A 142,171-nucleotide genomic window follows, 5' to 3' on the forward strand; every position below is an offset into this window, starting at 1 on the left:
TCTTGGGACTATATCCCACCATAGGTGTATAATCAGAATACTATGTTCAAAGTGAATTGACATAATAGTTTTTTTTTCTAAGTGGTTGTTACCAATCTGATAATATAGTTAGATACATTTATTTCAGGTTGTATTCAATTTTAGGGTTTGCTTTTTTCTTTTCAGTTTACTCTTTGAATATACAAAATATTTGCATGGTTTAAAAGGTGATGCTTTATAGCACAGCAGAGTGTTGCTTCCATCCCTTTTCCCTCTAACTCTGGCCACCCTGGGAACTTCACTTATGTCTGGTTCATCCTTCTGGTGTTTGATTTAAGAAAAAAGAACACACGTGCCCTTCATGTCTATATCTATTCTGTGTCCATCTATTTACCTATGTTATTTGCCTTTGATTCTTACACAGTGGGAAATGTATTATACATGCTATTCACACTTAGTATTTTTCACCTAACAAGACATCCACCCCCATGTGTAGCCATCAGCCTCATTCTTTCATACAGCTGTGTAGACGTACCAGAATTTATCCAACCACCCCCCTCAAAACAGACATGTGGGTTGTTGTTGATCATTTGCAATGACAAGTAATTCTGCAATGAAATAGCTTGTTGTTTTGCACTTGTGGAGGTGTAACTTCAGGGGAGATTCTAAGAAGAGGAATTGCTGGGTCCAAAGCATATGTAATTTCATAGGAAATCTCTCTTTAAATCTTGATGTGATCCTGTGACAGTGACTTCCTGTGGCCAGGATTATGACCTCAGACTCTTGTCCTGCCTGCCCCTGACCTTGGCTCCAAGCAGTGTTCTTCACTGAGCAAGCAGGCACAGTCAACCGCCTCTACCAAGGCTACTTCTCTCCCTGGGACGCGTCTCTGAACTGCTTAACCTGTTCACAGATCCAGGGTCTATTGCAAGCCTCACCTCCTCTATGAACCCTTCCCTGAAATTATCCAATAATATCCTGTTTTGTTATTTAACTCTTCATTCAACATTTCCTGGACAGAACAACTGCCCTCCAGGAGCCTGTAGACTGATGATATCTGAGCTGAGACCTGAAGCACATGGGTCGGGGTGTGGAGCTAAGGGCAGTTCAGGGCTGGTGGAAGGTGCCTTCGGATTAGACCTTCATGTTAGAAAAATTTCTCTGCCCACGTGCTCAAAAAATTGTTTGAATGGATGAAGTGCTGAATGGAGTGGGGAGGGCAGACCTGGAGGCCTGAGGACTATTGAGGAGCTGTTGCAGTTGCCCAGGAGGTCACTGAAGCCTAGTCTAGAGTAGATGGGCATGAGACTTTGGCTACTGGCTGGGAGTGGGAGCAAGCAGATAAGTCAAAACTGGGCAAAAAGCATCCAACTTTCTTGTTTAAGCAACCAGCGTGATACTGGTTCCTTCACTGAGTCAGGTAATTTGAAAAAGAAATAGGATTTTGTGGGTATGTGGGGAGATGGGCTTCCTTTTGCACATGTTTTGTTTGACGTGCCTGAGGTTCATCCAAGCGGAGACATGTGATTGTGGGGAATTCGGATGGAAGGTGAGGGGACTCATCTAGACCAAAGATACAGATTTGTGAGTAATTAGCGTATGGACGGCAAATGAAGCCACACGAAGGAAGAGAGTGCCTGAACCCCAACCCTGGAGGAATTGCCACATTTATGAGTTGGAAGAAGGAGACTGAGAAGGAGTGTACAGAAAGGTGTGAGGAAGGCAGTAGCTGGTGCCAAAGAAACCAAGTACACTTCCAAGGAAGGAGGAAATGGTCAGTGAGCCAATGACTCCCAAGAGGGTTAGTCAGACGAGGATGTACAAAGGTCCACTGAGGACGTTATCATCAAAGAACATTTCAGTAGAATGGGGAAGGCAGAAGCAAGATTCCAGGGGCTTGAGTGACAAGCAGAGCACAAGGCAGGGAGATCTCAACAAAGGTTTGTGCCGTGAGCAATAAGAAGGAGTTGAGAACAGGGGGTGGGTGGATGGGGGAAAGAGGAGCCCTTTGAAATGGGGTCTCCATTGTCCCTCCGGATGGAGCTAGAGAAGAGGAAATCTGTGATGGGACATAGAAGCGGAGGAGGAATGTGCCAACTGCCAAATAAACACACCATGCAGGGAAACCAGCCAAGGCTGGGCCCAGAATATCTGGAACGGAACCCATCTTCCTTTCGCAGCAGGAAGTGGAGTTGGGACCTGAGCTGACTGTGGAATTTCCGAGCTTGGAGGATATTCCTGGTGAATGCTTTTTATTTATTTATTTTTTCATTCATGAAGAAAGAGCTGGAATTAAGTGAGCCCCCCGCCCCCAAACATTCCCTCCCACAGAGGAAGCGCTTAATTTAGCCTTATGTTCCCAGTTAAAAAATATCCCTGAGGTTTGAGGGCTTCTGCTGGGTTGTTTGTCACCCTCTAATATGGCAGGATGTTAAAATCAGACTCGCTGTGTGGTGTTGATTTCAGCTGAGCTAAGAGAATGGGTGGCACCATCCCAACCTCAATGCCAAGAGGAAGTCCTCTTAGACTACCTACGGGGGGTGTGGGAAGAGGCCTCAAAATCCACCTTTGAGAGCCTTAGGTGACCCTGGCCCATAAAAGAGGTTGGTGAGGAAAAAAGGAGTAGTTGAAATCAGTGAAAATTTCTTTAGAGAATTTCATAGGCACTTGTGCAATGGGTCTATTTCCTTTGGGATGAGAAAGAGAGAGAGAGAGAGAGTGAGCTTCCCCCTCAATTAGGGTCGAATGAAAGAGGCTTCCATGCACCACGCAGAAAAGCATGCTACAAGCTCTGGTATCTTGCAGGACATAGTGGATTGGTATTTGACTCAACCAAGAAATTTGATTTGTGATAGGCTGTGAATAGAACTGACTGTCAGGGATCTAAAAGGAACTGTGACCCCAAGGTGGTGGGTTAAAGGGCCTAGTGTTCTTGTAGCAGATGTGGCCACACGTGAGAGGCAAAGAGGATTGCTTAGATCCTTCCCCAAAGGTGGTGATCCCAGCACAAGAAGCCTTGAGGGGAACCATCCAGATACCTGGGTATCTATGAGAGGTGGCTTTGAAAGAGGTAAGAGTGGACCCCAGGGTTTTCTCAAGATTTACAGGAAGGGTTCTTGGCTGCACAATGGGCACCTGACCAGCAGAGAAGACTAGAATACAGCTGATGCCTTCACAATTAAGTCTGTTATTTTATATGCCCTCAAGGGAGCTATCATTAAGTTGGATACAGGAGGATGTCACAGTATAGAGCCAATGAGTAAAAGTTAAGAGTTTTCAAACATTAAAAAAAAAAATGTTCTCTGGGCTGGCATGGTGGATCACACCTGTAATCCTAGCATTCTGGGAGAGCGAAGCAGGAGGATCACTTTGAGACCGGCTTGAGCAAGAGTGAGACCCTATCTCTACTAAAAATGGAAAAATTAGCTGGGTGTAGTGGCACACACCTGCCGTCCCAACTACTTGGGAGGCTGAGAGAGGAGGATCCTTTGAGCCCAGGAGTTTGAGGTTGCAGTGAGCTACGATGATGCCACTGCACTCTACCCAGGGCAACAGAGAGAGACCCTGTCTCAAAAAAAAAATATTCTTTGTGCTTAAACATCAAATTGAGTATGAACAAATACACCTGAAGCCTTTTAAGGAGCTGAAAGGGCTGGATTGCTAAAGGAACTCCAACTCTGGTCGGCACTCCTGAAAGCAATCCCTGGGCCCTCAGACTCACACCCGTGGGAAGCCAGCTATGAGGGCTGTGCAGAACCCAGGAAGGGCACACACTTCAAAGCCCACTTTACATTGCAAATAATTGATCTCCAAGTGGGCAATGCCAAGGTCAAAGAGGAAATGAGCAGAATTAAATGGGTCAACCAAGGAATTCACCCCACTGTCAGGGCAGGGAGTTTCATAGTTTTCATCCATCTAGTGGGACTTGCCAATAGTCGTGGACCACTGACAGCTCTGCAGATCTTGTTTTCCAGCATTGTACATATCCCATGAGGGATGGGGCCAGAAACTTGTCTTTTATTTCATAGGCCATCGAACACAGAGAAGTTTTTCCAGCCCTGATGGAGGGAGCTGCACATTTTCCATAAATCTTGGACTTTGAGCTGGAACCATTAATTAGATAAAACTTTAGGATCATGTCCCCTGGGGAGGGAGCAAGGGTTTTACAATGGATGAGTAGAGGCGTTTCCATGGCCAAAGTGGTGGGCTGTCAGAAAGATTACCAAATTACACCCCATCTTCTCCAATTTCCTTTTATTCCGCAGCAATAGAAGTTTTTGCTAGGCCTTTGACTGATCAGCTATGACCTCGTTTCTTAGCTTCCTTCTGCAGCTAGATGTGGCCATGTATCCAGGTCAGTGGGATACAAGTTGAAGTGATATGTACAATTCCCCAGTTACACCCTTAAAAGGACGTTTACTTGTATTTATTTTAGTTTAGACTTAGAATTCATTCTGCAATTTCGATTTTAAATTCTGCATTTTTATTTTGTTTCAAATTCTTTCTTAAGTGCTGTCACGTTATTTCTAAGTATTTCTATTCTGATTTATGTTGCCATTTCATATCTTAAATAAGTTCTCAATGTCTTTTAGCTAATTTTGATATAGGAGATTACATTTTGAAATCTGTTTTGCGGGCCCATCTTTCTGGCTGTGTTCATTGTAGTAATGCTATTTTGTTCCTTATTCTCGTCTTTTCTGATAATAACATGGTATGGATTTGGGCCTTGATAATTTTCTATTGCTTATTTCTATGTGAAGTTTTCCCGAACTTTTAGGAGGAGGCTGGCCTGGACTTCCAGTACAAGGTGAATAGAGGAAGTGACAGTGGATATCCTCACCTTATTCCAGAATTTGAAGGGTAGAAGTATAAAAATTTAATGTTTCTCCATTGTGTGTGTGTGTGTGTATACACACACAATACATAAATATATAATTTGTTTTTTGAGACAGGGTCTTCCTTTGTTACCCAGGCTGGAGTGCAGTGGCGTGACCATAGCTCACTGCAGCCTCCAACTCTGGGGCTCAAGTGATCCTCCCACCTCGGCCTCCAGAGCAGCTGGTACTATAGGCATGTACCACTGTGCCTGGCTAAGTTTTAAATTTTTTTGTAGAGACAGGGTCTTGCTGTGTTGCCCAGGCTGGTCTTGAACTTCTGGCCTCAAGCAATCCTCCTGTCTTGGCCTCTCAAAATTCTAGGATTACAGATATGAGCCACTATGCCCAACCAAGTGTGGTTTTTTACAAAAGATTTTGATGGATATTTTTCATCAGGTTTAGGAAGTTCCATTCTGTTTCTAGATACCTAGGAATTTTTTTCCTTATTGGGTCTGAATTTTTAAAAATAACTTTTCTTCATTTGAGATACTTTAGTGTATATTTAAATTTTAATAATGAGGTGAATAGTTAATACATTTTAAATCATTTCTGAATTCTGGAAGTAAATCTAACTAGAACATGATGTATTATTGCTTTGAATACATTGCTGGATACAGTTTGTAGAATTTTGTTTTGAATTTTTATATCTTATATTTGTAAGTGATATTGGTCTGTGATTTTACTTTTATATTTTGTTCTTGTTTGGTTTGGGTGTCAAGGTTTTTTTAACCTCATAAAATGAATTGGGGCATGTCCTGTTCTTATTTTCTGGAAGAATTTGTTTGCAGTTGGAATGATCTGTGTCTTAAATACTTGGAAGAAACTGCCTATAGAACCATCAGAGCCTATTTTTTAATGTATGAGTTTTTAAACTCTTGATTAAATTTCCCAAATGGTTACTAAATTACTTAGCTTTTCTATTTCTTCTTGAGTCAGTTTTGCATAGAAAAACCCATTTTATCTAAGTTTTTAAGTTTAGTGGCAAAAATTATTTATAGTTTATAGTTGCTTATAGTTTAAATTTGTTTTTTACTACCATTATGCATTTTTTTCATTTTGAATATTGTTAAGTTGTGCCTTCTTTCTTATATATTTTGTATGTATTTAATTCCCAAATCTTATTATTTTAACCCTTTTGCTTTCTTTGGGTTTATTCTATTATTCATCCCCTCATGTCTAATGTTAACTGTGCAGGTCAATACTTTTCAGCCTTTGTTCTTTTCTTTTCTTCTTCTTTTTTTTTTTTTTTTTTTGAGACAAGGTCTTGTGTCGCCCAGGCTAGAGTGCAGTGGCATCATCATATGTCACTGCAGCTTCGATGCAGCCTCAAACTCCTGTTCTCAGTCTAGCCTCCCACCTCAGCCTCCTGAGTGGCTGGGACTACAGGTGCATGCCAGCACGCCCAGCTAATTTTTGTATTTTTTGTAGAGGTGGAGGTCTCGCTATGTTACCCGGGCTGGTCTTGAGCTCCTGGCCTCAAGCAATCCTCCTGCCTCAGCCTTCTAAAGTGCTGGGATTACAGGTGTGAGCCACTGCATCCAGCCCTTAAAAATGTTTGATCCTCTTTATTTCTCACTCACTGAAAGAACTTTGTTAAAAACCTACATTAGGATCATGGATTTGTTAATTTCTTTGTATAGTGCTATCAAATTTTATTTTACTACATTTCATCAATTCTTAAGAAGGGGTCAGAGAACAAAAAAGTGGAAATGAGAAGAAAGTGGGAATATTTTCAATGTGTTGGAAGCCACAGAGTCCATAGAATTTTATACCCAGCTAAAACCTCTTTCAAGAAAGAGGTGAAATAAAGGCATTTTCATAAAAAGAGAAACACCTAAAACATGAGTTTATCCCCAGTAGAACTTTACTGAAGATTGTTCAGTAAGCACTTTAGATAGGAAGAAAATGAACCCAGATGGAAAGGCTGAGATGCAAGGAAGAGATAAAGAGAAAAAAAGGCAAATGTGTTTTTCCATCATATTTATCTCCTGGCACCAGATGTACCCCCTTTTTATGGCTTTGCTACTTGCCCAATTTTCAGAATCATCTGCAGTGGAAAACGAAACCATTGCTACCAAATGCTTAAGAGGATTGAGAAAAAAGTAATTTCAGCAAAAAGTAACATTTGCTGCCATCAGAAAGACTATGAGTGGTTTTATTTTGAAATATGTGATGGAAACTGAAGAGAGAAAAATATGGCTTAAAGAAAACACATGATGGAATCATTTCAAGGATCTTATGTTTTAAAAATCTGAAATATAAAACGAACTCCCAATGTTCCTCAGGTATTCAATCTCTTCTGCAAAAAAAAAAAAAAAAAAAAATTGGCCGGGTGACGAGGCTCATGCCTGTACTCCTAGCACTCTGGAGGCCGAGGTGGGAGGATCATGTGAGGTCAGGAGTTCAAAACCAGCTTGAGCAAGAGCGAGACCCCATATCTACTAAAAACAGAAAAATTAGCTGGGCATGGTGGCACATGCCTGTAGTCCCAGCTACTCAGGGAGGCTGAGCCAGGAGGATCGCTTAAGCCCAGGAGTTCAAGGTTGTGGTGAGCTATGATCACTGGCACTGCATTCTAACTGTGGCAACAGAGTGAGACTCTGGAAAAATAAATGACAAAAATATTCAATAATAAGAAGACAACCGAATAAAAAAATGGGCAAAGAACTTGACACTTTGACAAAAAGATACATACATTTTTAACCTGAAGGATTAATAATTCATAGGCTAATGAGAGTTTTCATCTCCAAATGTAGTTTACTGTTTCATTGGGGAAAAGTAAAGATCATTTTAAAAATAGACAAAACAAGCAAAAAAGAAGATATGCAGAAGACAAAAAGGCACATGAAAGGGTGCTCAACATCATTAGTCAGTATGGAAATGCAAATTAAAACTACAATGAGCTGTCACTACACACCTACAATATGATCGAGATATCCAACTTCTAGTATTTATCCAAGTGAAATAAAAACTTATGTTCTGAGCTGGGCGCCGTGGCATGTGCCTATAGTCTCAGCTATTCAGGAAGCTGAGGCAGGAAGATCGCTGGAGCCCAGGAGTTCTAGGTTTTAGTGCACTATGATTGCGTCTGTGTATGGTCACCTGGACTCCAGCCCTCCAGCCTGGGCAACAGAGCAAGATCCCATCTCTAAAAGCAAACAAACAGACAAACAAAAACCCACTTATGTTCACACATAAATCTTACGCAAATGTTTATGGAAGTTTTATTCATAATCTCCCGAAACAGGAAACGACCCAAATGTCCTTCCATTAGTGAATGGATAAACTATTTCACATCCATGTCATGGAATACTACTCAGCAATAAAAAAATAAACAATTAATATACACGTGGGCATCAATGAATCTCATATGCATTATGCTCAGTGAAAGAAGCCAGACTGAAGAGGCTACATGCTGTGTGACGCCGTTTATTTTGGAAGAGGCAAAACTATAGGGACAGCGAACAGATTAGTGATTTCCAAAGGCTGGGGAAGGGGGAGGAGTTGATTAGAAAGGGGTTTGGGGAAATATTTTGGGATGATGGAACTGTTTTATATATTGATTGTGGTGGTGATAACATAACTATGAGTGTATTAAAACTTGCAGAACTGTACACTAAAACGAGTGAGCATTACGGTATGTAAATTATACCTAAAAAAAAAGACAATTGGAGGCAGCCTTAGGGTATTTTATAATCTCATTTTCTTTGTCGTGGAAGTACATGCTGTTTATACACTCCCCCACACACATACCCACATCCCCTCCCCATACCAAAAACATTGGTTGTTGTTGAGTCAAATTTCCAGAACCACTTCCTCCAGCCCTCTCTTTTTAACAGATGACTTTTCCACCTACTTTACCAAGAACTGGATCAGATGAACACATCCGACCTTTCTCTCCTCCATCTCAAATTTCCTCCCCTTCTTCATATGACAATACAAGATGACCTCCAAGCACGTCAGGATGTTTACATTCTAGTATGGAAAATCATTTTAAAAATTATTTAAAAACTATGCTGGGAAGAGCAGTGAGAAAAAAATTATTAAAAAGTAGAAGAAACTCACTAAAATGTATAGTGAGTTGGTACCATGATCAGACACGCATCCCTGAATGTTTCAGAGCTATTTGGGAACTATTTAACTATTTCAGGTTAAGTGGATAAAGAAGCCAATTTGAAAAAGCTACGTACTATATGATTCCAACTATATGACATTCTGGAAAGGGAAAAACCGTGAAGACAGTCAAGAGATCAGTGGTTGGCAGGGGCTTAGGAGGAGAGAGGGATGAACAGGTGGAGCCTGGGTGGTTTTTAGGGCAGTGAAACTATTACTCTGTATGATACCGTAATGTTGGATACATGTCGTATATATTTGTCAAAACTCATAAAATGTACACCAAGAGTGAACCTTAATGTGAACTATGGACTTGAGTTAGTAATAACGTATCAATATGGGCTCCTCAATTGTAACAATGTATCGCAGTAATGTAAGATGTTAAAAATAGGGCAGACTGGGAGGGAGGTGAGGGTGTACATGGGAACTCTCTGTACTTTTTAAAATTTATTTTATTTTTTATTTTTAGTTTTTAAAGACAGAGTCTCACTCTGTCACCCAGGCTGAGTACAGTGATATGATCATAGCTCACTGCAGCCTTAAACTCATGGCCTCAAGCAATCCTCCTGTCTCAGCCATCTGAGTAGCTGGTATCACAGCTATGTGCCACCATGTCCAGCTAATTTAAACAATTTGTAGAAACAGGATCTTGCTATGTGGCCCAGGCTGGTCTTAAACTCCTGGCCTCAAGCCATCCTCCCACCTTGGCCTCCCAACGCACTTGGATTATAGACATGTGCCACCAAACGTGCCCTCTTAATATTTTTCACTTAGGTTTTTCTGTAAACCTAAAACTGCTCAGAAAAAAGTCTACTAATTAAAAAAAGGTTATACAGAAGAGTTAAACTTTAGATGCGATGTTATAGGAATAAGCAATTTTATTTTGCATAAAATTTCCTCCTTAGGTAAGCACAAGAGTAACAAGCCACTCATTGATTCTAAGACACATATTTTATTTCTACTTTTTTTTCTTCTTTGTTTTCACTACTATACCAAAGAGGAAAAGCACATATTTTAAACAAGTCTCTGAAATCAGGTTGCATCTTAAAATGGATGGCATTTTAGATTTGATGAAATATCGTATGATGAAATATATATGTCCAAATAAGTCTAAAAAAGTTCTTTTAATAAGTATAAAATTAAAAATCTAAGATTAGAAAATATTGTGTCAGAATTAACAATATTTTTCCTTTTAAGTGGGGCTTAAAATAATTGTGCATTTTACAGTTAATGAAATTGATCAGATTAAATAAAATATGGTATAAGTTTAAACAATAAAAATAGGTTAAATGGATACCTATTTATTGTTGCCTCTGGCAGTAGGAATTCAAAGGGATTTCAATTTGACTTGTAGTGTTTTATTTCTTGTATTTAAAAATAACATTAGGCTGGGCCTGGTGGCTCAGGCCTGTAATCCTAGCACTCTGGGAGGCTGAGGCAGGAGGATTGCTTGAGGTCGGGAGTTCGAGACCAACCTGACTCCGGAGCAAGAGTGAGATCGCTGTCTCTACTAAAAATAGAAAAAAGTGGCAGGGTGTGGTGGCGCATGCCTGTAGTCCCAGCTACTCCGGAGGCTGAGGCAGGAGGATCATTTGAGGCCAGGAGTTTGAGCTGATGCCATGGCACTCTAGCCCTGGTAACAGAGAGAGACTCTGTCTCAAAAAAAAAAAAAAAAAAAAAAAAAAAGACGTTAAATGTTAACAATGATAAAATCTGAGAAGTAGAAGCATGGTGTTATATATCTTTCTTGGTTATTTTCTGTATGTAAAAACTTTAAACAACAAAACAGAAATTCCTGAAAAAGTCATATTGAAGTGTTCTTTCTCAGCTCAGAAACCTTGGTAGAGCAGCCCGCCAACCACTCATTTTATTTGCTGGGGAGTATTCTTGGGAATTTTGTGGACAGTGGAAACTGGGGGAGGAAAGAGTCAGACAGGCAGACACAAAAGTACAAATATCGCTCGATTCCACTAATGCGAGGTGCCTACCATAGAGACAGAAAGCAGAATAATGGTCACCAGTGGCTGGAGGTTGGGGGAAGGGGGTGTCATTGTTTTATGGGTACAGAATTTTAGTTTGGGATGATGAAAAAAGTCCTGGAAATGGAATCTGGTAATGGACACACAAATTGTGAATATACTTAGTGCCACTGTTACATTTGTCCCCCACCCCCAACACACACACAATTGGACAGGAGGAAATCAAGAGTTTTATTTTAGCCATGTTAAGTTTGAGATGCTCAGGAGGTAGTTGGATAAAAATCCAGGCTCAGGAGAGCGTGCAGGGCTGTAGCTGTAGCTTTAGCAGACACCACGTTGACACCACCGGGCCAGCCACCATGTCAGGAAGGGGAGGCGGTCAGGGCCAGAATGGGCCCTCTCACGTTGGGAGGAGCAATGTCCAGCGAGGCAGGAGGGAAACCAGGAGGGCGTAGGGTCAGAGAAGCCCACAGCAGAAAGCTGCCCAGAAGAAGAAGGCCGTGGTTACTGTACTGAATGTTTCTGAAAGACAGAGGGAGGCGAGGACCATTGGATTTGGCATTGTGGGAGCTGGAGTTTCAGCAGGGGGCTGGAAAGGAAGCCAGGCTGGGAAAGGAGGGACTGGTGAGGGGACCGATCCGCAACGCTTGGATGGAGTGAATATTAGCTGAGGACTGATGTGTCACTGGGGGCAGATAAGGAGGTGTAGGGGCAGCCTTGTTTTTTTTAAGATGAGAGAGAGGGGAAAATGCTTGTACGCTTATGGGAATGGCCCATGAGAGAGGGAATGGTGGAAGAATAGGAGAGAAGGCAGAACTGAAGGAGGAGGGACACCCTGGTGTGACTGGCCTTTGGTGGAGCAGGACACCTCCACCTCGTCCATCGCAGGAGGGGCAGCAGAGAGGGCCCGAGGCAGTGGGCTTGAAGATCTCGTAGTGGGAAGATGATGGCTCCTGTCTCCTCCATGGGTGTGAGACAAGGTCGGCAGTTAGGCTAGGCACGAGAGGGGATGTCAGAGGCTTGAGGACACACAGGAAGGTGCCGACAGGTCACGGGAGAGAGTGGGAAGTGGGGGTCACAGCCCCTGCGGGAAGTGCTGTGCCCTGGGAGCCTCGCGGCCTGAATACCAAGGGAGACCAGTGACAAGGTGGAGCGATTTCCCCAGCAGCGCTCTCTGCTCTCTGCACAAGTTCTCTGGGGGGCGTGTAGGTAGGCAGGTGGGTCTAACGCCATCAGTGATTCTCCAAGTGAGCTTCGTGGGCCAGCAGCATTACGTGGAAACTTAGAAATGCAAACCACTGGGCACCGCCCCAAACCTACTGAATCAGAAACTCCGGGGGCGGGAACAGCCATCTGAGTTTTTCACAAGCTCTCCAGGTGATGCTGAAAGTTTGAGAAGCACTGAACAAGGGTGAAGGAGCCGAGGGCATGCAGATGACCGGCAACGTCTAGGAGAGAATGGCTGCCTTTCTCCAAGGCAGCAGAAGTTCCTAGTGCTGTGAGCTCCGGGGGTGTCTTCTCTCTTAACCAGCGACAGATCTACAAGCAAACCCTGGAACATGCCAAGAATGCAATGCCATTTAAAGAAAGTCTGAATCTTTCCAATGAAAGATTATTTCACAAGGCGAAAAACATTTCTCAAATGTACCTATTCTTGGTTTCTGAATCTGCATTTGAGTATTGATTTTCATGTTCCTTGATCTTCGCTCCTGCCCACGATGCTAAAGGGCCCTGGACTCTCTGTCCCTGCGTCACCTCTTCTATGGTTGTCCCAAGGACCTGCTTGGGGGCCGCCTGGTCTATCTTTCTACTTGGCTCGATTCCCGTATTCAGTTCTGTTGGGCAATAGCACTGACCTAGCCATTCTGTGTGTGAGGCCTTTTTCTTCTCAGCTGCAGTAAAGACAAGGATGAGTCAGCCTCTCCCAACCTCCAGGATTTCCCAGTCCTCCCAGTGACTCAGAGGATGGTCTGTTTAATGGGTAAGTGCTCCTCCCAGGAAGTTGGCAGCTGTAGCCTCCCCCTACCTGAGTCACCGGCCCTGGGGTGCTCCTATCAAGGCACAGTTACCACCAGGACCAGGGGAGGCAAGCCAAGAAAGATCGGCGATAAGTGGACCAGGAAAGAGGATGGGAGCTCAAAGGAGAAATTTGTTCCTCCTTCACTGGTGGCCTTGGGCGGACCAACAAAGAGCTGAGTGTCTCCATTTGAAAATGGAGAAATCCGTGTGTCCTACAAAGTTAGTAGACCCAGTTTCCCCAAAAGAAGAGAAGATGAGCCCAGCCTTCTGGGAATAAGTCTAGTTGGAGACCCACTTTGGAACTTTTCTGTGCGAAAGGAAGGGAGCCTTGGGGGTGGTTTATCCTTGAGGATCGCTAGGACAAGCCGTGGCAGGAGCAGGGCCTGGCAGGAGGGTGGGGGAAGGTGGGGAGGCCTTCGTGGGATGAGGGCAGGGTGAGAAGAGAGGGCTGTGGCAGGTCAGGTGTGGGGAGGGCTGGGTGGTGGCAGGGGCTGGGGTGACAGTGGGAGGCAGGGGACCTTGGCAAGGAGGGGCAGCTGGGGGGCACCAGGGGACACAGAGCACCTGGTGGAAACACAGTAGCCCAAGACTGTGGTTTCAGTACACCTAAGTGGGGGGCTCTGGCTTTCTTTGTTCTTCTCCATTCATGCCCTCCCCTTTCTCTTTGCCCCTCCCCCCTCTGTCGTGCATCACAGAGAGTATGAAGGCAGCCTGCCCCACGGGCTGAGCATTCTCCTTCCTGTTTAGATAGTGAGTGGCATCTGCTTACGGAGGCAGCCGTCAACCCATCCTGTTTACTGGTTGCTGACACAGTGGGTTGTGGTTGAGTCTGTCCACCACAGCCCCCCAGGGTGGGGTGGGGACCAGCACGCTGACATACACAGGCACAGCCACCACCAGGTCAGGCTGCCCCACCAGAACTGAGGAGGTTCTGGGCTCTTCCTGTTCCGAGGTGTTTGGGTACTGTGGGACAGTTGGGCTGAGGTCACCTCCTGTGCTGCTGACGTTGATGGCCCAGCTTGCCTGGCAAGGCTCAGGGCTCAGAAAAGACCTCCTGATGGAAGCTGAGTGCACAGCCTGCAGCCCTAGGGGGTGGGGGAGGTGTCAGAGGCGAGAAGGGAGGTGCCCGGAGGGGGCGGCCTTAGCAGGCACCTTGTCCAGGGCTCCCGTTTCACACGAGGGAGTCAGGGCTGGACCTGACAAGGGGCTGTGGATGGGTGCCCTTGACCACATCCCCTTTCTGTTCTGCCTCTCCTGATTGGGCCCCTCCTTAATTCATGTGATTTGAGACACATTCCTTAGTTTGTTTTTCTTGGTTTCCCCAAATCCTGTGCAGTGGCTACTGTTCTGAGTTGGGCTGGAGACTGGCGAATGCTTCCAGGGGTGGGGGTGTGGGTGGGAAAGGGGGCAGGCCCGTGAGAGTACAGATGGTGGTGATGATGGGGATTTAAATAGAGTCAGGGAGGAACTCCAGGCAGAGAAGGTGGTCCTCTCATTGAAAGATGCTTGTCTACGACCAGACTCCTAAACTCTGAGCATAAGGGCCCAAACATACAAAGACTGTCAAACAAAAAAACCAAGGACCAAACAAAACCCACATGAGCAGGGAGACTAGGTGCCTGGCCTTTGATGCTCCAAGGGGATTCGTGGAATTCCTGAGGTCACTTGAAACTCTCCAGGAATCTGGCCTCCTGGGCCGATTGAGCACCAAGAATAATGGTGAAAAGCTCTGGGTTTGGGAGACCCAACTGTGCCACTCCCTGCTGTGTGCCCAAGTCCACACTTGTACTAAAAAATTATTCATTGTTTGTCTGAAATTCAGACTTAACTGGGTGGCCTGTATTTTTATTTGCCACATCTGGCAACCTTTCCAAACCCTCCAAAATGAAGACCCTGCTCTCAACCTGAGGCCATCAGCAGCACACCTGGAATTACTGTGAAGTCTGAGATTCCACCTCAGAAACTCACAACATTTTAAGCTCATCTCCATGTTTCTATTCTTGTTTTGATATAAAGCAGGTCTTAAATTGTCCTGGTTAAAAAGCACATGTTTCCCACTCCTTTGTTTACACCTGGCTATGGATGGGTGCATGTCCACACTTTCCAGAGGGACAGAGGAAGACCTGGGCCACAGGTGCAGTGCTGGGGTATTTGCACCAGGCACCAGGAAATGAGGAACAGAAGGGCAGGAGAGAGAGATTTGCAAAAGGTCACATTTGAATTTGATCGATTCAAAGGACTCCACTTTTGCCTTCCTATTTTGCCTTTTTGATGTGCATTTAATTGTCTGTTCTTTTATAAAATGGGAATAATTTTAGTTAAAAAAAGTTTAAATTTCCTTACTTGGCAAAATAAAGTGTGGGGGGGGGGGTAGAGAGCTGGAACCTTCCTAAAAGTGGGGAGGGGATGAGGAGTTACAAAGCCCCTGAAAACAGCAAAGGGTGTTTTCAGAGCAGTGGCTACACACTGAAATCTCCTGGGAGATTGACAAAATGAGGATACCCAGGCTGCGCCCCAGCCCCACCGCATCAGAACCTTTGGGGATGGGACCCAGGTGTCAGCACTTTTTAAAGCTTCCCAAGTGGTCCAGTGTGCAGCTGAGGTTGACACTACTGCCTTAGAGTTTTGCTGCTCCACGTGTGGCTTGCAGAGCAGTGACAGCAGCCTCACCTAGGAGCTTGTTAGGAAAACAGATTCTCAGGCCCTGCCCCAGACCTGGTCAATCAGAACCTGCATTTTAACAAGGTCCCCAGGTGATTCGTGTGTGGTCTGAGAAGACCTACCTTAGGGGACGTGACAGGAGCTTCATCTTGATGGGGTGGTCTCAGTAGTAGCCGGCCTCCTTCAGTGGGGACCTGGAGGCCACAGATGCTTGCCTCTCCACCAGAGCCTGCCCCATTGTCTCCCACCCTGGGTGTTCAAAGTTGGAGCCTTTACTTACAGGAATGGAACTTGTATCCTTTGCCCGGGTCTGTGTCTTTACATCAATGCATCATTGTTCTATTGGGACAACCATATGGTAACCAAGAATGTTGGCTGATGACAGGGACTCTTGTTTTGGAGGATAAACCTAAGAATAACCAGTCAGGATATGCATAGGGGACAAGATAAAGTATACAATTTGGCTTTGACTTCAGATGCACCATTCATTTGCTGCATGGCCATACAAGCCTGCTTTTAAGCCATGCACCCTCTTGTTTTCTAACTCATTCTTTGATTGGATGGCACTGACATAAGTTACAAAAAGACTGGGCAGACGAGAAGTGCTCTTTATTTGTCCTCTGTATCAGTCAGTCATTATCACAACAGTGCTGTGTAATGACCAGGAAACCTCATTGGCATGCAGCAATTAGCATTTATTTCTTATGTGTGTGAGTTGGCTGGGATGACTCTACTGATCTCATGCATCTATAAGTTGGCTGGGTGTTACAATGTGATCTAGGCTTAGATCAGATGGGTGGCTTTGCCTCAAGATACTGGTCTGGGTGGGTTTGGCTCAGGATGCCAGTTTGCACCCTGGTCTGCTCCTCATGTGATCATTTTGTGGCCCCAGGCTGAAGGACAGTAGCTATGTAGGACAGTACTTTTAATGGAGATGGTGAAAGCTGAAAGCATAAGAAGCAAGTGGAAACTTGCAGGAACTCTTAAAGCTAAGGCTCAGTATGGACACAGTATCACTTCTGTCCCATTTCATTGGCTAGAGAAAGTCACATGGTCAAGCCCAAGATCAGTGGGTAGGAAAATATCCTCCACCTCCCTGAGTCCATGGCAAGAAGGTGAATGCAAAGTGCTACATAGGGAATTGGGAAACTGTGGTCAGTAAGTCAACCCATTATATCCTCCAACCAGAACCTCTACTTCCCTGACCCATCCCTTCTAGAACTTTATAAACTCCCTCATGGTAGAGTGCTGTTACCCAAATATCACTTTCCTACACATTTCCTGGCATACAGCTAGAACACATTTACCAGCCTTCCTAGTAGTTAGGTATGACTATGTGATGGGTTTTTGTCAATGATATGTGAGTAGAAACAATGTCATTCTTGAAGCTAAGGCTTTCCTTTGCTGCTGGCTTTGTGCAGATGACTACAAAACTCTAATGGTTGCTGGAGGCACAAGATAGAATGAACCTAGATCCCTGAATCACTGTGTGGAGGAAAGCCATTATGAAATGGGAATACTCCTTTAGTGTGTGGGTGAGATCTAAATTTCTATTAGATATTTGAGCCATTATATTCTTGGGTCTCTTTGTTACACAGCCAGCATTGCTGTAACTAATATACTCTTAAAACCCTTCTTTGCTACTCTGCTCTCATAGCATGAGGCAATCCAACTCCCTGTGATGGTGGGTGTAAATGTGCTTTGTACACTGTGAAGTGCTTCACACACGTGAAGTCTGACTGTGATCAATACTTTACTAATGTGTCAACACCAAATGGAGTCTCAGTCAGCTGTACTGATGTGGCAGAGACTGATGCTAATAATCACTGACATTTGGAGGGGACTTGAAGGCTTAGACATCACTTTTCACACCCTTTATTCTTTTTAATCCTTACAACAACCCTGAGAGACAGGATTTTATCATTACCCCCATTTTACAGATGACAGAATGGAGTTTTCCAAACTTACTCACAGCTGGTGGTCAGATACCTGAGCCTGACCTCCTTCCCCTCATTGTTCTGGGAGGAAACAATGAGGCAATGTCTTAGCTCCACTCCACTTTATACCAGTCAGACCCCAAGATCCCCTTGATAACATAGACCCAGACCCAAGGCTGCTGCTGGTGCTGGTGTGACTTGTAAGGAGAGTTTAAATTTCCCAGGCCCTAGTTGAATGTACCTACCCCTGAAATTGGTTCTTGAAGACCACAGAGAGGTATTCCTGGGGGCTTCTGCTTGGTGGTAGATCGTTTGCAAGGATGGCTGCCAAGGAATCCTTCAATTCCTATGTGCACATTTGATATGGGATAAATTGTGGTCCCCCAAATATCTTGAAGTCCTAACCCCAAGTACCTAGAATATGACCTTATTTGGAGATAGGGCATGATATTATGATTTATATATACACACATGTATATCATAATATATATAATAACATACATTGGGTTTTATCCATGGTTCCTGGCTCATGACTCCTAGAGCCCTTTGTCTTTGGTTCATGAAATAGCTTTGGAGCAGCTTCAGAATGATAAAGGTGAAAGACAGTCTTTTGTTATAAGTCAGAGTACTTTAGGCCTCAGAAAATAGAATCTCTCTCTCTGATCTTCTCCTGTCCTCCTTTCACCTGCTTCTTTTTGTCCCCAAGGCAGGCCATAGAAACGAAAGATATACTCTAATCTTCCCTTGCCTTTGGGAGCTGCCCATGAAGAAATTCTCTGACTTATCTGATTGCAGGTCATAATACCCCCATTTCAGAAGGGGTCTTGCCCCATACCCAGGAGGAAGGAATGCTGCACAGAGAGGTCAAGAAGAATCTGAACAGACTTGCTGGGTTTCCCCACTCAGTCTATGAGTACTAGATCACACCCTTTTTGTCTAATCATATTTCTACACAGTTGTCCATGCTTCAGCCATGCCTATCCAATAAAGTCTCCATGAAAGGCCCAAGAAGACAGGGTACAGGGAGCTTCTGGACAGCTGAACTTGCAGGAAGGTGAACAAGAATTCATTCATATGCCAGGAGGGTGGTACACCCCAACTCCATGGGAACAGAAGCTCCTGCACTTGGGACCTGTCTAGACTTTGCCCTATACATTTCTTCATTTGGATTTGTATCTGTATCCTTTAAAATATCCTTTATAATAAACCAGTAAACATGTTTCCCTGGGTTTTGTGAGCTGCTGTAGCAAATTAATCCAGCCTAAAGAAGGGGTCATGGGAAACTCAACTTGAAACTGATCAGTCAGAAGTTCCAGAGGCCTGGACTTGCGACTGGTGTCTGAAGTAGGGGTAGTCTTGTGAGACTGAGCCCTCAACCTGTGGGGTCTGACAATATCTCTAGGTAGATAGCATCAGAATCACATTGGATTAGAAGATGCCTATCTAGTATTCACTACAGAACTGATTGCTTACTTGTTGGTGAGGAGAAATCCTCACACATTTGATCACAGAAGTCTTCTATGTTGATTGTTGTGGTGTGAGACAAGAGGATAAACAGTTTGTTTTTCAACCTCAAGAGTTTTCATGAGGTAATCAAGTTAAAATGAAGTCGTAAGGGTGGGCCCTAATCCAATGTGACTGGTGTCCTTACAAAAAGGAGGTAGAACACACACACACACACACACACACACACACACACACACACGAAGAATACACGTGAAGATGATGGCAGAAATTGGGGTGAGATATCTACAAGCCAAGGAACACCAAAGATTGCCATAAGCTACCAGAATCAAGGAGAGAGGCATGGACCAGATTCTCCCTCCTAGAAGAAACCAGTATTACTGACACCTTGATCTTGAACTTCTACCTTCTAGAACTGTGAGACAATACATTTCTGTTGTTTAAGATACCCAGTCCATGGCATTTTGTAACGGTAGCCTAGCAAATGAATACCACACTCCACTCTTTCCATCAAGAGGCAGAGTTCATTTGTCCTTCCCTTGAATCTGGACTGGCGTGGTGACTGTCTTTAGCCCTAGAATGTGGTAGAAATCATGTGTTGGCAGTTCGGAGCCTAGGTCTTATGATGCTTGGCAGCTTCCATATTCACCCTCCGGGAGGCTGAGCTGCCGTGTCGTAAGGAAGTGTAGGCTCTCTTGCTGGAGAGGTCCCATGAAGACAGAAGCCATTTTGGGTGTTCTAGCCCAGCCAAGCTTCCAGCTAATGTCCCTAGTCAATATCACATGCAGCAGAAGAGCTGTCCAGCTGAGCCCAATCAACCCAAAGAATTGTGAAAAATAACAAATCATTGTGTTAAGTCACTAAGTTTTGGGGGTGGTTTGTTAGGTAGCACTGGACAACTAAAACATGCATCTTCATTTTTTGGCAAGTATTCCAGCATCTCTGTCACTGTTGCCTGTTGCCCACAAAGGCAGATGCCCCCAGTGCTATCCTTGCTACTCTCTTCCAAATGGATTCTGGGTGGCACCTGCCTGCTTGCATTGCTCACTTCCACATATAAGTTTTCAATGGTTCCTCTTGTTGGCAGGGTCTGGATGATGCCAGCATGTCAGCTGTAAAGGAGACTGGGAATGAGTGTTTCAGGCTTTGGAGTAGGGTGGGGGAGTGAGGATTCATGACATAGAAAGTTCCCCAAACATAGAAGGCTGTTCGAAAGGTACTGGCACCCCTGAGATATAATGAAGGTCAACAATGGCAAATATTTTTTGAGAACTTAATGTGTGCTTGGCACACAGTCCTGGGTTCATTCCCCTTCTAATGGTACACAGTGTCCTGAAATCACACTTCCTCACTTTCCATCCACATAAATTAGGTGGGGATGGGTGTGTGATTCAGGCCCAGCCAGTCTGAATATCATAACCTCAGTGATTGATTTAGGGATGATACGCAAACCAGTCAGAGCCAACGAGGTGGCACTTTGGCTTTTTGCTGAAAGAAATGAGGACTTGAGCTGCGAGGATGAGGATGGAGCCTAGAACTGCTGCAAACCAACTTGCCACTGCAAGGAAACTCTGTTCCCATGAGAGATGAGGAGAGGAAGACCAAGTCTTGATATTTTTTGAGCCTCTTGGTACGTGAGTCAGTCTTGGTACCACTGGTGTTTTCTGTTATGTGAGCATACAAATCCTCTGCTTACACCAAGCCAATTTGAGTAGTTTCCCATCATTTGTAATCCATCAAGTCCACACTAATATTTTTATTTAATAAACTCTTTGGAGTAGGTACCATTCATTAACACCACTTTACAGATGAGGAAGAAGCAAAGAGATTAAGTAACTTCCCTGAGCCCACATGGAGGCAGAGTTCAAACCCAGGAAATCTAATTCATAAACATTTTGCTCTGGGTGACAGGGAAGTATTCACAGAGGAGGGTATGACATTTAACCTGACATTTAACTCCAAGGGGGCATAGGAGTTTGTGGGGAGGGGTGGGGAGAAGAGGCTTCCAATGGGTAGAACAGCTTGGTCCATGACAGGTCTTTTCTGCTGAGAAGAAACCTGACCTGAAATTCACTTGTCCCCAAGCGGTTCCTTCTTGCAGGGCAGCATCAAACCCCTTCTCCAGGGCCATCTCCTGGCTTCTGAGCCCCTGCTGACCTATGCTCTGCACTCGGGCCTGCCCCGTGGAGGGTCCCACGTGGGGTCTAGTTTAGGGAGGGAGGGAGAGGGTTTGGGTCGAGGTGGGAGCGCGGAACGCGGCTTCCCAGGCAGGTACACCGCAGTCCCCCCTTCAGAGGCCTTTAGCTTCCCTGCCCCCGGCGGGGCGGGCCCGGGGAGGGGCTCGGCGCGTGCCCGCCCAGAGGCGGAGCAGAGGGCCGGGCCAGAGCGGGGTGGGTAGGGGACGCGAGGCGGAGCGGGGCCCCACACAGGCCGCGGCGGCTGGCTCGGGCCCCTACGGTCCCGGCGGCGGCTGGAGGAGGAAGCCAGGCGGCTGGCGGCGGCGGAGAGGCGGAGGAGGCCGAGGCCGGAGCGCCGCGCGCCGAAGACTCACTTCCCCGGCTCAGCAGGGAAAGGTACCGCGGGTCCGATCCCCGGCCCCGGCCCCGGCCCTCAGCCCTCCCGCGGTTTCAGGCGGGGGCTGCGGCCGCCGCGAGAGAGTGAGGGGCCCGGAGCGGCTCCCGAGGGCTCGGCCGGCCCGGGGCTCTGGCGGCCAGCGCGGCGCCCGGGCGCCCGGGCCGGGGTGCGGGGCGTTCCGGGAGGCTCGAGGAGAGCGGTGGGCGCCGCGCCCCCCTGGCTCCGGTGGGGGAAAGCGGTGGTGTGGCCCCGGGGGCGGCGATCCCGGGGCGGGGGCTGCGCGGGTCCGGGCCGGGCGCCGGGGGCGGAGGGCAGGCGGGACCCTGCGGGCTGCGCGAGGGAGGGGAGCGCCCCGGGCACCCGGCAGGCGCTCCCCATGGGCGCAGACAAAGCCGGGCGCGGACACCCCGCGGCGACTCGGGCGTCCCGGAGGGTGGGCACCGGGGAGATGAGAGAAGGCTGCGGGGCGATGGCCAGGACACAGGCAGAGGCTGGGCTGCCCTCCCTCTGGGCTCCAGGCGTCCAGGCGGTCTCCTCGGGGGTCTGGGGGGCCGGACAGGGTGGGGAGCAGCTCTCTCCTAAGGGCCAGCTAGGGGCTCTCCGGTTGTCCCGGGCTTGGCGGGAGCCAGGCTCGGAAAGGAGTCGGGTGTGTTGGAGTGCTTGCTTTGGGGGAGGGGCGGAGAGAAACCACGACCCTGGGGGTCAGGGGCCCGCCGACCCCTCGGAGCTCGCACCAGCAGGGGCTCGGCCCGGGGAGCTAAGCGCAGTGTCTGGCACGTGTCGTGTGAAGAGCCCACAGGTTGTTTGCCGAACCTGCTGGTGGCACATCACGCACGTACCAGTCCTCTGGGGCAGCTTGGCCGAGGTTGGAGCAAGCAGCAGGTGCCCGGGCGGGTCACCGTCGCCGGGAGTGGGCATGAATGGAGGGCCGGGTAGGCGTGCATATGAAAGTGTGTGAAGTGAATCCCCCACATTTGCATTCTGCCACCTCTGCCCCCTTCCCTCTTGTTCCGGGCACAGTGCTAGATGGTCCCTTGTGGAGGGGAGGTGGTATCCCTGGTGGAGGCATTGCAATTCCTGCCACTGGCCAGTGTCTCCGCTTGGGGGGCTCCTAGGTCCCACCCCTGTCCCCCATTGCTCAGTGACCTTCCCTCTCTCCAGTGTTAGAAGTAGGTTTCTTTCCCTCTGGATCATTCACAGCGGTGTAAGAACGTGCTTTGCTTCCCACCTCCCATTCCATAGCCCCCTTTTTGCCTTGATCCCTCATCGCCCTCCAGCTGGGGACCCTCCTCTCTTCACAGCAGAGCTTCTCCGGGGAGCTGGCTGTGCCTGCCCCTGTGGAGCACATCCCGTGGGTTCTTCAGCCAGTTGGACCTGACTTCCCTTCCACCCTTTTACTGAAACTGCCTCAGCCAGCTCACCAGTGATTTCCCGCCCCCACAAGCAGATCTTCTTCCCCCTCTCTTGGTCCCCTTGAATACTCCTTCCCCCTAGAACCAATGTCCTCCCTTGGCTCCTCCTGGTTTTCCTCTTCCCTTCCTGGCTGCCCCTTCCTTGGTCTTTTCAGACAATTCCTTCACTCAGCTCTAGATGCTGGGGGGCCGCAGGGCTCTGTTCCCAGCCCCCTGCTCTCCCCAGACTCCCCCCTTTTCCCTTCCCTTCTATTTACACCACCCCAATTCATTCTTTATGGTTTTAAAAATCAAATATTAATTTATAAACACACAGATCTTAAATGTACATCATTTTCATTCTCATGATTTTAAATAGCGGATTTGGTCTGCAGCCCCAGCCTCTCTGTCTGAGCTCCCGTCTGATCTCTTATGATATCCCGGATGACAAGAACCTTAATACAGATGAAACAGAGCCCCGACTGCACTCCCTGGACATGATCTTCCCCAGGCCTTCCCGTCTCAGTAAATGGCCCAGAATCCACTCAGCTTTTAAGTCAGGAAACCAGGTGTCATCAACTCCGCTAAGAGGTAGTCCTGTTGCTTCTTGTCACAGAATCTGTCTCAGGCCTGTTCTTTGCGCTCCTACTCCACTGTTAGTGCCCTAGGCCACCTGCTCCAGTCCAAACTGCCTTTTAAGTCTTGCCTGAATGGCTGGGCATGGTGGCTCACGCTTGTATTCCTAGCACTCTGAGAGGCCAGGAGTTTGAGACCAGCCTGAGCAACATAGAGAGACCCCATCTCTACAAAGAATAAAAAAATTTAGCCGGGAGTGGTGGCACATGCCTATAGTGCCAGCTACTTGGGAGGCTGAGCCAGGAGGATCGCTTGAGTCCAGGAATTGGAGGCTGCAGTGAGCTATGACACCACTGCCCTATAGCCCAGGCAACAGACTGAGACCCTGTCCTCCCCCCCCCATCCAAAAAAGCCTTGCCTGAATGCTGCAGTCACAGTAGCTAACCCTCTCCCCGTGTCTGCCTTTGCCTTCCTCTGATCCATTTTAGCAGAGCAGCAAGAATGATACAGAAAATTTGGAAGAGATCATCTCATTTCTCTAAAATCTTTGATAGCTCCCTATTGTGCTTGAATAAGATTTCGAAGCTTTTCCCTGGCCTACCAGACCTTCCACGATCTGGCCGCAGCTGACCTCCCAGCCTTATCTTGACATCATCCCCTTTGCATGCTCCCTGTTGGGCACAGCTGAATCATTTCTGCCCCTTGAACACCCTAAGCTTTTTCCTGCCCCAGGGCCTTTGCTCGTGCTATCTTCTCTGCCTGGAGTGTTTTTCTAGTACTCTTTACTGGACTGGCTCTGCTCCTTCTTATTTTTCAAGTCTCAGCTTAATTATATGTTCCTCAAATGCCTTCCCAGTCTTGGTAGAGGGCCTCTCCTCCCCTGTAATTCATCATAGCACCTGACTTGCTGACTCTATCATGTTTATCATAGTCCATAACTGTGACAGGTGAGTGTTTACTTTGTCTGCTTCTTAGGGGCTGAAACCTGGACTGAATGGACCATTGCTGTGTATCTAGCACGGTGTCTGGCATGTAGTTGATGCCCAGAAAATCTTGAGCCAGGCGGGCAGGTTGGGGCTGGGCTGAGCAGAAAGGGGATAGGTATTTCAGTCCACATAGAAACGCCCTTTAAACCTCAAGTGACCCTGAGGATTTTTGTTTTCTTTCCACAAAAGCAGTTGTGCAGATTGCTGTAAGAATCAGAGGGGGCCAATGGGATGTGAAAAAGGGAAGTGGAGAAGGCACGGTGGCCTGTATGCTATAGGGGAGTCCGGGGAGCCTGGGGTGCACATGGATGTGAGTCTGTGGGTAAATGATTTTCTCTGCTTTCTTTGGTGGAAATCGAAGCTGGGTCAACAGAGGGGGTGTGTGTGTGTGTGTGTGTGTGTTTTAGGTAGGAGGGAGATTCTCTAACTTAGGAGAGGGGGGCAGCCTGGGCAGGCAGGGATTTATTTCAGCCTACTCCCTTGGGTGACTGCTGGGTGCCCAGCCCTGGAGGTCTCCCTATAGACCCTTGCCTTTCTACCCATATAGCTCTTCTGTTTACACAGAGGAGCCAGTTGACTGTTGAGTTGTGTGGCTGCTACTCCCAGAATGGAAGGCCAAGAGTCAGGGGACCTCAGATCCGGAAGGGAGGGAGCTAGGTCCTGGACAGGGGGACAGGGATGGACCAAGATATCACCATGAGGTGGCCACTGGAACTAGGGGCTGGTGGTCCACATCTGGGGTTGGGCTGGCATGCCTAGGAAAGGCCTGGAGCTGGCCTAGGCAGGAACAAGGAGGGTATCCCTGTTGGGAGAAATCAGGCCAAGAGGTGGGGGCAGGGTCCTGCTATACTCACTGGGTGCCAGGCATTGTTCTAAGGACTTTGCAAATACTAACTCCTTTAATCCTCTTAACAGCGCTATAAGGTAGGTCTTATTCCCATTTTTAAGATGGGGAAACTGAGGCACAGTCATATAGCTAACTAGTGACAGAGGGAGGATTGAATCCAAGCAACCTGGCTCCAGAATCCAGGCCGTAAACCAGTCCACGCTGCCACTTCTTTCGTGCCTCTCAGACACACGCCAGCTGAGCGCTTCTTAACAAATGAGGTTTTTCCTGCCTCCCAGAGGTGCCTGGCCTTGGGGGTGGGGAGGTAGGAAAGAAGTCACACCCTATACGGTAGAAGGGGGGTCCTGGCTCAGAGTGAGTGACTGAGTTTCTCTGCTTCATGCCCCACTTTTTCTTCCAGGAGGGTCTCCGGACCCAGGCTAAGTAGCTGGGTGTCATGTGCCGGGTGGTTTTGGGTGCTGGGGAGGCCAAAGTCTCCGGTATAAAGAAAGCTCTCTGCTTGGGATGCTACTGTTAGAATGTTACCCCTCTGGTTTAGCATTGCCCTCGTCATCGGCCTCTTAAAATCCCAGCCTCCTGGGAGAGGACAGGCCTGTTTTAGATTCCATCTAGAATGCTGGGGTGTGGAGCTTTAGGCTCGGCCTTGGGAAACCTGGGTCGGGGTCTGAGTTGGGCCACGTCATATGTAGAAGTAGATTTGGCAAAACAGAGAAATGGGAATTGGAAACTTAATGCACTTTACTGTCGGCCCTGCCCTGACTTCTTTTTGTCTGTCTGTAAAATGGGATTAGAGAGACTTTTTTCTTTGCTCCCTGGTGATTGTAGAGGCCAGGAGAACTCTGTGGGTTACGTGCTTGAGAGCCTTCTCCTTGCAGACCCCGTGTGAAGGAGCAGGGACTTCCCACGGGATGCTGGGCCCGAGGAACTGGGCCAGGAAGGAGGGAGGAGGGTGAGGCAGCTCTGCCTGAGAGGCTTTCCTGTTTGGGAACGAGGACACCTCTGGGCCGGTGACCTGGCCTCCCAGGGACCTGGCTGGCTAGCCGAGGAGGGGTTTGCTGAGTACACAAGGATGGGGTCTGTGTCCTCCACGTTCTGAGCCACAGAGTTGAGGGGATGTGCCCATCTGTCTGGCAGGAAGAGAGGGAGGCAGGGTCGATGGGTGTTCTCTTCTGCATTTGGGGAAACTGAGGCACAGAGCAAACACTTTGCTATGGGAAGTTCACCAGGCTTCATGGTTGTCAGGAGGTGCTCCCTTCTCTGTCTGGCAGGGAGCACGGAGGAGGCCTGTCCATGGCGCCCAAGTCCTTGTCTTCTGAGTTGAAGTGAAGACTGTGGCAGAGCCCGAGGTGGGCAGGCCAGAGCGGAGGGTGGACTTCCTGACAACTAGACACTGGGCCTTGTTGGCTGCCGTCCACCCCTGGCATTCCTGTGCCCCCAGCCTGGTGCTCCGAGGCTCTGAGAACACTGAACATGGTCCCCACTCTCTAGGAAATAAAAGTGAGCATGCCAGGTGTGCTACGATGAGGTGCGGTTCAGACCATCGTCCTGGAGGAGGTGGTGCTTTGAGAGAGTCCTGAAGTCCCGGGCAGCTTTGGGCAGCAGCGGAGGGGATTGGGAGCCCAGGCCTGTAGAAGTGGGTTGAAGACAGCCTAGGCAAGGCCTTGACTGCCAAGCTGCTGAGTCTGGCCTTGATTCACCAGGCCCTGGGGAGCCATTGAAGGTTATAGGCTGTGGGTGCAATGACTTGATTAGAGCAGTGGTCTATAAAAGTGCTTCTCAAACACTAATGCACACAGGTCACCTGGGCAACTTGTTTAATGCAGGTCTGTCCTGTCTGATTCAGCAGGTCTGTGGTGAGCCTGAGACTCTGCATTTCTAAGAAGCTCGTGGGCAATGCAGCGCTGCTGGCCCGTGGGCTCTGCTTTCTGCAGCAAGGATTTAGACTATGGTCTTGAGGGACAGTCATAGTTCAGGGGGGCCCGCAACAGGTAAAGGGAACCACCTTGGCTCCTATAGACTGTGTTGGGGGAGGTGTAGGGACTGTCTCTGTGGGGGCTCCAGGGGGTGCAGGTGAGGCTGGGGCCAGGCAGAGAGGAGTGTGTAGGGGACGTGGGGTGTAGGGGCCCACTCTGCCGGGAGGTGGGGCTGGGTGAGGGGCCTCTGGGCACTTGGGTCTCAGGCCAGGAACACAGGCCTGATTTGCAGGGCTCCTGACTGTGAGGAGCTCCCAAGACCACGAGGGGGTGTCGTGGGTGACTATGTCCCAGGGCAGGGTGACATGCAGACAGCATGGAGGGTGCCTTATCTCTGTCCACAGCCGAGTCTGGCGCTGTGGGTAGCCAATCTGGGGTTAGCACCCTTCCTCCAGCCAGGGCGGGGCCAAGAGATTGGGGAAACAGCTAACTCCAGCCCTCCAGCTCCAGCTGTGACATGTTCTCATAAAAGCCCTCAGTCTCCCCAGCTGCCGGGCCATCACCTCCAGTGTGTGTAGTGTCCCTTGTCCTGGCCTGCGTGACTCCTTGATGACGTCGCTGATGGTTACTTGAGCTGCTGTCGGGGTCTTTTCCCACGCTGGCTACCTCCCTCGTGCACATGGGAGTTGGGGTGCCTGGATGCTTCTCTTGGGTCTGCCCCTGGCTGGGCCACTACAGGCAAGTGTCTGCTCCCCTGTGAGGCCTCAGTTTCCTTATCTGTAAGCTGAGGGGTTCAGTGTCCTGCTGGGAGGAAGGGGGGATGTCACAGTATTTGTCGGGTGGGGCATTGTATCTTCCCAGCGTGGCAGCTTAACACATTTTCATTTTGGCTTAATATTAAAACTAGCAGCTAATGATGCAGTAGAATTAGCAATTTTCTTGGAAAAACCTGTCCAGCTTGCTTTGGGGGTGTCTTCCAAGGCCCCTTGCTCTCCAGACTCTGCATGTCCTGGGGCCGTTATCTCAGGGCACTGGTCAGTTGAGGTCCTCCCAGTTGCTGGCAGGGGGGTAGTAGTCACCACACCCAAAGGAAGGTGGGAAGGGAAGACACTGAGGGCAAAGGTTCTACTGCCCTGGGCAGTGCTGAGAGCGGCTGGCAGGGTGGGGGTTGACATGCTCTCAGTCTGAGCTCCCCAGATATCCCTCCCACACACAAGGCCTCCAATCACACCTCCCTTTGATCTCTGCCCCTGTGCCAGGCTGTCCTTCTGAGGTGGGAGGGGGCAGCATTTCTCAAAGACTGTTCTGAGCAACCTCAAGGGTTCAGGGACAAATAAGGGTGGAAACTGGCAAATTCACTCCACTACCCTGTGGGAGGTTCGGAATGCATTTAAGAGAATTAAAGGCTCTGACAAGTCCTGTAGAACAGAAACCATTTATTGTTTCCCAAACTGATCTGACTGTGGACATCATTTAAAGACTTCCAAATAATATCCCACTAACAGACGTCCTTTGTAAAGAGCTGATGTGGAAGGGTGATGCTCATTGGGAGACCACAAACGGGGATGGTGGGCAGGCCCAGAAATGCCGGGGAGGAAAGGAAGGAAGCATGGAGGGATAGCTTCCTGGACTTGGTGGCATGGGCTGGGCACATTTAGACAGTCAGTGGAAGAAAAAAGCACTACAGAGGGAGGAATGGCCTGGATGTGACTTGGCCCAAAGCCAGGCCTGGGTTCTTGTGGCAACAGCTCTGCTTCACTGGGTGCATGAGGAAGGGAACTGGAGGGAGCTTCTGGTGCCCAGAACCCCACAGTAGCCAGGCCTGGGGCTTCCAGATTCTGGGAGGGCCTTTGCCCTACACCTCCCGCCACCTCCTCGCTCTACAAGTTCTCCCAGCCTTTCATCTCAGAGGTTAACAGGGCAGGGTTGTGATCTCCAAGCAAGAAGCCAAATCCTTCTGTGCCGTTTCCCCATTTGCACCATGGGGATAATAATATGTCCCTTGTGGGGTCGTTGTGACACTGGAATACCTGTCAGCAGCTCTTACTAGTTTGATTAACATGGCTGGAGGCAGTTTCTTCTAGGAGGGACCCTGCAAGGGGACATTAATTGCGGACACGAGAGGCATAAAAGCCAGCTGAGAACAGCGTGAGGCTTGGCGTGGAGTCCTGGCTGGACCTGAGCAGCCTTAGAGGAGAAGGGAGAGCGAGGACGAGGGTAGCCAGGACTGGCTTCCTGGAGGCGTGGCCAGCCAGGTGGGCAGCTTTGGGCAGAATGAGAAGTCACAGGCTTGGGTCTGGGAGTCAGAGGATCCTGGTGGGTGTGTGTAGGAGACAGGCGGCCCACGGGCAGGGAGGAGGCATCAGGGACATGCCTTCCTTCATTAGACCATAGGGAGCCATTGAAGGTTTTTGAGCAGGGCAGTACTGTGATCAGAGCAGTGCGTTAGTGAGAAATAAGGCTGGGATGTGCAGTGATGGTGGGCTGTGTGTGTGTGTGTGTGTGTGTGTGTGTGTGCAGGACCTCCCACGGAGTGGCTGTGCCCCTTCATGGGCTCAAAGTGTGGGGAGTGGTCAGGTTGCCTGTGTGACACTCATCCTCAGATTCTCAGGACAGTCATGAGGGTACCCTGCCTTGCCCTGTTACACCTCACTTCCTGTGCAGCATGAGGACTCTGTTCAGAGCTCAGGTAGGGGGATGCGGGTGGCATTACTCCTACCCAGGAGGAGGAGCTGCAGAGAGGCAATGTCAGGTGCTTGCAGGCTGCTGGGGGGATGATGGCCCTCAGGGAGACCCTGGTAGGGAGCTGGGTGGGCTCTTACCCAGCCCTAGCTGCTGTCTCCTGTTCTCCTTTGCCCTCTTGTCTGTCTTCCTCAAACAGGCAGGAGCCCAGAGCTCTCGACTTCCAGGGTTGGAAGGTTGGAGGAGGTAGAGAAGCATGTGGGTGTAGGCAGAGCAGGGTGGCCCGGCTGGGGGAGAATGCAGCACCCCTGCTCCCCTCCGTCTAGATTCCCTTAACCTCTACCTGCTTCTAGGGGGAAGGTATTAAGGAAGGTGTGATTTAAGGCCAGGAGGAGAAGCACTTGGCAATGAGTTGTAACTTATTAGAAAACAGAACAGAGAACCTAGCCACCCCTGCCAACTCTGCTCCAGGCCCTGGCAGACACGTAGTTCCTGTCCTCCCCACACAGCCCCATGAGGCCTGAGCTAGGCAGGACGGGGCTCACACCCAGGCTGTGGACACCTGGCGCTATGCCCTCTCCTCACCCAACAGCCCCCTTGGAGCCTGTCCTCAAACCTGAAGAAAGGACCCCACCCAAACCAGCCCCCGTGGGCCAGCCTAGCTCAGCTGCCTGCACTCCAGGTCCTGGTGGGGGTGGGGGTGGGGGGTGGGGGGCGGGGGGGCGGGGAGCTGGGGAGGTGGGGGGTACTCTTTGCAGGCAAAAAACCAGACCCTGAGTCAGCTAGATTTTAGCATGACTCAAGCAGGAGACACCCGGGACCACCAATGGGCAAACATTCTTAGGAAAGATTCTTTAAATGGTGCTTTTGAATGTTAAACGCACAAGGCCCTTTTACATGCTTTTATTTTGAAGCATTCATTTAAGACATCATACACAATGTGAAACCTTGTGAGTTCCTCTGAAAAGGTTCTAAGTTGAAAAAGTAACTCAAGGAAAGACAATGAACTTGACTCCTTGGTTAGATTTAGAAAAGAGTAAGGCCCGGGGGCTTAGTGGAGCCCATTCTGTGGGGTGGCAGGTTGTGAAACCTCTTTGAACTTCACCTTTCTCCCCCGTGGCATGGAGGTACTGACGTCAGGGTTGAGATAATCCACGTGAAACGCTTAGCACTGTACTCTCTACCTCTGAGGTATTCAGAGAAAAATAGCGATAGCCGTGATGAAAGAATTTTAAGAACAGACTTTTCTTGATCTCAAAAGCTGGTGAGTTATCAAGTCTCTCTCTGAACTCAATACAAGGGCCTGAAGAATATGTTTATTGTCCAAACGCCGCGTCTTAGCTCCGTAGGTGTTTTATGGATGAAGTCATGGGCCCGGGGCCCACACGTGCATTTTGAAATGAACACCAGTGGCTTTTCAGAACCCGGTTCCAGCTCTTGCTTGGGCCTGGGGCTTCCGGGCGGGACTTTATCGAGAACCCTTAATTGTGTGTGTTGTGCACTCCTTAGGAGAGCACAGTTAAAGCACCCTGAAGTCACCAGGAGGGGAACATCTCGGGCCAGTGAGAGGAGGTGACTATCTAGATAGAGGGAGTTAAGAGTTAGTTGTTCTTTGAATTTTCTTTTGTGCCGGCAAAAGCAGTTAGACGACGTCCCTGACCCCATTTATGGAGGAGGAAACCGAGGGTGAAGGGCTGTGGGCTGGCTAGTGTAGTACCTGGCAAGCCTGTGCCAGCCCCGTGGGGCAGGGCGGCCAGGGTGGCCTGCAGCCCACCCCACTAAGCGCCCAGGCCAGGAGGCAGGTGGCCTCTCTGTGGCAGCCCCAGGCTTTGGCAGCGAAGCTGGGGTGAGCTGCCAGGCTTTGAGACGTCTCCTGCCAGCCCCGAGTGCCTGGCACAATGTGTGCGCTGTCAGTATGTGGGGAGGGGTGAGACAGAAGAGCCTAGCTGAGGGCAGTCCTAGGGCTGTCCCCGGGCTTGCCGCCGGGAGGCTGAATGGGGGCCTGAAAACTAGGCAAGGGTTGAGCAGAAAGAGCTGAGCTCAGTGTTGCCAAGCCCTGCCCTGCCTCTCACTCCATCTGGTGGCCTCCATCATGCCTGTGGACCTCTCTGCGCCTGTTTCCTCATCTGTAAAATGGGCAGCAGGGTGTTTGCATGAAGGGTTGCAATGAACGGAAAGTGCCCAGCACAGCGCCTGGCACAGGAAGGGTGAAATAAATAGAGGTTTCCTATGGGGTTCATCTGGCATCTGGGTTTTTCTTGGTTATGTTTTCCTTTTCCATTTTGTGATCATGCAGTTTATCGCTCTGTGATGAACTGTGTTGTGTGGGGGCCGTAAGAGAGGCGATTTTGCTGGAAAAGGGTTTAAAGTGGAGGAGGGCTCTTCCCCCCACAAACGCTGCCCGGACCCTGCAAACCTCAGACAGATTGCCGCTGGGGCTGCTGTGTCTCTGCGCAGGTCCCAGGCTGGACAGAGGGGGACCCTGTGGCTCAGGAGAAAAGATGGGCTTCCAGGAGACCCCCCCCCTCCCAGGGGCTGGAGACGAAAGCATAGTTGGGCTTTGTGCAGAGTCACGAGGGGCCGCCGAGGGGGAACTGCGCCCGGGCTGAGCTTCGCACAAGCCTCAGTTCTTTTAAGTGGTTTTGAAAGAGTGAGTGGAAAGTGCTGACTGGGCTGTCCTCCTTCACCCCAGAACTGTGAGGCTGGCTCCTGGCAGGGAGAGGGGAGAAGCCCCCCTGGGAAGCCACCCCCTCATCTGCCAGCTCACACGTCCCAGGGAGCAAGTGCCCGGTCTGCAGAATGGGTGGGTCTCCGTGCAGTGTGACCCTGGGGACACTCACTGATTCGTGTCAGGGCCGTGCCTGCAGGTGATGCCTGATGAAGAGGCGCTGTGTTTGGGGCTGTGCCCGAGAGGGGCGGGGCCTGGAGAAGCTCTCCCAACGCTGGTGATAGCCCTGAGGCCAGAGCTGGGCTCAGGAATCAGGCCACCTGGGCCTGTCGCCCACCTGCGGGTCCTGCACCGAGGTATTTGGCTTCGTTTGTCTCTCTGACAACACAGGCTTGTTGGGAAGGGCCAAGGGGACGACCGGTTGACACAGAACTGGTCTGGGTTCATCCCAGCAGTGTCATGCCTGGCGACCCAAGTCATCCTGACCCCACCCTCAACCGCCCCCCAACGTCCTGCCACTCAGCAAGTCCCCAGGAGGTGGACACAGCCCTGTGCTGCAGGCTCACCTGGCAGAGGCCTTCTCTGACCTCCCTTTGTGGAGCAGCTCCCTGTCTTGCCACCCTGATTCTCTTTTCACTGTGGCGCTTGCCACTCTGACCTGTCAGATACTTGAGGGGAGGCTTCTGGCCATTGCTGTATCCTGAGTGCCTGGGACAGTGCCTGGCACAGGGTAACCCTCGCTAAACCTTTCTGCAGCCACCCTGTCCTGCCCCAGGGTGCCGTTGCCGGGGAGCTCACCTGTCTAGGACTTGCCAGGGAAGTCAGGGCCCTCCCTCCACGCCTGCAGGGGTGGGGCTGGGGAAAGCCCAGCACAGAGGGAGGCGGAAATGGGAGATGCGATGCGATGTGTCCTCCCCCCCTGGCGCTGGGATTCTCAACTTCCCCTGGCTGCTGCTGCCACTGCGGAGGGGCTCAGGTGAGTGCACGGCAGGGGATCAGGGCTGAGTTCCCAGAGAGAGAGCGAGAGAGAGAGCGAGAGAGAGCACAGTGGTGTTGGTTTCAGGCCCTGAGAGTTGATTGTAAACAGCGCCTCTGAGCCTTTGCACGTGAGGTTCCCCCGGCTGGAACTCACTTCACTCTCCTGGAAATCTCCTCTGCCTCCTCCCCCAGCCCCATGAGGTGCCTCTTCCCATCCTCTTTCAAATTCACCACGACCTTAATTGAGTTACCTGGCTGTGAGCTACAGGGCAGGGTCTTTCTAATCCACGACTATGTCCTCTCCAGGGACTAATGCAGTGCCGGGCAAGGCTGTGTCTTGGGGGAAACCAGACATACAAATATAGGTTTCTCCATGGACTTCTGACCAGGAGCCTCTGACCCAGTAGAGATCAGAGCAGATGTGATGTTAACTCCCATCTTATAGTTGAGGAAACTCTTTCCAAGATCACAAGAGCTAGACCCCATCCCTGTGTCCTGGGTCCTCTCCTCTAAGGGAGCAGTCCTGGTGCAGAGGCTGCACCTGAGTGGGCCTTGGAGCTGCAGCGGGGCAGGGGAGGAGGCCGTGGCTGTGTGCAGTAGTGTGAGAGCAAACGCAGACGAGGACACCCATGTGGCTTGAGGTGCATCATATGCATAGAACGCAGGACACCCATGTGGCTTGAGGTGCATCATATGCATAGAACGCAGGACACCCATGTGGCTTGAGGTGCATCATATGCATAGAACGCAGGACACCCATGTGGCTTGAGGTGCATCATATGCATAGAACGCAGAGGGCTTTGGAAGCCAGGCAGCAGCAGCTGCCTAGGCCAAGGGCCCCTCGCTCTCTCTGCCTCATCCTCTCCTGCACCAGCAGACCCTGAATGTCTCTGGGCTGGCCTGGAGTCTGCACATGAAATCTGCTCTAGGGCAGTGATTATCAGCCTTGGCTATATATTGGCATCATGGAGGTCCCTAAAAAATATACACATGCTTGGGGTCCACCCCAAAGAGCCTGATTTAAATGACCTGGTGGGGTTAAGGGTCATTTGTAAAAAGAGTCCAGGTGAGTCTAATATACTAGTTGGGAAAAAGTTCCTGTCTCCTGGGCCCTGTAAGCTGCAGGCCCTGGGCCAGGCTCCCTGCCCACCCATCCTAGTCCTGCATTTCAGAAAGGACGGAGCTGAGGCCCTGAGTGGGAATGGGGGGTTTACTTGGGGGTCTCTGGAGAGGGAGAGTTGCTGACTATTAGTTACCTATTGCCGGGTAACAAATTACCCCAACACTGGCAGCTTAAAACAACAATAAATATTTATTATGCTCACAGTTTCTGTGGGTCAGGAATTTGGGAGCAGTTTTTTTTTTTTCTTTCTTTTTTTGAGAAAGGGTCTCACTCACCCTGCCCTGGCTAGAGTGCAGTGGTGTTATCATCGCTCACAGCAACCTCAAACTCCTGGGCTCAAGGAATCCTCTTGCCTCAGCCTCCTGAGTGGTTGGGACTACAGGTTCATGCTACCATGCCCAGCTAATTTTTGTATTTTTTTGTACAGGTGGGGTCTTGCTGTGTTGCCCAGGCTGGTCTCGAATTCCTGGCCTCAATGATCCTCCTACATCAGCCTCCCAAAGTGTGAGGATTATAGGCACCACGCCCAGCCTAGGAGCAGTTTAATTGAGTGGGAGTTCTCACTCAGGGTCTTATGAGGTTGCTGTCATCTGAAGGCTTGACTGAGGCTGTGGAATCTGCTTCCAAGATGGTGTACTCACATGCTTGGGAAATGGTTGTGGCTGTTGGTAGGAGGGCCCAGTTCCTCACCTTGTGGACTTTGTCATAGGGTTTCTTGAGTGTCCTTGTGACATGGCGACTGGCTTCCCCCAGAGTAAACTGTCCAAGGGAGCAAGGTGGAGGCTAGCCACAATGTCTTTTATTACCTAGTCTTGGAAGTCATATGCCATCATTTCTGCAGTATCCTATTAGCTACAAAGGTCAGCCTGGCAGGGAACTATACTAGGGCATGAATAGCAGGCAAGGATCATTGAGGGTCATCTTGGAGGCTGCTGACTACACGGGTTGTCCTGTCGTTGCACTTGTGGCCTCACGACCCTTGCCTGGTCCACGCATCCCCAGCAAGTAGGATAGTGGGACGACCCTTCTGTCCTAATCCCCTGTTCTTCCCTGTCATTAGACCATGGCAATGTCTGTGGATGGCTCTCTCTGAGGCCTGGCAATCCTGCTCTGGAATCGTCATGCAGGAAGATCTGTGACCTCTCTAGGGGCTGCTGGACTTCTTCTATCCCTACCCATGTCTGGTCACCTGGCCCAGTCTTCCCTCTGGCGACTCTCACTAGTTTGCAGACTGGGGCCTGCAGGAAAATATATGAACTGTTGCTGCTACGTGCCTGGTTCTGGGCCAAGCACTCTGCATATACTGTCATAGTCAACCCTGCACGGCTGGTACTCTTTGTCCCCATTTTACTGATGAGGAAACTCAGGCTCAGGTCACTCATCTAATAAGTGGTGGAGATTCAAACCACTGGTATCCAAATGCCGGTATCAGACCCAGGACCTGCGTGAAAAAACCATGGTGCTAGGAGGCATTCCCAAAGGAGGGGACCGTTCATTAAGTTGGGTTGTCTAGTGAAACCTAGGAAGTGTGCTTTTGTGATTGTGGGTGAGAGAAGGAGGTGTTTCTTCCTGGGGTCCCCCAAGGGGTCTGGTGACTTGGTTGCCTCAGAACAGGGCTGATACCTCAGTTTGGAGGCTATATAGGTGCGTGCTACCATGCCCGGCTAATTTTTGTATTTTTTGTAGAGGTGGGGTCTCACTGTATTGCCCAGTCTGGTCTCGAATTATTTTCCCCTCCCTGGGTTTCAGCCCCATCAGGGGACCTTTCTTTCCGGAGGAGTGAACAGCTCCTACTGGCCCTCCCCTGCTTGTGGCCTGGTCTGCTGTCACCAAGAGCAGTCTTGAGTCAGTGTAGTCACCAGGGCAGTGACCAGCTCTGTGTTCTTTCTTATACCTCTGTGGCCGATGACTTCCTGGAAGGGCATTCAGAGTTGAGGTGTCAGGTCCTGTCAAAGGGAGGGAACGTGGGCCACTGGGTCTCCTCCTGAGAGCTGCTGAAGGGAGCTGCAGTAGACTTTGCTGGGGACACAGGGGCTGGAGAGTAGGGCCTGGGCTCAGGGCTGGCCTCGCTCAAGGTATAGGGGTGACTGTCCCCATTTTACAGATGGGGAAAATGAGGCTGCCGTCTGGGCAGCTTCATCCTCTCCAGGGGCACCCAGGGTGGCATAGTCATCCCGTCAGAGTCCTGACTGCTGAGCAGGCATGGGGCTTGCCTGCCTCTGGAAGATTTGGGGTCTGAGGGGAAGAATGTGGGTCCTACCTGCTGGGAGGTGACTTTCTACGTGGCAAGCCGGGGGACGTCTGTGCACAGACATACACAGAGATGGAACACCAGGGTGTGGGGCATGGAGGAGCCTGGCTTTGGAGGTGGAAGCTGAGCTGGTGGGGCTGGCTCAGAGCTGGAAGTCTCTTGGGAGGTGTTCGGAGCAGCTGTGCCCAGCACCTGCTGTGGTGTAGTGTCTGGGCGTGATCCACTCACTGCTTTGCTGAAGATGGGATCTGCAGGGTGGGGTTTGGGGGAACCCGTTGGGGTGTGGGCGCGGGGGGAGGAATTGCAGTCCCAGGCGCTGTTCTGGCCGGTTTCTACCTGTTTCTCTGGCTGACACCATCATCTGGGTCCCCAGCTGAGCCTTGTGCCCATCAGAAAATCCTACCCTTCCTCTGGCTTCTTTCTGAGTTTTCGTCTCCTCCTCCACCCCCAACCAAGCTTCTAGTTGGGTAGTCTCAGGCTCTGTCCCTGCAGGGAGCTATAGAATTGCCTTATGTCTCCCAGGTATAAGGGTCCTAGGGACAATTAACCCGGGTGTGTGCAGGTGTATCCTGCCTCGCAGAGCATCAGTGGGAATAGAGACCAGCCCAGAGTGCTCACCTCTCCTGCTGTGTCCCCTCCACCCCGCAGTGCCCCTGGGGGCTGTGTCTTTGGCTCTGTCCCCCATGCACTGAGCCAAGGGCTGCCTCTCCATGCTGCACACACATGCCTGCCAAGGGCCCCTGGCTCCCTCTTTTCTTCTGAAATAGGTTTACAAAGCCTTTTAAAGTTGTGCTTTTAGGGACTTTACACTTTTAGGGAGGAGATGAGGGTGACAAAGACATTGTCCTTGGAGAGGAGTCTGGTGCCAGGTGGGAAGATGGGGCCCTTCGCCTCTGTGGTACTGTGAGGGCCAGAAGGCATTGCCGGTGGGGGCTTTGCGGAATGAGGCACCCACGGCTTTTCTCTTTTGTGAGCTTGGACGTGGCTAATGGCCACCATCTCTGGTACCCCTGCCCCTCAACACTGGGCAGGATGAGTCAGGGTTGGGGGGCTCAGTCCCAGTCAATATTGGGTTAGGGGGTATATGAATGATGTCAGGGTCAAGGTCCAGTCTGATATTAGGGTTGGGGCCAAGGCTGAGACTGGGTTCTGAACTCAGATCAAGATTGGGGTTCTACAGGTGAAACAGCTGTGGGCCCTATGAGAGGCGAGTGGCCTTTTGGGGGATCTTCCTCCCTCTTCGTCCCTCTTTGAGGTGACCCTTGCAGGTGGCCACACCTTTTACCTGTGCTGTGTCACTTAGTCCTCCCAGCAGTCCTACTGGGTAGCTGTAGCTATCCCCATTTTACAGATGGGAAAGCTTGAAGACCAAAGGAGGCATTTAAATATCCCACAGGGCTTAGACAGGTGTACTGAGGAGGCCAGGTACAGAGACTCTGCCCTTGGGGTGGGTTCAGAGGTGTTGGCCACGTAGGGCCGGGAGAAGGCAAGACTCAGGTCCAGGGGTCACCTGGCAAGGGAGAGACTGAGCGGGGGCCTAAACCCAGGTCTCCAGGCCCCCCAGCCGGTCTGTTCTTTTCTCTCCCCTGCCGTCTCCTGGGCTCATAGGCTGCCCCTGCTCTGTTCCCCCCGCCTGTACCCCCTTGTCCCCCTCCATGGCTGGCCGGGCCTGGCTCAGCAGTCCTGCTTCTTGTACTTCCTGGCTGGCCTGGTGAGGAGGCTGGGGAGGGTCTGGCTGGGAGGAGTTGGGGCCCAGCCCTGGGGTTGAGGGGTGGGAGGAGCCTTGCCAGCAGACACAGAGCCCCTTTGTCTGGGCCGTTGTGCAAAGCAGCTGGTCTGGGATTTCTGGGCGTTTTTTACATTTGAAGAATAATTGCATTGTCTGGGGGGCCTCGAATCCAAATCCCTCCCCAGACCTGCCAGGCAGTCCGAAGAAGATGTTCCCTTGGAGCAGCCCCCGGCTTCCCTCCCACTTCCCCCTCCTGTCAGGAGCCTGCGGGAGGCGAGAGGAGCCCCTCCTGGGAAGTGAGGTGGGGCTGGCCTGGGGACTAGGGAGGAGAGGCTTAAAGTCCCCAGGGTTGGTCATGGAGGGTGCAGGTGGCGGGCCTCACAAGCAAACATGGGGCTGAGAGGAGGGAGGAGACTGCTGGCAGAAGGGCTGGGCCCACTTTGGGGGGCTTCAGCTGGTGGGGTGTTGGGCCCCAAGGGGGAGCAGGGGCGAAGTGAGCCAGGTGGGCTAATTGCCTTGGGCCTTACTCTTCCCCTCTGGGAAACAGACGAGGGAATTCCTTGAGGAACGGGCAGGGCGTAGGCACATTTGGGAGTAGACTGAGTTCGCAGGGGGCCAGGGATGGGTAGAATTTTCGTGTAGCATGAGGGTGTCTTTGGAAGGGTGTGAGGTACGTAGAGGGTGGGCCCCGCCTTTTGCACCGTTCCTTTTGCTCTCCCTTTACTGCGACGGTGGGGCCTGTCATCTGCTGCGTATGTACCCCGTTCTGTAAGCCTATATCTAGCTCTTGCTCTATAATCCTATCTTTCTCTCCTCAATAAACCTCATTTTCAAGGTTGCCTAAAAAAAAAAGGGTGGCCCCTTGTGGCATCGTTTCTGTTGCAGTAGCCACTGTTGGGGAGGGAAATGACGGTGGACTCCAGTGTTGGGGAGGAAGGGGCACCCCATACCCAGCTGGGCTGTTGCTGCCCCTGTGGTTCACTCCAGGGCTTGGCTGCGCTCACCCTGGGCAGAGGCTCACCGGTCTAGCCGGGGACCTCGGCCTGCCCAGTGCCTGTGGGGCTTCAGCCTCACCCTTGAGATAATGGACGACAGGATTTCCTGGGGTGAGATGCCCGTGCTTTGGGGGCAGGCCGGGAGTGGGAGTGTTACACTGCAGAAGCAGCGAGAGGGAGTCACATTTCGGGGGTGACCTGTTGCTTCAGGAGACAGTAATGGAGCAGGCCTTGGTGGTGGTTCGAACAACACACAGTCCTGCAGTCGCCCAACTGCACAACCACAGCATCCTGCACCCTGTCCATATGTTAAGGGAACCCAGAACCAGCTTCTCTGACATGAATGAAGGAGAACGTTTCCTGCAGGCCTTCAGGTGGGCTGGGCTGGGGAGGCCCCAGACTTTGGTGGAGTTGGGGGTCTGCGTGTATGTCGTGTGGGGGAGTTGCGAGTGAGAACTGAAGCTGAAAAGGTGAGCTGGGTCCAGGGGAGAAAGGGTTGACATGCTGAGGCCTTTCCCATGCCTGGCACATAGTGGGTGCTCAGTGAATTGCTGAGTTTTATTCCCTGGTCTGTGGAAGCCTGGCCGTGCTTGTCTTTGGAGGGTGGGGTGGGGGGATTGAGACTGGAGCAGGCAGGGATCAGATAGGGGAGGCACAGGCAGGCTCCCGGGGAAGCCGGGGGTGGAGGTGACAGTGATTCAGGCTATGAGGCTGACATGTCTTGACCTGATAGACAAAGACGCCTCCAGTTTTGAGCCTCGAGTTTGCTCCAGTGGTTTTACCTTAATGAGGGAAGTGCAAGGAGATGTGTGGTGCCCAGTTTAGTTCTGGGCATTTCTGGGCGGGCTCGGCAGGGTCAGATGTTGGAGACCAGGACTAGTGTTTGGCCGTTAGGAAGCCCCTGTTTGAGGGTAAATTAATTTCTTTTCTTTTCTTTCCTTTCCTTTCTTTTCCTTTCCTTTCCTTTCTTTCTTTCTTTTTTATTCTTTCTTTTCTTTCTTTCTTGACAGAGTCTCACTCTGTTGCTCTGGCTAGAGTGCTGTGGCATCAGCCTAGCTCACAGTAACCTCAAACTCCTGGGCTCAAGTGATCCTCCTGCCTCAGCCTCCTGAGTAGCTGGGACTACAGGTGCTCGCCACCATGCCCAGCTAATTTTTCTTTCTTTTTTTTTTTTTGTTTGCTTCAAGGGAGGAACTCAAAGCATCTAGTTTTTCTATTTTTACTAGAGATGAGGTCTTGCTCCTGTTCAGGCTGGTCTCGAACTCCTGAGCACAAGCGATCCTCCTGCCTTAGCCTCCCAGAGTGCTAGGATTACAGGCATGTGCCACTGTGCCTGGCTGAGGGTAAATTTCTGGGGAGGGTGACAAAATGAGCTTGGTGAGGAATTTGGGGGCGAGGAAGTGGCAGTCAAAACACAGCTTGGCTGCTTGTGCCTGCTGGTCACCCTGCCTCTGAGTCTTCATCCATCTTTGGCTACCCTGCCATGGGACAGGGTTTTCCTTCCCTCTTCCTTTCTCCTTCTCCTGCTGCCTTCCTCTGTCCAGTGTGTCTTCTTGGGCAGCTTCAGGGAGGGTGGTATTGGCTCTGGGCCGCCGGGGGAGGCAGTGGCCTGCAGGCCAGAGAAGTGGCTGGGGGGTGGCAGCTGGGCATCTTGAATGGAGCGGGACACTCATGCCCTGGCTGGCCTGATTTCTTGAAGCTCCCAGGCTTGGCCTGCTTGGGGACACAGGAGCACGAACTTGAGGGCCCGGGTACAGGCACTGGGCAAGAGGCCCCAGCTCCCACCCCCGTTTTGCCATGGAAGCTGGAGTAAGAAGGCAAGTGTCTCTTGCTCTCCCTCCTTCCCCTCCTCCTCCTCCCTGCCTGGCTGAGCCAGCACTTTTTTCTTCTCTCCTTTATCTGCTTGAACAGTACAGGGTGTTCTGTTTCTCCTGTGCATACAGATCAAGGAGCGGATGTTATTTATTTCTTTCTTTCCCCAAGGCGAGAGAAGGACAGGCAGGCACCGAGGACCATTTAAGTGATTCTTCTTCCTCAACAAGGCAGTTTCTCATCAATTAAAAAAAAAAAATCCAAAGGGAAAGGAAAAGGTGACACAAACCAACAGAAAACAGGTTGCTCCTCCTCCCTGGAGATAGCAGGACACTCAAAGGTCCAGTTGAGCACCTAGCACTTAGTAGGTGCCCTGGCTCTGTCTTTTCTTCACTTTCGGTTGGACTCTGGGGTGTGTCGGCTCTATGGGCTGACAGGGGGCTGCAGGGCAGACTCCCTTCCCTGCCCTCTGTAGGCTGTGTGTGGGGCTCCTCTGGCTTCTTGGGGACACAGGGGTTCATCTGGTGCAAGGCCTGAGGAGGCACAGGACTGTGGGATTAGCAGTGAGGGTCCCGTGGACTCACATGGCCCCTGCTTACCTGCACTGCCTCCACCTGGCACCCCGTGTGTGACGTCTGAGTTCAAGGTCTCTGAGACCTGGTGCGGGGAGCTGGGGGTTCTTTCTGTCCTCATCTTACGGGCCGAGTGTCTACCCCACTTCCCACAGTCTGTTCCACAACCCATTCCAAAGACAGTGTGCTCATAATGTAGCTGCAGACCTTGACAAGGTATTTTCATGCACAAGGACCTAGAAAATGCTGGCAATCTTGTCACATCCACGTAGGGCCTCATTTGACTGTCAGGACAAGGTGGTGAGGACAAGCTGGCCCAGCTGGTGCAGCAAGGCTCCTGGATCCAGGAAGGCAGGTAGCTGGCTGGGATGGCCCTGCTGGCGACAAGCCCTCTTGCCCTAGCCTGGCTTCCCAAGGCAGGAGCTTATCTGGTCCCCTGGTTTTCAGAGGTGGTGCCCAAAGAAACCTGGGGGGGGGGTTCTGCGATGAGCAGCACCCCTAGTTTAATGCTTATTATACCTTAGACCCCACAGCAGCTTTTCAAGCAGGGGTTCCACCAGGAAGGTGTGAGACCCCCTGCAGCCATCCTGCCCCTTTAGTGTGCACAAGAGGTCGTTTGGGGGTGGGGGTGGCCTGGGATAAGGGCGCTAGCAGGGCCCCCCCAGTCCCGGGGAGCTGGAGCGAGGAGGAGGCGGGGCGGCAGCAGCGCCACGTCAGTCGCTGGGTGCCCGGTAGCGGTAGCAGTGGCGTCACGGGCAGCGGTGGCGTCACCTTCGCAGCTGGCGCGGCGCCCTCCAGGAGCACGCAGCGTGTTTACAAACCTGACGTGTTTACAAACCTGACGCAGCGTCCCGGCTCGGCGGGCAGACATCCGGCAGTGGCATCATCGCTGACCCCTCCCGCCCGCCCCGTGCGTGCGGGCAGCCACATCCTCACCTCTAAATTTAGTCCGCAGGAAGGACAGCCTGGGGGAGGGGGAAGAGGGGAGGGATAAGGGTAGGGGAAGAAAGGACTCGAGCCAGCCCTAGTACCTCTGGGGGCAGGAGGAGAGGGGCCGAGAGTCAGGACAGAGGAGCGGGGAAGAGGAAAGGGCCTGGTCCCCTGGGAAGGCAGGGACAGAGGCTCTCTTGGAAGGGGGCGGGGAGCCCCTGCCTCTGAGCGGGGAGGCTGCCCCAGGGGCTCCGGCCTCGGGCGCCACCTCCCGGCCCTCTTGGAAACCGGTTCTGCTCGAGTCGCCGGCCTGGGTCGCAGGGGGTTTGGAGGGCGTTTGAGGGGGCGGGGGTATTCCTGTCCAGGCCCTGGCATGGCATCGTCGTGGCATCTCACATTGGCAGGTGGAAGGGGGCAGGGAGGTGCGAGGAGCAGCTTCTTGGCCTGACCCTGTTTCGAAAAAGCCCCTTTGCTAAACCTATGATGAATGACGTTGGAGGACGCTGTGCAAGTGGCGTGGAAACCTCAGTGGTCAGCCCTTGAGCTGTGCTGAGAGGGAAGTCAGTGCGCCGGCCTTGGTGGTGGATTACTTGGTTGGAAGGCAGGGATGCATATCTTGTTATCCAGGTAAACATAAATACAGTGAATTACACACATCTTAAACGTGCAACTGAATGCATCTTTATATGTATACATGCAACGACTCAGATCAAGATGGGTATTCCCTCTACCCCATCAAGTCTCCTCCTGTCCCTTTTCAGTCATGTCCCCTTCCTCATGACCTCTCTTCTGACGTCCACCTTCACAGATTCGCTTTATCTCTTCCTGAACATCCTGTCAGTGGAGTCATACAGCATGTGCTCTTTTATCTCTGGCTTCTTTTGCTCCGTGTCATGTCTTTGAGGTGCGTCTGTGTTGTTGAGAGCATCAATAGTTGCGTTCTGTTTATTGCTGATGATCATTCCATTGTATGAAGATGCCACACAAAGCACAATGTATTTATCTCTTCTCCCATTGATGGACCTTTCAGACATTTCTGTTTGGGGGTTGTTATGAATAAAACTGCTATGTGCATTCTTTAACATGTCTGTTTGGTGGAACATGCCCTCTTTCTCTTGGGGGTATTTGCAGGAGTGAGATTGCTGTGTCATGCGAAGCTTTAGTAGGTATGGATGACAGTTTTTTTATATGCCCCTTGTCTGCTGTCCTCCACCCACATTTGTCCCCTGTCAGATCCTGGATGCTGTTAGATTCTGCGACTTCTGCCAATGAAACCTCAGCAAAGCCAACTGGAATCTCAGTTGCTTGTATCAGGGAAGGAACAAGGACAGGATCAGAGCTGAGTGGCCCTCCCCTGGGGATGGCCCCCAGATGCCTCCAAAACATCCTGGTCATTCTGGGAAGAGAATGGCAGCCTCTCTTAGCCCTAGGGCCAAATTCAGGGACCCCTTGGACTCCTGGCCTTCAGCTCCCCTAGTCTGGCGTCTCTGAGCAAACTGGCTTAGTGTAACTGTCAATTTCATGTCTGGCCTCTGGTGCCACAGGTCCTCATGGTCCATCGTTTCCTGGGTTCCTTGCTGCTTTGTGGTGACTGAGGGGCTGGGTGGCTGGGGAAAACAGCCTACCCGGAATAGCAGGCTTGTTGGATGCTGGCCTCGTGGCACTTTCTGGGGGGAGGGCGGGACTATGTCCTGCCCACCAAATTGCCACCTCATTGAGGCTGTGAAAGACCAACAGAAAGCCAGAGGAGAAGAGAAGGGGCAAGAGAGAGAGAGAAAGAGAGAGACAGTGCCCAGGAGAGGCAGGCGAGGGAGGGAGAGCAGAGGGTCCAGCGTTGTGTGTGCAAGTATCCGGGGGTTGGTGTGAACCTCCGGGGGTCTGTGCAAGTATCCTGGGGTCTGTGTGAGTATCCTGGCATTGGCGTGAGCTTATTGGGGTCCGTGCAGGTATCCTGGGGTCTGTGTGAGCATCCTTGGGGGTGGCACGAGCTAGACCATAGCAGCTGGGCTGGGCTGGGCTAGTCTGGGACCAGCAGCCCTGGGGTCAGTCTGACTTTGGCCTTCTCTTGGTCATCTCCTCACTGGCCATCTTTTGTCTCCACTTTGGGGTCTGTGGTCAGTGAAGAGGCGGTGCCTAATAGGTTTAAGGGTGGATTAAGGATTTACGTGGCTGGGGATGGGCTCCCAGGTCTCCTCCCCACTGGTGGGGTCCCAAATTATATCTGTCTCTTACTTTCTGTTTCCTTCCCTTCCTCTCACCTCCCCTTGGCTCCCCGTTCCTCCCTTCCTCATCCTTTGGGGGTGGCTCTTCTTATCCAGGTTCTCAGGGAGGGAGGCGGGGACTTGAGGTTCCCCCAGAGGGCAGAGTGTGACGGGAGCCTGTGCGTGTCCCTTGGGGCAGGTGGGAAGCAAAGGCAGGGCAGGTGATCTGCAACACCACCCCACCCCCCGCCCCCCGCAGGTTCCTAGGAGGCGAGTGCGGACGGTATGCAAAGTTGTGAATCCAGTGGCGACAGTGCGGATGACCCTCTCAGTTGTGGCCTTCGGAGAAGGGGACAGCCTCGTGTGGTGGTGATTGGTGCCGGCTTGGCTGGCCTGGCTGCAGCCAAAGCACTTCTCGAACAGGGCTTCACGGATGTCACTGTGCTTGAGGCTTCCAGCCGCATAGGAGGCCGCGTGCAGAGCGTGAAACTTGGTAAGTGCCAGCCCAGCCTAGCCACCTCCCAAGGTCATCCTTTTGTTCCCTAGTCCCTGACTTTGCCTGAAATATTATTTTAGTTCCTTGCCTGGGATAACTGTTCCATCATGCGTCCTGCCTGGGCGTTTTCCTGAAACTTCCTTTGCCCCCCTCGCAGCAGCCCTCCGAGGTGCACGTGGTGGGTCTCTGATCTCCATTTTTGCAGAATGCTGGCTTGATGCTCGCCTGGGGTTCACAGTGTTTAGGAGGAAGGGGACACCAACGCTCTGTGGCCCTGGGTAGGCCAGTTTCTATTTCACAAGAAGTGGAATTGGGCAAGTTCCTATTAGTCATCAACTTTTTTTTTTCTTTTTTTTTTTAAGATAGACTCTCACTCTGTCACCCAGGCTAGAGTGCAGTGTCATCATCATAGCTCACTGCAATCTCAAACTCCTGGGCTCAAGTGATCCTCCTGCCTCAGCCCCCCGAGTAGCTGGGACTACAGGCTCATGCCACCATGCCTGGCTAATTTTTCCATTTTTTGTAGAGATGGGGGTCTCGCTCTCGCTCAAGCTGATCTCGAACTCCTGACCTCAAGTGATCCTCCTGCCTTGGCCTCCCAAAGTGCTAGCATTATAGGTGTGAGCCACTGCACCCAGCCTAGTCATTAACTTCTGGGTGTGAATTAACGTACCATGACTGAGAGCTAGCCCTAGGGAGCTCCGGTTAACAGAGGTGGAAGCGGATTTGGGGCCTCCTTCTCTTTGCGAGTGATAGGCAGGTCTTGGGCCTGTCTGGAAAGTGGATCTGTCCAGGTTGCAGAGTAATGAGGACCCTGGAGAAAGCAGCCACATAAGAGACTTGCCCCAGGGGTTGGGCAGATTTTTGCCAGGGGTCCTAGAGAATGAGGACATTGTCTGAAATGCAGCTGGAGGTCAGCCAGCAGGGGGTCTGACTATTCAGTGGGCTGAGCGGGTGGGGACCGTGAAAATGACCACACATGGTGGTCTGGAGTGTGTGGGCTACATGGACCCTCTGGAGATTTTGTGTCAGTGCCTGTTCCCATGCCAGGTAGCAAGGCCAGCAGTGACTGTGCCCACTTGCTCAGAGAAGTAACTGGTTAGGTGTAGAATTGGCAGAGGTTGATGACACATGGGGAATTTCTTTTTGCAGAAACTCTGATTACATTAAGCATCTTCTCCTAGAGCATTGCCTGGAAGGCGTACGTGAAGTTGTGTCACTCTTCCCCTGGCACACACAGGAGAGTCTGCTGGCAGTGAGGGGAAAGCACCGTCCAAAGCACTTGTAAACCTGGGGCAGCCAGGGGGGAGGCCCCGGGACTCTGTGCCCAACACCCGATTGGCTGGCTGGACACCTTAGGGAAGCAAGGGCTCCGTTTATGATTCTCCAGTCTTGATGAGACATTCAGGCTCTGACATAGAAACAGAAGAAAGGAAGCCAAATGGCCCAGTTTCAGTGGTAGCTGACAGCTGGGACGTGCCACGAAGGGGAATGATGCTACTAGGCAGGGTGCTGCAGGAAGCTGAGAGGCTACACAGTTCATCAATTGATTGATCTATTGATTGGGTGGGAAGGCTCCCTAGGAAGAGAGAGCTTGGGTGGCCTTGGTGATCATGGGAGTTGGGTAGGTAGTGAGAGGAAAGAGGGAGCTGTACAGCGTATGTGAGGAAGATCAAGGCGGCACCCTGCTGGGAGAGGGGAGACCACTGAGGGCAGGGGTGTGTGTGCATGTGTCATGTGTGCAGACATGCAGGGCTGAAAGCCCAGCTGCAATTGGATCTGCTGCACCAGGAAATGATAGCTGTGAACTTGCCAGTGGTGAGAGCAGGGACTGAGGGCCAGAGGCTCCAAGGACACGATGGGGTAGGTATGGAGATGGTGCCTGGTGCCCTTTGGATACAGGGGTGTGGCAAGGATGGCAGAGACAGAGGGGTGTGTGGGAGAGGGCAGGAAACATCCTCAGATGGCTCTGGGCTTCCTGCCGCCTTGCAGAGCTTGGGCATAGAGGTAGGGCACTGACCTTGCTCCTGATCTTGAACTTCTTACCTCTTTCCTGCTTCTGCTGAGCATCCAGAGGCTGGAAAGGCTGCCCAGTGGCTGTGTGAATGGATGCCCCCTCCTGTGCTCTGGGAAGGGTTTGAGTCCCTCCCCAGAGTGCCAGTCCCCTTTTGCTCCTATTGGGACCTCAAACCAGGCAAGACATGGCAGGGAGTGCCAAGCCTGAGGCTGTAAAGGAGGGTTGTAAATTCAATTACCTCAACACCCACCAGGAACCCACAGCAAGCAGAGCACTGGGCTTCCAGCTTTTGGTGCCCTCCAGTTTGCCCACTTTTCCTGGACACAGGGGCATTCCTGCCTCTTCTTCCAGAGTTACCAGGAAATTGTCTTGTTGGCTGATGTGTTAGGTTTATTGTGTTTTCTCTTATTTTCGGTACATGTAGACACACAGTGTTGTATTTAGTAACTTGGCAATTTGATTAGAAGTAGCTCAAGGACCAGGGATGGTGGCTTATGCCTGTAATCCTAGCACTCTGGGAGCCCAAGTGGGAGGATCGTTTGGGGTCAGGAGTTTAAGAGAAGCCTGAACAAGAGGGAGACCTGTCTGTACCAAAAATAGAAAAAATTAGCCAGGTGTTGTGGCACCCACCTGTAGTCCCAGCTACTTCAGAGGCTGAGGCAGGAGGATCGCTTGAGGCTAGGAGTTTCAGGTTGCAGTGAGCTATGATCACGACACTGCACTCTATCTGGGGTGACAGAGCAAGACCCTGTCTCAAGAAGAGTAGCCCAGGAAAGGGAAGGCATGAAAGAGAAGAATGCCCAGTTTCTGGGGTGAAGAGTAATACTGCGGTTTGTTGTAGAGTATCAGATAGCTATTGCTGCATAACAAGCCACCCCACAATGTAATGGCCTAAAACAATAACATTTTATTCGCTCAAATTCCGGGGGTCAGCAATTTGGGCAGGACTCAGTTAAGTGTTTCTTTTGCCAGCCTTGCCTAGGCTTCCCCACATGGCTGCAGTCATCTGGCAGCTTGACTGGGGCTGCTTTGTCTAAGATGGCCTTACCCATCTGTCTGGTGGTGGACACAGGCTTTTGACTAGGCCACATGTCTCCAGCAGGATGGAAGAAAAGCCTGGGTTTTCTTTCATGATTGTCGCATTCTAGGATGGTGAGAATGGAAGCCATGAGGCCCCTTGGACACGGGCTCTGAAACCACAAACATCACTTTTACTGCATTCTGTTGATCACAGCACGTCACAAATCCAGCCCAGATTCAAAGGGTCGGGACACAGACTCCAATTCCTGACAGGAGGAACGACAAAGTCACGTTGCAAAGGGGTGTGTGTACAATGAATTATTGTGACTATCTTGGCAAAAAATTGAGCACACATATCTTGAATCAGGCCTGCAAAAACAAAACACCAAAAAATGTTCCTATCTATTCTCCTTTCATTGTTTCAACTTCTTTGGGAGCTAGGCAGGGAAGAAGAGAAATGTATCATAGTCCCTGCAGCATCAGAAGAGGAAACTGAGGCCCAGGCACAGAGGAAGCTTGCCTCAGAGCACATGGTAGTAGTGGGGATGGGGTAGTAGAACTAGTTTCCAGGCCCAGCCCCCCTTGGACCCAGGAGTTGCCCCCACGGTGCAGTCAGACGCTCAGGGTTCTGCCTCCTGTGCCAGAGGATTAGCGAGCTTAATTTTCCCTGGAAGTCTGTTTTAGACTTTGGGGAGGAATCTTCCAAACTGGAATGTTTGCTCTTCTCTTGTGCCCTGTGCTGAATCTGGAGGGTGGGGTACACTACTTTCTGTCTGGGAAAAGTCTTTAGATTCTGGGGCCACTGGAGATGTTGAGGAATTGGAGGAAGCCCAGATGGGGACCTTGCTGTCTCACTGAGACCCTCAGGGGTCCACAGTACATCTCCCAAGTAGGGAGGCACCCATGAGGAACAGGGGTCTGGTATCTGGTGTCACCTTAGAAAAAGGACAGCCTTCTCTAACTGGTCCACTGAGGTGACTCTCACACAAATCACAGAGTCATTCAGGGTGGCAGTTATCTCTGCTATAAAGAGATTTTCACTGGGAACTTTTCACTAAGGACTTTGGTCACCAGAGGGGCACTCTAAGCCCTTCTGCCCTGTTGTGGGGGGTGGAAGGAAGCTCTTGGAGGAAGGAGGAGGAGACTGTGGGCTGGTCCTCTCTGGAGAAGGCCCTGCTCCTCTAAGGGCCTGTTGTTGTCACTCTCAGGACACGCCACCTTTGAGCTGGGAGCCACCTGGATCCATGGCTCCCATGGGAATCCTGTCTATCATCTAGCAGAAGCCAATGGCCTCCTGGAAAAGACAACAGATGGGGAGCGCAGCGTGGGCCGCATCAGCCTGTATTCCAAGAATGGTGTGGCCTGCTACCTTACCGACCACGGCCGCAGGATCCCCAAGGACGTGGTTGAGGAATTCAGCGATTTATACAACGAGGTGAGGTGTGAGCAGAGCAGCTGGGCATGAGGGTGTTGGGGGAGTTGGGAGGGCTGGGAGGTTTCCTATGAGCCTGACTGTGTCTTTGCACACTCTCTGGGCCCTGCCTTTGGAAAAACAGGACAACGTGAGGATAATGAACATGATGAGTGGAAAAGTGCTAGGCAAGATTATTGATATGTGTGATTAAATGTTTCTTCAAAAGCCCTTTTGTTAGATTTATTACTAGGTACTTGGGTGGTGGTGATTGTTGTTACTGTTGTTGTTTCGAATACTGTCATAAATGGCAATTTTAAAAAACTTTATTTTCTAATTGTTCCTGGTATATAGAAATATAACTGATTTTACATATTAATTTTAGCTACCTTGCTAAATTATTTTAAATCTAATAGTATATCTATTAATTATATTAATTTATATTCTAATGCTAATTTAGAATTTAATGTGTATAATCCTACACAAAATCGAGATTTTTTTTTTTCCTTTCTAATCCTCAGACCAGCATTGTCCAATAGAACTTTCTGCAGTGGTGGGGATGTTTTAGACCTATCTAAAACTATCCAGTGTGGTAGTCACTAGCCACATGTGGCTCTTGAGCACTTGAAATGTAGCTAGTGAAACTGAGGAACTAAATATTTAATTTTATTTAATTTTGAATTGCTACCAGTGTCTAGTGGCTACTGTATAGGCTAGCATAGCCATAGACTATTTCTTTTTCTTGTCTTATTGCACTGGTTAGTATCTCAGTATAGTGTTGGACAGCAGTGGCAATGGTACACATCCTTCTCTTATTTAGATTTTTAAAAACTTATTAATATATATATATTTTTTTTTTGAGACAGAGTCTCACTTTGTTGCCCAGGCTAGAGTGAGTGCCATGGCGTCAGCCTAGCTCACAGCAACCTCAAACTCCTGGGCTTAAGCGATCCTACTGCCTCAGCCTCCCGAGTAGCTGGGACTATAGGGGTGCACCTCCATGGCCGGCTCATTTTTTCTATTTTGGGTAGAGAGGAGGTCTGACTCTTGCTCAGGCTGGTCTCGAACTCCTGACCTCAAACGATCCTCCCGCCTCGGCCTCCCAGAGTGCTAGGATTACAGCAGGCATGAGCCACTGCAAGTAGCATGACTTATTCTTTTAAAAGTCCCTAAAAGTAGATCATCATCAACTTCTGCACTTAAAAGTGCTTAATGAGAATTGGGATGAGTATTATTAGCTGTCACAGACCTGTCCTATTTTCCTTGGATCACATTGGGAAGATGTCAGTTAACCCGGGAGAGGAGACTGCACCCACCTGACAAACCTATGTTTTGTGAAGACTGTCCTAGTCAGTGGCTGACACAAAGAATCACGTTGATGTTGATAGACTAAATTTGTTACCCCTCCGCTGGGCATTTTGGCCTCTAGTTAACAAGCTGAGGACTGGCTACCACGTTGCTTATCACCCAAGGGAAAAACCCAGGGAGGAGGAGGCAAGTTGAAAGCCTGACCCCTTGGCAGTGGTCCTGGGTGAGGAATTTGCTGAGGACTCCAGCTAAGGCTAAACACCCCGCATCTCGTGACTGTATGGAGGAAAGACAGAACAATTTAACTCATTTTCTTCTTTGTAAGTTAGACTTCAGAGACATGTTTAATTCATGTTTCTATCTCATGTGGAGGCCTTTCCCTTGAGTGGAGTGGTGGGGGTGGGAAGTGGTAGACATCAGTAGTCTTTGTCCCCTTCCTTCACCCTGTGGCCCCGGGGCGTACCCCAGGGCTGGGGGCAGGACAGACATTCCTGTGAATGTGTGCGACTGAATTCACACTCCCTTTAGGAAGGGAAACAAATCATTAATCTGCTCAGCCACAGAGACCCAGCCAAGGAGCCTCCATTTGCCAGTGTCCTAGGAATGACAGCAGTGGGCGTGTGACCATGCCGCCTTCCTGCTTGCAGCCCTTCAGTGGTGCTAGGGCCTTGTTTTTTTTTTTTTTTTTTTTTTATTTCAGCTCATCATGGGGGTACATAAGTTTAGGTTATATACATTTTCCATGTCCCACCCATCCCCCTGAGTCAGAGTCCCAAGCGCGTCCGTTCTCATTCTCCAGACAGTGCGCCTGGCACTCATCATGTAGTCATACCTCCATCCCCTCCCTCCCCCCACGTCCCCGGGTCTGCACCTTCAAGCATGACCATTCCCCAGAGGGTGTGCAACGCACTCGTCATGTAGGCATACACCCATCCCCTCCCCCCAGCCCCCATCCCAGTCTGATATCCAATTGGTATCCTTCCCCGATGTACATTTAGGTGATGATCAGGGAAACCAGTTTTCTGGTGAGTACATGTGATGCTTGTTTTTCCATTCTTTGGATACTTCATTTAGTATAATGGGTTCCAGCTCTCTCCAGGAGAACCAAAGAGATGTCGTATCATCGTTATTTCTTATAGCTGAGTAGTACTCCATGGTGTACATATACCACAGTTTACTAATCCATTCGTGGATTGATGGGCACTTGGGTTGTTTCCACATCTTTGTGATTGTGAATTGTGCTGCTATAAACATTCGGGTACAGGTGTCTTTGTTAAAGAATGACTTTTGTTCTTTTGGGTATATGCCCAATAATGGGATTGCTGGATCAAATGGTAGGTCTACTTGAATCTGTTGAAGGTATCTCCATATTGCTTTCCATAGGGGTTGCACTAGTTTGCATTCCCACCAGCAGTGTATGAGTGTTCCTGTCTCTCCGCATCCACGCCAACATGTGTTGTTTTGGGATTTTTTGATAAAGGCCATTCTCACCGGAGTTAAGTGGTATCTCATTGTGGTTTTGATTTGCATTTCCCTGATGATTAGGGATGTTGAGCATTTTTTGATACGTTTTTTGGCCATTCTTATGTCTTCTTTTGAAAAATTTCTATTCATGTCCTTTGCCCATTTTTTGATAGGATTGTTTGATTTTTTTCTTGCTGATTTTCCTGAGTTCTAAATAGATTCTTGTTATCAGTCTTTTATCTGATGTGTAGTATGCGAAAATTTTTTCCCATTCTGTAGGCTGTCTGTTTATTTTCATGACTGTTTCTTTGGCTGTGCAGAAGCTTTTTAATTTAATCAGGTCCCAGTCGTTTATTTTTGTTGTTGCTGCGATTGCCTTAGGGGTTTTCTTCATAAATTCTTTGCCTAGACCAATGTCTGTAAGAGTCTTTCCTACATTTTCTTCTAGAATTCTAATTGTTTCCCATTTAAGGTTTAAATCTGTTATCCACCGTGATTTGATTTTTGTGAGAGGTGAAATCTGTGGGTCCTGTTTCAGTCTTCTACATGTGGCTATCCAGTTTTCCCAGGTGCTAGGGCCTTGAATGAAGTCCAGAGCCCTTGGAGTGACTCTGAGTGCTTTATGCCCCAGCCCCTGCCTGCCTTTCCAAAGTCGGCTCTTGCAACTTTGTCTCCCTGCTGCCCACTCCAGCAAGACCAAGCCACTTCAAATTTCCTGAATGCATCTCTGTCTCTCTCTCACCTTGGAGTATGCCATTCCTCTTTCTGAAGTGCTTCCTGGCCCCACTACCAGCCTAGCCGTCTCCCGATGGTGCAGGCTTGTCTGGGTTCATCTCACAGTCTCTGGGTTCTTTCCTATTGCAGCGCGTCATGTAGAAGCAGCTCAGTCGTGGAATGTCTCCCTAAGTTGAGTGAGGACAGGGGCCGATGGCTGTTTGTCTTGCTCCTGTTACGGCCTGTGTCTTGCACAGAGCCCAGTGGGTGTTGGGGCTCAGACCTTGTCTCTGGGGATCCCATGCCTGCCTCCACACTGGCTTATTTCTTCAGGGAGACCTGCCTAGTGTTTGGGGGCTCAAGACCAGGCAGGTTGGGGGGCACTGGGACCCTGTTCCAAGGGACTGATCATCATCTGTCTATGTATGGGTTGGAGTTCTGCTGAAATATGCCAGTGAAGTGTCTTTCCATTCCTCGGCACACTTAGGCTTCCTCGAGATCATGCCTTTTGTGTTCCTCCCTCCCCTCCTCATCCCATCTTCCTTACCCTGGCTGAGGCCCACAGGGAAGGGGATACTTTGTATGGTCTGGGCAGGCCCTGGGTGGGGTCTCCAATGGATCAGATTTCAGAGCCTTGTTTTGCTCCCTCTCCCCCCAAACACTGGCCAGTCCACAGCTCCAGACTGTCCTCTTGGCAGACAGCAAAGCAGACACGCTTGGACAGGGGTAGCAGGGGTGGCAGGGGAGGCAGGGGAGGCAGGGGAAGAGGTGTGGGCATGGTTCCTGGAAAAGGTAAATGTGTGCAGATCCACATTCTCCAGTGGGAGATGGGGCCCATGTAGACGTGTGCAGAGCCCATGGAGGGTGGGGTGGTTTCTTTCCCATAAGTACCAACTGTTTCACTTTGCTCTAAGTGAGGGCCCAGCAAGAGAGCCTGGGCCATCCCACCCCAGGCACGGGCTGGAGGCAGGGAGCGGGCAGCCCAGGGCAGCTCTTGGTCCCTGAACTTGGCTCTGTTGGGCACAGCCTCAGTGCAGCATTGGGGGACACCTGGGAGCTGGTGACTTTTGAGATGGGTCCCCCCTGCTTTGAGAGGAAGGCATGATAAGGGCGAGTGTTTTCAGTCTCCTGGGGTGTCTCCCGCAGGTCTATAACTTGACCCAGGAGTTCTTCCGTCACGATAAACCTGTCAACGCTGAAAGCCAGAACAGCGTGGGGGTGTTCACCCGGGAGGAGGTGCGCAACCGCATCAGGGATGACCCTGACGACCCGGAGGCCACCAAGAGGCTGAAGCTCGCCATGATCCAGCAGTACCTGAAGGTATTGTTGCTGTGTCGCGTACAGGTGCCAGAGTGAGGAAGACTGATTCTGGGGGCGACTGGGTCCAAGGAGGGCTACGCTGCTCGGAGGTCCTGCTCTTCCCCCTGCCCAGCCCCAGCGGTCACCTGGCTTCTCCCTGGGTCTTCCTGCAGGTGGAGAGCTGTGAGAGCAGCTCACACAGCATCGACGACGTGTCCCTGAGCGCCTTTGGGGAGTGGACCGAGATCCCCGGCGCCCACCACGTCATCCCCTCGGGCTTCATGCGGGTCGTGGAGCTGCTGGCCGAGGGCATCCCCGCCCACGTCATCCAGCTGGGGAAGCCGGTCCGCTGCATTCACTGGGACCAGGCCTCGGCCCGCCCCCGGGGCCCCGAGATTGAGCCCCGGGGCGAGGGCGACCACAACCACGACACCGGGGAGGGCAGCCAGGGAGGAGAGGAGCCCCCGGGGCGCAGGCGGGATGAGGACGAGCGGTGGCCGGTGCTGGTGGAGTGCGAGGACTGCGAGGTGATCCCAGCGGACCACGTGATCGTGACCGTGTCGCTGGGCGTGCTCAAGAGGCAGTACACCAGCTTCTTCCGGCCGGGCCTGCCCGCGGAGAAGGTGGCCGCCATCCACCGCCTGGGCATCGGCACCACCGACAAGATCTTTCTGGAATTCGAGGAGCCCTTCTGGGGCCCCGAGTGCAATAGCCTACAGTTTGTGTGGGAGGACGAGGCGGAGAGCCGCACCCTCACCTACCCGCCCGAGCTCTGGTACCGCAAGATCTGCGGCTTCGACGTCCTCTACCCGCCGGAGCGCTACGGCCACGTCCTGAGCGGCTGGATCTGCGGGGAGGAGGCCCTCGTCATGGAGAGGTGCGACGACGAGGCGGTGGCAGAGATCTGCACCGAGATGCTGCGTCAGTTCACAGGTGCGCCCGCTCCCGCCTGGCCCCTCCTCCACCCGCGCCCGCGCCGAGGCCCGGGTGCTGTGCCCTCCGGGAGAGCCACTGCGGGGCGCCACGCCCGGACTCGGGCTCCCGAATTGCTGCCACTCCCAGACACTCAAAACGATGGGCACTGCGTTTCTTCTCTTTTTAAGGGCTGATGGTAAAAATCTCAGACGTCACTGCCAGATGCCCATTTCCTACTCATTCTCTGTTGCTTGCTGAGAGTTAGATTGATGTTTTACTCTGATACTTTTGGGTGAATGTTTTTTTCACCCACTAGGAGGGCCTCACAAGAATCCCTGATGTTAGAAGGGGAAACATGATTATCTGTAATGTGTGTGTGTGTGTGTGTGTGTGTGTGTGTGTGTTTGAGACAGAGTCTCGCTCTGTTGCCTGGGCTAGAGTGCCATGGCGTCAGCCTAGCTCACGGCAACCTCAAACTCGGGGGCTCAAGTGATCCTCCTGCCTCAGCCTCAGCCTCCCAAATAGCTGGGACTATAGGCACACACCATCACACCTGGCTAATTTTTTCTATTTTTAGTAGTGAAGGAGTCTCGTTCCTACTCAGGCTGGTCTCAAATTCCTGACCTCGAGCAATCCTCTCACTTTGGCCTCCCAGAGTGCTAGGATTACAGACGTGAGCCACCACACCGGCCTGGAATGTTTTTTAAGATAGGAAAATTAAGGCCCTGAGAGATAAGGAGTGTTTTGCTGGGGGTCGCAAAGAGGTGTTGACTGGGTACACAGCTGGAGCCTGGTCCCCTCTCTCCTCCCCCATCCTCCATGTTCCCTCCGGCAGCCTGGTCTTCCTGGGGCCCTAGAGGTGGAGTGAGGGGTGTCCATTCAGGGATGTCTCCTGTGTACAGCCATTTCTTATCGTCCCTCTCCTTGGCTTTTCTGACTCCCCAACAGGGAACTCAAACATTCCAAAACCTCGCCGAATCCTGCGCTCGGCCTGGGGCAGCAACCCCTACTTCCGAGGCTCCTATTCGTACACGCAGGTGGGCTCAAGTGGGGCAGATGTGGAAAAGCTGGCCAAGCCCCTGCCGTACGCAGAGAGCTCTAAGACGGCGGTGAGTGTGGGGTGCATTTGGTGAGTGTGGAGTGTGGGGGGTATCTTGTGTGTGTGCCTGGTCCAGGGTGAGGAGGGGAAGGGTCATGCTCACTAAGAGGTGCTAAGGTGAGGCAGAGATGGAGTAGCTCCTCTAATGAAAGAGAAAACAAGAAGAAAATGTGCACTTAACATCTGGAAGAAAAAATGGAATCAGGTGGAAACTTGACATGCTTTCTTGAAGTTATGAAAACTGAGCCATTCCATGCCTTGCTGGCCAGTATGGTAGCTATCAGCCACTTTCAATTTAAATTAATTAAAATTTAAATGAATACATAAAATTAAAATTTTAGTTCCTTAGTTGCACTAGTCACATTTCAAGTTCAATAGCCACATGTGGCTAGTGACTACCATATTAGATTATATAGCCATAGACCATCTCCAGCATCATAGAATGTTCTCTTGGACAGCACTGATTTCAATGGAAATGTTTTCTCAATATGTTTTAGAAAGTAAAATTGAGAATACCAAGGCTCAAACTTATGTCAGCTGCATACCTAACAAACAGTAAATCTGAGAGAAATATATATTTTGGTTCCCATAAAGGACATTTGAATTTCCCCAACCAAGTGTACACAGACAATAAATGTTAAAACCTCAACAGAATTATAGTTAAAATAATTCTTTGATGTAATTGGTGAAGGAAATTTCAGTCAACTAACATGTGTTGTGCCTGTCCTGCTGAGAGAGACATCTGCAGAAAGGCCCTTGCTGCTACCACAGCCATCCTCCTAAAAAGCAAATCTCTTGTCACCTGTATCAGTTAGGACTAGTGCATGTAACAAAAAAGCAAAGCAAAATAAACATAACTGTGTCTTAAACAGGGAGAATCAAAAAGAAATCTGGAGGCAGTTGGAAGGACCAGGTATCATTAGTATCTGGCTCCCATTTTCAATGCCACCTTGTGGCCTAAGAGGGCTGCAGAGGCTCCAGCCCTCACATCTGCATCTTAGGCTGGAAGGAGGAACAGCCCATGGGCAAAAGAGGGGAACTGTTGGAGCTGAGTCAGGTGTCTCTTAGCAACAGTGCACTCAAAGCTCATTGGCCAGAACATAGTCACATGATTGCATCTAGCTGCTGGAAAGGCTGGGCAAAATCATTTTTATTCTGGATGGCAATGAACCCAATTAAGAATGAGGGCTTTGTTACTGAGGAAGAAAACGGAGAAGGGGTGGATGTGGAAGTAGGCAGCTTGTGCACTCTGTCACAATATACACACCCCGTTAGTGTAACAACCTCTGTGGGCTCCGTGTTAGTGGGACACAGCCTCACTGCTCGGAGTGCATGGTCCGTGGCCTGACAAGCACCAGCTTCCCATGAAAGCCTGTTAGAGATGTAGACTCTCAGCCCACCCTAGGCCTGCGAACTAAAAACTCTGCGTTCTGTTGGGATCCACAGCTGGTACCTTTGCACATTCAGTTTGAGAGGCATTAGGATAAAATCCAAACACAAGCTTGGGCTACAAGAACTTGTACCTTATCTAGACCTCACCTAGACAGCCTGCTTTCTCGAGGTTGAGCCCTGGCTGTACCAAAATTCTCGCTGTCCCCCAAACAAGATCTGCCCTGGTGCATCTTTGCCCCCGCTTTCCCCTCTGTCTGAAATGTCTGTTCTATTCACCCAGCATTGCCCAAGAACCGGTCCAAAGGTTCTGTCCTCTGGGAAGCTTTGTGGGATGCCTCTGACACTGCGCCTCTTTTCTGGGCTGCCAGTGCCTTGCTCAGACACCCATCATGTCACCTATGGCACTGTTTAGTAACTGGGTTTCATGTCTGGCTTCCCCACCCTCATAACTCCACAAACCAGCAGGCTGGTCACCTTTTATCTTCCAAGTGCCCAGAACAGTCCGTGGACCCTAACAGGGGCCCCATAAAGGTTTGCTAAATTGCCACCTGATTTTATTGAGTGCTTATGTTCTTCCAGGTTCTAAATGCTTCAGACACATGATTCCACTTAATCCTTACAACTGCCCTCAGAAGTAGGTGGTATAAACCCATTTGGCAGATGAGAAAATCAAGGCTTAGGACAGTTAAACCATTTGCCCTGAGTTCACTAATAAGAGGCACAGGGAGCCTTTGAGGCTGCAGAGCTAGGACCCCTAACAGCCTTGGGACAGAAAGAACTGAGGTCTGGATGTTTGGGGAAGAAGCAGGGGAAGATGGCCCAGTGGGATGGGCAACTCCTCATCCTGTGGAAGCAGCAATACCTGCATCTCAGATGCCTGCTCAAGCCTCTCTGATTGGTGGTCTGGGCGGGGGGTTCTGGAGCAGATGGGGAGCCTTGGGGCCTCTGCTGCTCCCCTCCCCTCACCTCCCCTTCCCCCTGCCCAGCCCATGCAGGTGCTGTTCTCTGGCGAGGCCACCCATCGCAAGTACTACTCCACCACCCATGGTGCTCTGCTCTCTGGCCAGCGCGAAGCCGCCCGTCTCATTGAGATGTACCGAGACCTCTTCCAGCAGGGGACTTGAGGGCTGTCCTCACTGCCGAGCGTGTTCCTTAAAGAACCACTAACTCGTGACCTCTAGCCCCATCCCTTGCCGCTCTGTGCTCCTAATGTCCTAATCCTCTGTAGAATGGATTTTTACCTTCTGTAGAGCTAGACGCCCTGACTGGCTTCAGACCCGGCCCTGTAGCTTTTCCTTTTCTCCTTGCCGGGTGGTGACCAGGGTGGGTCCTGTTGATTTACCTCTGTGCTTGATCGCTGTCCTTCCCGTTCCGCCCTCCGCTCCAGCCTCATTATTGTAAGTGCCTTCAATACTTTGCATTTTGTGATAATAAAAGAGGCCACCCTCCCCTGCCCCTCAGCTTCTCTGGTTTTCTCAGCCTCTGTGCCTGTGTTTAGCACACCCCCTTTGAGTGATGGTGGGGGGATCCGTGGCCGGGTGGTGCCCCTCTTTACTGGAAACCGGTGTCCCCTCACCCCCATCTGTTTGTGGAGTGCCCCTGCAGGACCGGCCTGGGTCTGCCCGGGGGCCCTTTGCCAGACTCCGCAGAGTGACCGGATGACAAGCTGCCTGGAGGGAAGGGCAGTGCTGTGGGAGGGGCTGCCAGCTGTGGCTCTGTGCCAAGCTCAGCGGTGTGCATTATTAACTAGTGTCACCCGGCCCTGGGGGTGACTGCTCTTGAGCCTCTGGGAAGGTAGATGGCCTGGCCACTTTTTTCTTTTTCTTTTTGTCAGGAGGGCTAACCTGTGTTGGCCACCCGATGTGTTCCAAGGCCTTGCCACTTATTGCAGGGCAGATTTTTCTTCTCTTTCTGCCGAGTGAAAACACATACACCACCTTAAATATACTCACCCCCACACCCTGCACACACCCACCTATACACATGCTCAGCTATACCTCTACACACATGCCCAGCGCCTTAGAAAACAGTCATTTTCTTTCTTGTCTTTTCTCTTTGATTTATTTATTTATTTATTTATTTATTTATTTTGAGATAGAGTCTCACTCTGTCATCCAGGCTAGAGTGCAGTGGTGTCATTATAACTCACTGCAACCTCGAACTCCTGAGCTCAAGCAGTACTCCTGCCTCGGCCTCCCAGAGTGCTAGGATGACAGGTGTGAGCCACCACCTGGCCCCCAGTTAGTCATTTTCTTACTCCAGATTTCTAGTGATGGAATTTGAATTCTGTAGAGCTGAGTGGGTGGGATGATGGGGAGAAGTTTTAAAAAGCCAGGTGGGCCCCTCTGGTCTCACCCCACATGAGCTCATGTTGGTCCCCCCATCAGACATTTAGGGCTGTGCCCTTGGTAGGATTTGACATCTCTCCCGCCTCCTGCCAGGTTAAGAAGGAGATGTCCAGCACACACACACACCTGCACACACACCCACCTGTGGCCCGTAGTACACACACAGCCACCTAGGTGCACATACCTAACAGGTGTTTTGCTTTGTCAGGCTTGATCCACCAGAAATCTTCATGGAGTTTATGTCAGGGACTCATGCCCACCTGCTGGCATAACTGAAAACATTATATATAATATACATATGAAAAAAATTTTTAGAGGATCTGTTCCTGTGGTTTAAGCTCAAGACCTCTATGAGGATACACTGAAATGTCCCCTCACAGTGTCCCTGTCACCGTTGCCCGTCACACAGCCCCATGTGTATTCATTCCTAGATACAAGTCAATATGAAGATACAGTCTTCTTCTTCCTTTTTATACAAAAGTCCTGAAGTCTTCATCCTGTCCTGCATTTTGCTTGTTTTAGTTAACTGTATATCTTGGACATCTTTCCGTAAGAGCACTGAAACAGACGGTGTAGATTTGGGCCTGACTTTGGTCACAGTGTGTCTGTCTCTTCCCTGGCCCAGCGTTACTTTACAGGAAGTCACCTTCTATGACCTATTGCCTTCCATTAGTTGGAGGATACCTCTACTCTCCCCGGTTTTTGGATTTCTCCACCAACTGCAGTGGGACGGGCAAAAGCAGCCCCATAATATAAGTACAAGGGGAAAAAGCAATAGTTTCTCAGGGTACAGGTGTAGGAATTTGAAGGGGCTCCATGAGGGGCAAAAGAGCTGGAGATGCTTATTTGGTGGCTGCACTCTGGGGAGCAGCAGGTGCAGGTAAGAGGAAGGGAGAGAATATCCACTTAGAGCCGATTGCCTGGCACCAAGTCACGTGGGTGTGACATTGATTTACGATGCATCCAGCTCAGGCTGGGGAGGGCAGTTTATCTCCATGGGGAAATGAAACCTAGAGAAGTAACTTCCCCAAAGTCACTTAGGTAGGGGCGATGCTGAAACACGATCTGAGGTCTGTCAAGTCCATGGTGGAGGCTCATTCTGTTGCACTGTCAGAAGAGGCTGGTGCCACCAACAAACAACCTGAGGCCATTTGTTGGAGACAGTGGACATGGGTACAGCCACACTGGGGGACTGTGTGGCAGAGTCACCTAAAGCTGGCCATGTGCCCACCAGAAAGGAGTGCAGATGCTCCACAAAGTATACACCCAAGCATGCCTGGCAACGTAGCTCCTAATACCCTCAAACCAGAAACAGCCCAGATGTCCATCAACAGCGGAGTGAATTAACCGTAGGGCACTCGTGCCATGGAACAGCATCTAGCACTAGAATAAAATGAAAGGAGGTTTGCAACAACATGCATTAATCTCGAAAACATTGTCGAGTGGAAGAAGCCAGACACAAGGCTATATATGTACTGTATAATTTCTTTTATATGAAATTCAAGGGCCTGCTAAACTAATCTAATCAATGGTGTTAGAAACGAGGGGTGTGGGGGGTACTTCCTGGGATCACAGAAATATTCCACATCTTGATCTGGCTGGTGGCTGCATGGTACATTGGTAAACATGCATCAAGTTAGACACAGAAGAAAGTTTAGAGTCTGAGGACACCCTTCCCCAGCCCTCCTATCCCAGAACATGGTTGTGTTGGCACAGCTAATTTCCTCCTTGCAGCAGAGATGACGCATCTGAGAGCCGATAAAGGGAGGAGGGGTTGACTTACGTCCCTCTGGCTGCCTGGTGATAAGGACTGACCTCAAGTGCATATAGGATGTCACCGTTTACCAGAATCGTTGCCTGTGTCCCTCATGCTCTCTGCATCTGCAGCCATGTGAGGGCGGCGGGGATTGTTTCACAGCAGAGGAAATTGAGGTTCTCAGAAGGACCCGTGGGAGGCCGTGCGCAAGGACACGTAGCTCGGCGAGGACGAGATCTCATGGGGAAGGGAACAACCCTGGGAGGAAGCCAAGGGGAGCCTCAGGACACACAGGCGGGGACAGGCGCGAGGGGGGCGGCTCTGGAGAGTCTGCCAAAGCAGCCAGTTCTCCAGCGCGCTGCGTCCACATCAAATAATTGCATAATGTAGGTGCGTTTACAATGTGCAACTCTGGAAAACAGGTTTGAGGTGGATGGATAACGAAGAGCCAGAGCCGTGCAGAAGCCAGGGGACAGTATGAGTCCCCAGGATGAGTTCCAGGCAGTGACCAAGTTTCTGAAGCAGACTTGGCATTGATTGAAACCCAAACCCGGGTGGCAAATGTGGCCCGCTCGGCCCCACACACATGCCAGCGGTGACTATAAAAGTCCTATTGCCTGGCAGAAGTTCAGTTGGAGAGGAAAGCTCTTTCTTGCACTGGGTTCTGTGTAGAATTGGTTGTGTGATTTCTTTTTTCTCTTTCCTTCTTTTTTTTTTTTTTGAGACAGAGTCTCACTCTGTTGCCCTGGGTAGAGTGCAGTAGTGTCATCGTAGCGCAATGCAACCTCAAACTCCTGGGCTCAGGTGATCCTCCTGCCTCAGCCTTGGGAGTAGCTGGGACTACAGGCATGCGCCATCACACCGGCTTATTTTTTCTATTTTTGGTCTAGCTCTTGCTCAGGCTGGTCTCAAAATCCTGGGCTCAAGCGATCCTCCTGCCTCGGCCTCCCCGAGTACTAGGATTATAGGTGTGAGCCACCTCTCCTGGCCTGTTTACGTGATTTCTTGTGCCGTGGGTGTTGGGGAACCCGTGGTCAAAGTGTTCATTGTGGCTTTATGGAAGCCTCAGAAATGTTCCCTCAAAGGGCCTGGGGCATTTGGCAGGCACTTGTCTCTTTGTGCCTTTACTGCTATGTGACAGGTGAGCAGTATGTTGTCTCTTACCTCATGGGAGCCACCTGGAGCATCTGCCCCTCTCACAAACGAGGATGGAGCGCCTCTGGTTTGTGTCACACTGAACCTACTTGGGGCTGTCGGGATGGGCTCAAGGGTAGACTCAAGGTGTGCACTGAGGTAGGCCACTGGCTCCGTTTTTTTTTTTTTTTTGAGACAGAGTCTCGCTCTGTTGCCCAGGCTAGGGTGCCGTGGCATCAGCCTAGCTCACAGCAACCTCAAATTCCTGGGCTCAAGTGATCCTTCTGTCTCAGCCTCCCAAGTAGCTGGGACTTCAGGCATCTGCCACCATACCCGTCTAATTTTTCTATTTTTAATAGAGACGGGGTCTCAGTCTTGCTCAGGCTGGTCTCAAACTCCTGAGCTCAAGCCATCCTCCCACCTCGGCCTCCCCGAGCGCTAGGATTACAGGCGTGAGCCACCGCGCCTGGCCCTGGGCTCAGTTCTCGAGTATTGCCTATCTAATGAATGATCTGCCAAACTTCATGGTAGAGTGACAGGAAGCTGTGTTTTTTTATAATGACTGGCTGGGCCGTCTGTTGAGGCTGCTTCTGATTTGTGTAGGGCAATCAAACCAACACTCAGGAAGAGCTGTTGCCCTACTAAGGTAGCATCCAGCATATCTAAGCTCATATTATGTACTGAATATAAAAAAACAGGAAGAGATTGGCCACTGCCCTGTTTCATACTATTTAATTGGAGATTGATAACAAAAGTCATCTCCCTTCCTATGATTCTAGTGGTGGTTGTCTAACACTGATTTTGCAGGAATGTTCAAACTCTGGATGTCTCTCAGGAAATGCAATGTGTTGGGCATATTTTATTTCTGCAAACTCAGTTCAGACTAATTAAAATTGGTTCCAGGAATGGGGTTTTACATTTGGTTTGTCATTTCACTTGGTCTCTTTCTAAAACCCTTAACTCTCTTGCCTCCTATTCTGTGAAAGCCAATCGACATAATTCCAATCATGGATCAATCCACAGCTATGTCTGGGTTACTAGCAGGTGCTGCTGGAGAAAAACACGGAGCCACACCCACTGGCCACGGTAAAACAAAGCGAAGCAGTGTAACGCTGCCCACAGGATCTTCCTAAGACTCCACATATCCAAAGCAGAACTCTTGATCTGCTCCTTCCCACATCTCACCTACCTGTAGTCTTCTCCATCTGAGCGAGGGGTACCACCATTTGGCTCAGGGCAAACATCACTGACTCGCCTTTTGCTTTCACACTCCACATCACTCCTCAGGTGTGCTATCCGCAAAATCTTGTTGGCTCTCCCTACAAAACACATCCTGAATCTGATCATGCTGAACCTCCTCCACTGCTCCCGGTGTCTCTGCCCTGGGTAGCTGCAGCAGCCTCCCCGGTGGAGTCCTCTCTTCCACACTTGTCCCTGTTAGCCTGTTCTCCGCACAGCAGCCAGTGTCATCCTTTCAAAATATGGACCCAGCCGTGCTACCTCCCTGGTTTCCCCTGATAACCACACTAAGGATCAAAGGTGATTTCTGGCATCCTATGTGATCTGTCCCCCGGGGTCCCCCTGGGTCCCCTCTCCTGTCCTTTCCCTTCCCTTGACCCTGACTGTCCCCTTTGTCTGGAATGCTCCCCCCCAGATACTCACAAGGCTCTTTGCCTCACTGCCTTCAGATCGCTACTCAGATGTCACTTCTTTGGGAAGACTTCCCCGAGCTCCCCATTTTCACAGCCTCCTGCACGCTCTGCTCCCTCCCCCTGCCTGTTTCTTCGTAGTCCTTCTCTTTCCCTGATGTTATTTTTGGTGTTCATTTCCTTGTCTGTCTCCCCACTCCGCACCCCAATGTAAGGTCCATGTTCACTGCTGCAAGTCTGGTGTGTCCAAAATAGTGCCTGGCATCGTAGTAGGTTATCAATAAATATTTGCAGAATGATTGAACAGGGAAATGAAGACGCCAAGATGAATGGTGCCAGTCTGAAGGCTTCTCCCTCATCCCACCTGCAACAGGCAACTGCTTCATAGACTAAATAGAAGCCACCTGCAGGCAACTTCCCCACCCAATGGCCAAGCTCACCAGGCCTCACGTCCCTCCTTTGGGACCTCCCTTCCGACACAACGGGAGGTGAGGCTTCTGCCTCTCCTAGGGTGACCCTGCACCTGTGCCGCCCATGCCTCAAGCACGGGGCCCTTGCCTTGCCCCCTCCCCTCCCCCATAGCTCTACTCCATCCTTTCTGTCCACGTTCCAATATGCTCATGTCTTTCCCAGCACCCACTTCCTCTGGCCCCCCCTTCCCTGGCCTCTCCTGCAGTCGAGCTTCGCGGGAGCATTTTCTACACTTGCTCTCTCTGCATCCTCACTGGTCTCACTCTAGCACTTGTTGGTGGGGAGCCTCAGGCTGCAGAGGGAGACACGGGAAGGGCTGGCTGGTTCCCCGTCTCACCGTGGCTGGGAGGGTGGGGAGTAGCCCTGCCTCCCGAGCCCCTGGAAGCAAGAACACCCTCATGGGCTGAACCGCATCCTCTGGCGCCATCTGCTGTCCACATGGGAAGACGGCCCTCTTGCTGCACCAAGACCATCTGTGTCCTGGATTTTCCGTGAGCTTTTCTGAATTAAAACCATCAATATTAAATCACAGGCAGTGCCTTTAATTATAAAATAATATTGTAACTTATTTTACAGTATCACTGATCATCCCGTTTTTTCTTGAGACAGGGTCTCCCTTTGTTGCCCAGGCTGGATGGGATCATAGCTCACTGCAGCCTCCAACTCTTGGGCTCAAGCAATCCTTCCTCCTCAGCCTCCTGGCATGTGCCACTGCGCCCAACTAATTAAAAACATTTTTTTTTTTTTTTGTAGAGACAGGGTCTCGGGATGTTGCCCAGGCTAGTCTGGAACTCTTGGCCTCAGGTGATCCTTCCACCTTGGGCTCCCAAAGTGCTGGGATTACAGGTGTAAGCCACCATTTCCAGCTGGGTTTTTCATCCTTAACAGTATAAAGAGGACTTGTTGGCCCCCGAGATGAGATATTTTCTTTTGTTCGTTCAATCATTCATTCCTTCTTTTGTTCTTCCACGAGACTTTTAACGATTTCCTTTTGTATGCCAGGCTCTGTGCTAAGAAAGCTTAATTCTGCTTTAAGAAATAAGTTTACTTAGTAAATAAGGAATGTGTCCTTATTTTGTTCCCCATGTGAAGCTGGACTTATGGATTGAGGTATAATATTAATAATTATATGTGTGAATGTCAGAGATGTGTGAGGAAAAAGTCTTTATGAATTTTGAACCTTCTTGTGTAGTTAGCACCCAGATCAAGAAACTGATGTGTCCCTTGTCTTCTTCCCATCATAATTCCCTCCTCCGAAAGGGTACCACCATCTTGACTTCTAATACCTTAGTTTAGTTTGTGCTTATTTTTGTACTTCATGTAAACGCACCCCATTACTTTTGATTTCTTTAGCTTATAATTGTCTGTGAGATTCATCCGTGTTGTTTTGTGTAGTAAGAATTTGTTCCTCCTCATTGCTGGATAATATTCCATCATGTGATATGCTACGATTTATGTATCCCTTCTGGTGATGGACATTGGAGTTGTTTCAAGTTTTTGGTTATTAAAAACAGTATAGCTATCAACATAGCATATGTCTTCTGGTGAATACATACATGCAATTTTATTTGGTATATACCTAGAAGAACTGATGGGCCAAGCGTATAAGTTGGTTTAGCTTTAGAAGTTCAAGGTATGATGGCTCCAAGCTCCTACATTCCACACTGGTGGGAAGTGTAGTATTTCTCCCCGGTGTATTTCTCCAGGGGTGTTGACTCTTGGTCATTATCCATCTTCATTTTCCTCTCCCCAAGATAATTCAGCTGAGGCTCCTTCTAGTTAATCTCACAGCAGCTGGTGGCTGGGGGGGGCTGCAGCCTCATTTCTACCAAATCATCCTTGGAAGGTGCGTGGGGCCACCCCGGATATCAGGGAGCCAGCACCAGGTCCCAGTTGCCAAAGCCCAGTGAGCAGAGACCCTGGGACATTTCCCATCGGGTTAGGTTGACTTTCTATCCTCCGCTCTGGTCCTCCTTGCATTTTGTTGACACTCTTGCTCTTCCAAGTGTGGCCCCCTGACCAGCAGCATCACCATCTCCTGGGAACTCATTAGAAATGCAGAATCTCAGGTTCCTCCTCTGACCTGGAGCAGAATCTGCATTTTAACAAGGTCCCCAGGTGACTTGAGTGCACATTTGGGTCCATCTGTGCTCTTTTCATACAGCAGGAGTTAATTACCTCCTTATCCCACCCTGCTCCCAGTCATACAACCCTAGAGCTCCCGGCTCTCTCCTCCTGGAGAGCTTGCCCATCGTTAAGTTACTTTGCAGGTCTTCCCAACAGCCTGTGAGCATTCCCGTGCCGGGGTGGCCTCTTCCTTTTGCGTGTCTACAGCCTTGCTTTCCAAAGTGTGTCCAGTGGAGCAGCAGCATTGGCCTCACCTGGGAGCTTGATAGAGATTTAGGATATCAGGCACCTGTCTCCAGACCTGCTGAATCAGAACCTGCATTTTCTAATGAGCTCCAGGTGATTTCACCGGGCAGTAAAGTCTGAAATGTGCTGTTTACATTGCTGGTTCCTCATTTGGAGAGATTAAAAAAAAAAAAAAAAAAACCAACCACCCCACATTCCAGGCTTACTTTAGAGTTATGTTTCCCGCCCTAGGCTGCTTGTTGAATCACCTGGGAGCTTTAAAAGCCACAGATGCTGGGGGCCACCCCCAGAGCTTCGATTTGATCCCTGTGTTCTTGGCTGTTGGCGGCACCTCCTGCCTCTAATTCCCCCAGGGGCTGCCTTTTGGCTTTTCCTACCGTAGTAGCTTTCACTCCATGAGTCAGGGAGCTGAAGAGGAGACTTGACTGTTGCCACCGAAGTCTACTCTGCACTAGCCCGGGATGGATTCAGATCTCTTCCGCTACTGTAAGACGGTCTTAGGTCAAAGCTCCATGAACTTTCCACCTACATAGCCTTCACTGTGACCCGTGTTTTTTTATCTCTGAAAGTTTTTTTTTCCCCTAGTGAATAATCACACAGGGGCTTTTGTGGAAGGAGAATGTTTACAAAACAAAACTTTCAATGTTATAGCATGGTCCTTAGTCAAGTGTACCCAGCCTCCCCTTAGTTAAGGGGTTTTGGGATGGTGAACTTATGCACGTTAATGAATTTCACAGGTCATGCCCATATTTCAGGAGTAACTTTTTGGACAACTGTCACCATTTCTAGTTCCTCAAGCTTGCCATTTTATGCCCTCGGACAGTTATTATATTACAACATATTCTCCACCACCGAATTTTCATACTCCCATAATTAAATAAAAAAGCTTAGCAATGCCTGTGAAACGTGGAGATTACCTTCTGCATTATCAAAGAGAGATTTGATTAGGAACCATCGCTTTGTCTTTTAAGTCTGTTTTGGTCTATAGCAATCCTCCTTTTTTCTTCCTCTTTTTATGTTGAAGTATAGCATACAGAGTGCCGGAAAGTTCTCTGGGTGACCTTGGACTGACCCAGTTCTTCCCACTTTCTCACTTGTGGTTCTCAAGAATAACTGTAAAATGTGCTGGAAATGCAACATGCTGAGATAAGGAAGGACTGGCTGGCCTGGGCTCTGTTCCAGTGACCCTTCTAGAAACGGGATGTCCGTCAAGGCTTTAGTTTAGTGATTTATGTTACCCTGGGGTATAGAACCCAGGGCGGGCTGCTTTCCTGAGCCTTAGGGGACCAGTCACAATGAATCCCAGGCTTCTGTTGTCCCTCGGTGCCTCTCTGTAAGTAATAAATCCTCTTCATGTAACTTGTTGTGGATATGGGTGTTGTCTCACTGGATTCAGACAAGTTGGTAACCAGTGCACAGTGAACCTGCTTCACATGGAGAATTGCTCAAAGTGTAAATGTACGGTGAAGGAATGATCAGAGTGAACAATTTTGTACCATCAGCAGGTAGAGAAATAAAATGTTGCCAGCTCTACCAAAGCCCCTTTTGTGAACCTTCCCAAACACAAGTTCCTTCCTCCTCCTCAAAGAACTTGACTTCTAACACTATTGTTGTTGATCCGTTTGCCTGCCACGAACTTTCTTTAGCTGGAATCACACAGAATGTGTTCGTCTGAATTTGGCTTCTTTTGTTAAGCATTATATTCATGAGATTCATCCATGTGGTTGTGTGTGGTTGTAGTTCATGTATATATAAAGATGTGCATTTTTATGTATAACACGTTTTTCATATCTGATTTTTTTGGATGGATATTTGGGTTGTCTGTAGTTTGTGGCTATTATGAATATTGCTATATGAGCATGCTTGTCACAGGTGTACGTGTGAACACACTGCAGTTGGTATGGATCTAGAAGTAGAAATGATGGTTCATAAAGCCACTTCAACTTTAGATGATATGAGAACCAGCTTTCCAAAGTGATTGTCCCAACTGACCTACCCTCCAGGGTATGAGACTTACAGTTTGCCCCATCCTTTCTTATGATATCCTTGCCTGGTTTTAGTATCAAGAATTTTCTGGCCTCATTAAATAAATTTGGAAGTGTTATTTCTTTTTCTAGTCTTTGAAAGAGTTTGTTTAAGATTGGTGTTATTGACCAGGTGCAGTGGCATGTGCCTGTAAGTCCCAGGGAATCAGGAGGCTGAGGCAGGAGGACCACTTGAGGCCAGGAGTTCAAAACCAGCTTGGGCAACATAGTGAGACTCTGTCTCTACAAAAAAATTTTAAAAATTATCCGGACATGGAGGCTGCAGTGAGCTATGACCACACCACTGTACTCCAGCCTGGGTGACAGAGTGAGATCTGTCAAAAAACAAAAGAAAAATAAACGAAAATAAAATAAGAGAATGGTGTTGTTGTATCCTTAGATGTTTGATGGCATTCACAGGTGAAGCCATTTAGTCTTGGAAAGTTTTAAATTGCAGATTTAATTTATTTCTTCATGGTAGGATTATTTATATTTTTCTGTTTTTAGGATAGATTTTGTAAGTTGTGTTTTTAAAAGAATTTGTTCATTTCACTAGGTTTTCAAATTTCTTGGCTTAAATTTTATAATATCCTTTTATTATCTTTCTTATGTCCATGGGATTATAGTGATTTTTTTTTAATCTTGATATTGACCATTGATGTTTTCTCTCTTTTTTTTTTCACTCAAGCTCACCAGAAAATCAGTTTATATTGTCTTAAAAGAAACAACTTTTGGCTTTGTGATACTCTATTTTGTAAGTGGATTTTCACTTTTATTAACTTCTGTTTTTATCTTTATTATTTTCTTTTTTCTGCTTTCTTTAAGCTTAATGTTCTGGTTTTTTTTTTCTTTTTGAGATGATGCTTATTAATTTTAGCTTTTTCCCCTTAATAGTATATGCATTTAAAGCTATAAATTTTCCTTTAATCACGGCCTTCACTTCATTCCACAGGGTTTGATGTCTGCAGGAGCTGTAGTGATATCCTGTTTCATTCCTTATATTGGTAATTTGGGCCTTCTCTTTCTTTTTTCTTTTTGTTCAGCTTGCTAGAGGTTCATTACTTTTATTAATTGTTTTCAAAGAATCAGCTTTTTATTCCACTAATTTTTCTCTGTTGTTTTCCTGTTTTCCATGTCATTGATTTCTACACTCATCCTTAGGGTTTCTTGCCTTCTGTTTGCTTTGAGTTTAACTTGCTCTTCTTGTTCCAGGTGTGGCCCACAGACCCTGAGGGGAGGTGGGCTGGGCGAGGGGTCCTCCTGGTCAAGATTTTGCCGTCTGGATAAAAGGAGGCAGATGCTACAGCCCAGACCTTTTTCCTCTCTCTGCCTTGAACAAGAACATGAGTTTTGGCGTCATTGATCATGCTGGGGCAACAAAGAGGACAGAAATCAACATGCCAAAGACTTTGAAGCAGATAGAACAAGCTTGGGTCTTTGACTGGCAATACCAGCAACACCTGCCTTGTAACTTGTCAAGTGAGACAATAATGCCCCAGGTTTGCGCAGCTATTGATCAGCTTCCTTACTGCTTGGGGCTGTGCTTTTTTGCTGGTTCTGTGGGCTGCAGGAGTCAGTCATCATCTGTCCCTCCCCCAAGACGTGGTACCCAGACTGCAGGGAGCCCAGACCGCCGTGTTTTGTCCCACTGAGCCAGCTCACTCCCATCTGCCCGCCCCACTGTTCAGGCTGGACCGAGTTAGCCAGTCCCTAGGCTGGCCGGTGACCCACGACCTTTGTGGCTTGGCTCAAAAGATGAGTGGGACCAATCCGATTCCCGCTCTCAGGAAAAGGAACTGAGATTCCTTTTTTGGTTTCTGGAAGGATTGAAAGAGGTGGACGAAAACAGCGTGGGAGTCATGTGAACGGTGAATCCTGGAAGAAACGTCCTGGAAGAAATGTGACCAAGGCGCTTGTAGATGCCTCCAAGGCATCCTTCCTTCCCCCCCCCCCCACCCGGCTTCTGGCTCTGGAAGCTCTGGTGTGGCCCCAACTCCTGGATTTCTTCTTGACTCCAAGTGCGTCCTGCAATTTCCATTTAGTTCCTCCCCAGACCATAGCATGTAGGCTGGGGTCTCGTTCCGCAACCCCTTTACTTCCCTGCTCTCCCCAAGGGGTAGGAGAAGGGAAGAAACACAAAGCCCCCCAACCCCCCCTTCCCAAAGGCCCCACCCCCAGCACCTCCTGGGGCTCCCCAGAGAGCCCTCGGAGCAGAGAGACTGCGGACCGGTTTAGCCTTTACGAGCATCTGGTTTTATGCTTTACTGGAGCCAGAAGAAGAAAAAAAAAAAAGGAAATTCTTTCCAACTGGCCGGTGAACATGTAACCCCTGGGCGTGTCATATGATGGGAACAGAAATGGGCAGGAGGGCTCTGAGGAGTCGGAGCTCTGACAGGTCACTGAGGGGAGGGCCGCCAAGGTCTCAAACCTTTCCCCAGGGCCTGTCAGCACTTGGAGTGGGAGGGACTAAGGACTGGCTTGTGGGATGGTGGTGAGGGGCCGTGGGGGTGGGGCGGCAGGGCTAGGTGGACTGGAGGGCACGTGGAGGGGTGTGTTCTGCCACAGCCCAGGGTGTAGCTGGCTCTCCGGTTTTAGGAAGACTGGTGAGGCCAGCAGGGGTGAGGGCCATCGAGCCAGCCACCAGGTAGGCAATGAGGCAGTGTCCCAGGGGAGGGTCAGTGGGTCAACTCATCAGATCCAGTATTTAATAAGCACTTAAGCCCGGCCCTGAGCCTCCCTGGGGACAGAGAGCCCTCCCCTGTGGTGCATGCAGACGTAGATTCTATCGGTGGACTTTAACCCAGGATGATCTGGACGTGAGCTGCTAGCAAGGCTGCAGGAAGTGCAGGGCTTAGTCCTAGCAGGGGATCTGTGAATGGGAGGAGGACGATGAAGACTCCAGAAGAGGGAGAGTGGACAGGGTGGGGCAGGCTCGGGGGCCTCTGGGGCCTGAAGCAACAGCTCTGGTGGCATCTTCGTGCCTGAATGGAGTAGACGAGGCAGCTTTGCAGGAGGCAAGTGGCCTTGGGGCTTGTATTTGGGGTGTCAGGGGATCATCCGGGGGAGGGTGAACACAAATCTGGAGCTGGAGACGGCCCCTTGGGAGTCATTTATGTCCAAGTGGTTGTTGAGATGATTTGGAGTGGACAAGATTGTGCAGAAAGTGGAGAAAAGGAGGGATAAAACCCCTGGGAACATTTAAGGGTGCAGCGAGGAGCCTGCGGAGGGGGCAGAGAGAGAGTGTGGTCAGCAGGTCAGAAGATCGGAAGAGATCCCAGGGGCGTGGCCCAGAGGCGGGGCGTGGACATTTCAAGAAGCAGGGGGCGGCCACCAGTGTGGCCTGCAGCAGAGACGGAGGGGAGGAGACCAGGGAAATGGAAGGTCCCAGGTGACTTGCAAAAGCAGCCCTGGGGATGTTGCGGACAGAGGTCCTGGGAAGAGTGTGGGAAGCAAGGCAAGGTGGGTGGCAACAGCACAGCTTGGGAGGGAGGACAGACTGGAGCTGGGATCCTTCGGTGGGAAGCAGGAATGAGGCTTTTTAAGGATGGGGGGGCACTTGTGTGAACACCAGTGTCCATATGAGGCTTGCTTCTGTCCCTGTCACATCTCACAGGATCATCCCTTTCCCACTCACACAGTCCTTCAGGCCTCACCCCGTCCCTTGAGGGTCGTGTAAAGAAATTCCTACTCCTTGGAGACAAGGCCCAGGTTCTACATGCCTCTCCGGGACAGTCTCTCTAATCAATATGTGGGCCAGCTGGGGGCTGAGCCACTCAAGGGCCCAGGAAATGGCCAGGTGAATGTACTTCTTCCAGATGTTCCCAAAATCACCTGCAAGAGGTTCCCTCCTCCAGAAGGGCTGTTGCTGTTTCCTCTATTCTTCTTGGCCACTCTGTGGCCCTTTGCCATGTCCCAAGACCAAGGTCAGCAGCACAGGGCTTTATTGATGATTAGAACAAGGTCCCTGGATGCCCTTACTGTGGCATGGCCTCTCTGGGGGCTCTGCAGCCCTCCCGCACCTCCTGTAAGCTCAGTGCCTGGTGCGGGAGGGCTGGAGGATCTGAAGTGTGGGGGTGCAGGCGGGGCAGCTGTGTGCAGAGGGCCCACAGCCCAGGAGATGGGGCCGGGGCTTGAACATGAGATGTGTTCTGCAGATTCATCACCGTGCCTAGAGCAAGTACAGGGCAGCTGCTGGCCCCTCCTGCCTCCACTCCCATCGAGTTATCTGGGGCAGAGAGGCCCCCAAATCCTCCTGATGAAGGTTCCCTTTCTACCTCCCCTCTCCCCCCACTTGACCTCCTGTGGGCTCAACATTCTCCCTGCTCAGAGACCCTCCCCAAACCCAAGCCTCTGCTGAAGCATGTCTGGTTCACCCCAGCCCAGGAGGCCAATGTTCAATTCTTTGACACTGGGGCCTGCCCCTCACTGCCACTGTTTTGACCAATGGCCCCCACCTCTGTCCCTCTGTCAGAAGACAGTGAGGGCTTTCCCCCACTACCCCCAGCCTTAGAGAAGCCTATGCGCTACAGAGTAGGGCCGTCTTTGGAGTATATAGCTTGCTCCCAGCACCCAACATGCTCCTAGCCCTAAACTGCCCTTTGGGGGATGCTGGGCCTGCAAGCCCTGAACCAGCTGCAGACCCACTGTGTGAAATGTCTGTGGCCAAGCTGTGATATTGGCTGCCTTTTTAACCTTATAAAACTTGGGTGAGAGGCCTGAAAATGTCATGACCTTTCAAACACACTACCTCCCTAGTACAGGATGAAAACTTTTGGCTCAAAATACTGGCCCATGTTGGCCCCCGCAGCTGGCTCTTCCAGTTTCAGAGCACCCCCAGACACCCCAGGGTATTGTTTAACCAGCTCTTGTTCCAAGAATCCACTGGGCCACAGCCATTACTTCTATGCTGGTTGGATAGATAGGGTTGATATTATGCAGCTGAAGACTGAACTGCCTGCAGTCCAGTGGGAATATGACAAGCGGGAATACGGCATTTTACGCAAAGCTAACAAGCATGGTTCCTAGGTTCCAAGCCATGTATACCTGTCTACTTAGGCTCATATATCTTTTCATGTAATGTTTCACCCATTTAACTGATGGCCGCCTTTCTCACTGGGGCCCTCAGAGCATCACAGATGCATCTGGGGAGACTGACAAAGGGAAAATTTGTGCTTATGATCACTATCTGGTTCCCAAGACTGAGTATGTGAATTTTGAAAGCCAACAAAACCTCCAAGTCCTTTGGTCGTGCCAAAAGTCCTAAAGGACAGCAGCCATCAGTTAAAAAGCCAGTTAAGTTGAAACTAGACAAGCGAACGCAGAACAGATGTATCCTGTTGTGGGCCTTTAGTACTTGAAGGATTTTAGGGGGAAAAAAAGTAGTTCTTTGTGAGTTATGGGCTAAAGAGGGACAGTCTGCACACTTTGGACAAAATAGAAGTACTCTTACCAATAAATATGTCTCAAAATGACAGATAAAGCCTCACCCAGTTGGTGGCTTGGAATCCCAGCAAGAAGTGATGGGCACAGGCACAATGAGCTATGTACAGTGTAAACAGTAAGGCCCTCGAGGGGGAGTAAGGAGGGCCAGGGCCAGGTGATGGCGTGTGCATGGAGGCGCCTGGGTAGCGGGCCGTGGGCCCAGGGGTAAATACAACAGGCTTGTATGACGGCCATCCTATCTGCCACCAAAGCTTGTGGGTGGTGGTGGCAGGTCCACTGGGTTTCTCCAGTCGGCAGTAAGGAGAAATTGTGTCCATTGAGGAGCCCTGGCCCCACTTTTTCTCTAGGGGAGGCCCTGGGGGCAACCAGGCAAGACCTCTGTGCCTACTCCTTGAAGAGGAGGGGCCCGCCTGCCCGGCCAAACTTGGGGCTGTCTCTTCAGGGTTCAGGGCATGGTGGATGGGGCAGTGTTTCTCAAATAGGGACTGGGAGCAAATGGCCCTGCGGAGCCCGCAGCTCCTCTCTCCTAAAGGAAGAGCTCTGGGCACCAGTGTCCAGGAGCTCTTTCAAGGGCTCCAGCCCCAAGCCCCACCCGAGTACTTCAGGGATGCCACAGAGCAGCTACCCTGATCCCTTTCCCGGTCCCTGATTTGCACAGGCCTCTTGAACAAAGCCAGCCTCCCTCTCGCACAGCTCAGCTTAGGGCCCTAGCTCAGGGGTTCTTAAATATCAGTCTCTTGGAGGTTGCTGTAGTCGTCGTAGGCCTGGCAGGTGGCGCCCTCGGCCATGTCGTGGGGGACGCCCAGGGACACAGCCTCCACCTCCGAGCGCAGGGAGCACGCGGCCTCTGCGCGCTGCGCGCCGCCAGCGCGGATCCTGTGCGACAGGCTGGAGACCTTGGCACGCAGCTGGGTGGTGGGTCTCCGCAACGGCCCGAGCAGACTCCACTGGCGGAGGGCGCAAGGCGGCTTTCGACGGCCGGCCACCGCAGACCGCGGCTCGGGCGTGCCTGGGGCGTCGGGGTCGGGGTCGGGGGGCGCGGCGAGGGCCAGCGGGGCCCCGGGGGGCGCGACGCCGGGGCTGGGGGCGCAATCGGGACGCAGGCCGCCGGTCGAGGCCCGCCAGTGGTGGCCGTAGACACGCCAGAGGCGGCGGCGGCGCCTGCGACGCCGGCACTGGCAGCGCAGGAGGCGGAGGAAGGCGCGCTTGAACTCGCGGCTGGAGCAGGGGTAGATGAGCGGGTTCACGCAGCTGTTGAAGTAGCCCAGCCAGAAGATGACCTTGAAGACACCCTCCGACGGCTTCAGCTGCGGGAACAGGGAGCCTGAAGGGAACAGAGACCGACACTGGTTAGCTGCTTGGGGAAGCGGAGGTCCTGGCAGGCCCTGTGCGCAAAGGGGCGACCCTCCCTACCCTGCAGGACCCCTGACTTGAGTCATCGATGAGGACAATCAAGGTCTCTCCCCACAAGGGACCCCTGACATAATTCAGGAGGTCCATGAAGTTGGACACAGAAAAATACAATCTTCATTTTTACTCACTTGTACCTGAAATCGATCATTCCCTTCAAGGAGTGTAGGCAACAAACCACAGCAGAGTTAGACAAAGCCATGCGAAATGACTGTTTTTGTAGATCAAAACTGGAACAATATTGGCAGTTTCATACCATTCAAACTAGCACTAGCAGCTCCCACAGATATTTTCCTGTGACATTCATTTGTTGCAGGTGTTTTGAAATAGTCTCAATGTTCTGTCACTATTTGGAATGACAGTCATGAGAACACACCACTAGATCCTGTTATTTAATGCTTAGCGTACAAGCACATTTATTGCTAAGTCACAAATTTTATGTAAAAATATTTTGACAACTTTCCCAATAAAATCAATTTCATTTGCAATCCTTTGTATTTGTTTTATGCTTTTGAAAGCATGACTCTGAGAGGGGATCCAGTGGCTTCACCAGATGCTTAAGTAAGTAGTCCCCAGCACAAAAAGGGGCAGGAACCCCGAAATCAAGTGTTGGCCAAGGTTTCTTTCCCCCACACCAGGCACTGTGCTGGGCTCATCGGTGAGGAGGCACGAACCATGGCTCTGCCTCCCTAGCAGCGAGTGAATAACATTGAAACGCAGGTCGGGTGACGGTGGTGCTCAGTAGAGACAGTCTTCGGCTTACAATAGTCCAACTTAATTTTTCAACTTTACAGTGGTGGGAAAGCGATACATGTTCAATAGAAACTGGACTTTGAGTACCCATACAACTGTTGTGTTTTGCACTTTCAGTATAGTAGTCAATAAATTACATGAGCTATTCAACACTTTATCATAAAACACTTTGCATGAGATGATTTTGCTCAACTGTTGGCTAATGTAAGTGTGACGTGAGCACGTTTAAGGTAGGCTAGGCTAAGCTATGGTGATGTGCAGTAGGTTAGGTGTATTCAATGCATTTTCTTTTTCTTTCTTTCTTTCTTTTTTTTTTTTGGGACAGAGTCTCACTTTTTTGCGCGGGCTAGAGTGCCATGGCGTCAGCCTTACTCACAGCAACCTCAAACTCCTGGGCTCAAGCGATCCTCCTGCCTCAGCCTCCCAAGTAGCTGGGACTACAGGCATGCGCCACCATGCCCGCCTAATTTTTATATATATTTTTAGTTGTCCAGCTAATTTCTTTCTATTTTTAGTAGAGACGGGGGTGTCGCTCTTGCTCAGGCTGGTCTTGAACTCCTGAGCTCAAACTATCCACCCACCTCGGCCTCCCAGAGTGCTAGGATTACAGGCGTGAGCCACCGCGCCTGGCCTATTCAATGCATTTTCTATTTATGATATTTTCAATTTACCAGGGGTTTATCAAGATGTAACTTCACTGTAAGTTGAGGAGCATGTGTATGAGCATGAAGGGTCGGGGACTTGGCCTTAGAGACAGCTTAGGGGTCTCAGAGGATGTACATGCATATCACCCCCCTCCCACCACACAGAGACAGTTCTTGGTGCTAAGAGACGCCATGGAGGAAGAGGAGGGTCACACAGCATCACATGGCACAGGCTTCTCAAACCTTGGTCATGTGACACGGAGCCAGTTATTTGGCCACCTCAGTCTGACTTTCCTAATATTATTTTCCTTAATATTATTTTTCTGGGAAGGATTTTGTGAAGATTCATAAATTAGCACTTAGCAGGCTCTTAATAAATGCTTAAGAGATACTCCCCATTCTCCCATTTCTGTGGCTTTTGAGAAAGGAGACCTCAGCCCTGGGAAGGGACCCAGTTCCTAGCTCTGGAGAGTGGACAGGAGCAGATGACACCTGGTGGGTTTGGGAGCCCCTGGGTCATCACTCAGGGTGTGTTGAGGAGACCATTTTCCCCGGGAGAGGGGTCAGCCAGTCCCTGGAATGTGGGGGCCACCAGGGCTGACCTTGGCCTCCAGGAAGGTGGCCCTCAAGACCAGCATCCCTCAACGGCTGCAAAGTAAGAAAGAGTGCTGAAAATAGCTTTCTGACTCAGGCTACAATTCTTTTATATTTAGCCCAGGATGACACATCAGTGGACTATGCTTTCCAGTGGTGAGCCCGAAGGCGGCCAAAGGCCATCATTTTATCAGCATGGATTTTATTTGCACTGGTGGGCAACGTGGCATATTGTAGTATGGCTTGGGTCTTGTTGCAAACATTAACATTCTAATTTCTGCTCAGCCAACCTGTGCGGAAGTCTGCTATGAGCTGGGAGTTCCTTACATGCGAAGGAGCTGGAATGCAAACTCAGCCTTTCCGCCCCAAGATTTTCCCACTGTATCCTCTTGAGGTTTTATCTTACCTTGGGTTCTCCCAGAAGCAGACTCTGAGACAAGGATTGAAATGTAAGTTGTTAATTTGGGAGGTAAATAAAACACCTGGAGCGGAGTGGGGAAGACACAGGGAAGAGAAGGAAGCCAATAGAGGGTGTGTTATCCAGTTAGTTACCACTGTGGGCAACGGGGGGCTTAATCCCACTGGGCAGATCTGGGTGGCTGTGAAGAACATGACCTCAGAGTTATCCCACCAGCAGGGTGAGGGAGGTGGGGTGTCTACACACCCGTTCCCATCAGTCATTGTCTGAGATGTGCCCTCTGGGTATTCATTTTCCATACTTCCTGCCTGCTACGTGGGTGGACAGCAAGGACTCTGGAGGGCAGAGAGAGCCACAGGGCAGAGAAATGCAGGCAGGTGCTGGGGTAGAAGTTGGTCCACGTGCACTGAAGGTCTGGGGGAGGGGGGTGGGGCACCGATGGCGTCTGCCACAACTTTGTTTTATTTGCTCTCTGCCCACCGTGTGCAGACATGCTGCCTAGAAATACAAACATCTGTGCCCTGGGCTCCAGACTCCACAGGCAACAGCTCCCCACAGACTTCTCCTGTCTTCCTCTCACAGACGGCAGGTCTGAGCCTCACACACTCCTCTGCACGGAGGATTCCAGTCTACACCTCTCTGCACCTGCCTTACTCTCCCAGCTCCCCCCGTCCCCAGCATTCTCTCATGTGCCCACAGCCTCTTGCAGGGGTCTCTGGGAGTCAGAGGGGCAACTGGGCATTTCCCCCCATCAATGCATGCCATGAGTGTGAAATGGAGAACTGCCTCGAGAACCCCTGAGGATGGGCACTTGGCTCACGGGCATTGTCCCTGTGATGCTGCCCTGCTGTGGGGGCATCAGTGGACAAACCCCTTTTCAGCTGCTACCAGCTTTCTTTTCCCCCCGACACTCTGAGATACAGCTACAGGGTCGATCAGCTGCCTCGCCTGTCTTGCCTCCTCATCCCTCCCCAGGTGCCAGCACACACCCTTGCCAGCCCCCTATCCCAGCTACAGGGAGGCCTCAGTGGGCAGACTGGGGGCTGGGGGCCAAGGCCACTCTCTCTCAGTACCTGGGCAGCTCCTTCTCTGTGCCAGCGGGCTCCCTCTCCTGCCCCCACAGCCTTTCTAGCAGGCGTGAAGTCCAGCTCTGCTTCCTCACCTTAGAAGTTGTCCTTAAAAATGAGGCCCTCAAGGAAGGCCCCCCTGTGCCTCCCCCACCTCTCCACCCAGGCACCCAGCATCAAGCCGGCCCTGCTCTCTTGTGGCTCCAGGGTCTCTCTGCAGTCTTACATCTGTCTTCATGTGCAATAGCCCAGTGTCCACACTGACCTCTCAGTGTGCTCGGGCCATGACAGACACCCCCGTCTTGCCTCTGGGCTTTTGCACATGATCACCCTGGAATGCCCTTCCTCTATACCTGGTAGTGCCGGCTCCCATGGCACCTCCACCTGGAAGCCTCCCTTACACCCTCTCCCCCCCTGGCAGTGTTATCTGTACTCCTCTCCCCCTCCCCGCTAGCACCTCACACTCACTTCTCAGTGCCAGGAATGCTGTAGGAAACTGCCAGTTTCCTGTCTATTTCACCTTTAAATGCTAAGCTCCCCACACCATGCTTGGTGCACAGTAGGAATCTTATCAATCACCAACTCTTGTTGGCCCCCCAATCTGCCCCAACTTTGATCATGGTTTCCCTGCTCCTGCCCTTGTGTCCCCAAAGCCTGTTCTCCACACAGCAGTTGGGGGGATCCTTTTAAAACAGCAGTCCCTTTTAAAACAGAGAGAGAGAGAGAGAGAGAGAGAGAGAGAGAGAGAGAGAGAGAGATGTGGCTGGGGGTGGTGGTATAAATTTTGGATAAGTGGCCATGAAAGGCCTGTTGAGAATGTGACATTTGAGTAAAGAGCTGAATGAAGTGACTGAATGAGGCTTGTGGACATCCAGGTGGAAGAGCATTCAGGCAGAGAGAACAGCAAGTGCAAAGGCCCTGAGGTGGCTTTTGTGTGTTTATAGAACGATGATGAGGCTAGTGTGGATAGACTGAAGAGAGGAAGGACGTGAGGTTAAAACTCGACCCCCCCCCATGCGCCCTCCCACCCTGTCCGAGACACCATCATCTCTTGCTTCGATGAATCCAGCAGCCTCCTCACTGGCCTCTCACTTGCATCCCTGTCCCTTGATCTTTTCTCAACCTGGCAGCTAGAATAACTTAAAAAAAATTGGTCATGTCACTTCTCCACTCAAACACCTCCAACAGCTCCTCTATCCCTGTAGTAAGAGCCTGTGACCTACATACACAGCCCAGTGTGTCCCCCCCAAATCCCTCCTCTCCTCCGCTGCCCACCTCCACCCTGTGCCAGCCACACTGCCATCCTTGTTGCTTCTTGGACATGCCAGACACATGCCCACCTTGGGCCCTGCACTTGCTTTTCCCCAGGATCTTCTCCTCCCCCATGGCCACATGGCTCATACACTCACCTTTCCAGTGATGTCACTCTGACTTCATCTTTAAAATCGTGATGTCCCCCCATCCTGTGCTCCCCAGCTCGCTCAGCTGGCTCTACTGTGTTCCATGGCACTTGTCACCTTCTACCATCCTGTTTGAGTCACAATTCATTTTATCTGTCATCTTTCTCCCTGCAGTGGATGTCCCTGGAGCAGATCTGGTGTCTGTTTTGCTTGATGTTGCACTCCAACTTCAGAAGATCTCATGAGGACAATGGGCACACAGCAGGTGTTCAATGCTTGCCCAGTTTGCTGAATGAGTCCTTCTCCTCTATCTTACATATCCACTGGTCACGATGCACAGTGTGTTTGACATCCTGTCTAGTGGGCCCTCCCTTCACTGTGCTTCTGAAGCCTTGACTTGATCTGTCACCTTAGACGGCAGCAGCAGCCCCTGACGGCCTCCCAGCCTCAACCTGTCCTCTCCACTCTGCATATAGCTGCTGAGAGGCTTTTCCTAAAAAACTGGTTCCTCTTATTTCTGCTCTGAAAACCGTCAGTGACTTGTAGTGGCTCCGAGGAATCAGCCCGAAATTCTGGTGCTGCACACAAGGAAGCACAAGGTCTGCCTTCCTCCAAATCCAGCCACGTTGAGCCCCAAGCAGGCCCTCCCATACGGGCTGGGCTCCTCTGTCTTTCTGCCTGGCCCTGAAGCTCCCAGGAGCCTCGGCCTCCTCTCCTGACCCCTGCAGCCCCAGGTCAGGGGCTGTCCCTAACCAGCCTGGCCTCAGTGCCCTTTCACGTGCACCTTTACTTTAATACAATTTGCTATGGCTCTATCTACTCTATCTTTTTATCCCAGCCTCTTGCACAAGTGCCTGACGTAGATGCTCTAAAATACATTATCAATTCCTTGTAAGAAGAGCCCCCGTCTCAACTCTGCTTCTATGGAATCTGACCCACCACACGCTTTGTCAGTGCACGAACATGTCCTCAAGCCCCTTCACTTGGCCCCAAGCTTTGGAACCAGGGATTAGTCCTTAGTCACCATCATAACGCTCTGCCCACGGCTGGGAAAGGCAGGGCGTGAATGTGCACATTTATGCCCATTTCCCCCAGTCAGCAGGCAGCTTGGAGTGGGCGGGGACGGGGATGGCTGCATGTACCTGCCTCTGAGCAGAGGCAGTCAGAGCGTGGGTAGGGGACGACCATAAACACTGCTCCTGTCCTCTTCTCTCCGCTCCTAGTCCCGCTCTCCCATGTGGTGAGTCTCCATCCAGCTGGCTCGGCTGCCCCAGCCTGCCTTCCCCATTCCCTATATCGGGGTGCCTGCAGCAGGAGTCTAACCTAATGTCCAGGGGGCCTGGCATCCGCTGCTCAGAAGAGGCAGGGCATCTCCTGGGTCTGCAAGAAAACCCGCCCTCCGGCATGTTGGCTGGGCAGCTCTGGCCCGCCTGTTGCTGGGGAAGCAGGAGCGGGTTGTGTGCAGCCTGGATTATCCCAAGTCAGTCTCATTTCCTAAGGAACACGAAGGGCCGGCCCAGGACTGGCTGCTGAGATGGTGGCGGAGGCAGGCGGGGCATGGCTGGATCTGAACAACTGGCTGAGGACAGACAGCTTGAAGTCAAGGGGCGGACTGTGTGATTAATAGCACTCTTTTGGCACCACCAGAAGGGAACTTGCTCTTGGCAGACCGTCAGAATTCACGGCCAGCCGTGCTCATAACTTGTAGCTGACCATGAAGTATCAGGCTGCGCCCCGGCCTCCCCCATTTTCCTACCCCCTCCTCCACTAGTGACTGTCCTACCCACAGTGAGCCATTCCCTCTGGCCAGAAAGATATGAGTTAAAAATACCTCCTCCTTTCAGATATTCAGGGCTCCTCCCACCTGCGGGGCTAGGAGAGGAGGAATTCCCAGCCCCAGAGCCTCTTCCTGTCTCCCAGTTCTCTCAGCTGCTCACTCAGTGGCCCTGACCCTGGAACTCAGTAGCACCGTCCCCAGGAGAGGCTGGGCCCTCTGCCCCCCAGCAGGCCTCTTTGCTATACTATAAAGGGTCAGACAAGCCTCTCTAATAAAGCATTCTTGAGATGAGACCTGAAGACCCTGTGGGAGGAGTGATCCATGCATCTATCCATGGAAAGGGAATTCCAGGCAGAGGAGGAAGGGCATGTGCAAAGGCCCTGAGGCAGCAGGGCACTTGACAAGTTGGAGAGACATCAGGAAGTTAGGATGGCTGAAGCTGAGAAGGGGAGGGGAGAGTGGTCAGAGATAAGACCATTGTGAAGCAGAGACAATCATGGAAGGCTGCCAGGAAGAGGCGAGCTGGGCAGGGCCTGCATCTCAGATGGCTGTGAGGACATGGAGGGGTAAACTGAGGGCACTGTGGGGCCAACTATACCAAGCCAAGTTTCTCAAATTCCTTTCATTCCCATTGCATTCACTAATTTTCCATGGTGACAGGTAATGGTCATGGTCCTGTCACCTGAGATGGACCAGAAATAGGTCAGAAGTCCTTCTGTGCCCCCACATTTGCCTTGGGATCTTTTAGCACCCCAGGGCTGGCAGACAACTACTGGTCTGGCCCTGGACACCCCTCTGTAGCTGCAGGGGTAGGTGAAGGGAGAGGCAGCTCCTAGAGCCGCAGAGGCCATCTGGTGGCACACAGGTTAGGGAGCTGACTTACAGATCTGTTCTGTGTCCTCTCACTGGAGGGAAGGAGCAGAAAGGGAGCCCAGGAAAGGAAGACAGCGAGGCTGGGGTGTGCGGGTGGGGTAGATGGCATAATGCCCCCAAGACATCCACACTTTTGAATGTCACCTTAATGGCAAAAGGATCTTGAGATGGGGAGACTACCCCGCATTATCCAGGTGGGCACACAGTAATCACAAGGTCTTCAAAAGGGAAGGAGAGAGGCAGGAGGGTCCCGGTCAGAGAAGGAGATGTGATGACAGAAGCAGTGGCCGAGCGGTGTGGCTGCCGGGTGGAGGAAGGGCCCGAAGCCAGGGACTGCAGCAGCCTCTAGAAGCCGGAAGAGGCCAGGGAGCAAATTCTCCCCTAGAGCCTCCAGAAGGAACGCAGCCCTGCTGAGAATGTGATTTGAGGACTTCTGACCTTCGGAACTGTACAGTAACACATCGTTTGGAGCCATTGGGTTTATGGCAATTTGTCACGGCAGCCAGAGGAAACGAACACGGGCCGTCTGAGAGGCTGGTGGGACCTTGGCAGCTGGAACTTGGGCCTGAGCTTAGGAAGGCTCGTCTGCAAACACGGACCTGAGAGGGAGAGGGACCTTCTAGGAGGGGAAGGAGCAGCCAGAGGACTAACAGGGCGACGGGGAAGAGAAATACTAAGGATCAGAAGAGGAAAGGGGAGAGGAGACTACCAAACTGACACAGGCAGCCGTGGGTGAAAGCAGGACTTAAGAGAGGCCCCTGAGTGTGAGGATCTGGCAGCCCTCGGTGACAGGGCCAGAGGCAGAGCCAGGGAAGGGTGTGCCCTTGGCCGGGGGCGTGGGGGGCGAGGCTGGCAGAAGCTACCCTGGGCAGGGCTGATGCGGACTGGCAGGTGGACAAGGGTGTTCTGGTCAAGATCAGTATCGGGATAGTCCCTTAAGGGGTAAGTGGCAAGGAACATCCCTGCAAGTGGCAGAAAGGGAGCAAAGATTACAGTGAACAGTGGGGAGGGGGTGAGGGCAAAGGGGTCACTGGGCTGAGAGAGAATCATCCTTAAGAAAGTTCTGGATGTGTCTGTCTGCTGTGTGTGTGGGTGGAGGAGAGGTGGAAGACAAGGAGGTCCGAGCAGTAATGGATAGAGCGAGTTTCCTTAGAAAGGAAAGAGGCTTGTGAGAGTCAGAGCTGACGGAGAACCTGCAGGACTTCCGGGTCCAGAGGGCCTGACTATGGAAACTGATTTTTCTTCAGCAAGTGCTCAGCGAGACCCTGGTTTGCACTAGCTTGTTAAAATTTCAGGTCTCTTTGGAATATTTACACCATGGAAATGGGCAGATGGCTACACATCAGCCCCTGTCCCAGAGCCAACTGGTAAACACTTAGTGCCATGACATAATCATGGCACTAAAACAACATACCGCAGGAAGGAATGGCCTGGTTCAGGAGTTGGGACTCACGGAAGTAGGTGGAGGTGAGGGAGTTGAAGACAGCGAGAGAGGAGGAAGTGGCGAATCATGGGCCTAGCTGGCCAGGCAAGGGGAGGTGTAGTCAACTGGGGGACAAGGTGAGGGACTGGAAGAGAGGTCTTGGTCAAGGTTGGGGTGAACGAACAGGTGTAATAGAAGCCGAGCAGGGAGAACAGGAGCAGAAGGACTCAGGTGGCAGATTCAGGGAGGACTGGGGGAGGCAGACAAAGGTGGGCACGTGGGCCAGGGCACGGCCCCAGGAGGAGGGGCGGAGGGGGAAGGTCACTGTAGTCTCAAGGCCAGAGTGTCATCATGGGTCAGCCTTAGCACAGTGGAGTCACACCGATGACCAGGACACGGATGAGAGCAGTAAGAAAACTTGTGACCCCAATACCCAAGTTTTTAATGAATGGAGCAGAGTGATCAGTAATTTATCAGATGTTTGGGAAGACATATCAGCAGGAGTTGGGCAGAGGACAAGACCCTTGGGGGAGGAGGGATCTGTGCCCAAGGCCAGGAGCCCACCCCCCATCAGTGCTGTATTTTTCTTATATAAAAAATAAAAAGTATTTCCCAGCTCTGTCCACTGAATCAGTGAGCAACTCGTATCAGTGAACAGCCAAGAGCTCACACAGTGGTCTTCCAATCGTCATTTTCCATTCAAAGAGACCTTTTTGGAGAAATGGCTAACTCCAGGTCTAAGGCAGAAAAAATACAAGCTGGGCCTGAAACATCTCATCAGACCATAATGCAAAGAAGAGCTCAAGACTCTCTGGGTCGTGCCGAAGGTCTCAAGAGCCAACATGAAGGGGTGCTCACTGGCCAAGCCCAAAACAATGATGTCTGTAATGTGTCGGAACAGGAAGGATGTCTAAAAACCAGGACATAATCATGGCACTAAAACAACTTCAGTGGTCATGACCGGAAAGAATGCTCGAGAACTGACTTTTCCTTTGATAAATACAGAGGAACGCTGAGCCTCTCTCCTGCCTTTCTTGTACAGACTCTGTGTCAACCAAACAGCTTGTGGTGCATTCATTTTAGCAAATAAATGCAGAAGGGATGATATAAAATTAGAATATCACCACTCTAAGTCCCAGGAATATAACGGGTCCAGGCCATGGTCAATGGCTGCTAAAACCAGCAGGTGAGAGGCTGATGGGTCACTTTAAAATGGACAGATCAGGGTGATAGCACCGCAACACTGACCAGTCTTGCACCACCAAAGACAAGAATTCTTGCTGGACCCAACCTGAATCTGATCAGACCAGCTTTCAGGAAGTACGGGGAATAGAGGGACATGTTAAATGGCCTTATGGGGATGCAACTTTGGGACAAACAATCTGGTTTCTTCACTAAATAAATTGAAAAAAAAAAAGGTGGGGGACTTATCAATTAAAGAAACCTAGAAGGCAAATGGACCGCATGCAATGTGTGCTCCTCTTTTGGATCCTGCTTCAAACAAATAAACTAAAAATTTATTAGGCAATCGGCAACATTCGAACACTAAGTAGATATTTGGTGATGTTAAATAATTGTTTTTATGTGTTTATAATGGACTGTGGTTATTTATTTATTTTTTATTTTTTTTTGGAGACAGGGTCTTGCTCTGTTGCCCAAGCTAGAATGTGGTGGTACCATCACAGCTTGCTGCAACCTCAAACTCCAGGGCTCAAATGATCCTCCTGCCTCAGCCTCCTGGGACTATGGGTGCATGCCACTACATCTGGCTAATTTTTAATTTTTTTGTAGAGATGGGGTCTCACTATGTGGCTCAGGCTGGTCTCGAACTCCTGGCCCCAAGCGATCCTCCCACCATGGCCGCCCAAGGTGCTGAGATTACAGATGTGAGCCACATTGCACCCCCTGGCCAGACTGTGGTTACTTTTTAAAAAGTTCATCTAGGCCAGGCGTGGGGGCAGTCCCAGCTACTTGGGAGGCTGAGGCAAGAGGATCACTCTAGGAGTTTGAGGTTGCAGTGAGCCATGATCACGCCACTGCACTCTACCCAGGGTGACAGAGCAAGACTCTGTCTCAAAACAAAAAAAAAGTTCATCTAGAAACATACTGAAGAATTTACAGATTAAGTGATATGATGACTGGGATGTTCTTCAATATAATCTGCAGTGGTGGGAAAGTGGGTGGGAGTGGAGATGAACCAAAATTAGCCTTGGGCTGAAGCTGGCTCATGGGTATGGGGGCTCATTATACTATTCTGTCTACTTAGGTATGTGTTTGAAACTTTCCATGATAAAGAAACCCTGAAAAACCCTAGCTCATTGCTTACTCATAATAATCACTCAATAAATGTTAGTTGTTCTGCTCAAAAATTTTTTTAGGTCACATAAATGGGGAATCACCCCTAACCCATCACTAGTTAAGGGTGGTCAGTTTTAAATAAAGAGCTGTTATGCTATAAGAAATACGCCAGTCACAGAAGGACAAAGACTGCATGACTCCACTTACATAAGGTCTCTAAGACAGCCAAGTTCATAGAACCAAAGAGTGGAATGGAGGTTGCCAGGGGCCGGAGGGAGGGGTATGGGGAGTTGCTAATCAATGGGCATACAGTTTCAGTTTGGCAAGAGGCATAAATTCTAGACATCTGCTAAATAACATTGTGCCTATAGTTAACAAAATGGTATTTATACTTAAAAATGGGCTAAGAGGGCACATCTCATGTTAAGTGCTCTCGCCACAATAAAATAAAATTTAAAAAAGTTCTAAATTTTTTTCTGTGCTTTGCCACCCAGACCCTTGGCATGGCAGGATGTGAAGAGGTCACGGGTTCTGCCGCTTCCTTCCTCTGCACACATTTACTGAGCACCTACTATGTGCCAGGTGCCACAAAGGCAGACAGGAGACATAATACCAGCCCTTTCTTCAGGCTTTTGGGCCAGGAGACAGAGATGCCACTATGAGGACCTCTCACAAAGCGCCCCTCGCCCCCTCCCCTTGTATGCACAGACCCCTGCACAACCCCAGGGAGACTGTGGAGATGGGTCCTTCCGCACTTGGCCAGCTCTCAGACACACGTGTCTGATCCACTCTCTGCACCAATGTGTGCCACCAAAGTGTGCCTTCCAGCCTGGACACCAGTTCCTCAGCACAGCTCACAGCCTCCCTCCTGTCTTCTCTCTTGCTCTCATTAAGGCACAACATAGAACAATCAATTTGATAAAGTGCGTACACCTTAAGCGTACAGCTTGATGACTTTGCATATGTGCGCACCAAGGTAATCATTGGCCGCATCACAACACAGAACATTCCCGGCCCTTTAGAAGGTTTCCTAGCATTCTCTTTGCTTAGTGCCACACACACACACACACACACACACACACACACGTACACACACACGCACACTGGTAACCACTATCCCGACTTTTATCACCATTGATTAGTTTCCTCTGTTTTTGAACTTCATATATGCAGACTCATGGTATGCACACTTTTAATTTAAGATCTGGCTTATTTTGCTCAGTATAATGTCCGTAAAATCCATCCATGTTGTTGTACATATCAGTAGTTCATTATTTTTCCTGTTGGTACAGTCTGGGGTATGAATAATGCTTTATTTATCCATTCTCCTGCTGATGGCATCTGACCTCATCTCTGGACCCCTCTTCTCATAGACCACACATTCCAGGTCTCCCAAACCACAGGGCCCCCCACGGATGCTGCCAGTCTCTGTGCCTACACATACACAGCTGCCTCTGCCCCCCCACTTCACGCTGTCTATGTGAATACTGACAATCACAGCGCATTGTGATAAGAGCATGTGCAGAGTAATTCAGGAGCACGTGGGACACCTAAGCCCGGGGGTGGTCAGGGAGGCACATGCTATCACAGAGCACAGGCCCTCAGGACGGGAGAGAGGCCCAGGTGTGGCTCACGGATGGCTGTACCTGGGAGAGGAAGAAAACTCTGCAGATGGGTGCTTGCCCAGGGCAGGGTTGCCCCAGTCCTTCCTGTCCCCCTCTTGCCCCCAGGGCGGATGACCTATATTTCTACACCAAACAACCGGCCCAGACCTCTGGGGGTGGGGGACTCTTGCACAGAGCATCTTGGGGCAGAGGCTTTAATTAGGCACATTTCCAGCCTGCCCACTCCTCTCAACAACGCAGCCCCACCCGGGCTATGGTCCCTTTCTTGGGGTCCTTCAGGGCAGCCCAAAGCAGCGGACTTGAACTGCTGTCTTGCCAGACACGCTCTGCAAGTCTGGGCGCCTCTGGGCACCGTGCTAAAGGCCTGTGAGGAGGGCCCATTCACACGGCTTCCTGTGATTTTCCATGGCACCCAGCCCTGCACCAGCTCGCTGGGGTGAGGGCAGGGGGTACGTACCCATCATGGGTGGGGCTGTCAAGAGCCCCTCCTCCACAGGCCCCAAGGACTGGTGTCCCTACACTCTACCTCCAAACTGGAACACTGCTGAGACAGAAAGGGACACACTACTAGCAAATGCCGGTCAACAGGCACAGAGCAGTACTGTCCCGGGTCACTACGTACGGAGCAGAAGGCTCAGCTGGGTGTCAGCATGGAACGCAGGCAGGAGGATGCCCTTTCACTGGGTGAGGGGCGCTTCTTGGGTCCACATGCCCACTGCCCTGGCACCAGCAGCACAGCCTGGGGGGCCCAGAGGGGCCGGTGCTGCCCTCCTGGGCATGCTGCCTAGAATTGCAACATCAGGCACGTGAGGTCTGAGGTCCTCATGGACCCCTGCCTGCCCCAGGGGAACGCATGGCCTGCAGTTGCTCCTTGCAGGGAAACAGGGGCAGCTGGAGGTGTGGGGGGTGACCCCTAGCCCCTCTCTGGGACCCTTAGGATTTTAGGTGCTGGCTCCTGTGCCCCTGTCTTTCCCAGACAGTGACTTGGGTCCCTAGAAGCCCCCATGGTTCAGGACACTCCTTCTGTGGTGCTGCTCTCTGGCCTGAGCCATGGCTGTCCAGGTTTGTCGAAGGCAGTCATGGCCACCGTGCCAACGTCCCTCTGGGACTCTGGGCCCTCCTCTAAGGCTCTGATACCCCCGGGCTGTCGGGGCTGCTCGGCAGCTCCCACCTCTGCTTCCACGTGGCTCTGTGTGTGGAAATGTGGGTGAGGGCACCCCAGTCTGCTTGGCAGCCCCCGGGTTGTGGCCCTACTGGATGCCTTCACTGGCAGGGCCTGCTCTGGCCTGTTCCTTGCTGGCACACGCTGCTCTTTCTCAGTCCCTCCATCTCTGGTGCTCCTGGCACCTGGTGTGGTGACCGACACCTGGGAGGAGGAAGGTGCCACCTGAGCAGCCGTCCTGCTCCTCCTGGCTGCCTCTTCCTCTACCTCCTTTGGTTCTTCCAAAGCGGGTGCTCCCCAAGGCTCTGCCCCCAGATCCTCTCTTCTCCTCTCCCGCTGTCCTCTTTCCGGGAGACTGCACCCCCTGCTCCTGCAACTTCCCCCATCCTTGGCCCCATATCCATGTTCCCAATGACCCCTCCCTATCAGCTCACACCTGGCATCCCCACACCAAGATCTGCCAGCCCCTTGGGATTCACATTCCCCTAAAAACGTTGCTGCACTGCTCAGAATGTTCCCTGTTCCTTCAAAGGCACCTCTCTCTCCCCAGACCTGGGCCCCGTGCTGGGAGTGTCACGACCTCCTGGCCCCCTCTCCCTCCTGCGCAGGCTCCAGGCCCCTCCTCCTCCCAAGCAGGCTCTGCCCTCCCTCTCTGCTGCCCCCACCCTCCCATCCATACTGAGGCAGATCGGAATATTCTGTTTCCTTGTTTCCCTGCTTGGCCTCTGTCATGTTTTCTTGTCATTGCCAGATTCCACTCAATTCACCCTACTAGCTCCACTGGCATCCCTGGGCTCTGCTCTGGGGCTCTCAGAGAGCGGCCCTGGGAGGCTGAGGCAGCACACTAGGAAGGAAGACACAACCCCCCCACCCCAAGTCCCCATGCCCTGCGTGGGGAGCAGCAGAAATGTAGGGATTGGGAAAGAGTTGTGCACGTGCCAGCAGGGAGCAAAGGCCATGGACATTTAGGGATGACTTCCTAGAAGAGGGGGACATGTGATCTGGACCTCAAAACAGCGGTAGCCTTTTGCAGTGTTGACGGGAACAGTGAAAAGTTAGAAAAACCCAACACTGAGCAGAAGACTGGATCCACGCACCGTGCGATACTCTCAAACGTACCGCCGGGAAAGTGGCCCAGCAGACAGAAACCTCAGCCTCATGGCGCTGAGTGAAAACGGCAAATTGAAGGATGATGTGCATGGCATAGCGCCATCTGTATACATCCTAACGACACACAAAACAATATGACATTGTTATGGATACAGATGTGTGTAGTTAAGAAATAAAAATGCATGTACGGGAGTGATAAACACCAGATTTACCTCTGGGGAGGCAGGGAGAGAGAGAGGAAAAGATGGGAGCAGGGAATTTAGTTGTGGCTGGGTTCCATTTCTTTGAAAAAAGAGAGAAAGATTTTAGGCAAATATGGCAAAATGCTAACATTGGTTCAATATGGGTGATTACAGGTACATGGGTGCTTGTTTTACTATTTTCTCCTAAGTTTCAAAGGAAGTTAAAGCAAAAAAGGAAAAAAAGAGGGAGGTGGGATTCTCTACACATGTGGAGCTTTCCCTACAGGGGCCGGTGTGGACCAAGGGCGGGGGGAGAACGAGGGTGCCCAGGGGCTGGGGGTGGAGCCTGGGGTGGGCTTGGGAACCCTAAATCCTGGGTGGGTGGGTGAGCGTCTAGAGGGGGGACACCAACTTCCTCCTTCCCGCTTATTTGTCTCCTCCTCCAAGTGTGCTGTTTGGAGTCCTTTCTCGTCCTCTCCCTACAGCAGCCTTTGGCTGATTTTCAAGTGGGCGATTTATTCATTCCTTCCCCTGTTCTGAGCATCTACTACAAAAGCAACGGTTTACAGGGCACTTACCATGTGCGACAGTTATATTCACATATTATAACTCACTGAATTCTCACAACAGCCCCGTAGATGGGCGTTATATTACTATCACCACTGTCTCTATTTTATAGATGAAGAAACAGGCACAGAGAGGTTAAGGGATTCTCCTGAAGTTACACAGCTAGCAGGAAAGAGGCAGAGCTGGGATTCGAATCAGGCCATCTGGTGCCAGAGCCTGTGGTCCTCACTGCAGCACTTATATGCCGGGCAGGGTGCTGAGTGCAGTGGATTCAGTAATGACACAGGCGCCACAGCCCTGCCCTCACAGAGCTTCCAGGCCAGTGGGGAAGCCAGACACCAAACCAAGCAACACACAAGGATGTAGTTACAACTGCTGAGCTAGTGGAGGAGGAGAACCTGTGCTTCAAGGGAGAAAACAAGCAGGACACAACTGAGACTGATGGGTCCAAGAAAAGCCTCTCTGAAGAGGGAACATTTAAGCCGAGGCCTGAAGGATAGGGAGTTAGCCAGGAGGGTTTGGGGAGGGCAGTCGAGGCAGAGAGATGGGAAGTGCACAGGCCCAGAGACAGGCAGGAACTCGGGCAAGGAACCCCGAGAGGGCCGGAGGGGCTAGAGCAAGCAGGGAGCAGAGGGAAGGGCTGCAAGGCCCTGAGGGCAGAGGGGACGTGGCCCTTACTTGGGGCCTCCCTTACAGGGAGGGGGACCCCGGTTTGGGAGGTAAATACTCAGTGTCCCATTTTGGTTTGGACAATAACAAATTTGAAGGTCACCCTCTCATAGGTGATGGCAGAGAGTCTGGATTTTGTTCTCAGGACAGTGGGAAAGGACTGAGGGGTTGTAGCAGGAGAGTGACACATCTCATTTATAATGTATAAAGGTCACTGTGGCTGTGGTGGAGAGGGCCTGCAGGGGCACAGGAGGGAGGCCATTGTCTCTTTCCTGATTCAGCGGAACAGTGTGGAAGGAACCAGGCCTGGGAAAAGGCAGGGAGGCCTGGCTTGGGCCGGTAGAGGGTACAGCCATGGGCGACGTGCTCAGCAAATGTGTCCCCAGAGATGCTGTTCCCCTTCTCCTCCCCGTGCTGGTCCAGCCCCCAGGCCCAGACTCACCCCTTCCAAAAGAGGGCTCAAGGGGTAGGAGGAAGCCTCCGGGAACAGCTGCCCACCTCCCAAGACCACAGGGCAGTTTGTGAAAGAAACAGGAAAGTTCGCCAGGAGAGCTAAAGCACTCAGTAGATGCAAGAAATGACGATTAACAAACAATATTAACTTTCCACTGACCATTTGGCCCATCCCTTTCCTTCTTAGCCCCACGCAGTTCCCCTCCTTTCCAAGGGGGGATTTCAGAAGCGAGAGCCCAGGGCACTCAGAGATACCAGCTGGGAGGGTCTCAAAACGAGGCCAGTTCCCAAATGGAATGAGCGCTGGGGGAGAGCAAGAGGCTTCTCCTGTCAGCTGATGCACCTGTTGCCTGGCCAGGGCTGGCTGCCCAGGAATGAATGAGTACATGTGGGCCCAGGCATGCTGCACCCACCTCCCGCTTAGGGTATGTACAGGGGGACACGTGCACTGCTGCCCAAACACTGTGGGCAGATGCCCACACAGATATCCACGGGCCTTTTATTTTTAGAGGGGTCAGAAGCAGAAGCCCAGGGCTGATAATATTAGAGAGGAGGGACAGAAAAGTTAGAAGCCTGTGAGACAAACCCATTAAGCATGAAGAGCCTCTCGTCTGCCCTCACAAAGCGGTGCGCGCACAGCTGCCTCTTAGGAGACCCAGATGTTGCTCAATCTCCCTTCCATGGGGGGTCAGACAAGTCTGGGTGCCAGGAGGGCACCAGGAAGGCACCGCCACAGGCTCAGGGAGGAAGAAAAGGGGCTGGCGGGAGACGGGTCACTCACCGAGCGGCAGGACGAAGAAGAAAGGGAACCAGCAGAGCACGAAGACGCCCACGACGATGGCCAGCGTCTTGGCCGCTTTCTTCTCGCGGGAAAACTTGAGCAGGCGCACGGAGAGCGAGCTGCGGAAGGTGTGGCCCTTGGTGCTGCGCGTCCCGTGCGCCCCGTCGGCGCCAGTGGCCGCCCCGCGACAGTGGATGCGCAGCACCACCTCCGAGGCCTTGCCCCGCTCGCGCTTGACGCCTGCCTCGAGGCTGCGCGTGGTGCTGCGCGCGACCACGTACACGCGGCAGTACATGACCACGATGACCGCCATGGGCAGGTAGAAGGAGCACACGGAGGAGAAGACGGCGTAGCCGGCCTCCTCGGTGATGCCGCAGAAGCGCTCGTCTGGGGGCACCGGCTCCTTCCAGCCCAGCAGCGGCCCCACGGACACCACGAGGGCGACAGCCCAGAGCAGCGCCAGGATGGCGGCCGCCTTGCGCTCGGTCATGATGGCCGGGTACTTGAGTGAGTGGCGCACGCCCACGTAGCGGTCCACGGAGATGGTGCAGAGGCTGAGGATGGAGGCCGTGCAGCACAGCACGTCCACGGCGGCCCACACGTCGCAGAAGGCTCGGCCAAAGGCCCAGAAACCCAAAACCTCCATGGTGGCCGAGAAGGGCAGCACCGTTGTGCTCAGCAGCAGGTCAGCCACAGCCAGGTTCACGATGAAATAGTTGGTGACCGTCTGCAGGTGGCGGTTGCAGGCCACCGAAAGGATGACAAGCAGGTTGCCCGCCACCGCCGTGAGGATGAACGCTGCCAGGAAGACGCCCACGCCCACGCCCTGGGCGCTCACCACCAGCCCCCCGACGGCCGCACTGCCGTTCACCTCGCCGCCAGCGCCCGAGCCCCCCGGCTCCCCGGCGGAGCTCCGGTTGTCCTCGCCGCTGCCTGCGCCCACCACGCTGCCGCAGCTGCCCGCGGCCCCTGGCACGCCACCCACCGCCGGGCCCTCCGAGGCGGCCGTGCCGCCCGCGCCGCCCCCGCCGCCGCCCGCGCTGGAGGCCCCGGCGCTGCTGTCCGGGCGGGGTCCCTCGAAACTGACGCTCAGGAGGTCGCGGAAAGTCATCTCAACGTGTGGCCGTCGGGGGCCGGGCCCGGGCGCAGGACGAGCGGCTGGCAGGGAGGGGAACACGGGGCATAGCTGCGGGGCTCCGGCTCCAGCCCCGCGCGCGGATCCCGTCGGGGTCCTGCCGAAGTTCCTCTGACGCGGAGCGCGGCTGCCAGAAAGCGGAGCTGCCCGGCCAGGCTGGTGGCCGGGGCTCCCGGAGGCCGGCGGTGGAGTCGGACCGAAGAGCCGGGGCCGGCGACGCGCGCGGCTCTCTGAGCGTGCCCTGGCGAGCCGGCAAAGCGGCGGCTCCGGGGCCGGGCCGTGCAGGCAGCGGCCACTGCGGCGCTCCCAACTCGGCGCGGGGGGCGGGACGGAGGAGGGGCACCGCCGGGAGGGAGGAGGGGGCGACCCGAGCCGAGGGAGGGGGCGCCACACTCCCCAAGAGAAGGGTTCCTGCGTGCAGGGCAAGCGGGCTTGTTGGGGTCCGGAGCGGCTGCGGCGCTGGCGCGCGCTCGGGTCCCGCAGCAGCCACCCACGCCTCCCCGCGGGTGCCCACGCCGGCCCCCTCCCCTCGCCGTACCCGTCACGCTCCCTCCCGCGCGTCTCCCGGACCCCCTCCCTTTTTGCCCTCGGCTGCGTTCCTTTTCCTCCCGCCCTCTCCCCAGCCTCTTGGTCACTAGCCGGTGCCCTTGGGCGCGCGGTGCTGTGGAGGCGCGATTCCCGGGTCCCAGGGCTCCCGGCTCCGGCCGCCAGAGAGCAGCAAGCGCCTGGGATCTGCGGACTGCGGACCGGACGGCGCAATGCCATGGCGGGTCACCTCCTGGGACTGCCTGGACAGATCTGCTGCACCTCCTTCCTTCTCTCAGGCCACTGGCCAGGGCTGGGTTTTAAACACTTCTGCCCAGTGCGATGGAGTGGAGAGAGCCCAGGAAGCGGTCAGAAGCCTGTGCTGGGCTGAGACTAGGGATGATGGGCACGGAGACAAGAGAGTATGTGGCTACACCTCTCGGACCCTGTCCAAGGCACGTTGGTCTAGGTATACCAACTTCTCCACTGTTACTTTACTCCGTGTCAGACGTGGGAATAGCTTTTATTGCTACTGTAAATAAGTGGGCTTGTTCTGGGGAGGGAGGGCATAAGTGCTGGAGGGTGGGAAAGGCCACTTGGCAGGATGGTTAAGAGGGGAGGGTGTGAGACAGTCTGGCTCCAAATCCAGTCTCTGCCCCATATTAGTTGTTCGACCTCTTTGGGCCTCAGTTCCTCAACTGTGAAATGAGAATGAGAGTAGTGTCTACCTACGTAATGGCATGAAGGTTAAATGACTGAATATGTGTTAGGGCACCAGAGCCATGCCTGGGTTTGTTAACTGAGTAGGGCTTGGCAGGGCAGGATTTGAACAGGGAGGACAGAGGGTAGAGGGGTTGTGGAGCCGGTATGAACCCCGGACACAGGTGGAGGAGAAGGTATGAGGAGACTCTTGCTGTCTAGCAGGACTGGGTAGGGAGAGACACAAAGAGATCATTCATTTAGCCCACATAAACATACTTATTGGCTGCTGTCACTTGGCAGACACCATGCTGGGCACATGATGGATGGCAGAGGAAGGAGGAATTGCAGGGAGGATAATGCCACCTCATAGGTGCAGGGTGAAGGTGGTTTGTGCCTTGCCAGGGAGGTGAGCACCTGAGGTGTCTGGGAGGGAACGGAAAACCCATGACCTCAGTGCCCACTGGCTGTGGATGACACAGGAGCAGGATATCTGAGAGTCTTAGATGAAAAGGTGCTTTGGAGGAAAAGCAGAAAATGGGAGAAATGTTGAGAGATGGGTGACATCCCTCCCCTGCCCACCCCCGCCCTCCCCCAGCCCAGGAAGCCAAGGCTGTTAAAATCATAGCTTGAAACAGCTCTTCTAAGGCCCTCAGCTTCCCCTCTTCCCATCTTTTACTTGGGTTTTTGGAAACTTACCATAGAGAGTTGAAAGGAAAGCAGAGTAGCTTCTATGGATTAGCTGGCAGCTGACCAAAAACAGGGTTTTGGGCTTCCTTTCTGAAGGTGATGGACAGAGGGCCCTAAAAGGGGAGGCCAGGAGCCCCTCACTGGGGGTGTTAGGTGGCAGGCTCAGTATTCATGACTGGCTGCCCTGTCACAGCATGGGACAAGCATGGCCCTGGTGGAGTCCATGTGATTCTGAGCTTGGCCAGTTTTCAAAGAAGAATGGGACTAGGAGACATAGTTAAACCTAAGACTGGGGCTGGGATGCTAGGGGACTACTTGACCAGTGTCACATAGAGATCCATGCCTGATTCTGGTCTAGAGAGCCAACAGAAGGCTGGCTGGAGGTGTCTTTGCCAGCAGGGTGAGGAGGAGTTGTGGAATAGCGTGTCTGGAAGGAGATGGGGCAGCCTCACCCCATTTCAGGTCTTGGTGGTCCTCAGAAGATCTGCAAGAGGATTCTTGAGGTTCTAGAGCTCTAAGGGGAGGAACATGGAAGAACAGGACTTGTGAAACTATCTGCTTATCAGATATGCAAATGAAGGAAGGGGTTGGGAGCATGTGCTCCTGGCAGGGGCAAGGAGAGAAAGAGCTGTCTCTCTCTGAAGGGATGTCTTAGCAGTGGAGGGCTGGGAGAAAGACCAGTGTCCCCCCGAGCACACCATTTGCACCCACATTTTTGCTTGGATGCCTCATGGGCACCTCCAAATTGGACTCACCATCTCTGATACTCACATCCTCAACTTGCTCTATTCGTTTACGAAAATGAAACCATTATCCAGGCAGTTGCTGTAGCTAGAAAACTAAACTCCTCCCTCTGCTTCACTCCCACCTCTAATCTAGCCAGTCTCTGAGTTGTGTTGATTGTGTTTTCCTACTTGACTTTGTGAATCCTTCCCCTTCTCTCTGCACTCTGTACCTCAGGTCAGACCCTGATTTCCAATCCAGTACTCCAATAATGCTGCCTCTTAGTCTGTTGCCATATGGATCTTCCTATATATGATCATTTTATTCTTTTAAAAATAGTTCTTTGATGGCTTACCAATGCTTTAAGTCCAGAGCACACTTAGTCCCGTGAGACTGGACTCTTTCCTGTTTCTTTTGTTTAGGGAGGGGAATGCTGAAAGTAATTCATTTGGAAGGTGACCTCAGAAAGCATGGTGAAGTGGTTGTTTCTTTAAAAGGGATGCTGCTTTGAGACTGGGCCACATGGGACCCTGGGATTTATTTGGGCTACAAAATGAATGAATGTGAGTCGGAGGCTTTTGTTCCTGAAATGATTCTCACAAGAGATTTGTGTTCTAGAATCCCATACATGAATAGCACCCTGTCCAGAGGGACATCCTCTCCCCAAATGGCTAGAACCTCCCCTAACTGAATGCCAGTGTCTAGAAGCTCAGACTCTCAGGCACATGCCTCCTGCATTTCAGTCTGGAGTCTGTCGCCCTCCACACACTCTTAAGGGCTTCCTGGAGGAAGTGAATTTTAGGGAGAGTTTAAGTGCCCCTTGAGTCCAGAATTATCTTCCTTTCTGTATTGTTCTTTACCTCGACTTGCCTGTGGAAGTGGGGCAGTCCTTCTTTAAAGACAAGTTGGAGGGCTTTCTGAAACTTCCCCTGTGTATGGCCCACCAATGCTCTCAGCTGAAGAATACTGTTGAGTTTATTTCTTTGGTTAAAATATTTGTCACTTATGGTAGAGGAAGAATGGGTGGGGCCAGTGGTAGCCTCCCTTGTGAAATGATGTGAACTACTCCCCCTCTCCGCATTCCATCAAGCATCCAATGAACTCTTCCTATTAGAGCCAAGCCTCTTGCAGGCAAAATTTGTCTTCTAAATGCAGAGGCTTTCCTGGGGGGCAACAGGGCAGCCACTGGCGGTTTGGGTAGGAGTTCTTACCTGGGAGCCAATCATTCAGGCTTTGCACTTCCTCACTGTGTGACCTTTGGCAATCTCTGGGCCCAGTTGTCTTGTTTATGAAATGGGGAAATGAGATTGGATGAGATCACAGATTAAAGCAAGGAAACTCTTTCTTTAAGTTAAGTCTTCACAGAAGCCCAATATAAACAAGTAGATGTTTATGGAGAAGCTTTGGCTAGAGCAGGGGCAAAATCCTGTATCTCACCCCTCTGGGCCCCCCTCTTATGCTGCATCCTGGTCTCCGAGGCATCCTCATGGCATTGTGGGCTTCAGGGGCCTCGTGGGCTAGTTGCTGGACCAGTGAGCCCTGGACACCTGCTGGCTTTGGGGTTCTTTGTGACTCAGCAGCATGACTCCTAGTTTAGATGGAAGACTAAGCACCTGTATTATCGATTCTCTCTTATGACTCCTCTCTAGAGTGAGAATAAAGAAAAAGGAACGTTGTGTCTTACAACTGAGAAGTTAACTCTGGGGCTGACAAACCCTGGACATTAGCCCCTAAAGAAGAGACTTGAAGGAACATTACAAGAGGTCATGAGGGGATTGAGGAGTTCTGGACTGACCCCTGGCTTGTGACAGTGGTACAGATGGGTTGGCACTGTCAGTCAGGATGTGAATGGGAGACAGTGCTGATGGAGAAGGCACTAGTGACAGATATATCCTGTTTGTGGGGACCAGCTGGTCAGCCTCTGGTCTCCTCCCACCCCAGCAAGCCTGGGAAACTTTTATTCATTCATTCATTCAATACAAGTAAACAAGTTAACTAAGCACCAGCTGTACGCTAGGGACTGTTCTGGGCACTGGGGATACAATGTTGAATACGGCAAAGTGTCTGCCACCCTGGGGCTCACATTCAAATGGCAGAAGGTGCTACTGAGAAGAGTTAGGAGGAGAGCCTTCCCGTTGCCATGGACAAAAGTTTTCTCTGGGTTTGATATTTGGATCCTAAAGATTCTTTTCAATGATATCTTCAAAGAAATCCCAAATCCCAAAGAACTTTTTCCAGTACCTCTCCACCCCAGAATAGCACTGGGGATGTGAGTCCTAGCCTGAAAGTGTGCAAATTCATGCATGTCATTGGGAGACTTGGTTAGAGCTGCCACTTCCTGCAATCGGTTCCTGTGAAGAACATGGACATCCATTCTATTCTTCAGCTGCAAACTGATCTCTAGCCCTGGGCTGACCTTGAACCTTACCATGGCCTGACCCTAACCCTGACTACGTCCTAACCCATAATCCTGACTGACCCATAACCTTCCTGATCCCCTTATTTGTGTCATTCTTCTCCAGATACATACTGTGGTTCAAAGACACTGGGTGAAGGGTGAGGACTCAATGCCACCCTCCCCCACCTTCAGGACAGCAGAGTTTGGTGCTCAGGGCTGGCCACCTCGCAGTGGTCATGGGTTAGGAAGTATCTAGGGACAGGATGTTGTCTGTGCATCTTCCCAACGCCATCCCTATGTCAACAGAGGCTGGAGGGTACTTGAGGCCAGTTATGATTTGATTATGTATGCTAATATTTGCCTAAAATGAATGGAGTTGGAAATTAGTGGAAATGGTAGGGGGCAGCAGTGGAATGACATTCCCGCTCTGAGCCTGGCAAGCAGCTCACTGCTCTGGGGACCCCTGGGGTGGCTGTTTGCTTTGCAGCTGTGTTTGCTTCTGCTCCTAAGAGGCTATTCTTTTGTTTCTTTTTATTTTCTCCAGGAGAGGAAATAAGCTGGGAAGCAGGATATTGAACAAAGTTGGGAGACCCAGTAGAGAGGAAAACTCTCAGGGTGGAGATCAACTGGGTTATGTTAAAACCTGGAATAAGCAACCCTCAAATTTCAGTGGCTTAGCACAATAAAACTTTATTTCTCATTTACTCAAAGACCAATGTGAATGTACCTAGATGAGCAGCTCTCCTGGGCAGACCTTCTCCATGGGGCAACACAGGGATCTAGGCTGGCTCCTTCCAATGTGTGGCTTCACTGTTTTCTGGAGACTTGGACTCCTCTAGAGCCCCAGAGATCTCTTCTGGATTGTCTCCATAAGATGACCAAAGAACAAAGAGAAAGTGTGGAGAAGTATGTGGATATTTTAGGAACCAAGCACAACACTTGTGTCTAAGCCCACTCATGCCCCCACTTGGATGCAAGGAGGAAATGTGGTGTAGCCAAGTACCCAGGAATAGGGAAGGGCTTTGGTGACTGTCCAGCCTGTCTTTGCTGCAGGACAGCAAGAGTCCCAGGAAGACTCACTTTGGGTCTTAGTTAGGCAATGCCTTATGGGTGCATTGTGAAAAGAGCAGATAGATTTGTGGCACTGAACCCCCAGCTGACACTCTACCTAGGCCCTATGGTCACTTTTGTGATTTTTTCATGTGGCTGTTTCTTCCAGACCAGGCCCATCATGTACACTTCCAGCACAGCTTACTATAAAAACGGTTAGAATTGGGAATGCTATTTGGAGATGTGCTATCGATGGTGCCAATTCCAAACAATTCAGCTCTGGGAATGCAATAGGAGAATTAAGGTGGGCACTGGGGGACCAGCTAGCATTGTTTTAACCTTCATGGAAAGTAAGCAACCCCTCACTATAGAATCACCCTGTGCCAATGGGAACCTCTAACCTTCCTTTATCAGTGCCTGAAATTCCACCGTTATAATCTGGGGCTGCTAACTCCAAGAACCAGTTTGTTTCTCATTACATCAGATTCATCTCCCAGTAGAGATGACATACAAGGTCACTATGCCTTCCAGCCCCTGAGATCTGGTTACCCATTGTGGGATGGCGAGCTGGGAGGAGTGGGGAAGATCTCCGATGGGGATATTCTGTGGTGATGGAATGAAAGGCGAGAAAGCTCCATGGATACACTTTGCGAATCTGACAAATTCTCTGACTCCCAAATGGAGCAGCGAATACTAGTGAGGGAGATTTCCTAGCGCAGAATTAAAATAGGCCGGTCCATTCAGAGGAAGTGGCCTATAATCCACTTGAGAGGCCAGGCAGGGTTGCGTGACTCCAGTCCCAATTAGGGAGGCTGAGACAACTCCTGCTGGGATGTCAACCTTCCAGCTCATGAATTAGATGGCCCGGAGCCATTTTCCATTTCCTTTCTCTTGCACCAAGATTCAGTCTCTGGAGAAGACGGTGAAAAGAGGACTTCCCTTGATAATGATTCCCTGGAGGAATGGAAGGATGGAGGAAGCAAAAAATCTCAACTGTCCCAGGAAAAAAATTAGGAAGTGAAGCTGCCTTCGCTGCTCTAATGCTCTCCATGCCTCATCCCTTGCGCTCCTACAGTTCTCCCTTCTCCTTTTCTCTGTGCGTTAGTCACTGGATCTCCCTGATCTTCCATTCCTCCATTTGTCAAATGGTGACAATAAACCCACCCCCTGTGGGGCCAAGTGTCTGCAAAGCTCCCATTTACTTCCTCCTTCCTGTTCCCATCCTTTTTGATTTATTCCTCTGTGGAGCAGTATTTGTAGTTGCTTACCTGTCCTACCTAGAAATAGTGAATTTCTTGGGTTTTTCACTGATAGTGACATATTTATCCTTTTGTGCTCAGCAGCCAGTGCGGTGCTGGCCTCTTGAAGTTGCTCAGTAGATGTGTGTTGAGTCAGTGGATGAAAGCATGAATCAGCAAATGAGTAACCGGATGAATGAGTGAAAGCATAAAGGACTGTGCACCTGAGTGTCACTGAGAATTAGAGCATGTGTCTCAGTCCCAAGGTGCCAGCCCTTCTGCGGGAGATGACTGGGGAGGGCTTTTGCACTTTCCAGGGAGCCTGATCTGTCTAGGGCAGGACAGAGCAGGTTTCTCCTAGGAGGGATGATTTGGGAGGACCAACAGGGAGCTGGATCAGAGGGGTCCATGCCCCTGCTCCCAATGTGACATTGACCTGCCCATGTAGTAGAACTTTTCCACCCCACTGTACACCACGAGCCCTACCTAGGAAGCCCTTCCTTAGGGTAGCCCCCTCTTCCTGGTAGTTAGTCAATAAGTCTATCTAATCCTGGAACTTGGTTAACAGGCCCATGCAGGCCTCATCAGGGGCGTGGGATTCAGCAGAGCGGTTGGACCCTAGCAAACTCTGGATTTTCGTCTCAGGGAGGATGGTGCAGTATACTATATGGGTGCATTTTTTCCCTAAGCAGTTGTGGCTGAGGCAAAGATTTGTGTGTGTGTGAAGAGTGAATAATTGGTCACCAGATTTCACTTCTCTGTAGCGGTAGCACAAATCCATACCCCTTCCATGGCTGCGTGGTGGAAACAGTAAATGTTTCTGCCCCTTGACATTGGGCTTGGCTGAGTGACTTGCTTTGGCCAATGGGATGTCAGCAGATGCGATGAAAGCAGAGGCTTGAAATGTGCTTGTGGGGTTGAGTGTGTGCTCTGGTGCTGCTGCCATCACCATGAGAATGCCATATTCCAGGTAGCTGTTGCGTCTTCATCCCAGGCACCCAGATGAGACACCTGGGGTGAAGCTGTCCCAACCAACCTGCAGACGTGTGAGTGAGAAACAAATGTGTAGAGTTGCATGCCACTGAGAGTTCATAGTAGTTTGTTATGTAGCAAAAGCTGACTGATACAAAGAGAAATGAGTCTTTTTGATTTCAGGCCTTGTTGACATTGGCAGTTGGGGAAATTATTTGCTGCCTTTAATGTGCAAGGCAGCAGATATTAAAGCTTAATATACATACAGCCTGCGACCTAGAAATCTAGGCTCATGTTCCCCCATAGACATGTATACATATATTCTGACAACCCAAAATAAGTGATTGAGTGATTGAGACAAAAATCTCAATCATTGGAGGTTTATTAAGCCAAAGTTTGAGGACATGCCTGGAAAAAAGCAAGCCACAGATGCATCTGTGACTGTTTTTTCTGAAGAGGGACTTGGGAACTCAGTATTGAAGGAGAGAGGCCAAACAGGAAGAAAAAGGAGGAGGGGGGTGAGGCAAATGGTTGCATTCTTGTGAGGCCCAGGCAATCTGCATTTCACATAAGACAAGGTGAATGTTGAAAGAGGAAAAGGGAGTGAAGGAAGAATCAATTATGTAAATGTCCCTGGGTAGGTAGAAAAATGATTGTTCTTGTCTCTATTCTGCACCTGGGAAGATAAACCTGTCATCAACATTATTAGTGTGAAATCAAACAGACTTTAGTTTTAGGACTAGACTTAGCCTGCAGACCTAAAGTTACAATTTGCATATCCTCATTTATGGGAGGCCAGCGAGGAATTTCCTTATAAGTGGTCTCTGAGGGCAGTCTTTGTAGCTGTCTGAGGCTTTTTGCCTTTCCATGGGGCTCTGGCTAATGCATAATGTGAGTAACAGCTGTTCATTTGGAAGGGGTGTTGCATGACTCAGCCTCCAGGCTTGACCTTCCCTTTTGCAGAAAAAGTTGGGGGTGGTGGTTCTGAGATTTTTATTTTCCCTTACAGTTTGTAGCAGCTTCATTCCTAATACCAAAAGCTGGAAATAACACAAATGTCCTCCAGTACATGGCAAAAGATTGAGGAAGGAATGGGAGGCAAAAAGTAGAGGCCAGAAGTTGTCAGGATGCAAATAGAGATGAAAGAACTGTATGCAGAGGCAAGTGTGGGAACTTTTTCTGATGGAAGAGGTCTGAGTGTGTTTTGAAGCATTGAGGAAAGCCCCAATAAGGAGGTGGAACTTGAAGGTTCAGGAGGAGACGCAGGTGGAGGGAATGAGGTAGCAGGGCATGGGATGTTAAGCCCAGATGCAGGCATTTGCTTCAGAGACAAAGTAGGAAAGAGCAGAGAGTAGGAAGCAAACAAAGTTGAAGATGGAACTTCTCGCGGGTTGTTGGGAGGACTCCCAGAGCAATCCTGCCTGGTGGGGGTGGTGGGGAACATGGAAATTGAAGAGAGTAATGAACATTTGTAATAACCATTGTGGGAAATGAGAAAGGGGCAAACAAGATTGTTTAGGGGCAAATAAGATTGCTAAGCAGCCCCAAAGGTCCAGCTGAGAGGCTGGAAATCAAATCAGGAAATTGTGGTGCTTTCTAACAAGGTCCCGCAACCTGGATATGGGAGCCAAGACGTGAAGACAGTGGCCTGCCCTGTGTCCGGGATTTTATGGTACAGGGAAGCTGGAGGAGCTAGAGAAACGCATGTTGGACTCAATATTACATTCCTGCTTTTTCTTGGTGGTATAAGGAGATTGTTGCCCCAGAACCTGATGGGTCTAGAGGATCTGTGAAGTCACTTAAAGCAGGTAGGTGAGACCTTGGAAATTTCTCTCTCCACTGCTCCAACCAGAGTCAGCTGCTATCTTTGGGGAAAACTGACTTCTCATAAAAACCACCTTATTGAAAGATAACGGACATATAATTAACTGTGCATGTTTAAAGTGTACAGTTTGATCAGTTTTAACTTATGTATACAGCTATGAAACCATCACCACAATTAAGATAATCAACATGTACATAACTCCCTATATTTCCTCATGCCCCTTTCACTGATCTGCTGTCTGTCACCATAGATTAGTTATATTTTTAACAATTTTATGCAAAGGAAATCATATAATATGTACTCTTTTATTGGCTGGTTTCTTTCATTCAGGTCAATTATTTTGTTGAAGTTGTTTCATGTGTTGATAATTAATCTTTGGTTGCTGAGTAGTGTGTGTATGGGCCACTCTGTGCTTACCCATTCACTTATTGATGGACATAGCCAGTGTCTGGCTATTGCAAACAAAGCTGGTATGAACATTTACATACAAGTCTTTGTATGGACACACGCTTTCATTTCTCATGGGTAAATATCTAGTAGTAGAATGGTTGGGTCATATGGTAGGTATTTGTTTGACTTTTGAAGAACCTGCCAAACTGTTTTCCAAAATTATTTTGTCACTTTAAATTTCCTCCAGCAGTACGTGAGAGTCATGGTTGCTCCACATCTTCTCTGACACTTGGTGTCATCAGTCTTTAAATTTAGCCATTCTAATAGGTATGTGGTGGTATCTCATTGTGGTTTCAATTTGCATTTCCTGATGATGAACTATTTTAAGGTGTTTATTTGCCATTCATGTATCTTTGGTGAGGTATCATTTCAAACCCTTTCTCATTTTTTGTTCAGTTGTAGGTTTTCTTATTTATTAGGTATTGGAGTCCCTGCCTAGTAAATTTTAAATGGATGCCAGACGTTGTGGCTTTTACCTTTGTGAGTACTGGATAATTTTTGTATAATTATAAGTATCCTTGAACTTTATTTTGGGATGCAGTTAACTTACTTGGAAACAGTTTGATCCTTATAGATCTTGTTTTTGTGCCTTGTTATAGGGCTAATTTGGCCCTATGACTAAGCCAAGACCCTTTTGAGTACTCTACCTAGTGGTCTGTGAATTGTGAGTTTTTCCAGTCTGGCTGGTGGAAACGGGCACTACTCAGGGTCACACGTGAGTGTTGGAAACTTTGCGTCTAATCCTTTAGGGTGGTTACCCCCAGCTTGGGGAGTTTCCTCACATTCATGCACTGATCATTGCTCTGCCGAATGTTCAAGGGGGCTTTTGCACATCTACAGAGCTGTCTTTCTGTGCAGCTGTCTCCTCCGTGGTACTCCGTCCTACATGCCCTAGCTGCCCTGGTTCCTGGGGCTCTTTACCTGGGTCCTTACCTCAGGGAGTTTCAGGACTCCACCTGATGCCCCTTCTCTTTGATTTGGCTTGGAAATTCTCTCAAGGCAATAATGGGGGCAATTTTAGAATTCAGCTTATTTGTTTTCCATCTCTCAGAGATCACTGTCCCCAGTTACTAATGCCTTGAAAGCCATCTTGTCATATATTTTGACCAGTTTTATGTTTGCTTCAAATGGGAGGTAAATCTGGTCCTTGTTAAGGAATCGTGGCTGGAAGTGGAGTTCTGATAAGACTGCCTTGGAAAAAAGCTTTCTGTGTGTCATAAGCTCCCCAGTAGCAAATCCTGGGACAAGGACCTGTGTACAGTGACTCACCGTGGAGAAACTGGTGAGGTTTGGAACACAGGGAAGAGGAGGAAGCCAAGCAAGGGTGTTGTCCCCTGCAGCATCCCACAGAGGGTGGCTTTGGCCAGATCCTGTAGGGGATCCCTGAAATGTACGTTATGCCTCGGAGATATCTCCAGGAGAGCAAAGGAGCTGGCTTTTCTTAGCTTCACACTCATTTTTCAGTCATTAACTCAGGGCTGTTATTTAAGAAAGGCCCAAAAGTTATAATTAATGGCTGACACATGGGAAATTTTGTGGTCTATTTGAAATATCTGCCACCTGTGTGGTGTGTTTACTCTGAGGAAGAGGTTGAACAAAGGTGGGAGAGTGCATTACAGAAAGAGTAGCACTCACATCTGCCAGGAATTGGTGAAGTTGGCCATCTGTATTAATAGTTAATTTACTTTAGAAGTTTAATGGAAGGCAAGATATTGGGTGCTTTTTCCTTCCTTGGAGCAGCCTCATTGATCTAAATTGGGAGAGTTTTGCCTTTTTTTTTTTTTTTTAGTGGGATGATCTTTTTCCAGTGTACCTTCTGTTTATGATATCAAGTGTGTCCTCATTAACCAAGGCGATCAGTGATCAGCTGGGAAAGGGCTGTATAGCCCTTTGATCTGCAGGGCTGTAATAGTTGGGCCTCCCACAGTGTCTCAGGCACATATATCCGGTTGGTTGTGTTTCTTTGGGAGACACACACATACACATGGAGACACACATACATAAATTTTTAAAATTGATATTTTAAAATTTTATTTTAAGGAATTAGCTCACTGAATTGTAGGGGCTGGCAAGTCTGGAATCTATAGGACAGGCTGTATGCTGGAAACTTAGGCAGGATTTCTGTTCGTTTTCATGCAGAATTCCTTCCCCTCTGGAAAACCTCAGCTTGTGCTCTTAAGGCATTCAACTGATTAGGTGAGGCCCACTCACATTACTGAGGATAATCTCATTTACTTAAGGTTAACTGATTATAGGTGTTTATCACTTCTGCAAAATATCTTCACAGCAACATCTAGACTAGTGTTTGACCAAACAGTGGGGCACCATAGCCTATCTTTTCTTTTGCATGATGGAGTTATAGTCCAAACAGGTTTTCATTGGAAATATTTCAGGTATGGCTTTTAGGAGATTTTGCCCTACTTCTTGGGCCTGTTTTTGACCTTGAGGTTTATTGTGGAAAGAGCAACCCAGGTCAGTCCAATCGGCTTAAGTCATCCAGGATTTTGTATCTGAGGTTCTGACCCACCTGTGTAAAATTGGTCTAGGTCTGGTAACCATGGGTCATATGCACCCAAAAGAATTCTATTAACACATTCTTCTGTGAATAGTTGCTGGTCTTGTCTGGGTTTAGGGAAATCCTTAATTATAGTTATTAATTCATCTCTGGTCCAACGTTTAAATTTTACAGTTGCTTGCATGTTTGACTTGTGGGAAGGATGTATCTTTAGAGGCAACTGGCATTTAAGGATCATAGGAGCTGCTGGGAAAGGGAAGGTGGCTGGACAAGGGAAGAGGAGGGAGGAGTCGACAGGGGTGTGGAGGGAGGGAGAGCAGGTAGAAGGGTAACTGGGAAGACGGAGGGCTGGATCTAGGGAAGCTGCTGGAGGACAAGGAGGGGGAGGACCTACCAGTAAAATGTGTCTAGTCTGTTGTTGCTTAAGGTTTTCAAATTGCTCATTACCTTTGGCCAAAGAATTTTTTAGTGAAGCATTTTTTAAATCAGAGTTTCATTTGGAGGCCTCTGCACACTGGTCAAAATATCTCATTCTCTTTGTTTTTTTAGGGTGCCTCTCAAATGAACAATTTTGTTCAAGTCACATGTTCCCCATAGTGGCTATTGAAGGCCCAAATGATTCTTGGTGGAGTTAGTCCATTTAGAAAGATGAGGCACAAAAATTAGGATTCCAGTGAGTGCATATATAAGAATCAGGAGTTTTTCCTGGAAGAGGAGATGATTTAGATTCAGACGACCCCATGAAAGCCTTGGGTACCTTTTGTCTTGGGCCCCCAGCCTGATGGTTGACTGTCTCTAAATGAAGACCTGACAATTTATGTTCCCTGCAGAAAACCAGAGAGAAGATTCTCTCTGGACAAAAGATGGAAGGCGAACTTTACCTAATTTTATTGGTGACTTACAGCAAAGTTTGTCTAAATGGATTCCAGTCCAGTGAGAACCACAAATTCACCAAGTCTATGAGGCTGACTTAATCAACGGGCCTACGAGCCCTATGCCTGTGTTCTACCTGTGATTCTCATTCTGTGACAAACAACAATTTTGACATTATAGCACAAAATGGAAGAACAAAAGAGAGCAAAGGAGAGGAAAAGGAATGGTTTGATTCTACCAAGGATGCAAACAAATGGGAACGATTAACAAAAATTGGGTATGAAACTGATAACAAATAGCTGAGAACTCAATGCAAGGACAGTGGAGTGCAGATCCAGTGCTGACTTAGCACACTGGTGTGGATTTGACAAGCCACAAGCAGCAAGGCACAAGGGACCTCTACAGACACCACCCCTGGCCAAAGGCTGAGGTCTGTGCTGATGGCCAGTGTAGACTGCATCTCAGTGGGACCTCCAGAAAAACTGCAGAAATAAGTGAAAACCACCCAGATGAAGACAAACAGAAGCTATCTATTCAGAACTTGCTATAGCAAAGGAGTCAACCATCATCACCTGTATTTGGCAGGGACTGAGGAAGTTTATAGTGGGGGGGGGCGGGAAGGGAAGGCTTCAGGTGTGCTGTGATTGGAAGCTGTAGGCACAGGGACAGAGGGGGTCTGACTAGTCGAGGGGCATCCTATGGGATTGGTTGGGAAGCATATTTGGCTCTCTCTGATTGGTCCTTAATTGAAAGCAGGGGCAAACTATAGGGAAGCTGGAAGTCACTGACTAATTCCTGACCATTCTGGGCTGATTACTACAGGAGTTTGGCTTCTTGGGCTGGTTGCTGCGGATCGTGGGTCAGAGTTCTATTGTGTATGGTCTGGCTATTGTCCATTGTGTATTCAGTCTCTGAAGAGGTATTGGTGTTTTGCCCCAGAAAGTTCACAGTCCAGGTAAGGTAATGAGATGTACATTCAAAGAAAAGATTGTTTGTGGGATCCATATGAGGCCAGGCTGAGGGGTCAGGCTGTGGGTAGGTGAGTAGCCAGAGTAGGGCAAGGGGGAAGCTTCTTTCTAAAGGTAGGTTACCAATGCAGGGCTGACTCAGTGACACTGGCCCAGTGAGCCCCATCTCCAACCAGCTCTGATTTAGGGTCACTTTCTACTTTCCTAACATCTCCTTTGGCATTAAGAGACCTCCCCCAGCTGCACCTGGTCTCCTGGGGGAGGACTTTTAGATATATTCTAAAGTTGGGGAGGAAGTAACATGGCTTTGATAATAGGGGGCCAGGGTGAAATTACAGCCTGCAGTCTCTCCCTGCTGTGTGATAAAAACATTATCCCACCTGCACAGGAAGGTACTTCGAGAGTCACATATCCTCTGACAAGCCAGAACTGCCCCCGTGCCATTGTGTCAAGAATCAAGATACTGTGACGCCACAGACCTCTCAGGTTGGTGGGGGTGTTAGGAGATGGTGGAAATAATAGGGGCTTTGTTCCTTTCATTGTGCTGCTTAATGCATTTCCTTCTCCTTAAAAGGTTGGCTGTAGGAGTAACCACAATCCATGATCCAGTTTAGGGTGATTGAATTGGTGGTAACTTCATTTGCTGTCTTGCCGCAGAGTCTAAAAGGCCACGTTTATTGCCCTACTCTTTTGGGTTGAGCATTGCCTTCCACATCTTCATTCATTCACGCCGTGCATATTCATTACAGGTGTAAACTATGTACCAAGTGCTTTGCTGGTCACTGGGGATAAAATGTTGAGTAAGACACAGCCTTGACTTTCATGGACCTTATAGTCTCTCATAGGAGACAGATGATAAGAGCAAAAGTGCAGTGAGGAACACACACATGGCACCGCGGCAGGATAATGTGGGGCTGGGCAACTTAGGTGGAGTGGAGGGGGTGGCCACCAACTGAGATTGGATTTTGAGGAAATGCCAGGTTCATGAAGAGCAAACAAGTGCACCTTAGGCAGAAGAAAAGCGTGTGGGAAAAGTCTTGACATTCCTGGCTTCAAATGAACATTGGTGAGCCTAGAGCATAGAGGCTGAGGACGGAGGGCATGAGGTGCAGCTGGAGAGGAAGCTGGGGGTCACCTGGAGACACGGAAATCATGACCAGGTACTGAGTTTTATCAAATGCCTTTTCTGCATCTATTGAGGATTTGACTCTGAAACTAAGCAGAGCCTTTGGTTGTCTCATGGTACTGAGAAGATGAAAATGAATTTCCAAGCCCTCCGGTAGAGAGAGACCTCAATTGAACACCCACACTTTCAGGTGAGACCCCTGAAGGGCCACACCCTAGAAATAAAGCTAAACTGAAATAGATAAAGATATAGAAACCTCAACTCTGCCTTGAAGCATCTCAGTCTCTGATTGGATTAAGGCAACTTTCTCCACTGTCTGCCATAAGCAAAGGAATTATAGCATAATGCAAAGCTCTCTATAATTTGTCTTAAACAATGCCTGATATTCAATCAAAAATTACGAGGCATATCAAGAGATCAAAGCAGTTAACTTGAAATCAAGGGGGAAAAAAGACCCACAGGAAATCCAAATACTGGATTTATCAGACAGATTTAAATATAATGTTTGGTATATTTAAGAATATAGGTGATAGGATGGAGAATTTCACCAGAGAACTGGAATCTAATTTAATAAAAAGAAGAGAAATTATTATCTGAGCTTATCTTGATATTTAATTTATATTTTCCATCCCCTTCCTTTTGTCATAGTATTTTAAAGAAAATCCCAAATGTTACGTTAGTTCATCTGTAAAAATTTCATGATGTTTTATTTTTTCCATGGGGTAACACATGGATGTTCCAATAATGCTTTTAAACCTGTACATATATGGTTTTGCATTCTTTGATATGTTTTCTTACATTTTATAATTAAATGAGAAGGGTGGTATATATTCACAGTCATTATTTCCTGTAAACACCCCATCCCCACCAATTCTATCCCTCCACCCTCTCCAAATATTCCACACAATGGAATTTTTTATTAAATTTTTTTCCTTTACTCATCATTAAGTGATGCAAGAGAAGAATTTTTAATTTTCTTTCTCACCTCAGATCACTATTCATTGGCTACTTTCCTTTCCCTTTCCTGCTAGGATCTAGTTTAACTGTAAGTGGACTAGATAGAAGATTTTAGAAATGTACTAAGACTTCTGAGGTGAGCTTGGTGTTTTATTTTTATTTATTTATTTATTTATTTATTTATTTTTGAGAGAGAGTCTTGCTCTGTTGCCCGGGCTAGAGTGAGTGCCGTGGCATCAGCCTAGCTCACAGCAACCTCAAACTCCTGGGCTTAAGCCATCCTACTGCCTCAGCCTCCCGAGTAGCTGGGACTACAGGCATGCGCCACCATGCCCGGCTAATTTTTTTTTCTATATATATTTTTAGTTGGCCAGATAATTTGTTTCTATTTTTAGTAGAGACAGGGTCTCGCTCTTGCTCAGGCTGGTCTCGAACTCCTGACCTCGAGCGATCCGCCTGCCTCGGCCTCCCAGAGTGCTAGGATTACAGGCATGAGCCACCGCGCCCGGCCTGGTTTTTTATTTTTAAATTTTTTTTGTGTGTGGAGATGGGGTCTTGCTATGTTGCCCAGGCTTGTCTTGAACTCCTGGCCTCAAGCAATCCTTCTGCCTTGGCCTTCCAAAGTGCTAGGATTACAGGCACGAGGCACAATATCCACCAGGTATGTTTTAAGTAAACTTTTTATTAAGGTATAACATATATAGAGAAAAATGCACAAATCACAGGTGAACAGCTTACTGGATTCTCATAAAATAAACACACCTGTATAACCATCATCCAGATCAATCAACAGAATGTTTTCTCACTCCTTTCCCATTGGAGACTCCCAAGGGGCATCTGGACCTTCTCAACTGCCTGGGCCTGGTGTGGCCCCTTGGTCAAGGCTTCTGCACCTTTCCGTGGCATCTTCTAGAAATTGTTTCAGATAGAATTCTTGGAACTTCTGCAGCATCTTGGGACCATGAGATGACCCAGATCGACAAGCTGACATGCTGGGGCTGGCAGAACAAAAAATGGAAGGAACCTGGGTTCCTGATGATTGTGTTGAGCTGCTGAATCAACCAGCCCTGGAACTGCCATTTTGTCATGGAACATAATAATTGTCCTCATATGCTATTTTGAGTTGGTCTATCTATTATTTGCATCCATAAGTATCATAACTGACACCATGAGACCAGAGGAAGTTGGGAAATGTACTTATTTGCCAGACATATCACCATCCTAATAATTTAGGGATTTGCCAGTAAATGCATATGAAGAGATACATATATAGATATGTGTGTATGTGTTTTTGTGTGTCCATATACTTGTGTATATATTATCTCTGGAAATATTCTAAGAAACTGGTAACGATACTTACCTTGTGTGGAGAGAAATGGCTCAGGGGCAAAGTTGGAAGAGAGACATAATTTTCACTGTTTGCCTTTTTCCCTTTTACATCTGTGCCTGTATTTTCTGTGTATTCAAACAAGACAAACTGAATAACAGTTAACAAATATGTTGAAGATAAAGAACCTACCTGACATTGTCGAAATAAAATTGTGGTGGAGAGGACACATTTAGAAAAACCTCCTTGGTTGTAGGCAGCAGGTTAAAGAGATGAAATTGGCGAGAGGGAGGATGGCAACTCCTGAAGGGGAAGCATGGAACCCAGGACAGAAATGGAAAGGAAGCAACTCTCAAAGCCATAAAATATTATAATACTTTTCTGAGATGAGAAATGATGATGAAAAGCTGAACTGTGTTGCAATAAAATAATAACAAAGAGCCTGATAGTTCAAGGCATCCTGGTGAAGCTTTCATATTTTGGGTATATTGGAAAATGAAATTCAGCCTGGATTTGGCTCTCTCCCTGATAAAGAAAATGGGATAAATGCTACAGCATCATTTCTCAAGTAGAAGTTATGCCCATTTTGGTTTTGGGAGACTAGGTATGCCCTGAAAGAAAGATACCTTAATCAAACACACTTGGGAAGTGCTATAGACTGCCTTTGGAAATGTACAAAGCCCATTAACTTAGTAAAAAATAAATGATTTGTTTGCCCATATTTTCCAATAAGAAAAGTTATGCCTTTATGAACATCCATAGAAAGTTCCTTGTATACCGCTACTTTGGGAATTATTCATCAGTAGGGTTCCAGGATCCTGACCCAAGACTTCTTTTTTCCACTAAGTTGTTCATATGTAAAGGTAACAGGACTGTATGTATTTATATTTATTTATAGCCTAGATATGCAAAGTCTTAGAAAATGTATCATTCCATACAGCCCTCCTTTAAGGATACTGCCAGTAAGAACTCGAGGGCTAAATTACTATGCAGGGTTTATCTGGAGATGGGAATGGCCAGAAGCAGTGGAGATGGTGGAGACAGTGCCAGGCCAGGGGTCAACAAGGCAGATGTTCAACACAACCAAGGGGTACGCATTACTGGTCATGTGATCTGCAGCTGGTTATCTTAACATTTAGGGTCTAAATTCCATCATCTGAAAAATTAGAAAATAATTCCCACTTCCTTAGGCTGCTGGAGGATTAAATAGGATAATAAATATAAAATTAGGCTCAAAAGGAGGATAAAGATATGTATTATCTCAATTTGTGTTCTCCAAGAAGCAGACCCTGAGATAGGAGTTCAAGTATAAGTAGTTTATTTGGGAGGTGATTCCAAGAAACACTAGTTGGGAGTGGGGAAGTGGGACAGGCAGCCAATAAAGGTGTGCTGTTGAGCCGGTGACCACTGTGTGCTAGCAAGCTCGATCTCCCTGGGGAACTCTGGGATGTGACCTAGAACCTCAGTTATCCCACCAGTGGGGTGAGGGAGGCGGGGTATGTATACACTCATTCCCATCTGTCCCTGGTGTGGCCTGCTGGGGGTGGGTGTTAATTTCCTGTCACTTTGAGCCTGCCCCCTGCTCATTCAGGGAGAGCTCCAGCAACTCAAGGTGAGCCCCTTGGAAAGGAGTTGCAGGTGTAGGCAGTCGGAAGTCATGGGAATGGTTGGTTCGGAGGGGATATGAGTGGAGCGCTGACAGCATCTACTACATTAATCATCCTCCAGATCACATTACAGTGTGCAGACAATCATCATCAAAATATACATTTGGGTAGAGATGCTTTCGTGCTTCCACAAATCTATTTTCCAAATATTATCTCAAGATCTACCTTGTCGTGGGGACAGGTTCAGCCCACACTCAACTCTGAACTCCTCTAACCCAATGGCATGGCCTCAGCCCTTCTCACACTTGTTGGTGTTGTCCTTCTTGACACTCTCTTTTCCTCCCCTCTCCCGCCTCCCACCTGCCTGTAGCAAGGAGTTGAGAATTCGCAGATGCTGGGGAAGGTCTTGTGAACAGGTAGGATTAGATTAAGGATGCAACATGTTTTTTCGCTCAGATATTCCCATTTCCATCCAGAAATTTTGTTTTAGAGCCAGATGCCTCCTGAGGAAAATGGTGTGTTAGGGAGGCCTGCAGAAATAATAAAACTCATAAATGATAGCCAAACCTCTTCTCAAAAATTAGATATCATCTTTCCCCTCAGCAAAATGCTTAGTGGAACTGCTCTCACGGAGCAAAATCAACTGGCTTAAATTTCTCCTCTGCCACTCTGAAGCAACCCTCTTGGGACATTCATGTTCTAAAAAACATCTTCTTATCTCAAAATCTTCTCTCTCCTCAGATGCCAACTCCTCATACCACTGGTCCACATCTCCTGGGTGCTGGCCCCTCGTAGTCAAGGCCAGGGCTCCTGGACCCTTTGCTGGTTTGGTGGCTGACTGTCCAGGTATTTCCTTTTTTTTTTTTACCTAAGCCATATGGGGACCTCTCAAAATTGCTTCTTAGCTGAAGAAGGTGATGTCCCCAACTGAGACATCCCACTGGCCTAAGACCTGCTGTGAGTGAGGGGTCAAAAGAGAGATGGGTCCTCCCCTGCAAGAATTTCTGTCTTTGTGTCCCTCCCCAAAGCCTGGCATCTTGGAGCCATACTCACTCCTGGGAAACAATTGAAGGCCTTGATTTTTCCATTGTCTTTTTTTTTTTTTTTTTTTTGGTTCACGGGAGGTGAGAGCCCTAGAAAAACTCAAAATAGTGCCTAGAACAGCCCACTGCTGCACGTTCTCAAAAACACCAGTGATCTGCTTGTGGCTTTATTTTTTGATAATGTACAAGAGAGCTGTCTGCATTTTTTCCCACTCAATTGAGTGACTTTTTGATGGATCTGACTGGTTGTTTTGGCATCGCGTAGGCACAAACTCGAGCTGGGGCTCCACAGAGGCGGCGAAATCAGACATGAATAATAATCATAATAAACCTTCACAACATTTGAAATTTTCCAAAGAACTTTCCTGCACATTTACCTCGTTCCATCCTACAGCACCCTGAGACATACACAGTACCGGCGGGATTATGGCGCCCAATGTTCTGATGGAGGACAAAGAGGCCCAGCGATGGGGTGCCGGCTTGTCCCCAGCCCTGAGCAGACCTGGACTCCTTGTCCAGGGCTCTTTCCACACTGGGGGTCGGGGGAGGATGTCTGGTGGGGCCTACAGGGCAAGAGGCTGGGGCAGAGACTCTTCAGAACATTAGCTTGGGTAGGGCCAGCTGGGATTCAGGGAATGAGGTTCTGGAGAGGGAGGCAAACACCAGGGTGTTGGACACCTGCCTGGGACTAAGACCATGATGAGGTCTGAGCCAGCCCTGGGACTTGCAGGGGATGACACTTTAAAAAGCCTGCAGGGCACTTTGCTTTCTCATCTCCTAGGGCTGGTGCAGGCGCAGCTGTGCAATGGGCAAACTCTGTCTTCCGAGTCCCTTCTGGGCCCCCTGCTCTGCCGTGCCAGCCTTTCTATAAACTCCCACTGGCCCTGGCTCTCTTGCCCTGACTTCCTCTTGCAGGCCTCTCCCTCCCCCTGGCCCACTATTTGCACCTGCCTCATCCCCAGGGCAACTCCCTGCCCCGTCTTCCCCTTCCTGGGATCCAGCTCTCTTCGCTCATGGATGTAACAAACTATTTGCCAGAGAACACTTCCCCAGGCCTCAGGTAAGACGCTTCTGTTTCACAGGAGCCTTCTCGGGATGGTGTTCTCTCCCAGCTTGGCCCAAGCTATCAACCGGAGATGTGTGCTTCCCACTGGCCTTTCCTTGGAGGACCTGCTCAAAGACTGCCTCCTCCAGGAAGCCTCTCTTGATTGTCCTGGTCCACACTGATCTTGGGCTTTTGTGACTTACTGGGAAGCTGGATTGATTGGGTTGTGGTCTCTAGCTTCTTTCTATTCCTACTCCTCCTCCTCTTCCTCTAAAAAAGCAGTGGTAGTTTCTTTATTTGCATTTATGGCCTGTGAGAACGAGAACACTATGCTTGACTTCCTTCCTCCTTCTTTTCTTTTTGACAAATGTGAAGTCCATTATATTCCAATAAGAAGCTTAAGTATTTTCACTTAGTGATAGGAGATCATACTTATCTAAGCAACCAAATGATTATTTTTCTCAATATAATTGCAAAAGATCATAAGTGAACCTCATTTGTTTGTAGCTGGCTGCCCTGTATGTCAGCTCGCTGGCCAGGAGCTGTGTTCCAGGAGGGGGTCTCACCAGGGTCTCTCTGACCGTTCCCCTCACCCCCGTACACCCTTCCAGCCTCAGCCAACTGCCATCTTCACCCTTGTCACTCTGCCTGTCCGAGTCCAATTCCCATGCAAATAAGCGTTCTTCCATCATCAGGTTCTTCCCAGAAAGGTCCCTTGACCTTCTTGCCTTGAGTAACATGTCTCTTTTCACCAAACTTGCAGCTTGTGTTGGGTTCCAAATATCACTTTTATACCATCACTTTATAATGCCCTTGAGAGAGCGCTCCTCTTTCTTTGAGATATACGCCACCTGCTGTTCCTCCTACTCATTGGAAACCACATATTTCTGCTCACTCTCCCCATTGAGGGGCCTCAAAATCCTTAGCCCCCTTGTCCCTCCACTAAGATCATCCTCACAGTGTCTGACCTTGAATCAACCATCCTCCTCCACTCCTATGCCAACCTTACCAGGCTCTCAGAGAATACCACGGGAAGGTAGGGACTCCTGCCACCAGAAGCATATGGTCTCCGCGTCATCTAGCTGCCGTCTGTCTACTTCTTTGGGGAGTCCCTTCCCCCACCTTTTCTCCGCCCACCTTCCTGCCCTCCTTCCCGGCCCCCCGCCCCCCGCTCTGTGATCATTTACATAAAGCAGATTTCCAGTTTCCTCAAGGTCACTCTTCCTCTTCTTACCCAAGCCCTGGGGAGCTGATACGCCCCTTCTTCCAGATCTTTCTACCTGGAGTTAGTGCAGGGGAGAGTCAGGGCAGAGCTCTGGGCACCAGCGGGGCAGGTTTGGGTGAGGTGGTGAGTCCGTCTGGGAGCTCCTGCAATTTACGAGGGGAGGGGGTCCCATGTTTGTGATGTCTGGCACTGAATTGACTACTTTTCTGTCATTTGGACATACCTTGTCCTAACTCCCATCTCCCAGTAGACACAGAGCCTGTTCCTCATGTTGGAAGGGCTCTCTGGATGGGGTGCCGTGGAGTGTGGAGTGAGATGGGAAGAGGGAGCAGCCAGGGGCAGGGGAGCAGCTGCTAGTCCTGCCTGAGCAGCCTGCACAGGCCCCTGGTGCCTCCTCTGCTTGGGGCGGAGGTTCCCCCGAGGACTCCTCACTCCCAGGTGGCAGGCACCCTTCCCCTCCTCCACTAGCTCAGGGTGCAGGTGGCTGGCGTGAGGTCAGCGCTGGGGGCCCGGGCAGGAAGCTGAGGGTGGACAACGCTGGCTACGGTAGCCCAACGCAGGGCCTGGGCTCCAGGGCACCTGGGGGTGTGTCCTTGTCCCCCTGGGGATCACAGGGGTTTCCCCGTCCCAATTTCCCTTTGAAGGGCCTGACAAAGGCAGGGTCCCCCTCCCTCCGACCTCCTGTACCAACTGTGAATCATATTTTATTTCATGACATTTTCTTCCAGTGAAAAACACATAGTTTGACCAATTAAAGCCTCTCTTGGACTAAGCCCCTGACTGAATTGGAGAGGAAAGCGAAAGGACGTCCTGTTCCTATGGTTTTTCATCTCTCTCTCTCCTCTCTCCTGTTTTGTTTTTTTCTTGGTCACAGTTCAGATTTAGAGGGAAGCAGTGATGGAAATAAACTGTGTCCACTCTGGCCTCTCGGTGGCTGTCAGGATACAGCTCCCAGCTGAGGCCAGGCCCAGAGACGGAAATGGACTCGGAGAGGCTGCGTGAGCTCCCAGGCTGGGCAAGGAAGGAGGGAAAGAGGCTGCCTCACTGGGGAGGGCCAGGGCTTGGAGAGGAGCCCCGAAGTGGGTATGAGGGGCAGCGTCTGCTAGCGGGGGGCAGAGGAGCAGGAGGGAGGGCGTGTGGGGACACCCCTCATGCACTGGCCCTGCCTCAGGCACGTGCCGAACCTGGTGGGGTGAGGCATTGCAGGAATGAGCTAGGGAGCATCACGACAGCAGCCTGGGCAGGGCCACCAGTGCTGTCCTGTGAGCCCTGGAGATGGAGGCTCAGTGGGTCCTGGAGGTGGGGCCCGGCAGAAAACAAAGCACACGTGACGTGGCAAAGGTAGCTGATGGGCTCATGGGTAAGACCCCCTGGGGACTCTCAGAATCACCAAGCAACAAGGAGGGGGTGTCCTTTGTGAGCAAAGGGGGCCTTGCAATAGCACCACAGATATCCTTACTGTCAAGGGGACCCCACTCGTACCCCTGGAAAGACTGGAGAGACCTGGGGAAATTGGGTCACAGAGCGGAAGGAAGGAATAAAAGCAAATTTGTTGGGCATTTATGTACCTGGCATGGTGTCAGATCTGGATTAGGACAGTGGCTTCAGAGATAGAGAGAAGCGAATGGTCTCAGGGCTAGTCAGGATGTTGGATGGAGAGAACGTGATTGGATGTGGGGGTGAGGTGATGGCCTGTGCAGTTGGCATGTGGCCTTGGCCCTCAGACCTTGCTACTGATATGAGGAATTTAGCAGAGAAAAACACAGAAGTGGCCCCTCTTCCGGTGGGAATCCCAGCCTAGGAGGAAAGACAGTGGACAAGAAGTGACAAGAGTGGTGGCGCATGCTACGGAGTGGTGAGGAAGTCCCCTGAAGCAGTTTTGGGCTTCTGGCTAAGTTCTTAGAAAGTTCTGACTGCTGGAGGGTCTCTAGGGAGATCAAGAAAACCAGGTGGGAAGGGGGGAGGTTTGAGACAGAGGGAGGGAAGTAGCACTTGGAGCTAGTCCTCCTTTCACAGTGGGCAGGGCCGCTGAGTGGGCATCGCTGGCTGAAGGCTGGAGCGCTGTGCCCAGACAGTGGAGGAGTGGGATTGCAGCAGGTTTGGACATGCTGAGTCTGGCACCTGGAGGACCTCCATGTGGTCCAGTGGATGCCAGACAGGTAAGTGTGATGGTCATCAGAGGGCTCACAGCTACATATTCAGGTTTGGGTCCCTTAACTTACCTGTGGCAGCTGAGGCCATGGGATAGGGTTATCCAGTGAAAAAACAAGTCCTGAAAATAGTTGACCTCTCACCTCTCTCTCTCTTTCTTGATAAAGCAATAAATTATAATCAACAACTTTTGGGAAGATAAAAGATGCACATTGTTAACATTCAAGCAATACAAGAGGGTGTACAATGAGTAGTGAGTAACCCTGTCCCTCCTGATCCCTGACAATCCCAGAGATCCCCAGAGATACACCAGTTTCTTACCTATTCTTCTAGAGATGTTCTATGCCCATAAAGCGATTTTATACAAATGTTAGCACACTATGTTTAGCTTTCTACTTCTTTCTTTTAAAATTTAACCAAATATCTTGGCGATCATTCCTTATTAGTACTAAAAAAGCTACCTCCTCTTTTTATACAGCTGCATAATATTCCATCATATGCATGGCCCATAATTTAATCAACCAGTTCCCCATAAGTAGGGATTCAGCATGTTTTCAGCCTTTTGTTATATAGATAGCACTGCAAAACTATTCTTGTATATATAAACATCATTTAGCATTTAATTTTGGCTGCATGCAAGAGAAAACTCAAACAATAGGGATTTAAACAAAATAAAGATTAATTTTTTTCTCATATAATGAGAAAGCTGGGGTAGGCAAATACTGACATTGGTTTAGTGGCTCAGTGGCATCACTGTAAGTTCTCTGTGCCCTTTTTCTTATGGTTGAAAGATGGCTGCTCAGATCCAGCCACTACATCAATAATCCAGGCAGGAGGCATGAGGGAAGACAACAGAGGGGAGAAGGGTGCATTGTTAGCTGAGTTTGTTATCCTTTTAAGCTCTCCTGGAAGCTTTCCAAATAACTTTTGCTTATATCTCATTGGCCAAACCTGTGTCAGGCAACTGTTCCCATCTCCAGGGAGGTTGGGAAATGTCTTTCAGTTTGGCTCATTGATTCTGCTAGCAAAATCAGGGTTTGTTGTAAAGAAGGAGAGAATGTGCATGGGGTAGTAGTCTAGTAGATTTTATTTCTAGTACAAATTCTTATAAATGAAATTGCTGGATTAAAAACCCTCAGGCATTTAAAATTTTGATTGTGCCAAATTTTCCTCCAAAGGGGTTTTACCAAGTACACTTCTACAGTGCATGGGAATGCCTGTTTCCATACATCATTGCCTACAGACTGTTGCCAAACTCTTCATGTTTTGCTAATCTGATGGGTGAAAAATGACCTCTTATTGTTTTAATTGGCACTCGTCCTATTTTAAGTGAGGTTGAGTATCTTTTAAGATGCTTAAGAACATTGGCATTTTAAGAGTGATGGGAGAAGAAAATTCCAAGTGAGAGAATGAGAAAATGAGGGAATGAGAAGCAGTGACTGGGGAAGGAGAGGAAAATTAGGAGAGATTGGGATTAAAGAAGGGTAGGTGGAAGCTTCAAAGACAAGGGGTGGATGTCAGGGACTCTTTCAGACGTTGCAAAGAGGTAAGATAAGGCCAGAGGAGTGCCCACTAGGTTTGGCACCATGGAGGTCCCTTGGGACTCCATGTTGGAGTAGAAACCAAGTGGACCTTCTCTCCTGTGAAGTATTATTTTTTCTGTTATTTACATAAGTGAATCCAGAGGGGTTAAATAACTTGCTCAAGGTCATAGAGCTTACAATTTTTTCTTTCTTTTTTGAGACAGAGACTTGCTAGTCACTTGGGCTAGAGTGCCATGGCATCATCACAGCTCACTGCAACCTCAAAGTCTTGGGCTCAAGTGATCCTCCTGCCTCAGCCTCCCAAGTAGCTGGGACTACAGGTATGCACTACCATGCCCAGCTAATTTTTTCTATTTTTAGTAGAGACGGGTCTCGCTGTTGCTTAGGCTGGTCTGGAACTCCTGAGCTCAAGCGATTCTCCCACCTCGACCTCTCAGAATGCTAGGCTTACAGGCATAAACCACCATGCCCGGCTCACACAGCTTGCAAAGGAGGGGCTGGGATTTGAATCCAAGTGTGTTGAACCCCCAGAATCTCTGAAAGTGAGTCTCACAGAGGCTGTGGGGGAGGGAGAATGTTTGGAATTATTGCCTTAAAGACCTGGAAGGGGCCTTTGGGCATATGGGTCCACTTGACCCACTTTACAAATGAGGAAAGTGGGTGCCATTTAGGTGAAGAGACTTGCTGGAAAGCTTGGGAGCCCAGCAAGAACCCAGATCTTGCCCTGGTCTGGGGCACTTTGTGGGATCACTCCTTTCTCCAGCAGGGAGCGCCAGTGAGTAGCTAGGGCTGAGCAAAAGTCACCTGTGCCAGTCAGCACCATGGACAGAGAAACACACCTGGGCCTTAGTGGGATCCCCCAGTCCCTTGAAGGAGGAGACCTAGGCCCAGCTTGTGTACTCAGTAAAAGACCAGGCTATTGGTAAATTCTGGGTCTTGTTGGTAGCCCTTTGGGAGTGATCTGAGAGCTTAAAGAAGACCTAGTGCTCTTCTGAGAATTACTGTTATGTCTTCTCTGCTGGTGGAGCCTCTAAATTGCCCCACCTGGGATCACTAACATAAATTATCATCTATCTTTGGCTCTTAATAAAGCCAACCAGATGGCCATGCCTCTAGCCTGTTTGATAGTTCATTCACCCATTCATTTTGAACATTTTTACAATTAGATTTAAACTAATTTATTGTTATTCTAACAAATTATGGGTTAGCACCCAGATAATCCCTGTTGAGGGGCTTGTTTTAGTGTGGCAATGTGCCCTGCCTCTGAAGGCAAGTCATGACTGGCTAAGCCAATCATAGCAATAGGTTCCTTATTTATTTATTTATGCCAATAATCAGTTTTCCAGAAACCCTAGCAACTGGATGGTGGTGAGGGTGGTCATGTGACACAGTTCCAGCCAATGGGATGTAAGAGACAGGCATGAAAAGAGTGCTCATTGGTATTAAATCTTCTACCTTCTTCTTGCCTTGGATGTGGCTATGGTGCCTAGGGCAGAGGCAGCCCTCTTGTAACAGGAAGTGACAATAAGAGATTAAACAGCCTGGGCAGAAAGATAGGTCCTTGATGGCTTTGTTACCAAAGGCTGGATTCCCAACCTTGTTTCTTGTTATGTGAGATAATCAAACATCTTTATTATTTAAGGCACTGTTACTCAGGTTTCTGAGTATTTGTAGATAAAAACATTCCTGTTAATACTCTTGGTCTTTTTATTTATACAAAGGCTCACTCATTGTTCAATGAATTGCATTCTTCCCTTAGGATACCTTGGATATTTATTTATATCATTACATACAAGTCTGACTAATTGTTTTCTTTTCTTTTGTTCACCCCATGGGATCTAGGTAATTCTTTTCTTTTTACAGGTATATAGTATTCCATTGCAATAGATGGACCATGATTTATTGCCCACTTCCCTATTGGCTGAAATTTAGGTTGTTTCTAGTTTTTTTTTTTCTACCATTATATAAAGCAGAGCTGTAATGAATATTTTGAACATGTCACACATATATATATCCCAGATAACTTTTGTCAGTATATCTGGAGGTTACATTGCTAACTGTGGAATTGCTGAATCAAATGCTGTATGAATTATAAAACTTGGTGGTGTTGCCAAGTTGTCCCCCAGAAATAGTCCATCAATACACATGCCCACTAACAGTGCACACACATGCCTGTTTCCCCAGACCACCACTGCAGTGGCTGCTATTAAACATTTATATTCCTGACAGCATGATCAGTTTAAAAAATGTATCTTCTTTTTTTTAAAAATTTGCATTGATTTATTTATGATTAAGGCGAAGAATTTTTCTTATGTATATTGGACATTTGCATTTCTTCTTTTGTAATGTTCTGTTCTTAACCTTTCTTTGATTTTTTCCCCCTATGGGGTTGCTAGGCCCTTTCTGCTTTGTACAGATTTTTTTTGTGCGTGTGAATTTGGAGCATTAATCTTTTGGCGTATGTGTTGCAAAATTTTACCTTTGGTTTCCTGTTTATCGTTTGGCTTTCTTAATGGTGTTTTTCATCCCTCAAAAGGTTTTAAACTTTATGTAGTTGTATGTATAAATCATTTTCTTTATGGTTTCTGGGTTTCATCTTACTTAGAAAGGACTTTGCACTCCAGGATTGTAAATACATTTACTGATTCTTTCCTTTTCCTACTTTTATGGTTTGTTTTTTACACTGAAGTATTTTCTTGAAATGGATTTTATTTTAGTGTAACGAATAATATAAGGATTCACTTTATGTTTTTCCAAATAGGCCCCCATGCTGCTGGTTCTGAGCACTCAGACTTGCACTTGGGGGCCTGGAAAAGTCATGGTTATCTTCCTGTCCCTGTCCGACCTGGACAGTCTTTGGAGGTTTGAAGTCACTAGGAAATGCTGTAACCCAGGGGAATGACACTCTGGGGGGTGGGGGAGGGTTTCAGCACTAGGGCAGGGGGGGTGAGGGAGGAAATTGGGGAGTGGGGGGTCTGTCCTGATTCCAAGACCTTCAGGATGATGACATTTTTGGAAGGATCTGCTCTGAGAACCGCCTAGCAGGGCCCAGGTAGGAGGGAATTTGAGGATTTTCTCCTCACCAAAGCCAAGCCAGAACTGTCAGTGAGGAAACATCAGGCAACCTCTCCTAAGCATTCTCTGACAGGTACAAATGCAGCCTTCCTTCCCCAGGTGGTCGGCAACGACTCTTTGAACTGCATCCTGGCCTTTGGTCCCTCCCACCCTCCTTGCTTCTTCAACCAGTTACTTCCAGGCCCTGGGCCTCCCCCAGTTCCTCAGGCTATGCCAGTCTCACCCTCAGGAGTCTTCCTCCTAAAAATCCCATGATAGGGATTTTTCTCCCTGATCAGGAGTGGGGTGGAGGCAGATGCCAGAACTCTTGGCACAAAAGAAGTTGGAGTTATTCATGGATTTATAGGGCAAATGCTTTTCACAATTCCCAGGAGTGTAGATTTTGCAGATGGACTCACTTTAAAACCATCTTGAAGATTCTTTGAGAGGCTAAAATAAAAGAGACTGATAATACCAGTGTTGACAAAGGTGGAGCAACTAGACCTCTCCTACATTGCTCGTGGGAGGGTGCAGCTACATTGGAAAATTGCTTGGCAGGCCGGGCGCGGTGGCTCACGCCTGTAATCCTAGCCCTCTGGGAGGCCGAGGCGGGTGGATCACCTGAGGTCAGGAGTTCGAGACCAGCCTGAGCAAGAGCGAGACCCCGTCTCTACTAAAAAATAGAAACAAATTATCTGGCCAACTAAAAATACATGTAGAAAAAATTAGCCGGGCATGGTGGCACATGCCTGTAGTCCCAGCTACTCGGGAGGCTGAGGTAGGAGAATTGCTTAAGCCCAGGAGTTTGAGGTTGCTGTGAGCTAGGCTGACGCCACGGCACTCACTCTAGCCCGGGCCACAGAGTGAGACTCTGTCTCAAAAAAAAAAAAAAAAAAAAAAAAAAAGAAAAAAGAAAATTGCTTGGCAGTATCTACTAAAGCTACACAGATCCATACCTTATGACACAGCAATTCCGCTCCTGGGTATATATAGCCCAGGAAATGAATACGTGTGTTCACTAAGAGACACTACGAGAGATATTGATAGCAGCAATATTTGCAAGAGTCTCAAACTAGAAATGATTCAAATGATTCAAATACAAACCGGTACCATATATATACACACATGTATATATGTATATATATATAGGCTGAATTGTGTCCCCTCCAAATTCATATGTTGAAGCCCTAACCCTCAGTACCTCAGAGTATGTCTGTATTTGGAGACATGGTCTTTAAAGAGAAGAGGCAATTAAGTTCAACTGAGGCCATTAGGGTGGGCCCTGATGCAATATAACTGGTGTCCTCGTAAAAAGAAGAGATTAAGACACAGACACATGGAGGGAAGGCCATATGAAGACACAGGGAGAAGGTGGCCATCTATAAGCCAAGGAGAGAGGCCTTGGGAGAAATCAACTGTGCCGACACCTTGACCTTGTATTTCCAGCCTCTGGAGTTGTGACTTAATAAATTTCTGTTGTTTAAGCCACCCAGTGCAGCCAGAGCAGACTAATACAATGTACAACACCACGGATGACTCTCACAGACACTGTGTTGTATGAAAGGAACTAGAAGTAACAGTGTACGTACTGCATGATTTGATTTACATGCAATTTAAGAGCTGGTGAAACTAATTTGGTTAACTTTGAGGTGTGAGTATTGACTGAGAAGGGGCATGAGGGAGCCTTCTGGGGTACTGCAAATGTTTTATATCTTGATTTGGGCGGTAATTATATGGTTATAAACCTATGTCAACATTCATCAAGATTCTTACGATTCGGGCACTTTGCTGTTTGTAAGCTGTACCGAATAAAAGAGTAACAACAACAGCAACAAAATTCCTGAGAAGAGACAGGAGCATTTTGGGGTTGGCGTCACCTCTGTGTGCCTGGTCCCGTCGGCCTTCACAAACAAAGCGATGGGAATCGGGGCCAAGTCAGCACTGTCCAAGTCAGCTCCTTTTGAATCTGAGACAAAAATAACCGCGTCTCAAGTATGTTCTTTCCCTTTTTTTCCAAATGGGAAAGGCACAGACTTTTTTCACTTTCCCAGCCAGAGGGAATCTTTCTCAAACTTTCCACAGAGATTCTCCTTTGGGTAGACACCAAACATGGACATTTTCCACCAGGGAAAAACATGCCGCAGAGTTATAGGCTTCTGAAAAGAGGGGATTGGGAAGGAAATGGTGGCAGCTACCCTCCCCCTCCACGCCCGGCCTCTCCCCAGTCCTCGGGGAGCCACTCTGGAGCGGCTGTGCATTGTCACCACGAGGGCACTGATCAAAGGGACTGTGACGATGATTCTGCAGGACAAGGGTGGGAGAGGGGACTGAGTCAGACGGTGGCCGGGCTCCAACCTGCTCTGATCACCAGGCCTTTGTCGCCTGGTGGAAATGAAGGTTTGGACTCTCCACCCCCGATGCAAATGGAAGGAAGTCACAGATCCTTAAAAATAGGGTGCGGTGCAATATATAAAATCTGAGCAGTGGATGGAGCGTCCCAGTCTGGCCCGGCTGTGTCCATCTGTCAGATGTGGAGAGGAGCCTGGTTTCCTGGCCGTGCCTTGGTCCCCTCTCCTGGTATTTTCTCCTCTTTTCTCTCGCTGCTTCAGTTTCCTCCTCACTGCTTTAAGTGCTTGGAGGTGGGCACAAATCTTTGGGAATCACCTAAGCAGGGCAAGCACTGTTACAATTGTGCCTGAAAGGTGTTAATTTTCAGGTGAGGACATCAAGTTTAGAGACGTGAAGTGATTTGCCTAAGATCGCACACCTAAGAGCCACCTGAGCCAGGATTTCAGTCCGAGATGGTTGGACCCAGGGCTTGGGCTTGGTCCATGGGTGTCCTTTGCTTGAAAAAGACATTGCTGGACTGTTATATTCTCTCCTGTCTCTCCAGGTAAATAATGTTTTAATGAAATATTTTAAAAATGAAAATTAATATAAAAATCCATGAGGAATAAAATATTAAAAAACGTAAATCAAGACAGGGCCAGCATTGCTGATTTTTCCTTTAGCTCCTGGCTCTCACAAGGCACTGTGATATGGCCTATTCTTGGGATCCTCACCTCTGTGCCCCTCCCCCAGTAGGCAATGGTGCCCCCAAAGTCCACGCTTGGGCATGCTCATCCCTCTGCCCACCTTTTGTGCTTAGGACTCTTACATGGATAACATTTTATGCCCTCAGTTTTAATCTCAGTACAGGTGACTACAAATCCTACATGCCTAGCTCTGGGCATACCACTTTTCTGTGGTTCATGTCTTGTATTTTCACTCTCCACCTGAATATTGCTGACCTCCTAAAGTTGGCTTGTCCTCACCTGGACTCCCCGCTCTCCCAACATGTCCTCAGGTCTCCTTTTGACCATTCTGTCTATCTTTGGCAGCAGCAGCCTTCTGGTCACCTGCCTCCTCCCTCATCTTCACTTTCTAAATCCAGTCTGCTACCGAGCCTTGCCAGTGTTTATTCTCATGTATCTCCTACAGCTGCCCTTTCTCCTCCAATAATCCAGCCAGACCCCACCTTGAACTGGCCACTTCCAGAGAGAGGACATAGGCACAGTGGCTTGTCTGAGGGCTGCAGCTCTAGTGCAGGGCATGGGAGAAGGAATGGGTTCGCTTAGAGACAGGGCAAGGGGAAGTCAGAGGCAGAACTAAGTTCTATGAAACTGAAACATCTCAATTTTTTATTGTGTAAGTAGATATTGAAAACCTACTATATTCTAGCTGTTTGCTGGGTTCTAGAGAGACACAGACTGAAAATCAGTTTAGTGTTTGTGAGGCTCACAGCCTGGTGGGAGAAACAAGCCCACAAGTAACCCCTCCATGAACAGGCCATTTGGGAGCAGCTAACCATGCCTGAAAAGACGGGCCGGGAAAGTTTCCCAGTAGAGGTGACATTGAGCCAAACTTCAGTGTTGAGTGGAATAAGGCAGATGACTGATGGCATTGGTGGTGATGATGATGTTGGTCATTATGAAGAGGAAGAAGATGGTGAAACTCACAGGGGTGCTTATGGTGAACAGGGAGGCCACCATCACGGTGGCAGTGGTGGGGCTGAGCAAGGTACCTCGCCTTGGTGACTCTGATGGCCGTAGAGATTAGGCAGTGCCATCAGCCATCCTGAATCATCCCTTAGAGTTTCATTGCCGGATTTCAGGTCCCCTCTCACTTATGAGAGGCTTGTGAGTCAAAGTAGAGCTTATCTGTACCCTTTTCGTCTTGAATAAAGAAGCATTCAGGACCCACACATTCACTTGGCTTTGCAAGCAGAATATAATTTTTTTCTGGCCGTGTACTTAGAGGCACTTGCCTGCTCTGAGTTCACAAAGAGATATTCTTTCAACTGGCCTTAACTTGATTTTAATCTGAATAAAAAGTGACTAAGAACTGAGGAAAGGGAATTTTTACACTAATTACAAGTTAATCAGCTGGCACAGATGTTGGACATCTGGTCCCCATCCTGCCTCTCCCTAACGTAGGGTTCTCTGATTCAGCATCCATAGCTTGACGGGCCTGGGTCCCACAGGAGCATCCATTCTGTGTCCAGAGAGTTTGCGGAAGATTAAAAAGGGAGCTGTGCTTCCTACACTCTTCCAGTTCTAGAACCACTGGTCCTGCCAACCGATAACTCCAGAGGGGCCTCTTCACCCCAAAATATCTCTCCCATTGGCTCGTCACATGCTTGAAGTCTCGCTATTAACACATGGCTTCCTCGGTTTGGGTCTTGCATTTCCAGGCAAGGACGGAAGGAAGGTCATATAAAGACATTCTCACTCCTTAACATCCCAGTGTAACAGAGAGTATGGCTCACTCTCTCCTGGGCCACTGCATTTCAATGGTGGGGATGAAAGAGGAACTGTTTAGAGAGTCCGGGCCAATTCTCAATAAGCAGGGTTGAGGAGGACATGTAGCAGAAGGGTTGGCAGCTTTGGGGCCCCCAAGGCTTGAGGGTGGGGTCTGCAAGTGATGGAAGTGGGAGAAATGCCCTAAAGGTGACCTGGAACCTTAGGACGAGCCAGCTTTGGAAGTGAACAAAAAGGGTCCCAGTTTGCTTGAAGGCACCAGTTGGGGGACCCTGTGGTGGACATGCTTGGGGTCCCTGCCCCTCACCTGTGCCCTGCTGCTACTCTCCACAGCTAACTCTTTGGCAGGTGGAGCTTAATTCTATGACATGGTTCATGGCAGATGTGGCCTCCCAGGGCAGCCAGCATGGTGGTGAGTGACGTCTGTCATCCCCGCTCCCCGTGGGGTGTCCAGCCAGTCCTGGGTTTGCCGAGGCTCTTCCAGCTCTCTACCTCGCACCCCAGCCCTTCCACTCCAGATACTGTCAGTGTGGAGACACCATAAGATGACTTGCATCCCAGAAGATTGCCGTTCCGAAAACACTTAGAGAAAACCCTGACATTTCTATGGTCTTAACATTTTTTAGGAAAGCTTTTTCAAGGCCCACTTTCCTGCCATGATAAAGGAAGTTTAACTTGGTTTTTCTTCAACAATCAGCCACGCCCTCTAGTTGCATCTCTACCCCAAATGCCTCGTCCTGTTCCCCTTTCTAGTAATAAGATGCCAGGCCTTGGGGATTTCAGAGAACTGACAATTCCAGGGCCTGAAGTTCCTGGGTACATGCTGCCTGGCTGAGCCAGCTGTCCTGTGCGGAGGGTGGCGTTTATGTTGGATCCTCAGAACCATATGCAGCCAGGTTCTAAGTTCAGGAGATTCTGGGAACTCATTGCGTAACCTTGAATTATCTTCTAAAAACATGAAACAGAAATTAGGAACCAGACCTCAAGCATTGTGACTCTAAGACTGAGTCTCCAATGTCACTTGGCATGCCTGTCCTCGGTTTTCTTACAGACCCATTTCATGCCCTTCCTCCTGCTCTGCTCTGTGTTCTACGTTCCCCAGGCTTCCTTGTGCTGCAACTCACTTTGGGCACGGAGAGTACAGTACGTGGGAGTTTATACGCTGGGGGGCAGCTCTTAACTCACGACTGCCAGGTGTGGGGGTATAAATACTCCAGCTCCCCCATCCCTAATCAGGGTGACCCTGGGATGAGACTCTTTCAGGGCAGATCCACAGTTACCCTTCCTGGCACTTTGGTTGGTGTCACATCCTTGTCTGGTTTCTTCCCTTCCTATTCCCACTTCCTCACTCCCTCACTATTTTTTTCCCCGGGAAGATTACCAATAAACCATGTGCACAGGAATCCTCATCTCAGGGGAAGATATGGCTCCAGTTCTTTCTCTTTTTGTCTGACTCCCTGCAATCTACATCAGTGGGGTACCCGGCCCATACTGTTATCTCTGCTCATGTCTGTGAGCCTTGCCTTCCCATTTTCAGTTTGAGTCCCTAGAGGGTAAGAAGATACCTTACACTCCTTTGTCCACCCCTGAGATGTCCAGAAGTGCTGGGACATCCCTAGAATAGCCCCTTGGCAGAGGTGGAGGGCGGTAGAGGTTGCTGAGATCAATGCGCTCATTTCTAACAGGAGAGGAAACAGAATCTCAGGAAAGAGAAGGGGCATGCTGGCTGGTTGGGACTCTCTCTTCTTCTCTGTCTGAGATGTGCAGGGAGACACTGTGTCCTCATTGTAGCTTGTTCTTGGTTTATTGAGATATCATCATTATTGCTTTTGCTATATGGTGTCCTCAGGCATCCCAGGTTTTTGGCAGATGTGGCCAGGAACCTCCCTGAAGCCTTTCTCAGGGAGAGACCCCATGTCCTGCTCCAGGCTTAGGGATGCAGAGCTGGGTGTGTGTGTGTGTTGAGGTGCAGGCAGCTGAATAAGGAGACTCCCAGTAAAGGAGACTCCCAGTAAGGTTTGGTTTGGGGCACATGCGTGGGGTCCAGTGGGGGCCCTGAGCATTTTAGCCCAGACTTCAGTTGGGGAGGGGGCAGAGAACACTCCAAAGTGAACTGAATCCTGAGCTGAGTGTGGAAGGTGAGTTCCCAAGGTAGGAAAGCAGAAAGAGGTCACTCCCTCCACTTTTAGGCTACAACCATCCTCTGACATAAAAATGATACTTTTTTTTTTTTTTATTTAGAAAGACATTTTGCTCAGAGGTATAACAGAGTTTGGGAATTTAATGGAATTTAAATCCTGACTCCATCACTTTCTTTGTGACCTTGAGCAAGTTCCTTAAACTCTCTAAACCTCAAAATCTTCATCTGTCATTTGAGGTCAATCCCACCTCATTGGGTGGTCACCCAGATCAAATCAGAGTAATAAATTCCTGACTTGTGCAAAACTCTCAAGAAATAGTAGCTATGGTGTTTCCGTATGTATTGAGTCTTTAACTTTCAGAACGTGACACTGTCTTCGTCACCATCAGATGACCCTTGACTGTTTTCCTTCTGTGTACAAACGTCACCATCATATGAATCTTGATGGTTTTCCTACTACCTGTATAAAAGCCAGATTGAGGAATTTGAACCCCATCTTGTCCCAATTCCCATGTGGGCAACTGGGGCTCAATCCACCCAGGGGACCTTGGGCAACAGTGTAGAACGTCAAGTGTGGGGTGGGCCTCACGTCATCCCTGTCTAAGGGGAGGGAGCTGCATATTTATCTGCCACCTCTCAGCAGTCCTTGTGGGAGAGCCGATCCCAGGGAGGTGGGGCCCTCCCAGCCTGTGTTCAGGCAGCAAAGCAGACCCTGGTGGCCAGAGAGGCGGTGCTGGCTGCCGCTGTGGGTGTTGCGGTGGCGAGGCCGAGGCTGTGCACGGGGCACTGTCCGTGTATGTCCCAGTGATTTGGAAGCAGCCGGTCAGGCAAGGAGACCACCCTGTGTGGACTCTTGGGGAGGGAGTGTGGACGGTGGCCGACTAGGTGCAGTGTGGAATGTGGCTGCTGATGTCTATCAGCAGTCTATCCCGCTAGTGTGGGAACTGATCAGATTGCACAGGCGAAGACAGGTGCCGGGGCTGCAGGTTCCTGCAGAGTCAGGAACGAGGCAGGTGCTACATCCCTGTCTGGCAACTTTTACGTTGCCTCAATTAATACTCTGGTTTGGTGCCCAGGACAAGTTCTACTTCAAGATGCTTTTCCTTTAACACAGTAATTTACAGATGGCTTTGAGTTGTTTTTACCACTATTGCTGCATTAAAAAAAAAGAAAGAAAGAAAGAAAGAAAACATTTGACTTCCCTTCTCAGTGCGCTGTGTCTTTAGCCTCCATTAGCTTGCGCTGAAAATCCCTCCAATCAGCCTCCTGGGACCCAGAAGAGAGGTTGGTTATTAACTACTTCTTCTCCCAGGCCATTCTCACACTTGAGCTTCATGCACATGTTGCTTTTGCGTAGAACCCTATGTAGTAACCTGACCCAGAGACAACAATTTGCATCCAAGGAGTTTCTCCGGGAGGTGAGCGCAGGAGCCATGGTGAGGAGTGGGGAGGTGAGGCAGGGAAGAGAGCAAAGCCCCACGCAGGGTGCTGTAATGGGCAGGCAGGCCACTGGGGCTCAGTGTTGCCGGGGGACCTCAGAGCAAATGCACGGATTAGAGCTCAGGACTGTCCTAAGAGGGGTGCGGAAGCTGGGCCATCTCCACCAGCTCCTGCCCTCTCTGGGTGGGAGCTGCTACTGAGAGTTAATTCCCAGCACTTCCGGACTGCCCTGTGCTGGGTGTTCCCTGCCATGGTCAGATACTGCCCTCGGGTAGAGGTGTAGGGGTGGGCTGAGGGAAGACTTCCTCACCGGAGGAAGGCAGGAGATGCCTTACCAGCAATAAAAAAAGACACTTTGTTTCCTCCAGGTAGGGGCACCATCACAAATTTAAATAACTCTTTCATCATGCCACTCTCCTGCTCAGTAAGCTTCGATGAGTCCCTATCACTTATTTCATCTAATCTAACCTCTCGAATCCCTGCCATTCCAGCACTGCTGATAATTATTTACCCTCTAATCCATAGATAATTATAACCACAACAGAATGCATAATTAATCAAACTGACATGCATGCTTTCAGCACCATGCGTGCAGTGGGTGCTAATGCACATTTAGTTGATGCATTAAATTGTTTTTGACCTGCCTTGCCAGCCCTACACGCAACTGTCTGTCCCCTGGCTCCAGCTTACTCGACCTACTCCTTGGCCCTGCACCCTTGCAGGGTGTGCCTGCACCTTACTCTCCCTGCTGCCTGCTTAAATCCTGTGCATTGCTCAAGGCCCAGTGTGGTTGCCCAAGGATGGGTTTTCTCCTATCCTTGGTCCCTTGTTACCCTTGTTTGTAAGGGACACTTGTTAGGCCAGGGCCTATCGGCCATCTGATAGGGTCTCACTCTTGCTGCAGGTGTGAGCTTTGTTTATCCATCATGGGGGCAAACTGCTTCAGGCTGGGGCCTGAGTCTTCCTTTTGGCCCCACGACAAAGCCCTGCATAGGGCCAAGTCCTTGGCTAGTCCTCAGTGCTCACTGGGGTGATGGGTGTTGGTGATGTTGATCACGAGGACTGCAGCAGGTGCTGGGGTGCCCTGCCTGCATCCCTGCAGCATTCGTCTCTGCACGCAAAGCTGCACACAGTGAATGATTGTGACTCTCTGCCTGAGGGCTCCTTTCTGGGCTGGGGAGCAGGTATAGCCTGTGTGCAGAGCACACCCGAGGGGCTGGACTGGGAGGTAGGCCTGAGGCCTGGGAAAGGGACAGGGGGGCCTGGGGTGCTCTTTGGCTAAAGAGGAGAGAGATTAAAGTGAACTTGGAGTGACTCTGAACCTCGTTAAGGCACTGACCATTGCCAAAAGATGTGGCTTGATTTGAAAGTTTACTACAAAGTGGTTTGGATATTGCAAGAATGTGCCACTTCCACCAGCCAAAACCCACATTTGCATACCTTTGTCCTGAGACAGGACTTGATCTGCTTCCCAGTGAGAGCAAAGTAATCTTGGGGCCACGTATGGACCTCTAAGGGCATTTTAGATGGATCACTAGTCCTGGCCTCAGAGGACACCTCACTCTGGCCATAGACTGATTTTGCTACTCTGGCTATTAGACTAACCTATAAGTCCAATTTCAAATATTGTTGCATAAACAGGTGCCATTGCCTCAAGGAGATGGGCAAAGAGAATAAGGGTCCCTGAGTGCAGCCCACCCATAGCTGGAGCCCTGAGGGCATGTGACCCCTGAGTCTCCTGTGTGGTAGGGGTCTCCTGTAGCCTAAATTCTAGGAGATTCTATAATCTGACTTTGCAATGAGCCCCAAGTGCTCATAATGACTATGTGAATTTCATTTCTCAAGCATCCATCTGTTCATCCTGAATCTGGAACACTTTTACCCATTGAAGGAATTAAACAGGAGTTGGAAAAAGTTCAGCGAGACCGGCCAAAGACTCAAAGAACATTTGGCTCAAGGAAATCCCAGAAGAGAAAGAGCTGGTGGAAAGGGAGGCTGGAATCCTGGCAGCCACCTCCCACTCAGAGCAGGGAGGGCAGGAGGGGCTACTACAGGAATGGTCCCGGTCAGACTGGGAAGCTGCCTTCACATGCTGGTGAGGATGAGAAGCCAGGCGACTCCAGTCTCCAACAGGCTTCAGCACAGGAGGAGCTAAACTTTGCATGGGACTGGCTAAAGGGGACCCTGAAGGTGTGCCGAGGAATTGGTTTGGTGAAAAACCTTCTGATTGGGCAATAAAGGGCTTGGTTTTAGTAGTTCCAGCTCATTCATTAATGGGATGGATAATTCTTTTTCATTACATTTTTTGTTGTTGTGGACCCCATGTATGTTGACCTCGTCTATATTGTTATTGTGGAGTTAACTCCAGCCTCCCAGGCTCTGCGGTGGGCACACAACCCCAGACTTTCAAATCAGCTTATTTTGTCCCCATGGCCCCTTCAGGCATGGACAAATATTTTAGGCTGGTCCAATGAGACTTTTGTTGAAACTTTTGGGAAGGCAAAGCTCTTTCTTCTGGGATTGCTAAGTGTGAGGCTGAAAGTACACTGGTGGCTTTGCTGCCATCGACCCATGAAGACGTGAAGAGCTGCTCAGAGTGCAGCCAACACACCAAGGAAAGCAGGGCGGGAGGAAGAGGGGAAGAGAGAGAGAGAGACAAGAAGGAGAGGAGAGAGGAGGGGATGGAAGGAGGGGGAGGGCTGAGGGAGGAGGAAGGGAGGGGAGAAGGGAGAAGAGAAAAGAGAGAATGAGAATTGATACAGTCATTCCTTTCAGTTACTCTGGGAGCCAGCATTTTCTTTATCGCTTAAAAACAAGAGGAAGAAAGTTAGCTTAGTAGTTGCTCTTGGTGCTCTGCCATAGTATCCCCTTACCCACCCAGGGCTTTCTCCTGCAAGCACCTGAGGCTCTCTGTTTAGTGTATTCTCGTCTTTGGAATCTACTTGGCCCATGCACAGAGCAGGCTGGGATGCCGGGGATTTAGGAGTCCTGGGAGAATCCCAGAACTAATGACAGGTGGGAATTTATGAATATGGACTCTAGCTTCCTCTTTCTCATATGAGACAACTCTAAGGCGTGTTCTACCCTGTCTCTAAGAGTTCTTCAGCAGAACTGAGCTCCCAGCTGTCCGCAGTGGCACTCTGCTCACTAATGCCCTGTGCTGGCTGCCTTCCCTGTCCCTTCTCACTTCCCCACTTCCCTCCTGGTGCTTCCTGAGATCACTTCCCAAATAAACTACTTGTGTGTCAGTTCTTGCCTCAGGATCTGCTTCTGGGAAACTTCAAACTAATGGAAAACTCCTAAGAAAGGAACTGCAGTATAAGTTAAAATTTTCACTAGCTTTACGAAATCCAAGTTAATCTAATCCAACTGGGTCCAGTTTGAGGGCTCTGTATGGAGCACGTATAAATCCCTGAGGGTCTAAAAAAGAATAAAGCCATCTGTGTCTTCAGGAGACCTCCCAGTTTGGTAAGGAAACCTAGATAAAACATGAGTAGATGTATCTTAGAACTCTAACACTGGTAGGTAAGGGCCCTGCTCTGGGGATGTTTTCAGCCATCATTTCTCTGACTCCTTTGTAAGCCCCACCCACTTTCTGCTTCCCTTGTGGAACACTGACAACATCAATCTTAAATCTTTTGTTTTAGCTCCACACATCCCTGTGCCTCTGTTCTTTTTTTCAAGTTCAATCTTGTCTTGTGCAAATCATTTTGCCTCTCTAGACTTTGCTTTTTCATTTGTAAAATGGGAATAATAGTCTCTGCCTTTCAGTATCATGAGGATTAAGTGACACTAAGTGCTCAATAATGTTTGGTGAATGGATGAATGAATGAACAAGTGATTGAGCCATCTGATTGGACTGGACTGGATTGGAATGAGCCATCTGGACTTTGCCAGTTTACTTGTGAGCATTGGAATGTTAAGATGAACACTCTCTCTGGCCACACTTCCTGGTCTCTCCTCTCCTACCACCTCTAGGTAAAACCCTCTTGTAGTCTATAATTGCTTTTCTCTTTCCTGTGGGTGGGTTATCTTCTTAGCAGACAGTGAGTTCTCCAAGAGAGGGACTAGATCTCCTCCTATCTCACCCTCAGCTTGGCAGTAAATGGTCACTAGCCATTGTATCCTATTTAGCCAAAATGACTCCTGAATGCTGGTGTGGAGAGAGCAGAGGCCAGGCCTGAAACGAGCCCTTGGGAACTGGAGTGTGGGAGCAGCTTCCCAGCCACTTGGAAATCTCACTCTTGTGTCTTGGATATGGAAGCAGCTTGGAGAGGCTGAGATGTTAACATACATGTTGAGGGGAAAATGGAAAAGTCCGGGGACTGGCTTAAGATTCAAACACACAGGGCCATGGGGGGAAATGCCAGGGTAAAGGAAATAGGTGGAAAGGTTCGCAGTCTGGGCCAACTGGCACACTGTTGTGGACAAGTCTGTGGGTTTGATTTGGGAGTGGGGTAGCACATTCACTGTGCTTCCTGGGTACTTGGTGACCTCTCATTCATAGGTGTAGTCAAGTCTTTAACAGTCACATACAAAAGTGCATTTGGAAGAGTTATAAATGGTTTAACAAATTCAATTCCATCCCTGGTAACAGAGCTTGGATCTCATGTGGCGATATCTTTTTTAAGTATGAGAAAAGCATGTATAAAACAATCAGGCCTTCCACACCCACAGGCCCTTCTAAGGGAGACTATATTGCCCTCAGTGATAAGGGTCCCAGTGGTGGCCCCCAACAGACCCAAGGGTAGACGGTGCACAGGCTGGCCATGAGAAAACACGTGCATGAAGTTCTGCTTAATAGAGTGAGGTGAATAATTAGGACAATAAGATAATATCTTTATAGAATAGTACCAGGAAGTTATGGAAAGAACCAGCCATTAAGTATTGAGGGACAAAAATAAAAAGATAAAAGGAATGAAAGAAACAGAGACCAGTGCTTCTGAGGGGGCAGCAAGCAACTCAGTCCCCGGAGCTGCTGTGATGCTGCTCGGTCCCCTTGAATAGAGTTACCTGGATGGGTCTCTGTTCCTTCGCTATGATCAAAGAACTTGCTTTGCAGAGAGAATATATGAAAATGGGACCTCTCGCCAAGTCAAACAGTAAGGCCAGTGCTTCTTAGACTTTAATGTACACACCAATCACGTGGAGATCTTGTTAAAATACACCTTTCCATGCAGTACATTGGGGCCTGAGATTCTGATCTCTAAAAGTTCCTGGTGAGGTTGATGCTGCTGGATGTGGGGCCACACTTTGAGGGGCAAAGGCTCATGCAAACAACACGCAAACACACACATGTAGGCATCCACACGCATGTGCACCACCCATCATCCATCACCAGTTAAAACATTTTATACAGAAGGTATCTGAAATCCCATGGATAGCTACTAATTGGTCAGCTGAACTTGTTATTTTTCACTTAGCTCCACTATAGAGCTGGAAAAGAAAAATGATGACATAAAAAAACCTAATACTTCCAATTTATTTTTGGCATGGGACTCCAGGTTATGTTAAAAATTAATAATAAAGAGTCTAACTTAGTAAAGTTTTTTTTGTATATTAGAATAAGAAAATTCAGCATTTAAAAAACTGCAAGAGTTTATTTAGCCTTCTGAAATTGTACCTTTAAATGTTTCCCTGGGGAGGAGTCAGGAAACAGTAGGGAAGAAATGGATTATTCAATAAATGGTGCTGAGACAATAGTTTAGCAATTTGGAAAAAAATCAATTTAGAGTCTCATCTTACTGTACACCAAGACAAATTTTAATGGATTAAAGAACAAAGTATAATATAAAAGAGACTATAAAAGCATAAAATAATCTCCAGATGGGGACTACTTAATAAGGTTAAAAGAGTTGAAAGAAATCATAAAAGAAAAGTTACAAATTTTATTAAGTAACATTTACAATTTCTGTCTGTAGCTCTCCTGGCTCCTACTCCTCCATAATTAGACAAAAATCAAAATAGTTATGAAAGAGTATAAACACCACCAAAATAGATAAAGTAGTTATATTAACTCTATGCATTTGTGAAAACTCACAGAATTATACCCCAGAAGAGAAAACTTTATATAAATTAAAAAACAAATTACAAAAAGACTATAAAAGAAAAAAAATTGCTGCTAAAAACACATAAACATTAAAATACCAACCAATCAACTGGGAGAAAGATATTCACAATAGGCACAACAAAGTAAAGGTTGATACTCTTGATATATAAAAATCATGCTTGATTTGGTAAGCATGATATTAATATCTCAATGGACATATAATTGAGCAGACAAGTCATAAAGAGAAAATTTAAGTGGCTAAAATAATAAAATGCAAATCTACTTGTCATTGGTGTTTTTTGTCCCACCCATCAAATAAGTCCAAAATAAAAGAAAAATGATAATACGTAATGTAGGGAAGGGTGTAGTGTTGTAGGCTGACTAATGGCCTCCAAAGATATCCATGTCATAATCCCAGAAAGCTGTGATTGTTACTTATTCTTAGCCCATTTTGTGTTGTGTTGCTATTAATATAACTGAATACCAAGATGGGGACACTTATAAAGAAACGAAATTTATTTCTCACAGTTCTAGAGGCTGGGAAGTCCAATTGGAAGGTACCAGCATCTGATCTTCTTGCTGCCTCATCCCATGGTGGAAGGGAGAAGGGGAAGAGGGTGGGGGAGAGAGAGGGGAAGGGGGCTGAACTCATCCTTTTATCAGGAAGACACTCCTGCAACAATAAACTCACTCCTCCATAACGGCAGGAATCCATTCAGGAGAGCAGAGTCCTTACGATCTAATCACCTCTTAAAGGTCCCACCTCTCAACACTGTTGCAGTGGGGATTACATTTCCAACACATGAGCTTTGAGGAGCCACATTCAAAGCATAGCAGTTACCTTATAAAGCAAAAGGGATGTTGCAGATGTGATTAAGTTAAGGGTTCTGGGATGGGGAGATTATCCTAGATTCTCCAAGCAGGTCCTAGATATAATTACAAGTGTCCTTATGAGAGAGGCATAGAGAGATTTGTCTACAGAAGAGTGGCAGGAGATGTAATGATGGAAGCAAGATGTTGAAGCAATGCAAGAAAGGGGTAAGGAGCCAAGGAATGAAGTGACTCCCAGGATCTAGAAAAGGCAAGGAAATACATTCTCTCCTAGAACTTCCAGAAGGAACCAGCCCTGCTGACACATTGACTTTATCCCAGTAAAACTGATTTCAAATTTCTGGCTTCCAAAAATCATAAAAGAATAAATTTGTGTTGTTTTAAGCCCCCAGATTTGTGGTAATTTGTTACAGCAGCAGTAGGAAACTATTAATAATACTTGCAGTAAAACAGCATTTCTCATAAATTGCAAATGGAGTGTCCGTAGTGTGATATTTTTTGCAACATTTTCACTATACATAGGAAAAGTGATGAAAAAATTTTTTTCATGTGCTTGCTTTTGGTAGAAACAAAAATTTTTCATCTAATGATTTAGTGGTTCCATATCTGGGAATCTATTTTAAGGAGACAATTAGGTAATGAAAACAGCTCTTGTATGAAAATATTTTTCCTCATCATAATAGCAACAAACTGGAAACAAATTAAATGTTCAACAGAAAGGGAAAGATTGAATAAGCTACAGACAGAGGATAGTTTATCATTAAGCTATAAAATACTGATAAATATTTTGTTAAAATATAGGGAAATGCTATATTATATTAATATAAATATTACATTAAAAGTCAAGATATAAAATTGGATATGCATCATGACCTTGACTATGTAAAAATACATAGAAATGAGACTGGAAGAATATAGGTCAAAATGTTTATTGGGTGAGTTTGACTTCTCTGTTTTTTCAAATTTTCTATAATGAA

At 49.6% G+C, this 142,171-nt stretch overlaps 2 protein-coding genes across 4 annotated transcripts; one reads left to right on the forward strand and one right to left on the reverse strand.

Annotated features, from left to right (window-relative positions):
- The first annotated feature begins 21,372 nt into the window (after positions 1-21,372).
- SMOX (spermine oxidase) lies at positions 21,373-59,852 on the forward strand. Of its 3 annotated transcripts, none has more exons than XM_045529035.1 (7): positions 21,373-21,602; positions 45,517-45,750; positions 49,999-50,225; positions 54,834-55,007; positions 55,160-55,919; positions 56,850-57,010; positions 59,379-59,852. In XM_045529035.1, the coding sequence occupies exons 2-7, from the start codon at positions 45,543-45,545 to the stop codon at positions 59,514-59,516; spliced, it is 1,668 nt and encodes a 555-aa protein (XP_045384991.1). In that variant the 5' UTR covers positions 21,373-21,602; positions 45,517-45,542; the 3' UTR covers positions 59,517-59,852. The 3 variants fall into 3 exon arrangements, with proteins under 3 accessions (XP_045384991.1, XP_045384994.1, XP_045384992.1); XM_045529038.1 differs by lacking the exon at positions 21,373-21,602 and adding an exon at positions 23,439-23,585; XM_045529036.1 differs by lacking the exon at positions 21,373-21,602 and adding an exon at positions 27,829-28,054.
- A 14,261-nt stretch (positions 59,853-74,113) lies between these two features.
- Positions 74,114-96,238, reverse strand: ADRA1D (adrenoceptor alpha 1D). Its single transcript, XM_045529039.1, has 2 exons — positions 94,796-96,238; positions 74,114-76,913 (listed from the first exon to the last, which is right to left on the reverse strand). Exons 1-2 carry the CDS (start codon positions 95,904-95,906, stop codon positions 76,312-76,314), a joined length of 1,713 nt encoding a protein of 570 aa, XP_045384995.1. The 5' UTR covers positions 95,907-96,238; the 3' UTR covers positions 74,114-76,311.
- Positions 96,239-142,171: the final 45,933 nt, after the last annotated feature.

Source organism: Lemur catta, chromosome 17, assembly GCF_020740605.2.
Source record: "Lemur catta isolate mLemCat1 chromosome 17, mLemCat1.pri, whole genome shotgun sequence".
Taxonomy (NCBI): domain Eukaryota; kingdom Metazoa; phylum Chordata; class Mammalia; order Primates; family Lemuridae; genus Lemur; species Lemur catta.

What these genes read in the sequence shown, in the direction of transcription:
- SMOX (XM_045529035.1), top strand. Translation starts at nt 45,543, where the DNA reads ATGCAAAGTTGTGAATCCAGTGGCGACAGTGCGGATGACCCTCTCAGT. An exon ending in TCAGCGATTTATACAACGAG is followed by an intron (nt 50,226 to 54,833) that starts GTGAGGTGTGAG and finishes TGTCTCCCGCAG; the next exon opens with GTCTATAACTTGACCCAGGA. An exon ending in TGATCCAGCAGTACCTGAAG is followed by an intron (nt 55,008 to 55,159) that starts GTATTGTTGCTG and finishes GTCTTCCTGCAG; the next exon opens with GTGGAGAGCTGTGAGAGCAG.
- ADRA1D (XM_045529039.1), bottom strand. Translation starts at nt 95,906, where the DNA reads ATGACTTTCCGCGACCTCCTGAGCGTCAGTTTCGAGGGACCCCGCCCG. An exon ending in CTTCTTCGTCCTGCCGCTCG is followed by an intron (nt 76,914 to 94,795) that starts GTGAGTGACCCG and finishes TGTTCCCTTCAG; the next exon opens with GCTCCCTGTTCCCGCAGCTG.